General features: G+C 51.3%; 8 protein-coding genes, 1 long non-coding RNA gene, 1 other non-coding gene and 1 pseudogene across 18 annotated transcripts; 8 read left to right on the top strand and 3 right to left on the bottom strand.

Annotated features, from left to right (window-relative positions):
• The first annotated feature begins 8682 nt into the window (after nucleotides 1–8682).
• Nucleotides 8683–27019, top strand: EVPL (envoplakin). Its single transcript, XM_006045283.4, has 22 exons — nucleotides 8683–9051; nucleotides 11393–11492; nucleotides 12077–12231; nucleotides 12347–12473; nucleotides 13468–13593; nucleotides 13795–13833; nucleotides 13935–14096; nucleotides 14184–14291; nucleotides 14468–14563; nucleotides 15923–16048; nucleotides 16932–17078; nucleotides 17386–17540; nucleotides 17706–17803; nucleotides 18088–18260; nucleotides 19518–19696; nucleotides 19785–19923; nucleotides 20051–20244; nucleotides 20594–20744; nucleotides 21911–21994; nucleotides 22123–22233; nucleotides 22332–22424; nucleotides 23330–27019. The coding sequence occupies exons 1-22, from the start codon at nucleotides 8954–8956 to the stop codon at nucleotides 26765–26767; spliced, it is 6099 nt and encodes a 2032-aa protein (XP_006045345.3). The 5' UTR covers nucleotides 8683–8953; the 3' UTR covers nucleotides 26768–27019.
• Nucleotides 27020–27617: 598 nt separating this feature from the next.
• Nucleotides 27618–32022, bottom strand: CDK3 (cyclin dependent kinase 3). The gene is made up of 8 exons (XM_006045277.4): nucleotides 31883–32022; nucleotides 31122–31252; nucleotides 30735–30812; nucleotides 30534–30654; nucleotides 30253–30423; nucleotides 30068–30169; nucleotides 29593–29796; nucleotides 27618–28348 (listed from the first exon to the last, which is right to left on the bottom strand). Exons 2-8 carry the CDS (start codon nucleotides 31235–31237, stop codon nucleotides 28223–28225), a joined length of 918 nt encoding a protein of 305 aa, XP_006045339.2. The 5' UTR covers nucleotides 31238–31252; nucleotides 31883–32022; the 3' UTR covers nucleotides 27618–28222.
• On the bottom strand, nucleotides 31984–43961 carry TEN1 (TEN1 subunit of CST complex). Its single transcript, XM_044938594.1, has 3 exons — nucleotides 43865–43961; nucleotides 40192–40349; nucleotides 31984–32337 (listed from the first exon to the last, which is right to left on the bottom strand). The coding sequence occupies exons 1-3, from the start codon at nucleotides 43951–43953 to the stop codon at nucleotides 32216–32218; spliced, it is 369 nt and encodes a 122-aa protein (XP_044794529.1). The 5' UTR covers nucleotides 43954–43961; the 3' UTR covers nucleotides 31984–32215.
• Nucleotides 43962–47274: 3313 nt separating this feature from the next.
• Nucleotides 47275–47898, top strand: LOC102404553 (DNA-directed RNA polymerase III subunit RPC9). The gene has a single exon (XM_025279546.3). The coding sequence runs from the start codon at nucleotides 47313–47315 to the stop codon at nucleotides 47757–47759; it is 447 nt and encodes a 148-aa protein (XP_025135331.1). The 5' UTR covers nucleotides 47275–47312; the 3' UTR covers nucleotides 47760–47898.
• Nucleotides 47899–55082: 7184 nt separating this feature from the next.
• On the top strand, nucleotides 55083–79021 carry ACOX1 (acyl-CoA oxidase 1). 3 transcript variants are annotated; one of them, XM_006045275.4, is made up of 14 exons: nucleotides 55083–55361; nucleotides 55653–55812; nucleotides 66052–66212; nucleotides 68769–68876; nucleotides 70187–70306; nucleotides 70449–70564; nucleotides 70969–71138; nucleotides 72119–72281; nucleotides 72806–72996; nucleotides 73263–73442; nucleotides 73574–73679; nucleotides 73806–73949; nucleotides 74119–74325; nucleotides 75185–79021. In XM_006045275.4, exons 1-14 carry the CDS (start codon nucleotides 55253–55255, stop codon nucleotides 75230–75232), a joined length of 1983 nt encoding a protein of 660 aa, XP_006045337.1. In that variant the 5' UTR covers nucleotides 55083–55252; the 3' UTR covers nucleotides 75233–79021. The 3 variants fall into 3 exon arrangements, with proteins under 3 accessions (XP_006045337.1, XP_006045338.1, XP_025135328.1); XM_006045276.4 differs by lacking the exon at nucleotides 66052–66212 and adding an exon at nucleotides 59542–59702; XM_025279543.3 differs by lacking the exons at nucleotides 55083–55361; nucleotides 55653–55812 and adding an exon at nucleotides 59583–59702.
• A 1629-nt stretch (nucleotides 79022–80650) lies between these two features.
• On the top strand, nucleotides 80651–101381 carry FBF1 (Fas binding factor 1). 6 transcript variants are annotated; one of them, XM_025279535.3, is made up of 30 exons: nucleotides 80651–80722; nucleotides 81457–81540; nucleotides 82578–82605; nucleotides 83189–83230; nucleotides 84728–84821; nucleotides 85449–85509; nucleotides 86053–86103; nucleotides 86710–86848; nucleotides 87362–87439; nucleotides 87998–88117; nucleotides 88439–88577; nucleotides 88695–88828; nucleotides 89847–89946; nucleotides 91147–91596; nucleotides 92606–92704; nucleotides 93048–93136; nucleotides 93300–93358; nucleotides 94139–94279; nucleotides 94409–94509; nucleotides 94626–94832; nucleotides 95552–95659; nucleotides 95749–95888; nucleotides 95976–96094; nucleotides 97027–97149; nucleotides 97234–97419; nucleotides 97841–98017; nucleotides 98097–98234; nucleotides 98338–98455; nucleotides 99630–99739; nucleotides 100293–101381. In XM_025279535.3, the coding sequence occupies exons 2-30, from the start codon at nucleotides 81538–81540 to the stop codon at nucleotides 100374–100376; spliced, it is 3438 nt and encodes a 1145-aa protein (XP_025135320.3). In that variant the 5' UTR covers nucleotides 80651–80722; nucleotides 81457–81537; the 3' UTR covers nucleotides 100377–101381. The 6 variants fall into 6 exon arrangements, 5 of the variants coding, with proteins under 5 accessions (XP_025135320.3, XP_044794526.2, XP_025135323.3 ...); XM_044938591.2 differs by having other exon boundaries at nucleotides 80662–80722; nucleotides 91150–91596; XM_025279538.3 differs by lacking the exon at nucleotides 100293–101381 and adding an exon at nucleotides 99450–99518 and having other exon boundaries at nucleotides 80662–80722.
• LOC112584093 lies at nucleotides 96405–96507 on the top strand. The gene has a single exon (XR_003108443.1). It is a non-coding gene; the product is annotated as a U6 spliceosomal RNA (small nuclear RNA).
• Nucleotides 101382–106215: 4834 nt separating the features above from the next.
• Nucleotides 106216–111113, top strand: MRPL38 (mitochondrial ribosomal protein L38). Its single transcript, XM_006045274.4, has 10 exons — nucleotides 106216–106382; nucleotides 106565–106658; nucleotides 106793–106972; nucleotides 107923–108057; nucleotides 108137–108345; nucleotides 108840–108912; nucleotides 109080–109125; nucleotides 110024–110182; nucleotides 110428–110564; nucleotides 110775–111113. Exons 2-10 carry the CDS (start codon nucleotides 106592–106594, stop codon nucleotides 110909–110911), a joined length of 1143 nt encoding a protein of 380 aa, XP_006045336.3. The 5' UTR covers nucleotides 106216–106382; nucleotides 106565–106591; the 3' UTR covers nucleotides 110912–111113.
• An 890-nt stretch (nucleotides 111114–112003) lies between these two features.
• Nucleotides 112004–113074, bottom strand: LOC102402202. Its single transcript, XR_006549296.1, has 2 exons — nucleotides 112939–113074; nucleotides 112004–112445 (listed from the first exon to the last, which is right to left on the bottom strand). It is a non-coding gene; the product is annotated as an uncharacterized LOC102402202 (long non-coding RNA).
• Nucleotides 112439–117535, top strand: TRIM65 (tripartite motif containing 65). 2 transcript variants are annotated; one of them, XM_025279529.3, is made up of 6 exons: nucleotides 112439–112999; nucleotides 113999–114094; nucleotides 114325–114558; nucleotides 114644–114818; nucleotides 114958–115023; nucleotides 115601–117535. In XM_025279529.3, the coding sequence occupies exons 1-6, from the start codon at nucleotides 112580–112582 to the stop codon at nucleotides 116278–116280; spliced, it is 1671 nt and encodes a 556-aa protein (XP_025135314.3). In that variant the 5' UTR covers nucleotides 112439–112579; the 3' UTR covers nucleotides 116281–117535. The 2 variants fall into 2 exon arrangements, with proteins under 2 accessions (XP_025135314.3, XP_045020688.1); XM_045164753.1 differs by lacking the exon at nucleotides 114958–115023.
• Nucleotides 117536–119552: 2017 nt separating this feature from the next.
• Nucleotides 119553–120649, top strand: LOC102401877 (annotated as a pseudogene).
• Nucleotides 120650–124774: the final 4125 nt, after the last annotated feature.

The following is a 124774-nucleotide window of genomic DNA, read 5'->3' as shown; positions in this document are numbered from 1 at the left end:
AAGGAATAAAAGTGACTTAACCATGAGATGCATGAAGCTCTGTGGGCTCAATGGTGCCGCTGTCTTCCCGGTGGACCGCGGAGGGGCTTGCCGGAAGTGGTGGGAGGAAGAGCAGCTGTGTCTGTTAGACCTGAGCATCGCGCTGGAGGTGCTTGGGGAGACGCACTCCTCTCCCTCTGGGGTTTGCTTTGGGTCAGTGAGCCTCAGGAAGCGGATTTTTTCCTTCTAATTGGAAGTTTCATTATCTGTGCTATACAGGTTAGGGATATCCTTTTCTCTGTCCCCACCTCTTGAAGGTGCAGCACAGATGACCTTAGGTTGAGGTCCTGGATCTTGGTCCCAAAGACCCAGTCAGTGTTCCTGACGGGCGGTGGGCAGAGCCCTGGGGACCTTGCTTCTCCCTCAGCCCTATCCCATTCCCCAGCGCCCTTGGCAGCCTCAGGCCTGGGGTCTAAGGTTCTGCACCTCCCTCGCCTCTTCTCAGCGCTGACCTGGGCTGCAGCCACAGCTGGGGTGTCCTGCAGTCTCGGGAACCCAGTTCGAGGCCCCGCTGTGTGGGCAGTCCTCCAGCCAACTTGGGCCAGTGTCTGGCACTGGTGGGGGCGGCATCCTATGATAAGGGTAGAAGGTCCTGTTCTCATCTGGGAAGGTGTCCGTTTGTCTTGCTCAGAGTAGGCCCTTCCAGGTTTTCCTACTTTCTTTAGAGTGCGGGCAACAAGGGGGAGCCAGAATCCTGGGTTGGTCATTCAGACTGAGCCTTTTCTAAGCTTTCTCATGAAAAAGAAACAGTAGGAACTCCTCTCCACACAGTGGCCCTGCTCTTCAGCTTGTGAGACTTTGACCAGACGTGTTTAGTATTAAAAGCACGTATTTACCTGAGAAGACAGCCCTGCAGGGCAGAGGTCACGCTTAGCTCTCACATCTCTTCACCTGGAATCCCCGGACATTGAACAGGCTGTGTCACTGGGGGGCAGAACCCCATCCTGTCTCAGGCCCAGGAGCGGCTGACGCGTCTCATGGGAACGGGTTCAGAGGCCCGGGGAGCAGCCGTCTTCACTGGGTGGGTTCACAGGATGAATCTGCAGAGGCCGCCCGCTCCTGCCTTCCCAGGGGGAGGTTGAGGGTGTGAGGGAGGGAAGTGGACACAGTGCCTTGGGCGGGTCTGTCCTGCTGCTTCGGCTCGTCCCTCCCGCAGGACGGGTGGCGGTGCGGTCAGCAGGATGTGGTCCTGGAAGACTTGTCTGTCTCCCCAGATCCAAGAGGACGAGGGGAAGCTCAGCCGAGCCTACACTTGGAGAGCATGCCTGAGGGCCGCTGTGTTCCTGCTTTTTATTTCCTTACCTGTCAGGTGGTGACAGTCTCAATCTACAGAAGCGTTAGAGGTCAGAGCTCCACCAGGTCAAAGCTCTGCATGCAACCGAGAGGAATAAACGCTGAGCCTTGGGTAGGAAAGACACAATTTGGCCAAGTTTGTCATCCTTAGCTGTGTTGGCTTTGTTGGGGGAAAAAGGCGGTTGGGGATGGCCAGGCCCTGCGCTGCTTAGCCTCCTGGCCCTTTGGTTTTTGCATGCACTGTTTTGCTGTACTGGCCAGTTTTCCATTAAACTAGGTGAGAATTCTTGGATTCTGTTTGAAATGAAACACTGCCAGGCTTGGTTCCACCTCTTTTCTCCGGTGGCAACCTGAGCCTTTCATCATGGCCAAGAGGTGACGGCCTGTGGGGCAGCGCACCCATCCGCCCTCACTGGCCCGGACCCTCGCCGGTCTTTCCTCCCACAGCTGAGGCAATGGTTCCCCCGACCCCCCCGGAGAGGACGCCGGCTCCAGGGCAGGACCTGCTCTCTGTCGTCGCTGTGGGGATGCTGATCTTCCCCACACTTGGCATCAATTACACACAAAAGCTAGTTGATCACAGGATTCTAAACAGCACGCGGCCATCTACAGCTTTGAGAAGCTTGGAACCTTCAGAGGTCTTAGGAAAATGTCCAAAGATAGCAAAAATATGTGTGTGTTCTTTTTTTAGTGTTTTGGAAGACACTTGTTGCTACAGAGGAGATGGAAACCAGATTTAGCTATAAAATTGATTGATGTTCCAAAGCAAAGAGATAAATTGGAAACTGTCTCCATCCTGACACCACCAACTGGAAGAAGGAGCCCGGCCTGTGGTTCTGTGAGATGCTGGGAACCCTCTGCGTGGGCGCGAGATCACAAGTGGCCAGCATGGCCTCTCACTGCCCAGGGCTGCCCTCCCTGTAAGCACCATAGAAGCTCTGCGAATGTTCTCCAGCCGCACTGTTAGCTGGTACAAGCTAAAATATAACCTCAGCTGATGAATACTGATGGAACACTTGTGGAAAACTTTTATCTGACCATCTGAAGCCGCTAAGGGACTGTGGTCTGCGTTACGGTTTGGTTTTGTTTTTGTTTTCAGGGCAGGATCCTGGCAGCAGTTCGAGACCCTGGGGCCCTGGGGCTGAGCCCTGCAGGGCTTCGAGGCGGCGTCACTGCTTTCCTGCCTCTGCCACGGCCACTGTCGTCATTGTCATTGTGTTGGGAAGGGGAGCCTTGCTTCTCTGTGGTCCCCGTTTTCAGCAGCTGGTTTCGTTCACCTCCATTAGCTGTACCCTTCAACCACGTGTCCTCACGCTCAGTCTGCAGTTGAATGACCCCTTGGAAAAGAACCACGGCCTTTCAGTTAGGCTGGACTTTTCCCAGGGACCTTCTGGCAGGAGGAAGTGCAGTTACAACGGGCAGGTAACTGGTCCCTGAAAGCTAGTGATGGTTGGGAGCTCTCACTCACCTTGGAATGGAAGAGGGGTGGGGGTCGTCCCCTGGAAGCCGGGGGCATCTGGTTCTCTGACATGCAGAGGCCTTAGTACCTAGTAGGCAGGCCCTTGACAAATAAATTTCCTTCCCTTTGCTCCCCCATGGATGGAGCTGGCATTAGAACACCATGCTTGGCGACGTCCCTGGTGGTCCAGTGGCTAAGACTCCTCTCTCCCAGTGTAGGAGGCCCAGGTTCAATCCCTGGTTAGGGAACTAGATCCCACATGCCACAACTAAAGACCCTGCATGCCGCAGCAAAGACCGAAGACCTCTCATCCCGCAACCAAGACCCAGCACAGCCAATTCAGCATTTATATATTAAAAACCAACACCATGCTTCTCCCTCCACTGCTGTCCGTAGGCGCCCTTCACAACTGAGCCCTGTCCTGGCCCTGACCTGGGCTTCGCAGGAGGAGCCCCTGCCTAGCTGGGACTCAATCTAGAACAGTCTTTTCTCACTGTAGCCATACCATCTAAGCCCAGGGTCCAGGCTCCTGTGCACGGAGTTGGTGGGGCCCGCACACTCACAGCCGCCTTCTGCACTCGGGGCAGGCCCCACCACCTTCTTCCTCTTCCCCCCAGGGGGCTGAGTCTTGTAGCGACATCGTTAGGACAACAGGTGAGTCTAATGAGCTGCGCTGTGTGCTTTCCAATTTCCTGGCAATAAGGACTGATTAGGAAGGCTTACCCCTCAGCTCTGAAGACTTAATAGTTCTTCCTTTTTTCTTGTTTGTTTTATAAATCTTTCTTCCTAAGACTATTGAGATGCGGCTTGGTACATCTGAACCCCGGCTGCTTTAGTTCAGACAGTATAACTCTCCCCAGCTGCTGGGCTGGGCTGTTGGCCTATCAAGAGAGAGAGAGAGAGAGAGTGTGTGTGTGCGTGCGTGTGCCCGTGTGCATGCACTGTTGACCTTGTGAGTGTGTGTGTGTGTCACCCAGTCGTGTCCAACTCTTTATGACCTCATGGACTCTAGCCCACCAGGCTCCTCTGTCCATGGAATAATTCTCCATTCCAGAGAATACTGGAGTGGGTTGCCATTCCCTTCTCCAGGGGATCTTCCCGACCAGGGGATCAAACCCAGGTCTCCCGTATTGCAGGCAGATTGTAAGCCATCAAGGAACTTGTGAGGGACACGGCTAAGCCACCTCCATTAAACCTGAACTCCACAATAGGCCTGCATATCCCCAGACCCAGCTGTTAAGGCTTCTCATTGTCTTCAGGGTGACAGAAAGGCCCGGAGCCCCTGGGCAGCTTGGGGAGACCTGGAGGCCCCGCAGTGAGTGTGGGCAGGCTGCAGACTTCCAGAAGGTGGGCATGGCTTGTGCAGCAGGCTGCTGCTGTGGCCGGGAAGTGTGGGCTGTACCAGCACGGGTCCACGGGGGAACTGGAGCTACTGTGACCCGAGGCTGGGGAAAGGGAATCGCTTCCCAGGAGGGGCAGACAGCCAAAGCATCCTTGGCCTTGCCCTCCCAGCCAACTCAGGACCTGAGCACTCCTGAGGTCCTTTCTGTGTTCTCTGTCTCGCCATCTAGTATGGGAAACCCTGTTCTCTCAACATGGGCGGGACTGGGTTTGTTGGAGTTGCTGCCTCTCGATTCTCCCTATAAAAGGCCCAGATGGAATGACCAGCTCCTTTTTCTGCCCTCCCTGCTCTAGTTGGGCAAGCCATGCTCACCTGCTTCTCTCCAGGCCAGTCTTCGGCATTCCTTTTTATCAGACTTGCTGGGCAGACTTGCAGCCAAGAGAGCCTCCTCCAAACCGCCCGGTGGATTCCTGGGGCCTCAGCCTCTACCTCCCCCAGCTCCTACGGACAGGAGGAGGCCCAGGACTGGTCCCCACCCCCAGCCCTCGTCCCCTCCGCCCAGTCAGTGAAGGTGCCTCTGCTCCTCAGCTGGCCAAGGGACTGTTACCAGCCAGCTCGGCTCCAAGGGTCTGCTAGCAGAGCTCTGTACAAACACAAACAGAGGGCCATTTCCTGAGATGGCCAAGCTTGTCCTGATCTGGGAGATATGGAAGCCTGACAGGTTATGGTTCCCAGGGCAAAGTTGGCAAGTTGCTTCCGCAAGGAGCAGCAGGGAGCAGACTGCCCCTCCCTGCAGGACCCCTGGAGCGGGAGGAGCGAGTGGGCAGCCTAAGCCAGCCACCCTAGCACAGTATCCAGGCTGCCACCCTGTTGCCTAGCTGCGTGCACACGTGGCGGGTTCCCAGCTGGGAGCCGCACCGCTTTCAGCTCTGATCACCCCACGGCTTGGGCCTTGGGCCCCACGAGCTGTGAGTAGCCCACATGGCTTTCCTGGAAGCACCAGGCTGGGGCATGTGAGTAAGCTGCCGCTCAGAGTCACGGTGCTGAAGGGCCTTCCCTGGTGGTCCACTGGCTAAGACTCCGCACTCCCAATGCTGACTTTGATCCCTGGTCGGGGAACTAGATCCTACATGCTGCAACTAAAGATCCCCCATGCCCCAGTGGAGACCGAAGATCCCGCTTGCCTCAACTAAGACCCGGCGCAGCCAAATAAATAAACTTATGGGAAAAACAAAAGTCACAGTGCTGGAGGGAGGTTGAGGATCCATTGATCTCAAACATCTCAGTCCGCAGAGGGAGAAGCACATGCCAGGCGAGGGGAAGGCCTCAGGGGCGGGATGGGAAGCCAGGTCCTGGGCCTCCTGCCTGGTTCCAAAGAAGATGCTATAGAAGTGAGACCCAGGAAGGCTGAAACAGGGCACCCAGTCCGGCTTCTGGGTCAGAGCTGTCTGATAGAATTATAATGTCAGCCACAGATGCAAGTCTTATCTTTAATTTTACACTTTCTAGTAGCCACGTTAAATGAAAATAGTAACACCCCTTCCCCTATGTGAGGAAAACATGAGAATCCGTGACCCTGAAGAGTGCTCTCACTGACCACACTGGTGCTCAGACCTCAGATGTCCCACCTGCAGAGCTGGAAGCAATGAATTTCAGCTGTTTATAAACCAAAAAATAAAAAGCAATAGGCAAAATCAGTTTTTTTAAATAATGTTTCATTTAACACAATATATCCAAAAGATGACTTTGACATGTAATCAATATGAAACTCCGCTTCCCTGGTGTCTCAGACAGTAAAGAATCTGCCTGCAATGCAGGAGACACAGGTTTGATCCCTGGGTTGGGAAGATTCGCTGGAGGAGGGCATGGCAACCCACTCCAGTACTCTTGCCTGGAGAATTCCATGGACAGAGGAGCCTGGTGGGGTCCATGGGGTTGCAAAGAGTAGGACACTAACACTTTGACAATCTAAAACACTATTGAGATATTTCACATCCTCTTTTCATACTACGTCTTTGAAGTCTGGCATGAATTCTGTACTTACAGCATCTCTCAGTTCAGAGTGGGCTCATTTCAAGGGCTCAAGAGTGACAGGGGCTGGGACGGCACAGGTGGCCACCGAGGCTGTCGGTCCCCTCCCAGCCTTCTAAATTTTTTTCTCAGATGTTGAAGAACCTGCATCTTTCTTTGCCTCCATCCTTTCTCCGATGCCCTAGTCTTGGGGGCCAGGGCTCCTCTGAAGAGGACCATCCCGCAGTGACAACCACCTTGGAGACCTGGCTGCTCCTGCCTCCTGCATGCCAGCCCCATCTGGGAGCTGCGCTCTGATTTGACCTGATGTTAGACGGTCACGCCAGGGATTCAGCTCTTGCTTTTCTTGCAGTGAATCAGTTCATCTCAATCTCGGGCGTGTGAGGGCCCTCTGTGATACTCATTTATTTCCGGGGCTGGGGGTGGGGTGCTTCTGCAGAGAGGAGGCAAAGCTCTAACGTTCCAGAATTCAGCCTCCAGCGGGGCCTCCATGGGATGCCTCCGTTCCTGGCGCTGGAGTCTAGCCATTCTCCCCTGGGGAATCCAGTGACCACCCCCTCCCAAGAAAGGGCCTGGAGTTCTCAGGGAAACAGGAGTGGGCTGAGGGCTGCTGTCATCTGTCTTGGCTCTCCTGGGATACTGCTGTCACTTGCCCGACCTCAGAGATGAGGACGTGAGCCGACTCTCGGATCTGCTATAAGAAGCCAGTCATTGGACTGGGTCCTGAGCCCGAAAGTCATTTCAGCAAATGGGCCCCTTTCTGAAAACAGAAAATGACAGGTATGCAACGAATGGTTAGAAGACGATTGTCACCCGGGACTAACATGGAGAGAGGGGCTAGGGCAGAGGGTGAGTGGCCTCCGGGCCCAGCCTTCCTTCTCTGGCTCCATCTCACCATCACACTCAGCTGGGAGAAGAACCCTGGAAACCACTCTGCTTCCCTGTTGCTACGTCCCTGTTCTGTTCCATAAGATAGTATGGGAAAACCCGAACGAATGTTTTGGCCAGCCCAACAGTTCCCTGTTGGGTCAAGGCCTCCTGCTCCGCTCCCCACCCCCACCCCCACTGTCAGCCCCTCCTCCCCACCTCCAGGATGGGTGACTCCTGTCCCTTCTCCAGGGCCAAATTCAATTCAATTCAATTCTTCTCGAGATGCAGCCCAAAGAGACTCAGGCCTTTTCTGCTCCCAGGGGGCACGTGGCCTCTGTCCCTGGTCTCCCCAGTCTGCTGGGCCCCTTGTCTGTTCTCTAAATGTCTTCTGCCCTCAGCTGGGCCTGCCAGGATGCCCTAATGATCCTAACCCAGCCTGTCTGCCTCCCTCCCCTCACCTTGCTCCCCCTCAAACCCTTCTTCCACCGAAACTGCAATGATTCCAGGGAATGTCTCCAGATTTTTAGGAGTGACTTGAGCTGGGCCGGTGAAACGAACGCCTGGAGACAAGGAACCCATGCCTTTCTTGAAGACCCTGGAGGCCACTGTGGGAGAAGGCAGCTACCAAGATGACCTCCCTGGACCTCAGTGTGAAGAAAAGACCAGTAAATAGGCACTGCTGTTGGACACTCCATCCGACTCCAGAAAAACCACCAGGGGCCACTTTGGGGAAGGAGGAGAGGCAGGTAGGAAACCCAAGTAACAGTGGGTTCCCAGGGCTTCCCTGGTGGCCCAGTGGTGAAGAATCCGCCTGCCAACGCAGGAGACATAGACCCCATCCCTAGTCCGGGAAGATCCCACATGCCTCAGAGCAACTAGCCCACCACAACAGAATAGCCCCCGCTCGCCGCAACTAGAGAAAAGTCCGGTGGCAATGAAAACCAGCACAGCCAAAAATAAACAAAATTATTTTTTAAAAAGCAGTGGGTTCCTAGGAGGTTCAGCCAGACCCTGGACTCAGCAGCACCCAAAGGCTGGGTGCTGGGGCCCTTGGGGGAGTCCCGGCCCCTCTAGAGCTGGTCTGCAACTCTCTGAGGATCCCAGCAATGCACATCTGACTGCATCTGGCCCGGGAGCCACAGACAGATGGGAGAGCCAGACGGCCAGGAAAAGCGTTCTGCGGCACGGTGGGGTGGGGCTCCAGGGAGCCGGCTGGGTGGTGTCCACGTTTAAAAGGTACTTGTGCCGTTGTCCAGGGAGAATGCCCCCTGGCTGCCCCACCCTGTCAGTGGAGGACACAGAGCAGAGACCCGGACGCCCTGGGGGTGAGCAGAGAGCCCGGGGTCCCTCCGCCCACCCTGAGCTGGCAGGGAGCAGCCCCCCGGTGGAGAGTCCTGGGTGAAGAGGTGTGCCTGATAGCAGGGTGTGGGCTGGAGGTGTTCATTAACCCCGAGCTCTAAAGCCCGGCCTCGATCTCTGAGCCTGCGTGTGCAACGCGCGTCCGTCTGTCTGGAGCCCTGTCTCCCCTGGGCCCGGCTATTTCCCCGTCTGGGCGTGATCATGGCTGGCTCCCTCTGGCTCTGGGCATTGGGTGTAACAAGTCTGAACCTTCTCTGAGACTCAGGCAGGCCCGGGCGCCCCGCCCTCTGGGCTGTACCCTTTCCTCCCAAACTGGTTGTGCAGGAGCAGAGGAGAGTGTGGTGTGGGGAGTGGGGGTGCATGCACGCAGCCCTGGCCCCCTCACCGCCTCACCTGCAGGGAGGACCCGCCCAGAAACTGCCCGCCTGGTGCCCAGCCGCCCCACCTCACCAGAGCCCAGCTGAGCAGCCAGCGAGGACGCACGCCTGCTGCCCGCTGCCCGCCGCCCACCCGCTCTCGCCGGCCGAGCCCAGCCCAAGCCTGCGCCTGCCTTCAGGACCATGTTCAAGGGGCTGAGCAAAAGCTCTCAGGGGAAGGGGTCCCCCAAGGGCTCCCCGGCCAAAGGCTCCCCCAAGGGGTCCCCCAACAAGCACAGCAGGTGAGCGCGGCCGGGGGTGGGGGCCGGAGCCAGGATGGCTCCAGACCCAGGGGCTCCAGCCACCTGGAGGCAGCCGGCCAGAGCCGGGGACCAGCCCAGCGCTGGCATTTGGTGTCCTGAGGCTAAAGAGCCTGGGGGTGGACTCTCTTCCCAGCCCAGGCCCAGCTCCAGCCCTGGCAGGGGCCCAGGCATGGCCTAGAGCTCCCCACGTGCTGGGGGGTGCAGCCTGAGGGCTCTACAGACATGCTAGACAGGGGCCTGAGCTTTCCTCCTCTGCTGGGAGGTGAGGAGGCTGGAGGGCACGGCTCTCCATCCACGGCTCTGCCCTCTAGGCTCCACTTACCCTGAGATGACCCATGGGACCTGGGCACAGGGTGGGCAGAAGGACTGAGGCCAGAGAAGCCAAGAGGTGGGCTGCGGACTGCCCAGAGGCAGGGAGGCGGGGCTGTGCTGCTCCAGGTCCAGGCTGCTGCTTTCCCCACCGGCTGGCACCTTGGGCCTCGAGGGCTTTGTTATGGAGTTGAGATGATTGCTTCACCGGGTGTGTGTGTGGAGGGGTGCTATGGGGAAGCAGGAGGGGGCCCACAGATGTCTCAGAGCCTTTCTCAGTTCACCCAGCTCTCAGCAGGGGCCCCAGCCCGCCGCCCCCACCCAGAGCCCCATGCTCTGCAGACAGGCTCGGGCAGCCTTCTTCCGCTCACTGGCCGTCAGCCCCCTCTGCTAGGTGGAGGCGGCAGTTCGCCCGGGGTCCCGGGTGCGGAGGTGGGGGCTGAGATGAAAGGCCCAGCACCCGATAGGGATCAGGGCAAGGACACAGAGGCTGGGCTTCTGGGCGGACAGGAAAGATGGTGGTTAAGACTCTCACTGGAGTGACCTGTCCCCCCTGGGGCTCTGGGCCCTGCCCAGGACGGAGTGGGCTCCTCCCAGCGGGAGCAGCCCTCCCAGGATTCCGGACCTGTAGCTCCCGGCCCCAGGGCGGCTCCCGGTCATCTCCTTCCCCTCAGCCCTGTCCTCGGGCGGCGGCCCCAGGAGGGCACATCAGTCCCCTCCCGTGCAATCCATTTGTTTAGCACATATTTATGGAGCACCTACTGTGTGCCTATTTATGGAGCACCTACTGTGTGCTGGGACTGCTCTAGGCCCTGGGGATGCCATCGTAAACAGAATGGACAGGTCCCAGCCTTCAGATCCCTTTAGAGGAGTAAAAACAAGCACTTACCGGGCGCTGACAGGATGCTAGTTTTCTTCACACAGTAAGACGGTGAGGAGGTCGATATACTAGAGCGTTGGCCTCTAGGTGAGGAGCCTTAGGCCCAGAGAGGTTAAGTAACTTGCCCAAGACCACACAGCTGCAGGGATAGAGGAAGATAAAAGCCAGGCTGCGGGTCAGAGTTCTTTCAGACTGTCTCTTTGTGGCACGGCCCTTCTGCTTGGAGGGGGCTTCTCCTTGGACCCCTGGTTCAAGGCCCAGCCCGTGTTGCCACCCCTCTGCAGGGACGGTGACCTCACAGGGTGCTGTGCTCCTGAGACTTAGACCACGTTCTTATTAGGTCTGCTCGCCCCTCTAGGTCCCAGAGAGTGAGCTGGAGCCCACAGCTGGCACCCTGTAGAGGCTGGGAGACGGCCCTGGGAAAGGACCCTGGTTCAGGCTCATCCTCTGCTCCTCCTGGCTGTGCCACCTGGAGCGAGTCAGGTCCAAGCTTGGGCTCTGAACCCCCGAATCTGGAAAGTGTTGGGGTTCCCTGGCAATCTCATGGCCCACCTCCCCCACCGGGTGCTGTGTGTCTCCTCTGCAAGCTTGCTAATCCCAGGCAGGCCCTGCAAAGCCTGGTGCGGTGGAGGGAGACAGGGCTGGCATGGGAGGAAGCTGAGCTGGGGGACTTAGTGCTGTTCCCCTGCCCCCAGCCAGCTCACCCACCCCTCTCAGGATCCAGCTGTCAGCCTCAGGTATTAGGGGCCGAGCCAGTGAATCATGTGCTCCCCTGCGGGCTGCCTCCTCTCCAGCCTGAAGCAGCAGCAGGGAGCAGGGTGGGGTCGGGAGGCACTTCCTTGATGGGGAGATGGCAGCTCCACGGTGCCACCCACACCCAGGACCCTCATTTTCTGAACCCTCAATGAAGGCAGAGCTCCCCTGCCCAGGACTGCGTAGCTCACAGAGATTTCTACTGAGAGGCCAGGGCTCCCCAGGTCTTGACTCCACCCTCCTAGGCCACTGAGCTCGGCTGTAGGGCAGGACAGGGCGGGTGCAGGCAGGGGATCCCACCTAGGTGGGCAGACCTCTGCCCAAGGGAAACAGGGAACTTTGCCAACCAGGCTGCCCTCTGTCTCCACCCCTCATCAGAGCTGCCACTCAGGAGCTGGCCCTGCTGATCTCCCGCATGCAGGCCAATGCCGACCAGGTGGAGAGGGACATTCTGGAGACCCAGAAGAAGCTGCAGCAGGTGAAGCTGGGGAAGATGGCAGGGCGCGGGGGCGTGAGAGACTTGTTGCCATGCCTGGTGGTCCCAGAGGTGCCCACTCACCTTGGTAAAGATATACAGACGGTCCTGTCCTTCCCTGGTCACTCCCCAAACACAGTGGAAGTGAGGGCTTGGCACACCTTCTCTGGTGGGTTCCCACCGCCATGCCCTCCCCTGTCCCTTCATCGTCATGGCACCCCTTCTATAGTGACGTCAAAGCAGAGCTCTTCACCTGATGTTCAGGGGGCCCTTGACCTGGTTCTGCCTACCTGCTTAGAAAACCCCATTTTCCATTTCTTCCCAGGCTTTCTCTAGGCAGGAACGTCTGTTCCTTTTTTCTGAAATGTGCTGTCCTCACCACTTCACCCCATCCCCCAAAGCCCTCCCACCTGCAGGAAGGCCTCCCTGATTGGTTCCTGCAGGGGGGTCAGAGGACCTCCCCTGTGTCCCTGAGTCCGCCTCACTGGTGCTCACACTTCGCCCTCTCCCGGTGTGGGCACCAAGGTTGGCCAGGGTCCCTGGGATGGCAGGGGGCTCGAGCAGCAAGGATGCCTTCCCTGCCTCAGGACCGGCAGCACAGCGAGCAGCGCCAGGCCCTGCAGCACCGGCAGGAGGTGGGCCGCAGCCTGAAGGAGGCCGAGGTGCTGCTGAAAGACCTCTTCCTGGATGTGGACAAGGCCCAGCGGCTCAAGCACCCACAGGCCGAGGAGATCGAGAAGGAGTGAGTGTGGGGCAGGGGGTGGCAGCGGCAGGAGCTGGGGGTCCAGGATGGAGGCGCTGGGGGTCCCAGGGGAGCCCCAGACCCGGCTCTGACCTGCTGGCCACTTCCTTGGCAGCATCAAGCAGCTGCACGAGCGGGTGACCCAGGAGTGCGCCGAGTACCGCGCCCTGTACGAGAAGATGGTGCTGCCGCCCGACATGGGGCCCAGGGTCGACTGGGCAAGGGTGCTGGAGCAGAAGCAGGTCAGGGGTCACCCAGCAGCCGTCAGAGGGCGACACAGGGCTGCGTTTCGGCAGGGGCTGATGCATCCTTGGACCTGGGTGGGGGCTGGGTCTCTGAAAAGGGAGGGGGTAGAAGAGACCGTGCAATCATGGAGGGCTTCCTGCAGGTGGGAGAGCTCGGTTGGGATGAGGTGAAGTGGTGAGGAAAGGATATTTCAGAAAAAAAGAACAGAGGCTCCTGCCTGGAGGAAGCCTGCCGTGTGATGGAAAAAGGTCTTTTCTGGGCAGGGAGGGAGAACCAGGTCAAGGGCCCCCGGAACATCGGGTGAGGAATTGTGCTTTGCTGTCACGACAGAAGGGGTGCCGTGATGCCAATGAAGGGACAGATCAGTTCAGTCGCTCAGTCGTGTCCAACTCTTAAGGGACAGGGGAGGGCATGGACAGGGCAGGGTGTGTGCAGATTCAGGAGCCAGGCTGGAGGTGTCCAGGCAGGAGGCAGGGCAGAGCGGGGAGATTTTCAGAGCTGAGCCTTGAGACTGGGGACCAGTGGGATTCAGGATCCACAGTCACGTGACCCTGAGGCCTCAGCCAGGGCCACTGGAGACTAGCATGTTCCCCAGGGTGTCCCATGTGATGCTAGAGGTAAAGAACCCGCCTGCCAATGCAGGAGACATAAGAGATGCAGGTTCAATCCCTGGGTCGGGAAGATCCCCTGGAGAAGGACATGGCAACCCACTCCAGTATTCTTGCCTGGAGAATTCCATGGACAGAGGAGCCTGGCGGGCTATAGTCCCTGGGGTTGCACAGAGTCCGACACGACTGAAGCAACTTAGCACGTGCACCAGGGTGAGCTGCAGCCATTCACCCAGGCAGCGCCTGGCCTGTCCACCCTCTGCCCAAATGACCAGCTCCATCCCCTGCTGATGGGGATGCTGGGTGGAGGGGGATGCTGGGTGGGTGTGGGGCTCCCCACCCCAGGCCCTGTGGCAGAGCTGAGCGGCCAGCTCTTCTGCAGAAGCAGGTCTGCGAGGGCCAGTACGGGCCAGGTATGGCGGAGCTGGAGCAGCAGGTCGCCGAACACAATATCCTGCAGAAGGAGATCGAGGCCTACGGGCAACAGCTGCGGACCCTCGTAGGGCCGGTGGGTGAGCCGTTGGACACACGCCCCTGTTTGGCCCAAGCCCTGGTTCCATTTCTCCCATCAGAGCCTGAGCGAGGTCTGGCTGGTCCTCGGGGACTGGGGATGGAGGAGGGGCAGGGGAGGCCCAGGGATGTGGGGTGCATTTTCCCCTGTACCTCATCTCTCACTGGGCCTGCGTTTTCTCCCCCTTGGTTGAGACAGGACGCAGCCACCATCCGGAGCCAATACCGGGACCTCCTGGTGAGCCCCAGGGTGGGCTGGGTGGGCTGCCTGCGCCCTTGACGAGGCCAGCCTTCCTGGGCGCAGCCTGATGGTGCCTCTCTCCCCGCATCCGAGCGCAGAAGGCGGCCTCGTGGCGAGGGCAGAGCCTGGGCAGCCTGTACACGCACCTGCAGGGCTGCACGCGCCAGCTGAACGCCCTGGCCCAGCAGCAGCAGCGCATCCTGCAGCAAGACTGGAGCGACCACCTGGCCGACCCCGCAGGCCTGCGGAGGGAGTATGAGGTCAGCGGGGGCGGGTGGGGGCGGGGTGGGGGGGACAAGGCCGGCCTGGTCCTCACCGCCAGCGCCTCGGCCTCGATCCTCTCCCAGCACTTCAAGCAGCACGAGCTGCTGAGCCAGGAGCAGTGCGTGAACCAGCTGGAGGACGACGGGGAGCGCATGGTGGAGCTCGGGCATCCGGCCGTGGGGCCCATCCAGGTGCGAGGGCCGGACACTCCCCGCTGCCTCGGGAGCTCTCGGTCAGGGAGCTCTCCGGGGAGGCTGGGGAGACCGGGCCGGGCCAGCGGGGGCAGTGGGCAGGGCCAGCCGAGCGGGTGGGCGGGTGGACGGACCAGGTCGGGCGCGGCCTGAGGGCTCCACACTGCTGCCCCCAGGCCCACCAGGAGGCCCTGAAGGTGGAGTGGCAGAACTTCCTGAACCTTTGCATCTGCCAGGAGAGCCAGCTGCAGCACGTGGAGGACTACCGCAGGGTGAGCCGGGCGGGGCGGGGCCGAGCGGGCCGAGCGGGGCCGGGCGGGGGCACTATGCGCATCTCGGGGGCCAAGGCACCTCATGAAAACGACAGAGCTGCATCGTTGTGACTGGGTCCCAGAGGAAAATAATGTCACTCACGAATTCTCAACAGGGTGACGTCACTCCTGGGGGTGTGAATGTTTGTTCTTGAAAGTGAAAAAAAAAGAACTTTTTTTTCATAAAAAATAAATCACGATATGCATATGTAAATGATATACAGAATATCTGTGATGTTAAAATTTCATGTCAATGATGGGGAAAGTAAGGACAAAAAAAGGGAAAAGTTACTCAGAGGTACGTCTCTGGTGCCCCAGCAGTTAAGACTCTGCACTCCCAATGCAGGGGGCCCGGGGTTCACTTCCTGATCAGAGAACTAGGTCTCATGCAAGTAAGAGTTCTAACGCTGCAACTAAAGATCCCACATGCACAACTAAGACCCAGCACAGCGAGATAAGTAAATTAATTAAAAAAAAAAATTTATCATGTATGAAACAAAAAAAAAAAATTTTTTTTTAAAAAGCTCCTTAGAAGGTTCAATAATGAAACAAGGGTTGAGAAACATTGATATAACAGACTATAATAGACAACAGTCCTGTCTATAAAAATAACAGAGAATTTTTGTTTTTTTGAAAACAAAAAAAAATTAAAAATATATATCCACAATGGGGACTTTTTTTTTGGCTGTACCACACAGCTTGTGAGATCATAGTTCCCCCAAGAGGGATTGAACCCAGGTCCATGGCGAAAGTGCTGAGACCTAAGCACTGGACCACCAGGGAATGCCCAATAGGGACTTTTTTTGGGGGTTTTTTGGTAGTTTCCAACTAAAATGGTTTATAGACTTTGAGGAAAAAAGAAGCCAAAAGTTTTCCCTTTTTTCTGTTTTATTAAGGACATTTTCCTATATATCCACTATACGTTAGCACATCCACTGACGAGAATCCCGTGGTGTCACCCAACTGTGGGCTGTCTCTTTAAAGCACACTCGTAGCTTCTGCTCAGAGACGCCCTGGGCACCCACCCCTGGATCCCAGCCAGGACTCCCTGTGCTGGAGTGAGTCCTCCAGGAGGGGCACCGCCCTTCATCTGTGCAGGAAGGACGAAAAACAACGTGTTTTACGACACTAAAAGAAATTAAGTTCAGTGACCCCAAAACGCCTGATTTGCCGAGCACTTCAGTTGGAAGGTCCCACTGCCTGGGTAGAAAGGCCGACGGCGAGTGGCACTTTGGGTTCAGCCAGTTTGGGTTTAGCTGGTTTGCAGGGTGGTGGGCAGTAAGTGCCCCAGCTCCGCCCCTGACCACCCACCGACTTCAGTTCCAGGAAGAGGCAGATTCTGTCAGCCAGACCCTGGCAAAGCTCAACTCCAGCCTGGACAGCCAGTACAGCCCTGCCCTGGAGGGCCCGCCTGGTGCCCTAACGGAGATGCTGCGGCAGCTGGAGGTGAGATGGCCCCCTGGCCCCTCCCCGTAGCCGCTCCTGGACACCGGGCCTGCCTGGGTGTCTGGGCCTCACGCCTCCAGGGTGCTTAGTCCTGCCTGGATCCCCTGCCCTGAGGGCGGGAGGAGGGGCTTCACTGCAGCCGGAGGAGCCTGGTCTGTCAGCTGCAAGCCCTTCCCACCTCTGGATCTGTTTCCTCGCCTGTAACGTGACAGGCCTTCCCAGGTGGTGCTAGTGGTAAAGAAAGTGAAAGTCACTCAGTCGTGTCTGACTCTTCGTGACCCCAAGGACTATACAGTCCATGGGATTCTCCAGGCCAGAACAGTGGAGTGGGTAGCCTTTCCCTTCTCCAGGGGATCTTCCCAACCCAGGGATGCAACCCAGGTCTCCCGTATTGCAGGCAGATTCTTTACCAGCTGAGCCACCAGGGAAGCCCTCCTGCTTGCCAATGCAGGAGACATAAGAGATGTGGGTTCGACCCCTGGGTGGGGATGATCCCTTGGAGGAGGGCATGGCAACCTACTCCAGTATTCTTGCCTGGAGAATCCCATGGACAGAGGAGCATGGCAGGCTACAGTCCATGGGGTCACACAGAGTCAGACATGATGAAGTGACTTCGCACGCACGCACACACAATGCGGCAGGGACTGCCCAGAAGAGCTCTGACACCCCTCCAGCTCCCACTCTGCAGGCCTGGGGTTGGTTGCTGGGCAGCCACCTGCCCCACCCCAACCAGCAGACTCTAGGATCCTGGGTGCCCGGGGAGGGGCTCGCTTTACGTTGCTGACTAAGAGACCCTGTCTTCATGACAGCCAGGACCCCTTCCTGGCCCTCCTGGGGGGCACAGGTGGGTTGGCCTGAGCCTCCATTGCCTGGGTCACTGCAGGCAGAGGAGAAGCAGCTGACCATGGCCGAAAAGACTGTCAAGGACCTGCAGCTGCGGAGCCAGGGGGTGGCCCCTCTGCCCCAGAGAAGGAACCTGCCCCCGCAGCCCCTGCGTGTGGACAGCATCTGTGACTGGGACTCAGGAGAAGTACAGTCTCCACTCGAGTCCTCCGGGCCCACCCGCCCTTCCCCTGCCACCCCCAGTCCCTCCCCTGCCCCCTCCTACCCACTCCGGCCAATGCCCCGCCCCACCCCTGCTCCAGCACCACCCGCTCCAAGCCCTGTCCAGCCCCTGGCCCGTCCCTGTCCTGACCCCGGCACTTCCTGTCCCTCCCTGGCCCCGTCCCTAGCCCCTACCCTACTGGCCTCTGCTGGGCCTCGATCCCTTCTCCAGCCTGGCCCCTAGGCCTGCACGGCCCCTCCCCCACCTCCCCGCCCCCTCCGTGCCCCAACAGGTGCAGCTGCTGCGGGGTGAGCAGTATACACTGGTGGACAACACTGACCCGCACACCTGGGTGGTCCAGGGCCAGGCAGGCGAGCCCAAGCGGGCCCCAGCTGCCTGCTTCTGCATCCCAGCTCCGGACCCTGAAGCCGTGGCCAGGGCCTCCGGGTGGGTCCTCCTGGGGACCCAGAGGGGCAGGAGGCAGGCTGTGGACCCACCCAGACCAGGCCCTGCGGTTTGAGGCCGTCGCCTGCCCTTTGCCTAAATGTGTGACTGCAGGAGCTGGGGGACAGCATGGAGGACTGTCCTTCTCTGACTGCCCCCTTGTTCCAGGCTTGCCTTGGAGCTGCAGGCACTGAAGCAGAAACTGACCACAGTCCAGAGCCGCCTGAAGGCCAATGCCAAGGAGCCCTTACGACCCAGCCAGCAGGGTACTGAGGGCTGGCCAGGGAAAGAGGGAGGCGTTGTTGAAATAGGAGTAGATGCCTACTCTGGTCACCCAGGGGCTGCCATGGGCAGGGGGTGACCCTGAATTAAAGGCTCTGATCTGGGGGTTCCATTCCCTGGGTTGGCAAGCCTGATGTCCCTCCCTCAGTGAGGCCCTGCCCACCACCCTCCCCCACACGGGACCCTCTGCGGGGGCTCACGGAGGGGCCCAGCAGGCAGGCAGACACGAGGCAGGCCCTGGACCCTCAGAGGCACTCTCTTCCCCCAGCTCCAAGCAGCTCGGGCCCACCCGACCCACAGGCCCAGAAGCTCCTGACACAGATGACCCGGCTGGAGGAGGACCTGGGGCAGATAGAGAAGCAGCTGCTGGCCTGGGCACGGGCCCCGCTGAGCCGCACCGCACCACTCGAGGACCTCGAGGGCCGCATCCAGAACCACCAGGTGGGTGAGCCAGGGCAGCTGGGATAAAAAACGGTTCAGCCCTGGGGAGGCAGCTGTGGGGGCAGCCGCAGGCCCCCGAGGTGGAAGAAGTGAGCAGACAGTCCAGGGCTCCCTCAGGCTCCTTCCCATCCTGGCTCTTCGCCTGACCTGCTCTGTGACTCTGGGCAATTCGCTTAACCTCTCTGGGCCTTGGTTTCCTCATCCCTGAAAATGGGCTTGCAGCATCTTAGGGGTGGTTTCTCTGGGGTGGCTGACGGGGAGCCTCCCTGGAGAGAGTGCAGGGGTGTAAACGTGGTCACAGAAGGACTCAGAAGCGCTAACGGTGAAAGCCACCCCTTCCCCACACCCGGGGGTGGGGGGTCAGGGGGAGAAGTTCGGGTTGTATCCTTCCAAACCGATTTCTACTCAGATATATTGTTTGGATTTGGCTTTTAAAATGTGAAGCATGTTGTTCATGATTGTGCACCTCGGTCTTCTTCACTCCGCCACGTTCTGGGGCGTTTCAGCTCGGTCAGGGGCCCGACCAGGGGAGGCAGGGCTCCAGAGGTGGGAGAGGTGTTTCAGCTGGGGTCCTGGGGGGCCAGGCAAGGAAGGAGGAGTGGCAGAAGGAGGCACTGTGGGGTGACAGCCTGGACAATACCTCTGCCCATGCTGGGCCCAGGTTACCACTAACCTGGGCAGGATCTTAGTTCCCCGACCAGGGAGCGAACCCATGCCTTCTGCAGTGGAAGCACAGTGTCTTAACCACTGGACTGCCAGGGAAGTCCCCGGTCCTTGGGTTTTGAAGGTCCTCTTCCACATCAGAGGTGTTGGGGGCCCAGTTAGCCTGGAAGGTGGGCAATATGTGGTGTGGAGCCAGCTCTAATGGATCATGGAATCAGCGAGTGAATAACTGATAAAATAATTGACAAAATCATAATCCCAAGTGGGTGGAGCTAGGGCTTTGCTGCTTGACTGGGGGGAAGGGGCAGGGAACTGAAGGTTTTGAGAACAGGACAGTGATGTGAAGACCAAGGTGGGCGGCAGCTCCTGACTCACAGGGTCTCATTTCATCCTCCCATTAAGCATTTGTAGATGAGGAGACTGAGGGTCAGAGAGGTTGACCTGCCTACGGTCATCTACCTAGAAACTGAGCCCGAGCATGTCCACGCCACATTCTGGAGGCCTCGCAAGCAGAGTTAGGTTGACATAGCGGGAGGGCTGGGTGGAAGCCACCTGCCCAGAACCAGAGATCCTGAGACCCCCGACGCACCCCAGGGCACGGCCCAGCGGCTGCAGAGCCTGGGAGCAGAGAAGGAGGCGGCCCAGCAGAAGTGTGAGGCGTTTCTGTCGGGGCAGCCCTCGGGGCCCGCTGCCTTGCATCTGCCCGTGGTCCTCAACAGCGTCAAGAACAAGTACAGGGACGTGCAGGTTCTCTGCGGCCTCTACGGGGAGAAGTGAGTGCCCTGGAGGCGGGGGCTGCTGGGCAAGGCCTCGGGGGTGCGGCCAAGGAGGTGTCCGACCCTGGGCCTCCCCTTGCGACAGGGCCAAGGCCGCCCTGGGTCTGGAGCGGCAGATCCAGGATGCAGACAAGGTCATCCGAGGCTTCGAGTCTGCCCTGGCACAGGAGGCCCCCATCCCCGCGGGCCCGGGCGCACTGCAGGAGAGGGTCAGCGAGCTGAAGGTGAGGGGCCGGGCGGCCTCCTGGCAGGAGTGGGGGTGCAGGCTGACCCAGGAGCTGGGGTCAAGTGGAGGGTGGTCCTGGCATCCGACCAAACCACAAGGGTACGTTGTGTCCCCTCCTGCCCCAGCGCCGGCGGAGGGAGCTGCTGGAGCAGCAGGCCTGTGTGCTCGGGCTACACCGCCAGCTGAAGGCTGTGGAGCACATGTGCAGCGCATTGCAGAACAATTTCCGCGAGTTCTGCAAAGACCTGCCTCACCAGCAGCGCCAGGTGCGGGCCCTCACCGACCGCTACCATGCCGTGGGGGACCAGTTGGACCTGCGGTGAGTGGCCGGGCCGCTGGGGCTCACAGCACAGGCCCACAGTGCGTGGTGGCCGTGGCTGATGAGCTGTGGGGCCTTGGATGGGTGAGCGCACCTCTCTGAGGCTCAGCTTCTCTCCTCTAAAATGGTACGATAATAGCATCAGCCTCCCAGGTGGTGCCTCGTAGAAAGTGTCGGTCCATCTCTGAATGCCCAGCTCCAGCCACCCAGCCAGAGTTGAGAGGATCAGCATGGCGAGTCAGTCAGGCCTCCTGACCTGTCCCAGGGACGGAGGAACTCACCAGCCTCCTCCGCACACCCCTCGCCTGACCCCCGAGGGCCACTCTCACCTCTGCTCCTCCTCCTGCAGGGAGAAGATGATGCAGGATGCCGGCCTCACCTACCAGCAGTTCAAGAACTGCACGGACAACCTGAACGCCTGGCTGGAGCGTCTGCCCCACAACAAGGTGCGGCCCAGCGATGGGCCCAGCCAGATCGCCTACAAGCTGCAGGCGCAGAAGGTGAGGAGCTGGGGCTGCAGGGAGTGTGGGCCGGCCTCTCTCCCTGCCTCTTACCCAGAGCTGAGCCCTCAAGCCAGGCCCAGTTCCCTGGCCGCCTTCCTAACAGGGAGAGCAGCCTGTGCGTGTGTGGCCCGCCCTCTAGTGGCCAGTGTTTTAATGACCTCAAAGCTCAGACCCCAGAGGCTTTGCTTCGCTCACCACCACCCCCGCCACCCAAAATGCTACACTTTGTCCACGGTGGCTCAGACAGTAACGGGTCTGCCTACAATGCGGGAGACCTGGGTTCAATCCCTGGGTCGGGAAGATCTCCTGGAGAAGGAAATGGCAACCCACTCCAGTATTCTTGCCTGGAAAATTCCATGGATGGAGGAGCCTGGTGTGTGACAGTCCATGGGGTCGCAAAGAGTTGGGCACGACTGAGAGACTTGACTTTCACTTTCACTTTGTCTAGGAAAACAGCCAGCCCTTCTCTGTCTGGCCCAAGGTGGGCAGTGGGCTTTGTGTTCCTGGAGGTACCAACTCCTAAGCATCCTCTTCCTCATACCTCCTTACTATTGTTGCTGCTGCTGCTCAGTCACTAAGTCATGTCTGGCTCTTTGTGACCCCGTGGACTGCAGCACGCCGGGCTTCCCTGTCCTTCTCTATCTCCTGGGGTTTGTTCAGACTCATGTCCATTGAGTCAGTGATGCTGTCCAACCAAATCATCCTCTGTTGTCCCCCTTCTCCTCCTGCCTTCAGTCTTTCCCAGCATCATACATGCTTGTAATGAAAAGGGGCTGGGTACAGCCTGCCCTCAGGCAGCCTGCAGTTTTGGGGGGAGGCCAGTGCATCTCAGGCCGTGATGCTGATGAGTGCTTTGGTGGAGAAGCCAGTGCTCTGGGAGCCCTTTGTAAGGACACCCATGGGGTCAGAGCAAGTGGTCTGGAAGGAACTGACACTGAGCCTGAGGCCTAAGGCCTAAGTAGTGTGACCAGGATGTGTGTGTTGGGGGTGAGATGTTTCGAGCAGAGGCCGCGGTGGGTCACGGCCGGGGGTGGGGGTGGGGTGGTGGAAGGCAGCTTCCCACAGAGCGCTCGCTGCCCCTGGGTGCTGCTGGCTGCCCGTGGGCCTGGAGGCAAGCCTAGGTGAGCGGGGGGGTCCCCTGACCCTCCCTCCTGCCCCGGCAGAGACTGCTGCAGGAGATCCAGGGCCGCGAGCAGGACAGAGCCATGGCGTCCCGCCTCTCCCAGCACCTGCAGGCGGCCCTCCAGGTAAGCAGTCCCTTCAGCTCCTCCCTCTTTATCTCCCCCTCCCCCTCCCTCCTTCCGCCAGTCCCCTACTCCCCCTTCCCTAGCTCCCCCCACTGACAGCCAGTCTGTGTCCTTCCCCACCTGCTCAGGACTATGAGCTGCAGGCAGACACCTACCGCGGTTCCCTGGAGCCCACCCAGGGGGGATCGGCCCCCAAGAGACCCCGAGTTGCGCCCCTGCAGGACAGCATCCAAGCCCAGGTGAGCCGGGCTCTTTGTTCCTCATTCCCGGGCTGCCAGCTCTGCAGCTTCTGAGGGAGGAGCTGACGCTGGCCCACCCGCTCCCTTGGCCTCTCCAGGAGAAGAACCTGACAAAGGCCTACACTGAGGTGGCAGCTGCCCACCAGCAGCAACTGCACCAGCTGGAATTTGCCAGAAAGATTCTGGAGAAGGTATGGGGGTGATGCCCACCCTAGGCAGCCTGGGCGGGTGGTTGACTGGGCAGACTTCCCTACCTGCTCACACTCAGCCCCGGGACAGGCTCGGCGGCCTGAGGGAGGTGTGGCTCTCTGCCTCCCCCAGCAGCCCTTACAGGCTGGTTTCCATCTCAGAGTTAGTACCAGGAGATGTCACTCAGTGTAGTCACAGCTTAGCCCCTGGGCAGCACCCCGGTGGGGACAGGAGAAAATCCCGCAGTCTTCAGCCTCAGGACCCAGCCCTCATGGGCAAGAGGCCACCTAGGTCTCCATCCCTGGGAGACCAGGAGCTGGGATCTCTCCACGACTCTCAGTGAGTGGCCAAGGAACTGGCCAGCCTCCTCCCACCCAGAGGTGTATCCCAGGATGCCCCAGAGGAGCACAGGCCCATTTCTGGGAGCCTGGGTGGAAGGGGAGCAGGGAAAGGTTGGGAAGGGAGGACCTTCTTACTTTCACATTCTCATGCAAATGCAGCCTGAACACTGCCTTACATCCTAGCACACTGGGCATTGATGAAGCCTCTTAAAAATCCTACCTTCAAACACCTCAGATCTTCAGTTCCGCCTCCCAGGACCTACTGGGAAGTCTCAGAAAGCAGGGAAGGGTCCTGATCTCAGGAGAGTGGGGTGTTGTTGTTCAGTTGTTCAGTCGCTTAATATCGGACTCTTGGCAACTCTACGGACTGCAGCATGCCAGATTTCTCTGTCCTTCACCATCTCCTGGAGTTGGCTCAAATTCATGTCCATTGAATTGCTGATGCCATCTCATCTTCTATCGCCCCTTCTCCTCCTGCCCTCAATCTTTCCCAGCATCAGGGTCTTTGGGCAGGGGCTTATCCCTTTCCTCCCTTTACCCCAGGACTCTCCCCTCTTCCTCTGCAGAAAGAGCTCAGTGAGGACATCCAGGTGACACCTAACGCCCAGCAGGGGTCCGAGAGCCCAGCCCAGGTGGGCAGGAAGTCAGAGGCCCTGAGGTCCCAGCTAGAGGAGGAGAGGAAGCGGGTGGCCCAGGTACAACGCGAGCTGGAGGAGCAGAGGAGCCAGTTGCTGCAGCTGAAGACCCAGCGGCCCGTGGAGAAACTGGAGGAGAAGGAAGTGGTGGAGTTCTACCGGGATCCCCAGCTGGAGAGCAACCTGTCCAGGGTGAAGTCCCAGGTGGAGGACGAGGGCAAGAAGAGGGCCGGCCTGCAGGCAGACCTGGAGGCACTGGCCCAGAAGGTCATGCAGCTGGAGAGCCAGAGGAAGGCCACGGAACCTCACCTGCTGACCAAGGAGGTCACCCAGATCGAGAGGGACCCCGGCCTGGACAGCCAGGCAGCCCAGCTCAACATTGAGCTCCAGCTCCTGCAAGAGGAGAACACCGCCGTCTTGGCCCAGCTGGAGGCACTGAAGGCAGAGTTGCTGGCCCTTGAGCAGAAGGAGGTGAATGTGAAAGAGACAGTCGTGGTAAAAGAAGTGGTCAAGGTGGAGAAGGACCTGGAGATGCTCCAGGCAGCCCAGGCCCTGAGGCTGAAGATTCAGGAGGCTGTGGCCCAGCGGAAAGGGGCAGAGGATGCCGTGGCCAAGCTGCAGGCTCGAGTCGTGGAGCTGGAGGCAGCAATCCGCGCCGTGGAGCCCAAGGTGATCGTGAAGGAGGTGAAGAAGGTGGAACAGGACCCCAGGCTCCTCCAGGAGGCGTCCAGGCTGAGGAGCCTCCTGGAGGCGCAGAGGAGTGAGAACGAGGTGCTGGCCAGGGAGCTGAAGAAGCTGCAAAGCAAGCACAGCGCGGTGGAGAAGCAGAAGCCCCGGGTGGATCTGCAGGAGCGTGTGCAGGAGACCTTCCGGGTGGACCCGGAGACACAGCAGGAGATCGCACGGCTCCGGGCTGAGCTGCAGGAGACTGGCCGCAAGAGGAGCGGCGTGGAGCAGGAGGTGGAACGGCTGCTGTCTGAGCTGGTGGTGCTGCGGGCCCAGAAGCCCACCGTGGAGTACAAGGAGGTGACGCAGGAGCTGGTGCGGCACGAGAAGAACCCCGAGCTGCTGCGGGAGATCGACCGCCTGAAGGCCCAGCTCAATGAGCTGGTCAACGGCAGTGGACGGGCCCAGGAGCAGCTCATCCGGCTGCAGGGGGAGCGTGACGAGTGGCGGCGTGAACGCTCCAAGGTGGAGACCAAGACGGTGAACAAGGAGGTGGTGCGCCGTGAGAAGGACCCCGTCCTGGAGCAGGAAGCCCAGCGGCTGCGCCAGGAGGTGCGGGAGGCCACCCAGAAGCGGCGGGCAGCCGAGGACGCAGTCCACGAGCTGCAGAACAAGTACCTGCTGCTGGAGAGGCGGCAGCCCGAGGAGAGGGTGGTGGTGCAGGAGGTGGTGGTCACCCAGAAGGACCCGAAGCTCCATGAGGAGCACAGCCGGCTGAGCCAGAGCCTGGATGAGGAGGCCGGCAGGCGGCGGCAGCTGGAACGGGAGGTGCAGCAGCTGCGGGCCGCTGTGCAGGAGGACGAGGGCCGACTCAGCTTCCAGGAGGACCGTAGTAAGAAGCTGGCTGTGGAGAGGGAGCTGCGGCAGCTGACCCTGAAGCTCCAGGAGCTGGAGAAGCGGCCTCCAGCAGTGCAGGAGAAGATCATCATGGAGGAGGTAGTCCAGCTGGAGAAGGACCCGGACCTGGAGAAGTCCACGGTGGCCCTCCGGCAAGACCTGGCCCAGGAGAAGATCCAGGCGACCGAGGTGCATCGGGAGTGCAAGAACCTTCAGGTGCAGATCGACGTGCTCCAGAAGACCAAGCTGCAGGAGAAGACCATCTACAAGGAAGTGATCAGGGTGGAGAAGGACCCGGTGCTGGAGGGAGAGCGTGCCCGGGTGTGGGAGGCGCTCAACCGGGAGCGTGCAGCCCGGGAGAGCCGGGAGGAGGAGGTGAGGCGCCTACGGGAGCGGGTGGAGCGGGCCGAGGCGCTGGGGAGGACCTGGGCTCGGGAGGAGGCCGAGCTCCAGAAAACCCAGAACCGGGCGAGCCAGGAGTGCAGGCAGTTGCAGCAGGAGCTGCGGGAGCTGGAGAGGCAGAAGCAGCAGCGGGTGCTGCGCCTGCAGGAGTCCAAGCTGCTCAGCCAGAAGACGGAGAGCGAGCGGCAGAGGGCAGCCCAGCGGAGCCAGGAACTCTCGCAGCTCGAGTCAGCCATCCTCCGCGAGAAGGACCAGATCTACGAGAAGGAGCGGACCCTGCGGGACCTCCACACCCAGGTGAGCCGGGAGGAGCTCAACCAGGAGACCCAGACACGAGAGACCAACATCTCCACCAAGATCTCCATCCTGGAGCCCGAGACGGGGAAGGACATGTCCCCATACGAGGCCTACAAGAGGGGCGTCATCGACCGAAGCCAGTACCTCCAGCTGCAGGATCTCGAGTGTGACTGGGAGGAGGTCACCACCTCGGGCCCCCACGGGGAGGAGTCTGTGCTCCTGGACCGCAAGAGCGGGAAACAGTACTCCATCGAGGCCGCCCTGCGCAGCCGGCGCATCTCCAAAGAGGAGTACCATCTCTACAAGGATGGCCAGCTCCCCATCAGCGAATTTGCTCTGCTCGTGGCCGGGGAGACCAAGCCCTGCCCCTCCCTCTCCATCGGCGCCATCATCTCCAAGTCCCCGCTCGCCTCCCCGGCCTCCCAGAGCACCGGTCTCTTCTCCCCCAGCTTCTCTCTCGGGCTCAGCGAGGACAGCTTCCCCATCGCCGGCGTCTACGACACGACCACGGACAACAAGTGCACCATCAAGACGGCCGTGGCCAAGAACATGCTGGACCCCATCACCGGGCAGAAGCTGCTGGAGGCTCAGGCGGCCACGGGGGGCATCGTGGACCTCCTGAGCCGGGAGCGCTACTCCGTGCACAAGGCGGTGGAGCGGGGGCTGATCGAGAGCGGCTCAACCCAGAGGCTGCTCAACGCGCAGAAGGCCTTCACGGGCATTGAGGACCCCGTGACCAAGAAGAGGCTGTCGGTGGGCAAGGCTGTCCAGAAGGGCTGGATGCCCCAGGAAAGCGTGCTCCCACACCTGCGGGTGCAGCACCTGACCGGGGGGCTCATCGACCCCAAGAGGACCGGCCGTATCCCCGTGGCGCAGGCTGTGCTCTCCGGCATGATCAGTGAGGAGCTGGCCCAGCTCCTGCAAGATGAAGCCAGTTACGAGAAGGACTTGACAGATCCCATTTCCAAGGAGCGACTGAGCTACAAGGAGGCCATGGGGCGTTGCCGGAAGGACCCCCTGAGCGGCCTGCTGCTCCTCCCAGCCTCGCTAGAGGGGTACCGCTGCTACCGCTCGGCCTCTCCCACTGTCCCGCGCTCCCTGCGTTGATGGGGGCCGAGCAGTCACGGGGAGTGATTGGGGATGGGGAGGGGAGGATGCACGCACCCCTGGCCCCCAGAGCAGCTTAACCCAGGGGAGTGGGTCTTCCCTCTGTCTCGTTGATGTGCTGTTTCTCAAGCGTTCTTGGTGTTGGACTCCCTCCCGTAACTTAGGTATCCCCTGACCCATCCCCTGAGCCAGCAGCTCTGCTTTCCCGGCTCCTCCCTCACCCTGTGCTTCCAATAAACGAATTCTCCTGGTGTCTTTTTTTTATTCTCTTTTAGTAAATATGTAAAAGATAGTAAGATATGTTTATCAGTTATTACATATTTATAGTAAATATGTAAAAAATAGTAAAAGATGTTTATCAGTTTTCACAATCAATAGCCAGATCAAAAAAAAGATAATTCCAATTGCAAGCCATCATTGAAACATGATTAACCTAACGGTATAAAATAATTACATACAATTCGAGGGGGTTGAGTGAGGTGGTAAGAGGAAGTACACATTTTCATCTGCCCGGTCAGTCTACGTCTTTTGGCTGGTTTCTCCTGGTGTCTTGTTCTCGTTTGAGAACAGAGTCGATATCTCTGGGGCGTGAGCAGGAGGGATGGCACTCCTAGGTGGGGAGTGGACACACCCAGCTGGCCCTGCTGGGAACGGGGACTTTCAGAGGACAGTGGCTCATTTCACTCCGGGAAGGACCTGACAGGGACAGGTCTTGGAAGATCAGGCCCTCCCCACAGCCAGCTCAGGGCCACCCAGTTCAGGGCAGACGCTGTCTCCAGCCCTCTGTCAACCTCCCCCTTGTTGGCACGTCCCTGACGTCCTCCCAGAGCAGAGAGAAACACTAGAAAACTCAGGGATACATCACTTTTATTTTCTGTTCTTGAAGCCAGAGGCATACAAACATAAGCATATCCGCGGTGAGGAGACAGCTACTTAGAACATCCGACCTCCCCTCGGGATCAGGAAAATGGCCTCTCCCCCTGGCTCCGCCTCCTGTTTTAACATGGGACTCTTAACTGGAACTCAGCTCTTCCCCCATAACATTTTAAATCTAAAAAGAACAGCTGGGGGGGAACCCCTTCCTTGGGGGTCTTGCTCTGCAGCTGAGGGCAGGGCAGCCAAGGGGCGCTAGGAGGGTCTTGCTGGCGGCCCAGGCAGGCTTTCTGCTCTCCTTGGCACCTACCAGTCTGGTGCCCAGGGACCCCGCCTCTAACGGACCTCCTCAGGCAGTGGGCTTCTGTGCCCCTATCTTGAAAAGGGAAACCCAGCAAACAACACAGGAGCTTGCTAGCCTGCTGGCAGGACTAACCCAAACTCAGCCCTCGGACAGCTGATGCCAAACTGCTCTCTCCCCAGGTGTGTCCCCTTTCTTGGGGAGTGAATAGGGAGGCAGCGGGGGGGGGGGCGGGGGCAGCAGCTGCAGAGGGGCTTTGAGGCGGTGGGCCCCGCACGTTCTCAGCGGCAGAAATGCTCCCGCATACACTGGTGGGGCGCCGAGGAGGTCTCGGTGGACGCGAAGTAGGGGTGGGCCAGGGCGGCCTTGGCTGAGATCCGCCGGCTAGGGTCGTACTGCAGGAGTTGCTGCGGAGAGAGGAGGAGAGAGGCTGGGCCCCGGGTGTGGCCAGGGCCCCACAGCCCCAAAGCAGCTGCCTTCAAACCCAGAACTGCCCAAAGCCACTACCTCCCAGCTGGAGAACCAGTTCCAGACACTCCCGGAATCTGGGGACAAAGACTTTGTTCTAGTCCAACCCTGTTGAGTCACCCCCTGTCTCCTTCATGCTACTGAGGCTGAGTCAGTCTCTCCTCGTCCTTAGAGAGCTTTCCAGGCTCCAGCCCACTTCTAGTCAAGACAGATCTAAGTATCAGGAAGAGGGGCCAAGCATGTCCAGGAAGTATGCTTGTGAGTGGGGCAGAAACAAAAATCCCTAAACCCAGATGGGGGGTAGAAGGACCTCCCCAGCTTAAAGCAGCCAGGATGGAGGGTGAGGAGTCTTGGTGGGAAGTCCACACTGCCCCCCAGCACTGGGTTGGGAGGCGCACACAGCCCTCAGGAAAGCTGGGCACACAGCGTGAAGATGAACTTGCTGCCCTGCCTTCCTGTGACCCAACATCAGACTCAAGAGAAAAACGTGCTCTGAGTCTTTGGGGGCAAGAATGGATGCCTGGACCCCTCTGGGCATCCTGACCTGGGCCAGCCCAAGGGGTCAAGACGGTACACCTGGAGTGGTGACCAAAGCCTGTGGCGGGGGCTGAGGAAGCGGGGAGGCAGCCCGCTCTGAATAATATCCACAGGAAAAAATTACCAAAACACAGGCCAACCAAGAGAAATGGCATGTATCACAGTACAGGGCTTCCCAGTGGCAAAGAATCCGCTGGCCAATGCAGGAGACACAAGAGACCTGGGTTCAATCTCTATGTTGGGATGATCCCCTGGAGTAGGAAATGGCAACCCACTCCAACATTCTTGCCTGACGAATCCCATGGACACAGAAGCTTGGTGGCTACAGTCCAAAGGGTCACAGAGAGTTGGACATGACTGAGTGACTGAACACACACATACATCACAGCGTAAAAACAAAGCTAACTGGAAGAGGGCAGTTTTAAAAAGGTTGATGAACATTGGACTTATTGTGGGAGAGGCCTCCAGGTGCAACTGATACGCACAGGGACAAGCCAACTGTGTACAGAAGTCAGAAAAGAGACGGGTTTTGCCCCAGAAGGAGCCAGGGTTACATAAGAGGCTGGATGACAAAGCAGACACTTCTAGCGAGAGCAGCAGCTGGCATGAGGAAGCCTTGGCCTCCCTGCCGCCTACCTGTACCTACCAAGAGCAGGTCCTGGCCCTCTGGCTCCAGGTTGGGCACGACCTCCTCCAGCCCCTTACTGGTCCACTTGGGAAAACTGCCCTTATAGTCAGGCAGCTGGGTGACTCCTGGCCACATGGCCTCACTGGGTGTCCCCAGGGTCCGAAAGATACGGAAGAGTTGGTCAATCTCAGAGTCGCCTGGAAACAGGGCTCTGCGGGTCACCTGGAGTGGGGAAGGGGAGAAAGCGTGGGGTCTGTTCCCTTGCCATACAGAACCCAGTATCAGATGAGCAGCCAGACCAGGGAGGCGCCTTCCAGACATCTTTCCCAGGGCTGTGCTAAAAATCCTGACCTTTTCTGGAAAAAGACCTTTAACGCAATCCCAAACACCCCTTAATCTACTTTTAATAGGAGATTCACAGCCCCCACGTCCCCCCACCCCAGGAGGACCCTGCCTGTGGCCTCCCTCTGGCCATGTTTATCCCTCTGTCTACCATCTCTGCAAAGATGCAACCGATGCTCCAGATATCCACAGCGGTGGAGTAGAACTTGCAGCCCAAGAGGATCTCAGGGGCACGATACCACAGTGTCACCACCTGGGGGAGCAAGAAAACAGTATCATTCAGGGTGGCTGGGTGCACAGGTGACATCCCTTCTCTCCCACTCTGTCCCCTGGTACCTCATGGGTGTAGGTGCGCAGAGGCACCCCGAAGGCTCGAGCCAGTCCAAAGTCAGCCAGCTTGATGGTCCCCAACTCATTGATGAGCAGATTCTGGGGCTTCAAGTCTCGATGGATGACCCGATGCGAGTGGCAGAAGCTCACCCCCTGCAGCAGCTGGAAGAGGTAACTCTGGAACAGCGGGCAAGAGAAAGGAGCTGGCAGAGCGGAGGTGGGGTGGGGGCTGACTTGCTGGTCAAACAACGGCCCCCTTGCTGGTCAGCCCGTCCTTCTCCCGGTACCTTGACTAGGTGCAGGGGGAGCTCGGAGGCCGGGGTGGAGTCCATGTACTTCTTCAGGTCCTGGCTAAGGAACTCAAACACCAGGTAAAGCTTCTTCTCGCTGTGAACCACGTCCAGCAGCCTGGCCAGGCGGTACCAGTCAACACGTGGCTCCCAGTCGGGCTGGGACAGGCCCACTGCCCCATCCCCTGCCCGCCTCACCTGACGATGTTGGGGTGCTTAAGCTCTTTGAGCAGGGAGATCTCCCTGATGGCAGTGCTTGGGACCCCCTCGGTCTCCCTGGAGGAGAGGAGGGTGCAGCAGTGGAGTGAGAAGCTGGGCAGGGTGCTTCTGCCAGCGGGGTGGGGAGGGTTGGGGGGCTGTTTTATATATAACATAAGGATGGCCCATCTCCTGGGCACGTACTTATCACCCCCAGAGGCCCGGGGCGAAGCCTGGTCAGGGTGAGGATGAATGAGGGCTGCACCCCCACTACGTGAGTGAGCAGCAGTCAGAAAAGGAGTCGAATACAAGACTCTGAGATGAGGGTCAGGAGGATAGCCGGGTCACTCCAAACCAGGGGGTCTCAGAGGCTACCCCGGCACTCACAAATCCAGCCTGATCTTCTTGAGGGCCACGAGCTGCCCGGTCTCCCTGTTCTTGGCCTTGTACACCACCCCATAGGTGCCCTCTCCGATCTTCTCCACCTTCTGGAACATGGCCATGTCCGCAGAGCTGCCCTGGAAACAGAGGGCGCCTGGGGCGTTCCCCCCCGAGCCCAGCACCCCTGCTGCCCCTTCAGCCTCCACGGCACACCCTTGCCGGGCCCCCCCACCCAGGCGCCCGGGGTTCCTGAGGCCTGTGGCCCCCAGGGCTCACCCTGCTCTGCCGGCCAGGCAGACCAGGCCCAGGCCCGGCTCCCACCCTCCACCCCAGCCCCAGCCCATCCCCAGGAACCTGTCATGGAGGGAGGCTGCAGCCCAGGCCAGGCAGGAACCCCCAGGCCCCAGGAAGCAGCTGCCCCAGAGCTGGGCTACAGAGCGCAGGAGGGTCCAAACTTCCCCTGCCCAGCACCCGCCCCTGCCTGGGTCCTGGCCCCAGGGTGGAAGGCTGCCCAGAGGGGCTGCCCTGGGGGGCCCAGGGTCAACTCAGGGCGGAGGTCAGGGGTGAGGAAGGGCTTCAGAAGTCACAGCGCCGCACTAGGCCGTGTGGCCAGGTTGAGGGGCTGAACCCCGCCTGTTTGGAGATGCTCGGCCTCCTGAGGGCAGAACCTTGGCAGGAGCGGCCCCCGCTGCGTCCTGGGCCCCTCCACCCGGTCCTGGGCCACCCGCCACAGCAGCCTCCCCTCAGGCCCTCAGCCCAGAATTCACCAGAAACCCTGCGATCCTGCAGCCTCTCTTCCAGGCAGGCTGCCTGCTCTGAGGCTCCCCCTCCTGGCCCCTGCCGGCACTGCACCACGTGCATGCACTGCTCAGTCACACCACTAGGCTTTATTCACCGGGACATTCTGGAACTGTCCAGGACCCACACGAGGCCCAGCGCCCCGGCGCCCCAGCACCCGGCCTCAGAGCTGTAGGCTGCCCTCCCCTCGTCTCTCCAGACAAAGGCTGTCACTCGGGGGACGCTCCTGCATCTTCTCTGCAGCAGCTCCAGCATCCGGCCAGGCGGGAAGGTGGCATTCCCAGGAGCTCCTGGTTTGCTCTCTACTGGCCGCTGTCCCTCTCTTGCTGGTACAGCCTCTGCTCCCGGATGGCTTGTTCTAACAAGGGGAGGTTCATTCCTTCCACACACGTCAGCACCCGGGCCTTCACCACGCAGCTTCCGTCTGAAACAAACAGACACCAAGACTCAGGCAGGGTCAGCAACGCACCCTTCAGAGGCATTCTGTTTCTCCTCAATTTATCCTCGGTCCTGAGTTTTGACAGAGAGTCTGACAGGGCGCAGGTGAGAAGGATGGATGCCGGCAACTTGTTTACCTGGGCCTCAGAACTGTTGGGCCCGCCACAAACTACAGACATGGAACTTAGGTGGGTGGCCTGAAAAGTCCACTTCTCCTGGGAGAAGCCCCAGAAAGATGTGGCCGCTGCCCCCCTCTTTTGTCATGCTAACTCCTGCCAGCTTCTCTGCAGGGCTCAAAGGCCCCGATTGAGGAAGGGTGTCTATCACATCCTAGTTCTCCATTTGTACCAGAGGGCCCCTTGGCATCATGGGAATCGAGACAAAGAGAACCCCACACTGAAAAACAAATTCATCTATTTATTTGGCCGCCCTGGGTCTTGGTTTCGGCACATGGGATCTTCTATCTTCTCTGCGGCGTGTAAACTCTTAGCTGCAGCATGTGGGATCTAGTTCCCTGACCAGGGATCGAACCCAGGCTCTCTGCATTGGGAGTGTGAAGTCTTAGCCACTGGACCACCAGAGAAGTAGCCCCATTTTTTTCTTTTTTTAATGAATACAGTTCCCAACAAACACAGAAGACTTTTAATGATATTAATAAAGCTCCTTAAGTTGTTGTTCCCCTCCCCACCCCCAGCCATGTTGCACAGCATGTTGGATCTTAGTTCCCTGATCAGGGATCACACCTGTGCCCCCTGCGTTGGGAGCATGGAGTCTTAACCACTGGACTTCCTGAGAACCCCATATTTAGTCAATCCAAGGGGAGAGTCTAGCCTAATAGGGGCAGATCATCCCACCCTGGACAAGCGGCCGTGGGAGCTTCTAGGAGATGCTGTGGTCTCCCAGTGGAGAAGTTTGTCAACGTCCAGGTGACACCAAACAGGAAGGACATCTGGAGTTTGTCCTCCTAACAGTTTGTTTTTGTTTCCACTACGTTCTCTCTGCTCTCTGAGCACGTCAGTGAATACAATAAATGTTCTACAACATTCTCCTGTATTCTTTGATGCTGTTTTGAGATAGAAGCATTCTGTGGTTAGAGTCTATACCTGACCTTCCTTCTAGTCTAGGCCACTTTATTGATTTAACACAGCCCAAGGGCAGAATTCAGAGGCTTCGACTGTCTACAGTTCAAACTTTAACGCAGCTGAACTGTGTTAAAGATGAGCTTGTTTGAAACAAGAGGTTGCCCGTGTGCCATCAGCTTCGCTGCCCCAGCACTTGGACTGCAGAGGCTGCTAAGCCTGCATCAGATGGGCATGGGGCTGTCCATCTTTGAAAGGTCTATATAAATGGAATAAAAGAAGAACATCTGAAGAGCAGGGGTGAGAGAAAGGAGCTGATGAACCCAAAGAAATGGTCATTTAGGGTAATCACTTCCTGTCAAGATAAAAAGAACCTGCAGCAGCAGTCTTCCCTATTATATGCATCAGCGCCATGAGGTTGAGATGGTTAGATGGCATCACGGACGTGAGCAAATTTTGGAAGACAGTGGAGGACGAGGAGCCTGGTGTGCTGCAGTCCATGGGACTGCCAAGAGCCTTAGTGGCTGAAGGACAACAACAGCCACACCCATCAGTAGCTCCTTTCCTCCAGTCTGGGAGAGAGGAGGCTCCGTCCTGCCTGGGGCGCAGCGCCCCTGTGCTGTGATGAACACCTGCCCTCCTGCTGGGGCTTTGCTTTCTCAGCTGAACCCTTAACCTGTTACCACTGGTTCTTCCCTCCAGCATATAAAGCACTTAAGTCTCTTCTGTATTAAAATAATAGCAACAACAATAAGCGGTCAAGTTTGGCTCTATATCTACCTAGCTATGACCCCTCCTCCCTCCACAGTCAAACTTCCTAAAAGAAGGTCTGTTTTTTCCATATCACCCCTTCCTTATCTCAGACTCACACCTCAACCCACTGGCTTCTGGTTGCTCTTTTTATCTGCCCCCTCATGGCGCGGATGCATATACTTATGGGGAAAACTGCTGCTGGGGCCTGTTTAACGTGGGATGTAGGAGGTGAGGAGATGCACTGGGAAGCACCGGGGAGGTGATGATGTAGGGGTTCCTGCGTGACAGGTGAATGCCTAAAGTAGCTGTTGCCCACTGGGGGTTGGGTGGGGTGGGCGGAAGGGGACTGATCAGGACACGTGCAAGGAATTCTAGGCAGGTTCCAGCCAGAGGAGATAACAAACCTTGAAACCAGGGGAACCCCTGGAGCTTTGTGAACTTTCTACATCAACAGTTAGGTGGGACCTGAGACGGTGGCAATCAAATTGCCAACATCCGTTGGATCATCGAAAAAGCAAGAGAGCTCCAGAAAAACATCTACTTCTGTTTTATTGACTATGCCAAAGCCTTTGACCGTGTGGATCACAACAAACTGTGGAAAATTCTTAAAGAGATGGGAATACCAGACCACCTGACCAGCCTCCTGAGAAATCTGTATGCAGGTCATGAAGCAACAGTTACAACTGGACATGGAGCAACAGACTGGTTCCAAATTGGGAAAGGAGTATGTCAAGGCTGTATATTATCACCCTGCTTATTTAACTTTTATGCAGAGTACATCATGAGAAACGCTGGGGTGGATGAAGCACAAGTTGGAATCAAGATTGCTGGGATATCAATATCAATAATCTCAGGTATGCAGATGACACCACCCTTATGGCAGAAAGCAAACAATAACTAAAGAGCCTCTTGATGAAAGTGAAAGAGGACAGTGAAAAAGTTGGCTTAAAACTCAACATTCAGAAAACTAAGATCATGGCATCTGGTCCCATCACTTCATGGCAAATAGATGGGGAAACAGTTGAAACAGTGACAGACTTTATTTTTTTGGGCTCCAAAATCACTGCAGATGGTGACTGCAGCCGTGAAATTAAGACTCTTGCTCCTTGGAAGAATAGTTATGACCAACCTAGACAGCACATTAAAAAGCAGAGACATTACTTTGCCAACAAAGTAATGTAGTCAAAGCTATGGTTTTTCCAGTAGTCATGTATGGATGTGAGAGTTGGACTATAAAGAAAGCTGAGAGCCGAAAAATTGATGCTTTTGAACTGTGGTGTTGGAGAAGACTCTTGAGAGTCCCTTGGACAGCAAGGAGATCCAACCAGTCCATCCTAAAGGAAATCAGTCCTGAACATTCATTGGAAGGACTGATACTTTGGCCACCTGATGTAAAGAACTGACTCATTGGAAAAGACCCTGATGCTGGGAAAGATTGAAGGTGGGAGAAGGGGAAAACACAGGATGAAAAGGTTGGATGGCATCACCGACTCAATGGACCTGAGGCATTGGTGATGGACAAGGAGGCCTGGCATGCTGTGGTCCATGGGGTCGCAAAGAGTCGGACACGACCGAGCAACTGAACTGAACCGAACCAAGAGGGTGGAGACTGGGGCTTAATCAGGAAGGAGCAATGAAGGTGAGGGGCTGGAACTTCTGCTAGGAAAGCGATTGAAATGATAGCAAGGTCCAGCTGGAAGGGAGAGGAGGTCGGAGAAAATGGAGTCCAAAGTCTTCAGGTCCCAGTGGTGACGAGGCAGAGGGCAGAAAGATACCGAGGGTGGAACCCAGTTTCGGATGGCAGAGGCGGGTGGTCTTGGGTGTGGAGGAAGCATGGGGTAGAGGTGCTTGGAGGCAGAACTGGTCCGTGCAGGGGCGGAGAGGGGAGGTGTGGGTGACAAACTTGAAGAGCTGGCTAGACTCCGGCCCTGACTCTGGGTTCTGGGACATGGGTGACCTGGGAAGCTCTGTGTGGGAGGGGAACTGCTGTCTGGGAAAAAGCTAGGTTTCAGGAAAGTCCCAGAGAAGATGAGAGCATAGGAAAGGGGCTGGAAATAAAATAGTGACAATATAAAAAGCAGTAATTAATAAAAACAAAACAAAAATAGTAAAATATAAAAACAAACACATGCTTTATAGACCCTGGGAAAAAGAATTTTAAGCAAAATGCAAACATGGAAAGCAGTCCTCTCTTTAATTTGGTAATTCTTTACTGCAGAAGCTCAGAATGTCACTTCTGTCTTAAATAACAGAACTGGGTAACTGAGCAAGGAAACGTCATTTGGATTATAACATTACGAAAGTTCGAGAGGACACAAGGAAGGCCTACGAGGGGCAGGAAACCAGAAGAGGTGGGACTTATGATAAGAGCCCCAAGGCAGCCTGTGTCCTCACCCCTTAATCACTGGGCCAGAAGCCCTGAGCCCTGCAGGCTGTCCTGGCCTGCTCCAAGGGGCAGGCACTGGCATTTTCTCTCTTTTGCCCGCAAACATTTCAGAAAGATGACCTGAGGCAGCCTCTTATCTCTCCTCAGAACCGCAGACCTTGCCATGGGGCAGGGCCTGTATCTGATTGACTTTTGTGTCCCCAGAGGACTTTGGACCTGGCTGGGGGGGCCAGACATGCCAACTCAGGCTGGAGGTCAGCGGCCACGGCAAAGCTCAGCCCACACTCTGCCCTCCCTCCTCACTGTTGTCTTTCTTCCCTGTGTCAGTCTCGAATGATGAGTCTGTATGCCTCAGAAATTAGAAACCGAGGGAAAATTTTTTTAGGAAAGAAAAAAAAAATACAGATGGTGATGAAAAATGATGAGAAATGGGAAACTAGTTGGAGCCTAGGAAAAATGCTGCTGGATTATTGATTATAATAATAATATTGATTATTAGTCAAGCTGCTGGCTTGACTATTAAGCTTCCTGGGTTTGTTTGTTTTTGTCAAGCATACAGCCCAGCAAGGGACTTCCCTTGCAGTCCGGTGGTTAAGATTCCTCACTTTCAATGCGGGGGGCGGGGGTTTAATTCTTGGTTGGGGAACTAAGGTCTCACATGCCACATGACATGGACAAAAAAATTTTTAGAAAGTAAAAAAAAAAAAAAAGAATACATCAGGGTGGTACTGTCTTTGTTCTCACCAGAGGCCCACAGTTGAGGGGTCAGCTATTTGTAATGTTTGATCAGCAGGGCAGGCTGCTACACTCCCCACAGACTTCCACTTACAGATTTGAGCAGCCAGCGAGAACAACCGTCACCTGGGTTTATTCTTTCCTCAGGGCTAGAATTTAATGGTTTCTCCTTATTCACTGTGATACTTCACTAAAGAACTTTCCCTGAAATAAAATCCATTCAGAAAAAGGCAGGATAAAATCAAAGGAAGGAGGAGCAGGTTTAATGCAAGGAGGAGGAAGCCGATGACTAATCCCAGACCCATGGTCTCCAATAAATGGCATCTAGAAAAATAAAAAAGAAAGTAAGACAGAACTGCTGTAAAGACCTGGGATATGTAACCCAAAAGCAATGCATGGATTTTGTTTAGCTCCTGCTTTTCAACTTAACTTTTTCTAAAAAGCCATTTTGGGACCAAGGAGGGGAATGAACAGGGACAAGCTATGTCCTAGAGTATATTAAGGACTAGCTATTAATTTTGTTGGGCGCGATCGTGATTTTCTTAGAGATACACACTGAAGTATTTATGGATAAATAAAAACAATGTCAAATTTGCTCTAAAATACACCAGCAAAATAAGTAGGTAAGAGACTTCCCTGTTGGTCCAGTAGTCATGCTCCCAATGCAGGGGGTGAGGGCTTAATCTTTGGCTGGGGAGCTAAGATCCTATGTACATCACAACGCAGGGGAAAAAAAAAAGGAAATGCATGTGGGCGATGAAGACACAGACCAGTGGAATGCGGACCTCTGTTGAATCTGGGCGACAGGTATGTGGAGGCTCATTCTACTTTTGTGTATGTTTGATTTGAAAACGTTAAATTTTAAAAAGTTACTTGGGTTGAATTTGGACTTTCCAGTTTTTTCTATTTTTCTTTCCACAAATAATTCTAAATGTCCACTCCAGGCCCTGGTCCCACCTTTGTTTCAACCTCTATCTCTGTTATCTGCAATCAGACCTTTGAGTTCCAACTCCTAAGAGCTCCCAGGACTCCCTGCTAGGGCAGCCTCGGGTGATGTGGGCTGAGGTCAAAGTGGAAATCATTTATTCCAGGTCCTTTGTCCTCAATTCCACCCCTTCTCCTGATACTTCTTTGAAATCAATTAAGAGGGCAAGGACTCTGAGCTCAAAGGCTTAAGCCTGAATAAAGATTAACTTTTATTAAACCAAACATAATTAAAGTAAGCTCCATTTAATTGCTTTCTTCTAGTGCATTTCATCCAGAGTTAAAAACCACTGAAACTTTCAGAAAGTAAGTTGGCAGTGTAAATCAAGAGACATATCCTTTAATGGAGCAATCCCACTTTTAGGAAACTACCCTGAAGAAATAATCAGAAAATGAACAAAAATTAGAACACAAGGATATTAACTGTAGTGTTTTTAATATATATCGAGATAGATTTTTTTTAAACTGGATTCCGCTCCTCCACCCCCGCCAGGCTATAAAGCAATATATTTTCATTGTAAAATGCTAATAAAAGTATAGGGAATCCTACAGTTCTACCACCCAGACATAATTATTCTTAACATTTTGGCAAATGATATTTCAAACTTTTGCATGTATAAAAATGTCCATCTAACAAAAGTGAGATCAAATGATACAGATAGTTTTATAAACTGCTTTTTCTTTAGTAAAATACTATGAACATCTTTTCATGTCAATAGATATGTTTATAACATCATTTTTGGTGGTTGTATAATATTCTCGAACTGAATATACCATAGTTTTTAATGAATTAATGTACAGTGTGCTTATAAGAGCAAGAAATGGAAAACAACGCTGATGTCTAATGTTTGTGGGAATTAGTGCATGCGTGCGTGCGTGTGTGTGCGTGCGTGCTCAGTTGTGTCTGACTCTGCAAGCCCATGGACTATGGCCCACCAGGCTCCTCTGTCCATGGGATTTCCCTAGCAAGAATACCGGAATGGGTTGCCCTTTCCTCCTCCAGGGGATCTTCCTGATCCAGGGGTTGAACCCAATTCTCCTGTGTCTCCTGCATTGGCTGGCAGATTCGTTACCACTGAGCCACCTGGGAAGCCCTGTGTGAATTAGTATATACATCTAATCTGATGCTGGGAGGGATTGGGGGTAGGAGGAGAAGGGGACAACAGGGGATGAGATGGCTGGATGGCATCACCGACTCGATGGACATGAGTTTGAGTGAACTCCGGGAGTTGGTGATGGACAGGGAGGCCTGGCGTGGTGTGATTCATGGGGTCACAAAGGGTCGGACACGACTGAGCGACTGAACTGAACTGAATCTATAAAATATTATATAGCCATTAAATACTTTAGAAAAAATTTCGAGACACAGAGGAATCTTATGAAATAATGTTGAACTAGAATAACCAAACACAAGATGTAATAGTTATATAAACCATAGGACCAAAATGGCACACGGACGGCCAGAGAGGGAGGCAAAGAATCCGAGTTCTACTCCCGATGCCATGGAGATTCTCCCAGGTTGCTTCTTTTCTATTTCTCTCACCCTGACTTCCTGGCCTCTTACTCTAGCCCCTCTTACTTCTTGGCCTCTTACTCCAACCTCTCTGGGTCTTGGTTTTCTCATCTATGAAATAGCCATAAGATAACTCAGATTAAGGGCTCGTGAGTAGATTCAAAAACTTTTAAGCAAACCACAAGCCTGGCACATTCTAGACCTTCAGAAACGAAGGCTTTCTCTCCCCACTTTCTCGCTCCCCTATGGCAGGTCCACTGGAAAGGCGATCACATCTCTATCCCTTGAGTCCCTACTGATCTGGAAGGAATGTTAACCTCAATGAGGGACCCACGCTGGGTTAGAAGCCAGGCCCACGCACCCAAGAGACTGTGTGAGGTCAAGGCTTACCCTTCTGGTGCTCCAGTTCCCCAAGGACAGTGTAGAGGGAGCCCACCTGGGCTTGGAACGGCTCCACCAACTTGGTACAGATGAGGATTGGGTGCTGGTCAGATCTGAGTTGAGCCATCAGGGTTACTTGGGACTGGGTCATGTCGTAGTTGCACAACCTGCAGGTCAGGGTACATGGGATCATTTCCATCCATTGACAGAATCACCCCAAGGCTCAAAAGGTTCTGGGAGGCCAGGATGTCCATGGGAAAATGTTCAGCCCTGCTCGGATCAGAGAAATTAAAGTGGTAGCAACAGAAAACATTGTTTTGGTCTATATAATTGAAGTATAAATTACATTCATTAAAAGACATCTGTTTGAGACTTTCCTGGTGGTCTGGTGGCTAAGACTTCAAGTTCCCAATGCAGCGGCCCAGGTATCAATCCCTGGTCAGGGAACTAGATCCTACATGCCTCGACCAAGAGTTTGCATGCCATGACTAAAGATCCCGAGGGCCGCAACTAAGACTCAGTGCAGCCAAATACATAAAAAGTATTAAAAAAAAAAATTTAAGGGACTTGTTCATTGACTGTTGACAGAAGTATCCACTGTGCAAGGGAGAACCTCAATCAAGCTTTGGCACATTTCCATCACCCACCAAAATCCCCTTGTGCCCCTCTGAACTCAGTCTTCCCATCTCCCACATCAGGCAATCACTGATCTGCTCTTGGTCTCCATAGATGAGCTTTCCTGCTTAAGCATCTCATGTGAATGGAACCCAAAAGTATGTATCCGTCTGTGTCTAGCTTCTTTGACTCAGCATAATGGTTCTGAGACCCATTTATGTGTTTCATAAATCAGTAGCTTGCTCGTTTTTGTATTGCTTGTTAGCACTCTGTTGAATGGACTAGTACATTATTATTATCCATTTCCCAGCTGATTTAGTCTGCTTATGAACTTGTGCTGAACATGTTTTCATTTCTTGTGGGGAAATACCCAAGTGGGATTTCTGGGTCGCATGGTCAATCTGTCTGTGTAAAGGAAACTGCCAAATTATTTTTCTAAGTGGTGCTGTCACTTTACTTCCCCCCCCAGCAATGTATGAGGGTTCTAGCTACTCCAAATCCTTGTCAGCACTTGATATGGTCCATCTTTTAGCCACTCTAGTGAGCATGAAATACCATATCATTGTGGTTTTAATTTGCATTTCCTTAATGACACATGATTTTGAACAAATTTTCATGTGCTTATCTGCGATCTGGATATCTTCTCTGACAGTGTTTGTTGAAGTCTTTTACCTATTTAAAAATTAAGTTCTTTATTAGGAATTCCTTGGTGGTCCAACTGTTAGGACTCTGCACTTACACTGCTGAGGGCCTGGGTTCAATCCCTTGTCAGGGAAAAAAGATCCCACAAGCCACATGGTGTGGCCAACAAAATAAAAAATATATAAATAAAAATTAAGTTCTTTATGTTCTTATTATTGGATTATATGAGTTCTTCATATATTCTAAATACAAATTATTTGTTGAATATATACAATATACATATATCACTCCCAAACATCTCCCTGTTTGTGGCTTGCCTTTTAATCTTCTTGATGGTATCTTTTAATGAGAAGCTTTTAATTTTGTTGAAGTCCAAATTTATTCATTATTGCTCTTTTATGGCTTTTGTTTTCTGAGTCCAGGAAATCTTTGCCTGTCTCAAGGTGTATGTGAAGATCTTCTATTTTCTTCTAAACAATTTTATAGTTTTATCTTGTACACTGATGATCCAGTTAGAATAATTCATGTGTGTGTGTGTGCTGTGGGGTAGGGATCAAGTTTTCTTTAACCTCCATAAGAATAAACACTGGACCCACCAGAGAAGTCCCATTAATAAGTTTGATATCCATGCTCCTAACCATCATTCTTCTTTGGGGCCACCCAGCCCCCAAAGTACTTCATGTACTCAAGCTCTTGGAGGTGGAGGCAGGGGGGAGGGCAGACTCCCATTTCCACACACCTGCTCTGATTCTGTGCTGTTGGAGAAGACTCTTAAGAGTCCCTTGACTGCAAAGAGATCTAACCAGTCCATCCTAAAGGAAATCAGTCCTGAATATTCTTTGGAAGGACTGATGCTGAAGCTGAAATGCCAATACTTTGGCCACCTGATGGGAAGAACTGACTCATCGGAATAGATCCTGATGCTGGGAAAGATTGAAGGTGGGAGGAGAAGGGGACGAAAGAGGATGAGATGGTTGGATGGCATCACCAACTCAATGGACATTGAGTTTGAGTAAACTCTGGGAGTTGGTGATGGACAGGGAGGCCTGGAGTGCTGCAGTCCATGGGATTGGAGTCGGACACGACTGAGCGACTGAACTGAACTGAACTGATATGTCTCCAAGACAGGCCCCAATGATTCTATTTTTTTTTTTTTTTTGGTTGCACTAGGTCTTTGTTTCGGCACGTGGGCTCTTCCTTGTGGTTCTCAGGCTTAGTTGCCCTGCAACATGTGAGATCTTAGTTCCCTGCCCAGGGATCAAACCTGTGTCCCTGCATTGAAAAGTGAATTCTTAGCCACTGTACCACCAGGGAAATCCCTCCAGTGATTTTTATCTCCTGGCATGCACATCCCTGTGCAACCTCCTATCACCCTAACTAGTGCTGACTTGCGTATAACCAACAAAACATTGCAGAGATGACTTAGAGTGATTTCTGAGATGAGATCATTGATACTGTGGCTTTATCTTTGCTGGCTCTGTTGAGTTACTCCTTCTGGAGAAAGTCAGCTGCCAGATTATGAAGACCTTCAAGCAGCCATATACTGAAATCCATATTTTTGAGAAAGTGAGCCTGCATGACGAGAGGCAGCACAAAACTTCCCAACATGTAAGTCCCTGTAGAATCAGATCCTCTAGCTGCACGCCAGCCTTCAGATGCTGGCAGCCCCGGCCAACATCTCAATTACAATCTTCAAAGCTAGTCTGAGCCAGAACCACCCAACAAAGCCATTTCCTAATTCCTGACCCACGGTACATATGAAAAAAATAAACTTTTGTGGTCATTTGAAGCCACTAAATTTTGGGGCGATTTGTTACCCAGCAATATGTGACTAGGGGCTTCCCTGGTGGCTCAGAAGGTAAAGAATCCACCTGCAATGCAAGAGACCAGGGTTTGATCGCTGGGTTGGGAAGATGCCTTGGAGAAGGGAATAGCTACCTAGACTAGTATTCTTACCTAGAGAATTCCATGGACATAGGAGCCTGGTGGGCTACAGTCGAAAAGAGTCGGACATGAGTGAGTCACTAATGCTGCACTGAAATATGTGACTAACACAGTATATATGTTTATACACATATTGTGTGTATACACACCCACGTATACATATACATACACACATGAAAAAGCATATAATCAACAAAAGGTTAATGGTCGGTGATTTTTGCTGGTTTTCTTTACACGTTTACAGATTATCAACATTTCTTACAATGAATATACATTGATTTTTTTAGTATTTTTTAAATAATTAGATAAAATTATAAGAATTTTGCTTTTTAAAACAATAATAAACTTAAAATATAAAATAAATCATTTAAAAATAATTAAAAATATATAATTAAAAAATAATTTAAAACTATATTAAAAGACTCCATTTTTTTTTTTTTAAACACTCCCCCCAGCATCACGTGAAGAAAAACATTCTCACCTGCCAAATGTCCTCACTGTGTCCCCATCAGGAACCTGGCCAGCGCTGACCTCCCAGGGGAAGAAATAGATCCCGGGTTTGGGCAGCATCACTGCTCCTGTAACCAAATAGTTGACATGGGCTTCTGAAGACAATGACAAACTAAGCCAACCACGAGATGGAGATTAACAGACGTGAGACCAGCAACATCTGAAAAGCTAGTTCCAGGGGGAGGTGTTTCAAAATTTAAAAAGATTTTTTGATAGATCTATGTGGAAAGTGTATTTGTTGTTGTTTAGCCGCTAAGCTGAGTCTGACTCTCTTGTCACCCCACGGACTGTAGCCAGCCAGGCTCCTCTGTCCATGAGATTTCCCAGGTAAGCATACTGGAGCAAGTTGCCACTTCCTTCTCCAAGGGATCTTCTCAACCCAGGGATAGATAGAAACTGTGTCTCCTGCATTGGCAGGAGGATTCTTTACCACTGAGCCACCTGGGAATTCAGAGAGTGTATTATTCCCACTCTAATTCCTACGCAACCGTTTCCCTCCTCAAGCCCCTAAAAGGGTCAGTAAAAGGCAGATAATAATGTGACTTCTGTCACTAGTGACCTCTGCCATCCTAGTATGAAAACTCTTGTAGCCAATACATAATGAATAAGTGTACTTTATTTCCTTCCAACTTTATTTACAAAAACATGCGATGGGTTGGCTTGGCCCATGCTGATGTTTGCCAATCTCTGCCGAGGTGAACCTGTTTTCATAAAATTTTTATCTTTTCATTATTCAAATAAAGACAAAGGTGAGTATATCTTTATTTCCCATCTATACTATAGTATACATGCTGTTCTTGATTTTTTTTTCACTTAATACATTTTGACACTTTCATAGTTGTACATAAAGGGTGTCTTCACATTTTTAAAATAAACTTTTCATTTTTGAATGATTTTCATTTTTTTCAAAATGTTAGATAAGCACGGATTCAGGACTAACTAAAGGCATCCTGACTAAAGGACTTCCCCGGTGGCTCAGATGGTAAAGCGTCTTCCTACAGTGAGGGAAACCCGGGTTCAATCCCTGGGTGGGGCAGATCTCCTGGAGAAGGAGGTGGCAACCCACTCCAGTATTCTTGCCTGGAAAATCCCATGGACAGAGGAGCCTGGGAGGCTACAATCCATGGGGTTGCAAAGACTGGGACACGACTGAGCGACTTCACTTTTACTTTCAAAGGCATCCTGAAAGTGTTGGTCTTCAACTGTTCCTGGATTGGGCAAGCAAGTGGAGATCTGAGCCAAGAAAATAGTAAGTAAATAATTTCAAGATCCTTCTGAAAATCAGATGACACAACTCTATTCCCCAAGTTTAATGTAACCTAGACTCTTGCACAAGTGTTTGCAATATCCTCTAGCAAGGCGGTCATAGGGGATGGTTGTTGACCCATGCTCCACGGTCATGTCAGTATCGTGCGCCAAGAATGAGTTTGGCCAGTGTAGTGGAGAAGCGACTTACTCAGGGGTTCCTCCAAACAGACATCCTTCATAGCTGCGACCTTTGAGAGAGCTATCTGGCTACCAGAGACAGTCCCCTAATCATCTCTGGCCTGAGAGAGAAACAAAAAACAGAACCAAACCCCCAAAACAGTCAAGAGAGGAAAAAATATAGTGGTTGCTGTTGTTGATAATGGGGACAATCCCATCCAATCTAGCAAAATGCTGAAACTTGAGAATCTTTTTTAAAGTAATTCTTCTACTCTCAAGTACCATGTATAAGTTAAACTATAATTAACTAGGTCATTAATTTTAATTTTTAAAATTACCATGCAGAAGCACTGATTACCATGGAATATGAATAATGGAATAATTACCATTATTAATGGTAATGGTAAATATGAATAATTACCATGGAAATCTGAATAGTGGTACAACCTGTACTTCAAGCCTTTTCATTCCTCAAGGTAAAATACCCACTTCTAGGAGAACAATCCATGGTATGAAAAATATTCTTCTTTTTAAATGGTAATTATAGTTAAACTATAATTAACTAGGTCATTAATTTTTATTTTTAAAATTACCATGCAGGAGCACAGGCTCCAGGCATGCGGGCTTCAGCAGTTGCAGCACACGGGCTCAGCAGTTGTGGTTCCTGGGCTAAGTTGCTCCTCCTCAGGCAGAATCTTCCCAGACCAGGGGTCAAACCTGTGTCCCCTGCATTGGCAGGCAGATTCTTATCCACTGTACCATCAGGTAAGCCCTCTCTTGTAAATTTTAACCTCAATTTTTTCCTTCAAACAAAAGTTGCTATGTGTTTATTCAGATATTTCTGTTGACTTAATAAGCACAGCTGGCTCCATAAATCATTATCCATATATTATCACACATTCAGGAACGTTTCTGTGAAGATATATCAGAACAGGCTTCTCTCGTGGCTCAACTGGATTTCAAACAATCTCTCTAGAAATCTGAATAATGGTACAACCTGTACTTCAAGCCTTTTCATTCCTCAAGGTAAAATATCCACTTCTAGGAGAAAAATCCATGGTATGAAAAATATTCTTCTTTTTAACGACTGGGAGGTTTGAAAATACTGTTCAGGAAGGGTGGTGACCCAGTGACTGCTTCTGACTGCTTCTTTCATCTTTTCTGAAGGAACTGCCCAGGTTTCTTCAATGGGATTGAAGATCAGAGAAGAAACACTTATAACTAAGTTCATCATAGCTTTTGTCGGCTTAGGACTTGTTTCTTGTGGACAAGAAACTGTATCATACATGTTTACCGCTCCACAATTAGAACAGGTTACTGGTTTATCACAAAAAGGTAAGGATATAACTCAGGAACAACCGAAAAGAAGAGACGCATAGAACACAGGAGGTGGGGTGGGCTGTGGTGCTTCTATGCCCTTTCCTGTCACTTGCGCAGCCAAGCCCTGTGTTCACCGACCCAGAAGTCATTCATTCATGTGTTTACAGTTACAATTCTTTGTTAGTCTTATAATACACAATGAATCGCCATTGTTAAAACTCAAGTTACGTCACATGATTTGACCTATGGCCTCAAAAGATTCTATCACGTGGGGATTACTTCCAATTTAAGTGTGATCTCAACTAAATGAATTTTACAGTGACAAAAGAAAATGACTACTTCACTACGCCTTTAAACGTTCTGCAATCACCAGAGTAGAAGTAAATTCAGGGAAGAAGCATCAACAGATGTGAAAAGTTATTGGGTAAAAGTCTGAAGAACAGGTTATTCAGGGACTTCCCTGGTGTCCAGTGGCTAAGACTCCACACTCCCCATGCTGGGGGTGCCAGTTTGATTCCTGGTCAGGGAACTAGGTCCCACGTGCTGCAACTAAGAGTTTGCGTGCCTCAACTAAACAGCCTGCAGAGGGAGTTCGGCGCGGAGCCAGGAGCCGCGGCGCGGAGGCCTGGAGCTCGGCGTGTGCTGGTGACCCGAGGAGAAGAGGCGGAGGCAATATGGAAGTGAAGGATGCCAATGCTGCGCTGCTCATTAACTATGAGGTGTTCCAGTTACTAACTGATTTGAAAGAGCAGCGTAAAGAAAGTGGAAAGAATAAACACAGTTCTGGGCAACAGAACTTGAATACTATCACATATGAAACATTAAAATACATATCAAAAACACCATGCAAGCACCAGAGTCCTGAGATTGTGAGAGAATTTCTGACAGCAATGAAAAGCCACAAGTTGACCAAAGCTGAAAAGCTTCAGCTGCTGAATCACAGGCCTGTGACTGCTGTTGAGATCCAGCTGATGGTGGAGGAGAGTGAGGAACGGCTGACAGAGGAGCAGATCGAAGCTCTGCTCCACACCGTCACAAGCATCCTCCCTGCGGGGCCAGAGGCCGAGCAGCAGCAGAATGCCAGCGACGACGTGGCGATGGACGAGGAGGACCCTGCGTAGAAGAGCACAGCTGGCCCGAGTGTCTCCTGAAGTTGAAGGCCCAGCAGCCATTTCCCAGACATTCAGAGGATTGTTTATTTGATTTTACCATCTATCCCAACAGGCCTGATTTCCCGGTTAGTTGGGTAAACCACAAAAATAATCTTAAAAGAAATCCTTGTGCTTCTGTGAGAACAAACATGGTGGACTGGCTGAGATTGTCAGGGCAGAGAGCTGAAAAGAGGAGGAGTGAGTCAAAAAGGACAGTGACTGTAGAACTCTCAGTGGTAAAAATATTTCTTCTGTGGCCTTTGCCATGGTTGTGGGAAGGCCTCTGTACACAGCTGGTAAAATACTTGCCTTGGCTTTGATGGGCTGTATCCTAATTAATTTCATCTGCTTCCCTTGGAGCTTCCCAAGCAGGGATGCAGAGCACTGCTGGAGTGAGACCTGACTTAGGAGAATCCTGTTAGATGGCTGGAAACTCATGAAGCAGCAAATAGTTGCTCTAAGTTAAAGTGAGCCACTGAGCTTGGCTCACCTTAGAGGAATCTTTTCCTTAAGAACAATAGATATAAGAAAAGACTGGCCTAGGAACTTGGCGATCCAGTGGCTTAAGACTCCACATTCCCAATGTAAGGGACCCAGATTCCATCCCTGGTCAGGGAACTAGATCCCACATGCTGCAACTCAGAAAAAAAAAAAAAAAAAGATTCCTGCATGCTACAACGAAGATCGAAGATACCGTGTCCAAATAAATATTTTAAAAATAACTAAATAAAAGAACGGGCTGGACAGCTCTTCAAAAAAATAAAAAATAAACAGCCTGCAAACCACAACAAAGACTGAGGATCCCGCGCACCGCAACTATGATCTGGTGCGGCCAAATAAATAACATTTTTTAAAAAGATAAAGAACAGGATATGTATATGGTCTCAACAAGTATCTCCCACAGACTACTTATTAATTACAAAGGGGAAAACAGTCTAGTTCACAGTGAAGAAAGTGAGCAAATACAACCTTCATGTGCCTCCTGGATGTGACGCTCACAGGACACGCTTCTGTGATATTCCTGTAGAAAATGCATAATCTGAATCTAATCATGAAGAAATATCAGACAAATCTGAATTGAGAGACTGTCCACAAAGCAAGTGTCAAAATCACGGAAGACAAATCGCTCTGGTTAAAAGAGGCTCAAGTGATGTTAGATGGCATCACCGACCAGGGGGACATGAATTTGAGCAAATTCCAAAAGATAGTGAAGGACAGGGGAATTTGGCATGCTGCCGTTCACGGGGTCACAAAGAGTCAGACACAACTTAAACAACAACAACAAACTTCTGGACAACTGTTACAGGTGGAATTCCTGCCCCCCCACACAAAAAAGTAACGTTGAAGTCATAACCCCCAGGACCTCAGAATGTGACTTTCTATAGAGATTCTTCAGAGGTAACCACGTTAAAATGAGGTCATTCCTGAGGGCCTCATCCAGTATAACTGGTATCTTTCTAAAAAGGGAAAAGTCTGAACAGGGACGGACATGCACAAAGGGAGGAAGCCAGGTGAAGATGAAGTCAGAGATACTACACTAGCCAAGGAACACCAACGATTGCCAGCAAGCTATCAGAAGCTGAGAGGCATGGAGCAGGTACTCATTCACAGCCTCAGAAGGAACCACCCTGCTGACACCCTGACTGTAACTTCTGGCTTCCAGAATCCTGACACAACAAATCCCTGTTGATTAAGCCACTTGGTCTGTGGTGCTTTGTTATGGTAGTTCTAGCAAACTAATACAGCTAAATATAATTCATGATCCATGGACCTTGGTTGGGAGGAAAAAATTGTGATAAAGGACTTCATTGGACAATTATAAGTCCACAGAAAGGTTTGGAATAGTATTGTATTGACATTACATGTCCTTAATTTGATAACTGCCGTTCTCCTGTTCACTTTGACCATTTATGTCCTCTCCCAGGGAGAGGAAATTGACAAAAGAGGACAATGTTTCAACCAGAACCAAGTCCTATGGCTTTAATACCACCTACCAGCCACCCTCTCTATCTCTTACAGCCCCACTGTCTTCCATATGCTCAAGCCAGGAGTCATTCTTTTTGATATCTACTTATGTATTTATTTATTTATTTGGCTGCTCTGGGTCTTAGATGCCACATGGAATCTTTGCCGTGGCCTGTGGATCTAGTTCCCTGACCAGGGACCCGACCCAGGCTCCCTGCATGGGGAGCTTGGACTCTTAGTCACTGGACCAGCTGGGAAGTCCCTTGTTGTTCAGCAGCTAAGCTGTGTCCGAATCTTTGCGATCTCATGGACTGTAGCATGCCAGGCGCCTCTGTCTTCCATGATCTCCCGGAGTTTGCTCAAATTCAAGTCCATTGAGTCCGTGATGCTATCTAACCATTTCATCCTCTGCTGCCTCCTCCTTTGCCCTCAATCTTTTCCAGTATAGGAGCTTTCCCAATAAGTTGGGTCTTTGCATCAGGTGGCCAAAGTATTGGAGCTTCAGCTTCAGCAAAAGTCCTTCCAATGAATATTCAGGGTTGATTTCCTTTAGGACTGACTGATTTGATCTCCTTGCAGTCCAAGGGACTCTCAAAGGTCTTTGCCAGCACAGTTTGAAAGCATCTGATCTTTGGTGCTCATCTTTCTTCATGGTCCAACTCTCACATCTGTACATGACTGGAAAAACCACAGCTTTAACTATATGGACCTTTGTTGGCAAAGTGAGGTCTTTGCTTTTTATTACGCTGACTAGGTTTCTCATAGGATTCCTTCCAAGGAGCAAGCATCTTTTCATTTCAAGGCTGCAGTCACCGCCCTCAGTGATTTTGGAAGTCCCTTAACTGTTGGGGGCCGGCGTGAGGCACTCCGCCCATGGCAAAGGTCATGAGGAAGGAGGCTCGACATACGCAAAGGCGGGATCGAGCCTCAGGAGTCCCCCTGGAAATCCTCGAGCATCTACCCCCATAACCAGAGCCTGCCTACTTTACTACTTTGTGCTCTCACCTACACCTCTGGCTTTACGGGGGGCTGTCCCCCACCACCTCTTTCGGAGAAGGAGTTAACTTAGAGCTCCAGTTAATAATAATTCCTGGGCGTGATAGGAGTGTTTTAACCTACAAACTCCTCTGAAGGTTCTCTAGCCTGCCTGACAGGCTTGTCCGGCCACATGTGATTGCTCACAGCCTCCCAACTGTGAGAGGCACGAGATGCTTTAAACCTTCTAAAAACAGGTTCCTTAGAAGAGTTAGAAAATTATTAGTATAAGTATAATGGGCTGATTAGAAATTGTATTGGTGAAGGGTTTTTCATTTGTTGAGCCAATGTTTACTGCTAAGTCTCCATATCCCCTGCCCTTACACACATTAATGAATATATAAAAGAAATAAGTATTAACCTTTGATATTAATCACGTTAGACCTTAGGCTAAGTAAATTCTTTCCTTAACTAAAACCCACTACACCCTCACCCTATAGGAATGTAACTTTATTTGGGTGGCGTCTGTTTTAAGAATAATCACCCCTGGAGAAATAAGTGTCCTGGTTGACTGACCGCTGTCACAAGGAGAGGGTCGTAAATTGTCAGCAGGCCCCCCGGCCAGAAGATGATGTAACACCCCTAAGACCTCTGTATACATTTGTATGAAGCACCTGACTTTGATAAAAGTCAGGACTGCTGACCCCGCGTGACTTTTGCATAACATCTCAGTGTATAAAAGTAGACCATGGAAAATAAAGAATTGGGATCAGTTCCTCGAAAGACTGGTCTCCCCATGTCTCTCTCTCTCTCACTCTGGTTGAGTCTCCATCTGGAGCGCGGAACCCACCATGCTTACTAATTATGCCTGGGCTTCTAAGATCCGACCGGGGAGGCCTCAGTGTCTCCTCTCCTTCGGGAGAACGGAAGGACGCCTGTGGCCTACGTAAGTGGTGCAAGCTTCTTGTCTTGAAGTTTTATTGGTCCCCCGCGTAAACCAAGCTACTCAGCCTCTTTTCTCCACTGAATTTTCCTACTGAGCTATCCTCATTCTATTACTCTTTGTATCCTTAATTAACTTGTAATTAAGCAGTTGTTTCCTGACCCTCGCCTATGCCGTCTCTCCTTCGAATACCCTGGATCAGCTGGGGCTGGACCCCGGCACTTAACCACTTATTATAACTGTTAAAATTACAAGTCTCCATTAGCCAAAATGCCACGTGGGATCTGTGCCTGTTTTGCCATCACCCCTCCTCTAGCTCATCTTCACCTCAGAACTACACATTTGCTTTGTTGCAGACTTGAACAGGCTTCCCCAGACTTTCACGTGGCTGGGTCTCTCCCATCCTCAGCTCTCAGGCTGTCTATCGCCTCAGCAAGACCAGCCCTGTCCACCTCATCTAAAATGGCATTCTCACCAGCCCCAGTCACTCCATCCTCAGTGCAATCCACTAAATAAAAGAATTTCAAATGATAAGATCTGTTTACTTGGTTAATGTTGATGTCTCCCACTAGCTTATCAGTTCCTTGAGGGCCATGACTCCACATACTCCCCGGTATAGCCCCTGTGCCTGACAGTGTCTGGAAAATTATTAAATATTTATCAGATGGATGGATATATTCATGAAGAAGAGAGTGAAAACCAATACCATTTACCCCCCCTACAATCAGACCATTCACAGAGAATCCAAACTACATCTTACTGCCCACATTAACTTAACTTCGCGATGCTGGGTCTTCATCAGCATCTTTTACTATTCCCGACGGTCCAGTCCAGAAAGCGGGTTTGAATATCAACAACTAGCTTGTTCACTGAGATTTTTTGAGTTCCCCTGCCTTGCCCTTTCTGCTAATTTTGACTCTTGTGCAGTGGTTTGTATCAAGTCTTAATCAAAACCCTGAACTAAGAGACTCATCTTAAACCAAACTTCCAATTCTCAATAAATTGTGGCCTTACTGTCTCTCTGAGGCACTGCCCAGGCTTTGCCAAGCAGCAGTCACCCTTACTGAGTAAGCAATCAACTCAGATTTGTTTAGTCAACAGATTATGTTGGTGATATTAGAGAGCAAGCTTTGTTTTTTTTTTAATAATTTTCTTTTTCTTTTAATTGGAGTATATTGGCTTTATAATGAAATGTTAGTTTCTGTTGCACAAGACAGCCAGCTCTCATTTTTTTTTATTGGAGGCTGATTACTTTAAAATATTGTGGTGGTTTTTGCCATACATTGACATGAATCAGCCATGGGTGTATATGTGTTCCCCATCCTGAACCCTTCCCTTCCCATCTCCCTCCCATCCCATCCCTCAGGGTCATCCCAGTGCACCAGCCCTGAGCACCCTGTCTCATGCATCGAACCTGGACTAGCGATCTAGTTCACATATGATAATATACATGTTTCAATGCTATTCTCTCAAACCATCCCACCCTCGCCTTCTCCCACAGAGTCCAAAAGTCTGTTCTTTACATCTGTGTCTCTTTTGCTGTCTCGCATATAGGGTCATCGTTACTATCTTTCTAAATTCCATATATATGCACTAATATACTGTATTGGTGTTTTTCTTTCTGACCTAACCTCTCTCTCTAAAATAGGCTCCAGTTTCACCGCCTCATTAGAACTGATTCAAATGCATTCTTTTCAATAGCTGAGTAATACTCCATTGTGTATATGTACCACAGCTTTCTAATCCATTTGTCTGCCAATGGACATCTAGGTTGCTTCCATGTCCTGGCTATTGTTAACAGTGCTGAGATGAACATTGGGGTACAAGTATCTCTTTCGATTCTTGTTTCCTGGGTATGTATGCCCAGCAGTGGGATTGTTGGGTCCTATGGCAATTCTATTTCCAGTTTTTGAGGAATCTCCACACTGTTCTCCATAGTGGCTGTGAGAGCCAGCTTTTAAACAAAAGAAATACACAGTAGCCAGACTAAACAGTGTGATGCCTGGGGGCATAAAAAACAGCAGGGGTTATCTGAGACTTCTGCCCAGGTACATTGGAGTCTGAGATAAAAGGAACAATCAGTACTCAAGATCTTGTCTCTACTTAAAATTTTGTTATTTTACTCATCGCAGATTTTCCTACATTTTTATTTTTTTAATGTCTTATTAAAATACTACTAACTGTGACTACGGAGCCATGAAATGAAAAGACGCTTACTCCTGGGAAGGAAAGTTACGACCAACCTAGATAACATATTAAAAAGCAGAGACATCACTTTGTCAACAAAGGTCCGTCTAGTCAAGGCTATGGTTTTCCCAGTGGTCATGTATGGATGTGAGAGTTGCACTATAAAGAAAGCTGAGAGCAGAAAAATTGATGCTTTTGAACTGAGGTGTTGCAGAAGACTCTTGAGAGTCCCTTGGACTCCAAGGAGATCAAACCAGTCAATCGTAAAGGAAATCAACTCTGAATATTCATTGGAAGGACTGATGCTGAAGCTGAAGCTTCAATACTCTGGCCACCTGATGCGAAGAGTCAACTCATTGGAAAGGACCCTGATGCTGGGAAAGATTGAAGGCGGGAGAAGGGGAGGGCAGAGAATGAGATGGTTGGATGGAATCACCGACTGCATGGACATGAGTCCGAGCAAGCTCTGGGAGTTGGTGATGGACAGGGAAGGCTGGCGTGCTGCAGTCCATGGGGTCGCAAGGAGTCGGACAGGACTGAGCGACTGAACTGAAGCCCACACCCACAACCCATAATAAATGCGGGGTCGGGGGAGCGCTAGCTATCTCACACTCTGCTTCCCCGCCGCCTTCGTCTCTGGCAGCAGAGATGCTATTATCTTAACAAGTGGGTGGTTGGAGCCTCTCCTCAGTGCGACCTTTTGTCCCCGTCCTTTTGCCTCCACTCTTACAGGGTTTTGGGAAAAACCCTACGACCTCCCCGAGCCATCTCAAGAAGGCCCGGCTCACCCGCAGCAGCCCTGGAGACCCCCCTCCCCCTCTCACGTCCCGGGAGGACACTGCGCGCGGACCCGGAAGCGGCGGCGCGGGCGGGTCCCGGGGCGCAGGCGCAGTCCTCCTCAGCCGCGTGGTCCCGCCCCTTCCCAACCCCCCGGTGAAGCCGTGTGGGTGCGCGGGCGGCCGCGGGCGGCCTTTTTCCGCCCCGTGGGACCGCCTGACGAGGGAGGGGCGGGTTGCTGAGAGCGTCTCGGTTCCCCCCCCGCACCACCACCAGCACCACCTGGGCAATTCCTTGACCTTCTTCCGGGGTCCGCTTGTCAGGGGGCTGCTCTGAGGCGCCACTGGCCGAGGACAGGGGACTCGCCCGGCCCGGCGGCGCCCACAGCGGCACAGCCGCCGCCTCACGCCCTGTCCGCGGTCGGTCACGCGCCTTGGGGCCGCGGTGAAGGAGAAGGGGCGGGCCGAGGCGGCCGGGGGGCGGGGACTCGCCTTGTACTGAGGCGGGCTCTTAGTGTCGGCCTCGCGCAGGAGCTGCGGACTCCTGCCGTCGCCGCCGCCACCTGCACTGCCTCAGCCGCCGCCTCGGCCCCGCGCTGCCTCAGCCGGCCGTTACCATGAATCCAGACCTGCAGAAAGAGCGGGCCGGCGCCAGCTTCAACCCGGAGCTGCTCACGAATGTCCTGGACGGCAGCCCCGAGAACACTCGGCGCCGCCGAGAGATCGGTGAGGGCAGCTGGCCAGGCCTCCTCCCCGCCTTTCCCCAGCAGAGCTGGCGGTTCCCCCCGGGAGGCGTCGGGGGTGTGGGGGCGCCGTAGGGCCTAGGCCACAACCTCTGGCCCGGCTTGAGGGGAGCCGCGGGACCCCCGCACTTCCAGGGGAGGCTGTGGCGGGGGCAGTCGGCCATCGCGAGGGAGGACCTGTGCCCGTGAGGCTGAAACCTGGTGGGATCCAGAGAGCTTTAACGGAGCCGTGAATTTCTTGTCTTCCTCTTGGTACCCTTTAACTCCCTACCAGAGAACCTCATTCTGAAAGACCCCGACTTCCAGCACGAGAACCTGAATTTCCTCAGCCGTAGCCAGCGTTACGAGGTGGCTGTTAAGAAGAGTGCCACCATGGTGCAGAAGATGAGGAAGTTTGGCATCGCAGATCCTGATGAAATCATGTGGTTTAAAAAGTAGGTATGCCTTAGCTTAAGAGCAAGGGCCTAAGCCTGAACCTTGAATTCGCCATCTGTGGTATCCTTTTTCATAGTGTTTGGCATTTGAAGACTCAAATTCACATCTTTTCATGCCATTTTAAAGTTCTATGTGTGGACAATGATGTTTCCTTTGATATTTAAGCCTTTTAAAGGGCTGATGTTTGTAGAAAGCTTGTTGTGGAGATGCTGTAATTTTCTTTCTCAAGAATCATACACATGCGGTCCAGACCTCTCAGTTTTGAGCGATTTAAATGCAGAATGACTTTGCTTCTTCTAAGAAGGAGGCCTGCTAAATTTAGAAGCTGAATTTAGAAGGATGTTTTCCTTTGCAAAGACCAAACATTAAATATTTTGGAGCAGTAACAGATTGTATTTTCATATACTAATGTAGCTCTTGAGTTTAAAATAATGGAAAATATGAGGAAGAACTTTAGTCAAGCCTCAGAATGGATATGAAGTATTCTGAGAACCCCCAGCTTTGTTGAATCTGGTGAGAGTATTTAAATGGCCCTCCTGTGCATATGAGACGTCATAAAAAATGCCTTGGTCCTACTTCTGACAGAGTATGTTCTTTTTTCAAACCATCTTTTTGTTGTGTTTTTAGTTAGAAACAAGACACACACTTTTTTTTTGCCTTTATGTAAATATACACTATAATTATGTAGTGTTAGTATAAGATGCCTTTGACTTGCAGCGTTTCTTCTCATTTATTACTGGGCATTTCCTGTTTTAGGTCTCTACATTTTTTAAGAACGCCAATATTTTCATCAATAGAGGGTAAATGATTTGGATGGTACATATTTAAGAGCCAAGAAAAATGAAACAATGAAACATGTTACAGGCTCTGTCTTTATGTTGCAATAGGCATTCCTCCCTTATACAACTACCAACTGATATATTTGGTATCTATTTTCGAGTTCGACCTGGTTATTCTTATCAGGAAGAAATTTACTCCAGCCCACACTCAGAACTTCTTTCCATTTTAGTTATAAAAATACAGTTAATTTGGTAGTCCAGAGTACTTACTAACTTCCAAATGCTCTTTTTTTTATTTTTTAAAATTTGTAACTTGGTGGCTGTGAGGATATTGAGGTGGAGTAACTCCTAGAAAATTCTGTTTCTGATTTACCTGAATTGAGTTTGTGAACTTGTAAAATTAGTAAAATTAGATTTTTCCTTAAAACAAGAGGTTTGTTTTGTTTTACTTTTAAATGGCTGCGGCCATGTGTTTCAGAGTTAGATTTCATAATCTGTGGTGGTGTGCAACGTGTAAGTAGACTCCAGTGAAGTCACAGTGGCATAGAACACAGTCCTTCATGTGAGTTAAAAATCAGGGGACACCAGCCAGTTTTTTTGGGTTTTGGTTTTTTTTTTTTTTCTTTAATGTATTTTATGACTCAGACCTCACTATTTGGGGAAAAGACAAAATACAACCTGTGGCAGGCCCTTTGACATCCTTTCAGTATTTCTGGGCTATGACAGGAAGATCAATGTTTGTTACAGAATGTTTCGTTAGTCTTGGCAGTTACTGAACACCATCGATTGTTACTCACATCTATGTTTTATGTATCACTAAAAAACTCAACTGTGACCTACCATTAATTGTCAGATATATTGGATGTCTTAAATGCTAAAATTGGCTTTGGGGAGAGGGATGCTATGATTAATGAAATATAGTAATATTTCTCTTCCTAGGGATTTGGGGCATTTACTGGTCCATTTTATATCCAGTTTCCCTATCACAAAATGAAACATGAGAATATTTTGAAACTGACTAAAATATTAGTAAAATACTTTGAGTTTTCTCAACTCAAGCAGTAGAAGAATTCTTCTCTCCATTCCTTTGAACCAGTCTTTTTTTTTTTTTTTTTAATCCCTCTTAGGTTTTTAAAGCTAGTTCCTTGAAAAGAGTCTTCAGGGAGGATTAAACATAACTTAAAACAGTGCTTAAAAAAACATAAAACAGTGCTCAGATATTGTTCTTTAGTTAACTTCAAGAGGCCTCAAAAAAAAAATCTCAGTATGTCAAAAACATAAGTATTTGACAGTCTTTATTTTGTGTCACATATTTTTTCCCTCTGTTGCTAGAATTAATTATTTTGTGTCAGCATCAGCACTTTACCAACCCAGAGCCTTCTCATTTCCCATAAGGGAATGGCTGTGTCTTGTATTGCTACTGTTTTTAGCAACTGAATTACTGCTTTTATTACTCAGAAAGTCTTGCAGGTTCATTTCCTCCTTCAGTGAAAGTGACGTGGCTCAGTCATGTCCGACTCTTTGCGACCCCATGGACTGTAGCCTACCACGCTCCTCTGTCCATGGGATTTTCCAGGCAAGAGTACTGGAGTGGGTTGCAATTTCCTTCTCCAGAGGATCTTCCCGACCCAGGGATTGAACCCGGGTCTTCCGCATTGCAGGCAGATGCTTTACCATCTGAGCCACCAGGGAAGTCAATAAAGCATGGCTGTTAGGGAGTGTTATGGTGCCCTTGCCTTTGAGAGGCCGGTTTTTATATTTACCTCCACATTATCCCACCGTAATGAGATGGGTATGTTTTTTGCAGAACGTCTTACTTCTCTCTCTAGAACAGCTTCTGTGAGACTTACCTAGAAACTCACTCGCCTCTTCTGTTCCTCCGCCTCCTTTGCCCTCTTTCTCTCCTTGGGGTCTAAATTAACATTTAGTATTTGTGTGAAAATCAGAGAACCTCAGGGTTAAAAAGCATTTTTGATGTTGGCTAGTCCAGGCACTCCTTGAATGTTTGAATCTGTCCTCAGCACCCCTAAAAGGTGGTGGTATGGTTTTAGGGCATCCCCAAAAGTGAGTTGGCAGCCTACCCCCTCTTTCTCTTGAATTTATGCTCTGCTTGTTCTCAAGCCAGGACCTGGTGGTGACACTGCTTCTGTCCCTCCCTTGGAACATCATGAGGGTCACCTGATACTTTGCACCTTAAGCTGTTTATATAGACAGAGCTGACAGAACAGACCCCTGTAAAATCTCTAACTTGGCATGGCTGATGCTGACTAGTGTATATAACTTGTATTGACTACTTCACAGATTCTTTTAGTGGAAAATCATTAAAGACTGAATTTCATTAAAATTAAAATTCCCTTAATCTGGACTAATTTTCAGAGACCCTTTGTCATTTTTAACATATTCACATTACCTGCTTTACCCATCTGTAAACTCTGAAGATCTTTATAGATTTGTGCTTTGGCCCCAGAATGTATACATACTATCCTGGACATTTGCTTTGGTTACTAGGGGAAAATAGTTTAAATTATTCTTCTTTAGGACATTTTGATAACAGCTCAGCAAATGTAAATGTTCTATGGAGTTTCTTTTGATTTTCAAGACAAGTAAAGCCTAAAAATAAAGCAAAAACACACACTCATGTTCCAAGAGATCAAACCAACAAAATAATAAACAAAAGAGGTCTGAGGCTAAAACATGGGTAGAATTTGCTTCCTGGATTAAGTGTGAAATTCAGAATCCTGGCCCTGACATGACTAGGAGGAGAAGAGATACCACTAGATTCTGCCGTTGGCTTTTTAGGTAGCGTATGATAAGTTTGAGTCTTAATTTCATAAGAAAGGGGTTTAAATTTGTCTAACTCATCCTCAGGGCCAAATGGGTCTGGCGAGAATGGTGGTAGAATCCAGTTTCTAGAATAAGGCTGAGAACCTTTTCTTTTCTCTCCTGTAGACTACATTTGGTCAATTTTGTGGAACCTGTGGGCCTCAATTACTCCATGTTTATTCCTACCTTGCTGAATCAGGGCACCACTGCTCAGCAAGAGAAATGGCTGCATTCATCCAAAGGACTCGAGATAATTGGCACCTACGCCCAAACGGAAATGGGCCACGGTTAGTCCACATTTGAGGGTCAGTGGGTAGCCCAGTCAGGTCTTCAGTTAACAAATGACTCTGGGCGTTTGACCTTTTTTTTTACCCTCCTGCTACACATTTGGAATTTTATTATTAAATTGATAAATCTTAAAATTCAACCTGTTTCTTCATAGTTTATTTCCCCATAAACTGGTCCAAGATTCTGGCCTGAAAGATGTATCATTGTTATTTTTTACCGTTGCTGTGTACACCCAGTTAAAATGGGTATCGAGCAGTTTGGAAAGGTGGGGTTGAAAATATGGCAAAGTGCTCCATTGTGTGGGTGTCTGATTTAAAAGACCTAGTTGGAAGTTCTTAAGAGGCTTCATGCCTCAGCAACACGTGGAAGATGCTTTGCTTTAATGAAGTTAAAAATGTGGATTTTAATGAGACAGAGGGTTAAAGTGGTGAAGGCTGCTAGGGGGTTTGGGAAAAAGTCCATGATGCTCTTCATTTAGTTTCTTTTTATTCATTTTTCTGTACCTGCCCATGGACTTTGAATTACCAGGAATTCTTGGTTAAATTGTTCTGAAAACCTTTAAAAAAGTTTTTGTGTTTGGTCTTGTGGAACAAGTTTGTTTTCATAGACAAGGCCACTGACGGGCTTAAGGGTCTTGAATTTGAGCTGCCCCATGTCATTCCTAATTATCAAAATGTTTCCCTCGTGTAAATAAAAGAAAGCAAAGGAAGGAAGAAAGGATGCAGATATCAGGGACATTCCTCTTTTGTGTTTGATTTGGTGCTTTTTGGCTTGTGAATTGGTTTAAGTAAATGTCCTTTCTCATAATGCCTATGGGCACTGCAGATCCTGGTCATGGGACAGTTTTATGAATACCCTACCAGGCACCCCAGGATGGTCAGACCTGAGGGAAGGTGTCCTAAGGGAAGAAAGATCGCATTCCTACAGTGTTCCTCTCCTGAAGTGTGTGTGGGTGTTTTGTGATCTTGAAATAGCTTTGTGGTACAGAATCCTTTTTTGTTTGTTTGTTTTCAAATTCATCATTGAGTTTATTTGACTTTAAGAGGTATACTGTTTTCCGGAGACATTAGATGTAAACTATTGTGAAACTAAATGAGTCTGGTCTGTTTATCTTTTGTTGGTCTGTCTTATCCTTCTGCCTCTATTTTTGAAGTATATTTCCCATGTATATTTGCAAGAAGAGAGGAAGAATTGAAGACTTAAACTTCATTGATTTGAGGAGCGCCGAGGGTTGGATTAAGGTCCTGTGCTGCTCTGGGCAAGATTGTATTTGTTAGTTTTCTTTCTCTTCTTCCTTCTAGTTTCCAAATGTTTTCTTGTGTTTGAAACCAACTTTGTCTTGATCTCTATGGTTTATTAGAGAACAGAGTTTTAAAATTAGGTCTTGTTTCTTGCTGGAACTTTGTCAGTTCATATTAGTTGTGCTTCGCTGAGTGCTGTTCTTTTCCTAAAAAGCTAGTCTGTTGGCTAATTAACATCCCGTGAGAGTATAATCTTACAGAGAATGTATAAAAAGTACTTCAGCATCAGCGGGACTGGAAATAGAGCAACTTGTACAGGATGACGATTTGACTACTTAAATTCTGAGACTTTGGAACATTGGTCAACAGTGATTGTCTCACGTTCTTACAGAATTAGCTGTAACTTCCAGTTTGGGATTCTTTCACTTCTAGGAAGCCTCTGAGAAGTGAAGAAATTAAAAGTGCTCAGTCTTATTCCAGGATCCTCAAGAATCTTAAAATTCAACCACCTGCAGAAAGTCTAGCTCACCAGTGTTCTCTCTTCCCTCCTTTAAACACACTTCTGTCTGTACAGGCACACAAGCCCAACACATACTGGGTCTGTGGATCTGCGAGCCCTAATCAAAGGCAGAATCCTGGACCAAGGAGGGCACCCTCTCCCCGGGGCTCCATTGTTAAAGAGACTCTGGGACGTGGTCTAGGGTTAATCATCTCCAGACCATATGTCTCTCCAGGTCACAAAGCAGATAATGTCTTGGTCATCATGGTTATTTGATCATTTCAAGTTCTAGCCACTTCATAGGGATTCTTTTTGCCTTTTCTGTTATTATAATTATTCAGGAAAATAGAGCTTCTATAGTACATACTTATCATCCTTGAAGATGCTGCAGTATCATTGCAGATTCCCATCTCTAATACTAAACGGTGAAAATATTCTTCCTTTGAAGCTTGAAAAATAGGTCATGCACTTGATCTTGTAAGTCTCTAATCTTCCTTTTCCTGGATCTCACTGCTCTGTCTCTCCGATAGCCTCCCATCCTCTTTTTTTCCCCAGAGTGATTCTCTTCCCTGTTGGCCTTCCCATGAGACTTGCTCCCTGGATATTCTAATTTCCCCACTGTTAGTAATAACAATATAAACGTCTACAAAAGCTGTGTTCTTTGGGTTATGCCTTTGGAATACCTTCCTCAGAGACGAATGATTACATTTGAAGAGAATGAGTACTTTATAGATGTTGTTGCATAAGACATGGAGTAGGTTTTGATGTATTTAGTGTACTCGGGTCTCCTTTGTCCCATCAACATGGTCACTTTGGTTTTTTGCTACTTTTATATCTAAGAATTAAAGTTTTCATTTACCAATGCTAATGAGCCTAGATATTACTCTCTGCATTTCATATGTATGAACTGGCATGTTCTCCTTTGAGTGTTGGATAAATAGAATCTGCATGTTGATCTTAGAAAATTATATTTTTGTTGGCTCTATTTCATTAAATATTTTGGCCTCAGTGCATCTGTCTCTGACTAGGTATAAGTTTTCTTCTCATATCTTGGGTAATTAGCTTCCATTTTATTCCCGTTTTTGTTTGTTGAATTTGTGTTTAATGTTTTTACTTATGTATGATACAGAGTGATCAGTCTCACATACAGTATTCATGTTTATTAACTAATAGCTCTTTCACTTTATTACATTCTTTCTAGTTTATCTTAGAGTTTTGTAATAGTTTCAATTTATTTATGGAACCTTAAATATATTACATTAATTTGTTTCTGTTTTCTCTAACATCATAAGCTTTGGCTCATTGTTATTTTAAAGATAGTTAAAAATCTGATAGGATAAGCTTACTATTGTTACAGCCTATGTTTCAAGATATTTGTATTTAGTGTTCTTGCATACTTATTCTTTTTGATAAATTCTGATCTCAATTTATCAAGTTCTAAAACATATTCTATAGGAATTTAAAACCTGTGTTACATTAAATCCCAGTATTTTCTTGAGAAGTACTAATTTTCCTTCATACTCTGAGCTCAGAATTAGCAATTTCTTTTCTGTTACTCTGATCTTTCATTCATCCTAGTAGGTATTTATGTGTTTTCATAATTAAATATTTAATATTCTGAGCTAACTTATTTAAAATATAAAAATATTTTGTTGCTGTTATAAATCACCTTTCTCTTTAGTGGGATTTCTATTTGAATGGTTCTAATGGATAAGAATGAATGATTTTTTAAAGCCTATAGCTTTGCTAAATTAATTTATGATTGATGGTGTTGGTGTTTTGTTGTTGATTTCCAAGGATTATAATCATGCTGTCCACTGAGTTGCTATTTTGATTTCTTCCTTTCTCAATATGTTGTTAATCTAATCGTTTGTCCTCACTACTGGCCAGCCTTCCCTGCCCTGTATCATGTAGGAGATACAGGGAAAAAGCCTTTTGGTGTTGACACTTTTGAAAGAATTGACTGCAGCTCCTTACCAAGTAAAATGTTGGTGCTTTGCAATTATAAAGTAAATTAATTTAAAATAATTTATGATCTTTATCATGCATAAAGGTTACAGCAAATATCAATACTTGATTTAAATCAAAAACTATCCAGGTAACTTTGTCCTTGTAATGTTTCTACATTTCCTTCGCTTCTGAATAATCCTTACCCTAGTTACAAGAGACATTTTACTCCTGGAAACAACTTTCAGCTTCAGAACAGTTTGTGATGATAGTAGTTTTCCCCTTGCCCTTCTCAGGGTACTCTTCTCAGGGTACTCTTCTCAGGGTACTCTTCTCAGGGTACTCTGCGGTAACCCTTGGTATTGGCATTATTCCCTGATACACACCCGCCCACGATGAGTCTGAAGGGCGCCTCAGAGTGACCTCTCCTTCACCAGGAATTGCTCTGGTTTATAGCCATGGAAAAGTAGGCTCTCAGCACTGAGAGTGGTTGGCCTCAGGCCACAACTTTTGGTCGTAGTTCAGAGTTCTCTTCTTACAGCTCCTGCTGCTGCTGCGTCGCTTCAGTCGTGTCCGACTCTATGCGACCCCATAGACGGTAGCCCACCAGGTTCCCCCGTCCCTGGGATTCTCCAAGCAAGAACACTGGAGTGGGTTGCCATTTCCTTCTCCAATGCATGAAAGTGAAAAGTGAAAGGGAAGTCGCTCAGTCGTGTCCAACTCCTAGCGACCCCATGGACTGCAGCCTACCAGGCTCCTCCGTCCATGGGATTCGCCAGGCAAGAGTACTGGAGTGAGGTGCCATTGCCTTCTCCTAGGCTCACTTTCAGAGAAGGCAGTGGCACCCCACTCCAGTACTCTTGCCTGGAGAATCCCAGGGACGGGGGAGCCTGGTGGGCTTCCGTCTCTGGGGTGGCACAGAGTCAGACACGACTGAAGTGACGCAGCAGCAGCAGCAGCAGGCACACTTTAATTTTTCTTCCTGCACACCGTTCCTTTAAAAACAGGACAGCTGACATTTCTGTTTGTGAGTGAAAGGTACTCTCTCATCCCAGGAATGTTGTTTTTCCAAGGATTTTCACTATTTATTAAAAAAAAAACAAAAAAACTTTTTATTTTGAAATGACTATAGATTCATAGGAAGTTGCAAAAATAGCCCAGAAACATCCCATGGGCCATTCACTCAGTTGCCACCAGTGGTAATATCTTACAGGATTTCCAGTTTGACGCTTCCAAATCTTAACTGATTTGGCAGGTCTTTCTAATGTCCCCACCGTCATCCTCAGCACAGATAGCACTAGAAGACATGATTAGGCTATGAGATTCTTGTCCTTGTTTTGCCATGATCTTTTTTTTTTGGCTGTGCTTTGAGGCTTGTGGGATCTTTAGTTTCCCAACTAGGAATGAACCTGTCCCCCTACCCTCATTGGAAGCTTGGAGTACTAACCACTGGACCACCAGGGAAGTCCTGCCATTGTCTTTCTGACCTGAAAACACTTAATTCACCTCAGCTTTAATTTCTTGGTAAAATGAGGAAGTTATTCATGCATTTTTTGATTTTCATGTGATTGGTTAGCTGAAAGCTCAGCTCACCCCAACCCTTGTGGAAAGACATTACAGATCAGCCCTCACCTACAGCACCCTCCCCTTGATTATTTTCTTCCTCAAGTGGAACAAATGGAGAAGTTTTGAAACTGAAATGTTTAGGCTCATTTCTAAGATAAAGAACATAGTAAGAGCAATATAGAATTGATTAATTTAGAGCTGGAATTTAGATAAAAATGCCAGTAGCATGCAACATTACAAAGCTGTATAGCACTATTTCCTATTAGAAATAAATTCACATAAAAGTCTAGGGCACTTGCAAATTTTAAATGAAAAAGAATGACTTTAGAAATTGGATTTTAAATGACAGTTAACATGTTTATTATAATTTTGATAATTCCCATATGATTGTAATGGAGCGATTGTTATGCATGAATTTGTTATTTGTGAATATCATGATCTTCACTAAAAATTGCATGTCTTTTTATTTCTGAAATTACTGGAGTGAAGAGCACCGTCAGTTTTTGTATTAAATTGTTTCAATAGCATGTGGCTGGATATTTTAATGAATCCAAATGAAATGACCAAAATTATGTGAGGAATGTGGATTAATGCTGGATGTTTTATAGACAAATAGAAAAGTTTTCCAACCCAGAAACATTATTATTAGATCCTGGAAAAATTTTTTCCAGGAGAACTTTTGTGTTTTCCCATCTCAACTTTTCATTAGAATATATGTCATTATACAACTTCAATTTTCCATTCCATCAAGCCTCTTCAGAATTTTTATTTACCTTAATTTCAAGGCTGTAATCCTTTGCCTTGGTCACATAGTTTTGGCTGCACAGGCTTTGGAATCAGTTCCCAATCCCTGCCAAGTTATTTTAGAAATGAGTCGCATTAGAAAATACTTCTCACCAATTTAAGAAAAATGGAAGTAACCAAGAGTTATAATGTAATACAGAAAGGGGCAGTGCTCCCATCCATGATGAAGTCTACTCAACTAATTCATACTTAACAGAAGGTATTTTTTTTCTCCTTTCCTTGCTGTTTGTTCAAATTGCTGATCTCACACCTGATGACTCTCAAATGCCCATCCTTGGTATTTCTTTGAAGCTTTGTGCATCAAGGGCGGCCTGGGCCTCTGGATCTTCACTTGGGCATGTTCCTGCCCACCTTGCTGCACCAGGCAACCGAGGAACAGCAGGAGCGCTTCTTCATGCCTGCCTGGAACTTGGAGATCGTTGGCACTTATGCCCAAACAGAGATGGGTCATGGTATGGTGCATTCAGTCTACCTTCTGGGTTGGGTGGGGCTCTGCAAGCCTAGGGCACATGGAGCGTCCATCGGTGCCAGCGGTGGTGTCTCCACGTGCTGTGTGAGATCTGTTTAAATGCAGTCTTTCTGCAGCGCTCCAGGTTTTCACATGTGGAAGTCTTGGCATAGACAATGCCTTGGTCAGCGGAAATTAAAGCTCATGTTATCACAGATATACTGATTACTTATTCACGTTTCCCCTTCAGCAGATCAAGAATTAAGAGTTAGGTCTTACTTACTAAGTGGTTTTTCAGGTTCACTGCTTTTGTACAGAATTTGTATGGAGAGTCTGAACCCATCTCTTTTTCTTCATTACTATGATTCCCTTTGATACTGATACTTTAATGAACTTACACAGATTCCAGAAGAAATACATGTTAATAGCATGTGTGCAAAAGGGAAGTGAGTGGCCTATATAACCAAAACATGCAGGATTTTTTACCTTGACATTATTTGTGTTGATTCACTAAATTCAGTAGACTTCTAAAGGTGGCTTTGGCCAAAGTTTAGTAAAAATAAGATAAGTTGTACTTCCAGGTAATTGATTTCACATTCTGTATGTACCACTTTTCTTTTTTTCTTTGCATCCCCGACCTACCTTTCTCTGTGAACTGGATGGGGCTCAAGCTGGTGGCTATTCCTGGTAGCACGCATTCTGTATTGGTATTTGTGTTTGAATGGTACCCATTCATCTACTTCTGGCTTCTGTTTGCCTAATCAGAGGTTTCAGAACAGCTGGTCTAGTGTATATTTGCTCTTTGTTCCTTATTCCTGTAACAGCTTTATCTTAATTTGATTGCTCATTTAACTTTCAGCTTCGATGCTAAATAGTATTTTACAGGATGTTCCTAAGACACAAAGTGGAATACTATTTGGTTCAGTTGTGCATTTGAAAACCCTCTGTCATTACCTGTTCTATAAAAGTTTCTTCTTTGGTGAAAGGAGTCTCACTGTCTGATTCCTTGATTCCCATCTGGGGGAAGGTTGATCACCCATAAACTGGCCATTTCTGTTATTCAACTTGGAAGTTTCTGAATGTTTTACAATTAATTTTAAGTGGTGAATGAAATCTGGCATTTTCAAAGCAATCTGGTAAAAAGTTCTCATCATTGACTTCAGGATAGGGAGAGGGTCACATAGAACACTTTTCTGTAACTTTTTTCAAAGAATTTTGGCACGTTTGTATTAGGATTTAAGGGCTTGCCTGATAGCTCAGTTGGTAAAGAATATGCCTGCAATACAGGAGACCCCACTTCGATTCCTGGGTCGGGAAGATCCACTGAAGGGATCAGCTACCCACTCCAGTATTCTTGGGCTTCCGTTGTGGCTCAGCTAGTAAAGAATTTGCCTGCAATGCGGGAGACCTGGGTTTGATCCCTCCTAGAGAAGACAATGGCAACCCACTCCAGTACTCTTGCCTGGAAAATCCCATGGACGGAGGGGCCTGGTAGGCTGCAGTCCATGGGGTCGCTAGGAGTCAGACACGACTGAGCGACTTCACTTTCACTTTTCACTTTCATGCATTGGAGAAGGAAATGGCAACCCGCTCCAGTGTTCTTGCCTGGAGAATCCCAGGGACGGAGAGCCGGGTGGGCTGCCGTCTATGGGGTCGAACAGAGTCGGATACGACTGAAGCGACTTAGCAGCAGCAGAGAAGGAAAAGGCTACCCACTCCAGTATTCTGGCCTGGAGAATTCCATGGACTGTATAGTCCATAGGGTCGCAGAGTCAGACCCAACTGAGCGACTTTCACTTTTTCATTAGAGTTTAAAACACAAATCCCTGTCCATCTCCAATGAACATGAAAGTTGTGAACCAGTCAGGAATAAGTGAAAGTCTAGTGTTGGAAGCCTACAGGGTGAACTTGGACCTTATTGTTGGGACTTTTAGAAATTTTTAAAAAGTCACCATTGCAGGTCTTCTTTTCCCTAAAATGGTTATAACTTTTAAAGTTTTAAAACTTGTTTTCCTTTCTAGCATTCATTCTGAAATAAATTCTCAGTTTACAAGAACTTTAGCTTCAGTCTCTTCTGTCATGTGTTATCTCGTTCTTTGTTATAATACAGAATTCCAGAATGTTGAATTGGTGTGGTGGACACAAGACAAATGAGTTGAAATTAGCACACTAACAACTTAGAGATGCTTTTAAAAGGACAGTTAACTTCCATGTTAAAGTCATAGCCTGTGATCTTAGGCAACTATGATTCTTATCTGTCTTTACATTTTCTTTCGGTTGATGTAAATAAATGTTCCCTGTCCACTGCAGTGCAGTAAATCAAATACAGAAATGGAACATGCTTGACATTTATATTTTCAGCTTAATACGAACTATCTGATTTAAGCATCAGAAATTCAGGATCTTGGTTATCAACCATTTGTAGCTCATCTACAGATGTTTTATTGTTAGATGTTGTTACTCTCTGAGATGCTAGCGCTTTAAAGGAACTGGGCAGATTTTACCCTGTACCTGTTTTTTCCCATATTCTATTTGAAGTAGGTATAATTCATTTCCTTAGGAACCCATCTTCGAGGCTTGGAAACCACAGCCACTTATGACCCTGAAACCCAGGAGTTCATTCTCAACAGTCCTACTGTGACCTCCATCAAGTGGTGGCCTGGTGGACGTAAGTGAATTTTTTTAATAGTAACTGGATGTTTATTATAACATTGTGTTTAGAATATATAGCGTCTATGAAAATATAATTTTGAAATATACAAAGAACTCTTAGGGCTTAAACTATGCTGAGCTTTTCACATTCTCTTGTGTTACCTGTTACAGATATTTATACACTTGTAAAGTGCAGAGGACAGCTGTCAATTTTGCTGCTTTTCATAATTTTTATCTTAGCATTCCCATGTGTTAGCATAATTTCCATAATCATCATTTAAAGTAATTTAGTATTCCCAGTTTGGTTAGTCATTTATGTATTGGAAAGTATTTGAGAGACTTCCCTGGTGGTTCAGTGGCTAAGACTGTACCCTCTCTATGCAGGGGGCCTGGGTGCAATCCCTGGTCAGGGAAATAGATCCCACATGCTTCAACTAAAGATCCCGTATGCTGTAACTAAGACTTGGAACAGCCAAATAAATAATCAAAACAGAAATAGAAATGAGTATTTTTTTAAAAAAAAAGTATTTTAGTTTTTAAATTTTTGTTATAATAGCTTTGATGTAAAATTTATTTAATATTGTCTTCTATTCTGAATTATTGTTTTAGGATACATATATTTCAAATGAAGGATTTTGTTATCCACATTATATATTTTAATATGTGGTATTACATTTTGATAAGGAAAAAAACTAGCATGCAATAAAAGGGAAATATTTCTGAATGCACTAACCAAAAATCTCTTAAAGCAGCTGTGTCCTATAGTACAATGGAGTATTCTGCAGTGGTGGAATAGTCTCTATCTTTGCCGTTCAGCGTGGTAGCCACTGGCCACCTGAACACTGGAAATGTAACTAGCTGACTGAGGAACTGAATCTTCTATTTTATTTCATTATAATTAATTTAAATGTAAATAGCCGCATGTGGCTAGTAGCTACTGTTTTGGAAAGCCCTGCCTTAAGGGAGAAAAAGGAAGTAATTTAATGTTCTATGATTATCCTAAAAATGTCTTTATGTAAATGAATGAAAAATAAGTAGAACAAGTAAAACTATCTTCTTTAAAATGCTATCAAATTAACATGTTGTCTACCTTTAACTTAGATAATGTTATATGTCAATTATACTCTAGTAAAAATACACACACACATATATACATACATGTGTATTTTTAAAATGAAGGCTTACTTTGCCAAAATTTAATGAATTTTGCTATTGATGGAATCTTAGTCTTATATTTAACATATGCTTTTCTCTCTTTTGTTTCTGTCTTTTGAAAATGTAAGAACATTTGCTCACTTTCCTCTCTCGTTCTCTTTTATATTGCAGTTGGAAAAACTTCAAATCATGCTATCGTACTTGCCCAGCTCTTCACTCAGGGAGAATGCTATGGATTACATGCCTTCATTGTACCTATTCGTGAACTTGGGACCCATAAGCCTTTGCCAGGTTAGGATTATCTAATGTTGAGATGGAAAATTAAACCAGTCACTATCTTCTGCAAAAAGTATAATATGTAACTAAAGAAGAGGAGGGGAGCCAGGAATCCCAGAACCTAAACACCTTGTGACTGTCCTTTCATCTGCGGTAGGTATTACCGTAGGAGACATTGGCCCCAAGTTTGGCTATGATGAGATGGATAATGGCTACTTGAAGATGGACAACTATCGTATTCCCAGAGAAAACATGCTGATGAAACATGCCCAGGTACAGTGAGATGGAAAATAGGAGCAGACGTGTCAGACATGGGGGTTTCAGTGGCCATTGATAATCATAGGGTTGGAATGGTCTGTTCGTTTAGAAGGTATAACAGATTTTTTACTTCTGATGATGCTTTTATTGTGACCATGAAATCAGATCAGTTGACAGGTGTGAAGAGCATGTCTTGGTTTGCTAAACCAGTGGGGCTCCCACTTTAGCATACATTAGAGTCGCCTGGAAGGCTGCTAAAACCTAGACTACTTAGCGCCGAGAGTTTCTGATTTAGGAGGTCAGGGCGGGGACTGAGCATCAGGTGGTGCTGATGCTGCCTTTCTGGGGACCGCACTTTGAGAATAAACTGCCACTTGGGTTTAACAGAAGGAAGCATCCATCTCATGTTCTTTTTCCAGGTGAAGCCTGATGGCACATATGTAAAACCCCTGAATAACAAGCTGACCTACGGGACCATGGTGTTCATCAGGTCCTTCCTCGTGGGAGAATCCGCTCGGTGTCTGTCTAAGGCATGCACCATTGCCATCCGATACAGTGCTGTGAGGCATCAGTCTGAAATCAATCCAGGGTAAGGGTAAAGTCTGAGATGAGCTCAGTACTAAAAGTCTGGCGTGAACCCCATCCAGGTATCAAAATTCCCAAATGTGATGTGGAGAAAGTGCATTTGTTATAAAATTAGCTAGAATGGCAATGTACTAGGTCTGCTACTTAGAATCTAAACTTCCTTAAGTGGAAGGATGAGAATAAGCACCTAATTATTACCTTTAACCTTCTAAGAAAAACGATAATATTACTAGAGCTTTATAAGTGAAGTGTTCAAAACACTGAAGGTGTGGTGTGAAGGTTCTAATTGCTGCTAACAACTACAAATTGGGTATAGTGAAAGTGACATTAAACTCGATTCCCTGTTGTGTTCCTGGACATAGTTTGTTCTTATTTCCACCTACTAATTGGGCATGACTCTTTGATAAACTTTTTACTCTTAAAGAAGAAATAAAGAAATTGGTAAGAGCAGACTCTTTTTGCATGCTCAGTGGACCTTCTTAGACTTTAAATATTAAACTTAGTACACTGGGTCTTCTCCTATTAATGGTCACAATATAGTTTATTCCACCAGCTACACCCTTTAACATTGCCTTTCTCCTGTGAAGTTAACGAAGTTTGGTTCTTTATGTTGCCATGAGATACTATTTTCATAGCCAAACTGGAAAGACTGGAAAGATTAAGAAAAATACAAATGTCAACTAGAAAATCCTGTTCACGTGTTCAACAGGGTGGTTCAGAGTGTGGTCTTCTGTAGCCAAATAGCCTAGATTTAAATCAAGAATCTGCCGCTTACTAGCTCTGTGACCCCGGGTAGGTTCTTAACCTCATTTTCCCCATCTGTAAAATAGAGCTAATAAAAATTACTTCACAGGATCTTTGTGAGGATTAGATAAATTAATTTATCAAAGTGCTTAGTCCAGAATCTGGCATGTAGTGAGCTCTGTATAGGGATTTATTTATTTATTTATTTTTGTTCGTTTTTCCTTTTTTCATATACTTTAGTGAACCAGAACCACAGATTTTGGATTATCAAACCCAGCAATATAAACTTTTTCCCCTCCTGGCCACTGCCTATGCCTTCCAGTTTGTAGGCGCATACATGAAAGAGACCTATCTTCGGATTAATGAAGACATTGGCCAAGGGGACCTGAGTGAGCTGCCTGAGGTCTGTGTCGGGTCTCTCTCCCTTGTGGGAACCCTTCTTGTTCATACTTCCCTGTGCGATCGTGTGCAGAGAAAATTAAACATTGGGATACCTTGAAAAGAATCCATATTTTTATGGATTTATCCATGTTTTTAAATTTCAGAATTACTGTACTATGTTGGTCCTTTATTGAGCGAAAGAACCTAAGTGGTACATTTTTTTGCCACATAAAACAGTTCAGAAAGGAATGTGGTAATGTTACTAGTTTAGACTAATTAGATGAGGATGTTTTTCAGTTTATATACATGGCAAGTGATTTTATTTGTTTTTTTGGCCACACCAGGCTGCTTGCGGGATCTTAGTTTCCTAATCAGGGATCAAACCAGGCCCCTGGCAATGACAGCACAGAGCCCTAAGCAACTAAGCACTTGCCACTTAACCCTGGCAAGTGATTCTGCAAGTGACAGTTTCTGTTAAGTGTGTCTACTTGGAACGCAGGCTGTCAGCACTGCAGACGTCCTGATGACCTGTGCTTCCCCCTTCAGCTTCACGCGCTCACCGCTGGGCTGAAGGCTTTCACGTCCTGGACAACGAACACAGCTATTGAAGCCTGTCGGATGGCTTGTGGCGGACATGGCTATTCTCACTGCAGTGGACTTCCAAATATTTATGTCAATTTTACCCCAACCTGCACCTTCGAGGGGGAAAACACTGTCATGATGTTGCAGACAGCCAGGTTAGAGTCTAATTCATGATTTCTATCCTATGTTCTCAGGAATGTCCAAGTCCTTTCCACTGATACCTGTTCCCGTGTTTTCTCTTCGCATTATGTTTGTTCCTGAAAGATGTCATTTTGCCTTCCATCCTGACGCAGGATGTTTATCTTGTGCTCAGACTAGTATGAAACCCCGTCACATAGTTTAAAGTCATTACAGGAGTTCACTTTATTTCTGTTTCACGGGAAGCATAGTTACTGAAAGCATGTGTCCTGGTGACTTCTAGGTTCCTGATGAAAAGTTACGACCAGGTGCACTCAGGCAAGTTGGTGTGTGGCATGGTGTCCTACTTGAATGACCTGCCCAGCCAGCGCATCCAGCCACAGCAAGTGGCCGTCTGGCCAACCATGGTGGATATCAACAGCCCCGACAGCCTGACAGAGGCGTACAAGCTTCGAGCGGCCAGGTGAGTGCACCTGAGAGAGCTGGGGCCGCAGCTGCAGGGGCCCCAGGCCCAGGGGGAGGCACGAGTATTCACTGTCACCTTCTTGGGCTCCAGTTTTCTAGGTTTTTTTTTTTTTTTTTTAAAAAAAACAGATTAGTAGAAATTGCTGCTAAAAACCTTCAGACTGAAGTGATTCACAGAAAAAGCAAGGAAGTAGCGTGGAACCTAACGTCCATTGACCTTGTTCGGGCAAGTGAGGTCAGTGATGGTTCTCCTCCCCTCCCCCGTCCTTCACCACCCCCCTCATTGTCTTAGTACAGAAACCTTATCACTGCTGAATCTTTTTCAGAGATTCTTACATTCTGGTGTTTTCCTTATATCTAGGCACATTGCCACTATGTGGCGGTTAAGCTCTTTTCGGAAAAAGTCCTCCAGATTCAAGAGAAGTCCATCCAAGCTGTCCTAAGGCGTTTGTGTCTCTTGTATTCTTTGTATGGAATCAGTCAGAATGCAGGGGATTTTCTTCAGGTCAGGATTTTCTAAGTTTAAGTCCCTTTATTTACTTTTTAATTTTTTATAGAAAATAATTTTGGTTTATTTGTAGTTGTGCATATATGTGTGTCTATATATTCATAAACATCTGTCTGTATATGTACCTTATAACGTCTGTGCTTGCTTGCTCGTTTCTTCGCTTTAGGGGAGCATCATGACAGAGTCTCAGATCACCCAGGTGAATGGGCGCATCAAGGAGCTGCTGACTGCGATTCGCCCTGACGCGGTTGCTCTGGTGGATGCATTTGATTTTCAGGATGTGACACTGGGCTCTGTGCTTGGCCGCTATGATGGAAATGTGTACGAAAACTTGTTTGAATGGGCCAAGAAATCCCCACTGAACAAAACAGAGGTAAAAAAAGAAAAAAGTGTCTTTCACCTTTTGAAGTTATTCATTTAAATATTAAAGCAGGAGGGCCCTCAGAGAATGACCACCTGGGGAAGCTTTGAGAGCTCTCATGACCACTTCAGACAGTCCCTTTATTTGAGCAACAGGTTCTGAAGGGAACAAGACCTTTCCTATAGTATGTGGGCTTTTAGTTTCCTTAACTAACAACAATTGAAAAATTTCAAACATACGCATAAATAGAACACTGCAGTGCATCTCCCTGTTCCCTTGAGCGTGTTTCAGCAACTGTCTGCCCATGACCAGTCCATTTCATCTGAACCTTCCAACTGAGAATTATTTTGAGGCAAATCCAAGGTATCAGATAATTTTATTCATAAATATTTCAGTATGTATCTCTGAAAGATAAGGATTCCTTTTTTAAAAAAGCATAACTGCAGTACCATTCTCACACCTAAACAAATTAACAATAATTCTTTCATATCATGAACTAGCCAGTCAGTGTCCAGATTTTTCCCCAGTTAGCTCAATTCTCCCCCCACCCACCTTTGATTTTTTTGAATCAGGATCCATATAAGGTTCAGATAATTTTTTGATTAAAAGTACGTTATTTTGGGACTTCCCTGGTGGGCTAGTGGTTAAGAATCCACCTTCCAATGCAGGAAACGGGGGTTTGATCCCTGGTTGGGATCCCACATCCCATGGGGCAACTAGAGAGCCCTCGCGCCACAACTCGAGAAGCCCCTGCACCACAACAAAGAGCCTCCGAGTCACAATAAAGAGCCAGTGCAGCAAAAAAAAAAAAAAAGCTATTTTAAATTGCAGGCTCCTTATCAGTAATGTTTTCTCTCTCCTTTCCCTGCAGGTCCATGAGTCTTACAAGCACCTAAAGTCGATGCAGTCCAGGCTCTGACGTGGCTTGATGATAAGTGCAGTCGCCCTGAAAGCAGCTGTTCTTACACCTGTCACACAAACTGCGTGGAGTCTTGATCAAATTCAGAAAAGCTGTAGAGCAAGTGATAAATTGACCCTTTCCTCTTTTTATAAATGAAAAAAGAAAACAGATTTTGCAAATTAAAGGAGAAAACCAGATGTGTTTTACAAGTGCAATTAACACTGAAAGAGACTATTAAGCATTCAGAAAAAGTTTTAAGAAATGCAGTGCGACTTCCATCTGTATTGCTGCTGATCCCAGGAGGCCAGGACTTTTGATAATTAGTAAAATTTAACTACTAAGTAGTTAATTATTTTCACATCTTAATTGCTAATCACTGGATATACAAGTGTTTTTAAGCAGAGGTGTTTTTTTAAGCAGGGTAGAACCCTTCCCAATTTTCTTGCTCATGTCCTAACACAGCTGCCAGGGGTCCCGGCTAGAAAGCAGGAGCGAAGAAGAGAGACTGGGGAAAAGAAACTAATCAGGAAACCTGTGAGCTCATGCCTGACACACTGACGCCTCTCCTGCCTGCTTGCCCTTCTTTATTGATGTATTGCTCCTACCTTAAGTGTTCACAGTAGCATCTTTCCAACCCTAAGATTTCTTGAGCACAGGCTCCTGCAGGGTCCCTGCCCTGTGTAATTCGGAACTAAGCTTCCGTCGGAGGGTTCCCTAAATTGTCCCTCTAGTAGCATTATAGCTCCCTTTGCCTCAACTTCTCAGGAAGAGGGAGGCAGCCAAGTCATCTCTACATATAACTTTTGGCAACTGATGAGATCTCCAGATCAGTGGTTTTGATCTCCCTCTCCTGAGAAAGATGCTAAAGAAAGGAGAAAAATAGTCACAGTTCCTTCTTAGAAGAATAAGGGCGTGGAGAGCTATCAGTTATGGTTACTGTAACTTTGGTGACCACGGTAACTACATTTTCTAGAACAATCCAAATTTCCTATATTCTGGCACTCTGGCCGAAGCCATTAAAATGCTTGGAGGTCTGGCCTTAGAAAAATAAAAGCGTCACTCATTGCCTCTTATACCCAGGAAAGTCCTTTGACAAACCATGTGTTCTGATTTTTTTAATCAGAAAATATAATCATTGAAACAGTGGCTAAAGGATAAATGGAAGATCCATAGAATGTTTCTTACGGTATATCTGGTTTTATTTTCAGTATGTTTCTAGGAGCTTTATCTGACTTGCTAAATTGTCCTTTCAGCTGAAGTCTAATTTGTACAATCATTCTATATTTAAAAGCTAAACATGTATCTCATGATGAATTTTTTCTTCAAATCAATGTAAAACAAATCACTTAATTTTCTTGTTGTTGTAACTGTATTTGTAACCTCTGTCTCACGAAGCCAGTTGTTCTAGAGTCAGTCTTGAGAATGTAGTATGTAATTCAGGGAACTGTAATTCCCTTCTTGGGACCTTACATAAAATCTATCCCAGTGAAACTAGTAATAGGAGACTTTAAGGTCCAGCAGAAGAAATACTGCCTGTTGACAGAAGCCTTAATCTTTCCACCAGGAGAACTAATTGATAATTGTGTTAACATTGAAGTAAAAAAGCACTCTATAAATCTCGTATGGGTATCTCTTGGGACTAGATCAGATTCTGGGAAATAACAGTAAATTCAGATTGCTTAATATTAAACTGTTAAATATAGAATTGTTTCCAGTTAGTGGTTAAAAATCTTATTCACAGAGGGCTAACCCATGGCCAGGACATGAGGGTTTTTGAAATGACACCCACACAATCCAGCTTCATAGATCTGGGATCTAAGCAGTTTGAAACATGGTGGTGGACTCTGTCAGAGCCACCTTCAGTCCAGCACCTTGAGCTTTATATTTAAAAGCTAGATCTCATATTGATAGTATTTTTATTAACATTGGAATGTTTTGAACTTATTCACTGTAATTAAAGAATAAAGGTACCATAAGACCTCAAGAATTTGTCACTATCAAGATGGAAAGAATGTACCACATAAAATTAAACATAAATTTAAATTATGAAGAATTTTAAGATGTAGATTTAGGTAACACTGAACAAAAGAAGGAAGGAAGGAGTGAGACCTGCCTCAGCAGATAGATGGTGCTGTCTTTGTAGAGTATTTGAGTGCTCTGTCCATGCAGGAATACAGATTTGTTGGTTTCTCATAAGGAAGCAGCAGGCCCAGCTTGCTATCCCTTAGAAGCCAGACTTTGCCACAGATAAGGGTGGTTCTGTTGGGTTCTTTTGTGAGCCATTTTCATAAAGAGTACAGATAAATTTCAACCTAATCTCCAAAATGATGATAAACCTGAGCAGAATTATTGTTTCTATTAGATAATACTGACATAACCCTTTGAAAGATCCAGGAGGTTTTTGCTGTTTGTAATGGATGAAGTTTGCTACATCCTGAAGTATTTGGATTTCTACTTCGTATCTACTCAGTAGACACTGAGGTGTACTTCAGTGTTGCACATAAGTGACCTCAAAGCACAGTTGGTCCCAAAGCCTTTGCAGGCCTTCCTGTTCTTGTCTTCAGAACATCATACCACTAAGTAGCAGCTTATCTTCAGAACATTCACTTAATTGCAACATTAACCATGTTCACATACTTTCTGAGAACTCACTGGTGGTAATATCAGATAACATACACCTGGAGGCATTTAACCATTTGTAACATTAACATGTTATTAGAACTCAATTATTGGATTTTCTTCAGTGCAAGGCTTTGGTTGCGGAAATATATTGATTCATGATCCTTGAGTTCTTTAGGGAACAAAAATTCCTCTAATGACTGTTGCTCAGAGTCCTACCCCTTTCTGAGTTCTTTCTATCCATCTCAGTAAAAAGAAAACTAGATGCAGATGGCCTATAACACCCACTAACCATTTTGTGTACTGTGCAAGGTATGCCTGGAGTTATAGACTGTCCTCAAGCAGTAGCTGCTGCACCAACTGGAGAGGAACCTTGCCAGGAAACTGATGATTCTACTTGAGGCCAAGAATCTTCTGTTGAGTCTCCTGACTCATAAAGGTTTTCATGGAAAAATGCAGAGATCAGCTAATTGAATATTTATTATTCCATTCCTGGAGGATTAGACCAAGTCACCGTAAATGAATAAAATGTCTTTTCATTTTAAAACACTGGTGGAGTTTTGCTTATAGCTCTCAAACTCAAATTTTCATTATTATTCCTGTGGTCCATGATAGTAAATATAGAAACATAAGGAAATTTTAGAGTTACCAGATGTTAGCCTTTGTAGACTGCAAATTCCTAGGTTTCAGAGAATTTTTTATTTTTATTTTTTCTTAAATATAAGTGAGCCACTGATTATCTCTAGGAAAATCATGGAACATTGGGAGGGATATTAAGAATTCTGAAGCAAAACAGTTTAACCACATTACTGTCAACTGTTTCACAGATTAGGTAACAATGTGAATCACCTGCATAATAATCCAACTGATGACTGCTTGTAAACATTTCCAATTGTTATGAATTCGAGGAAATTACTTTGGCGCATATAATTTGCTACCTTCTTACCCCTTTAACTGTCGTGGTTTGAGTTTGGTTCCTACCTGATGGAGTGTATTTAGCATGTATTGTTCCGCATGCCTGGCAGGACATGTCAGTGAAGGTGGGAGTAGTTGAGGAGGTGCACAGGTCCAAAGACTGAGTCATGGTTGGACAGTGGTGACCCACCAACCTTCGAATAAGCTAAGCCACTAACCCCATCTTCTTTTGTAAAATTGAAGAACCGTTAATAAACTCTATAATCAACACAAGAAGTGTTACTGTCTTTATTAGGTGATGGTGTTGGGTTTCATCCTGGCTTCACAGCTTCTGCGTTCATAATTGAAGGTCACAGCCACTTTCCTAGTCTTTATGGTTTCACTGCCCATCATTTTCCACTCAGCACATTTCTCATGCTCTCCACCTTTCCACCAGTCAGCCCTCAAAAGAATGTTGAAATAACCTTTTTTTTTTTTTTTGGCTGCCCGGTAGAGCATGTTGAATCTTACTTCCTAGACCAGGGATCGAACCCGTGCTCCCTGCAGTGGAAGTGCGGAGTTTTAATACTGGGCCACCAGGGAAGTTCCTGGAAGAACTTTAACTGGTTTGGAGCCTAGGTGGGCTTTCCCTGTGGCTCAGCTGGTAAAGAATCCGCCCGAAATGCGGGAGCTGCTGCTGCCGCTAAGTCGCTTCAGTCGTGTCCGACTCTGTGCGACCCCAGAGACGGCAGCCCACCAGGTTCCCCTGTCCCTGGGATTCTCCAGGCAAGAACACTGGAGTGGGTTGCCATTTCCTTCTCCAATGCATGAAAGTGAAAGTGAAGTCGCTGGGTCGTGTGATTCTTTAGCGACCCCATGGACTGAAGCCCACCAGGCTCCTCCATCCATGGGATTTTCCAGGCAAGAGTACTGGAGTGGGGCGCCATTGCCTTCTCCGGCAATGCGGGAGACCTAGGTTCAATCCCTGGTTTGGGAAGATCCCCGGAGAAGGGAAAGGCTACCCACTCAAGTATTCCGGCTTGGAGAATTCCATGGACTGTATAGTCCATGGGGTCGCAAAGAGTCGGACACGACTGACCGACTTTCACTTCACTTCACTTTGGAGCCCAGGTAGTGGTAGTTCTGCAGAAAACCGGGAGAAAGAAGCTCACCGGCCTCGGAACCCACGTACCGCCGGCTTAGCAAAGGGGCGTTCAGGCAGTTCCTAGCAACGCGCCCAGCGGCTAACGAGGCGGTGAGCCGACTAACGGCCGCGGAGGGGCACCCTAGGAAGTGTGGTTCATTCCAGCGCCCCAGACTCCCTTGGCTCTAGCAGGTGAGCGGGCTTAGGACTACAACCCCCAGGATGCTTCGCGCCTCTCCTTTCTTCCGGAGGCCGGGCGACCGAGAGATTGGCGTCCGTAGCGCTCCGAAGCTGGAGGCCTCTACTGAACCGGGCTGGAGTGGAGCCTGGACCGTCAGCTATGTCTGGGACACGTCCCAGGGGCTGCGTCTCCGAGGGGAATGGCACGTAACCGGGGGGCGGGGGGCAGGGAGCGTGGGGAGGATTTCAGGGGCTGGAAGGATCATAGGCTGCTCTCGGGATCGAGATGGGCTGGGCGCGAGCACCGAGGGGGTGACACCGGGAGGTCCCTAGCTAAGGGATCTTAAAACGCCTGGCACGGAGTTGGCTGTGCACAACGATGCGATGGTCCTTGTGGTCCTGAGGCCTTTGCAGCCTCCCTTAGAAATTCCCACGGTCTGCGAGGCTGGGACAGGATCACTGGGAAATGGGAGACGCTCCTAGATGTGATAGGAGACAAAAACACGTTGGGTCGTGAACACTGCCATTACAGAGAAGGAGAAACTCAAGCATTCAGAGTGGCCCCTGTGTAGTAACCCCACATTAACTTTGCATTCTAATAACAGGACAGGCCGGCACCAGACAACTAGAGCTGCCCACCTCTTACTACTTTCTTCCAAGCTGTGCCAAAGGTCAGTTTGCGTAACTTTTTGAGGAGCGGGCGGGAAAGAATAATTCTGGGGAAAACAGTTCACCACTAATGGAGTGAGTTGGATTTACAGTTAAAGGGGGAAATTTTCCACCAATAGTGAAAATACTATCAAAGAGTAACCAGCTTTCACATCCGTTCTGTGTGCTGATTGCTGCTGGTAAAGTAGTCCTGAGTGTTGCCTGGAAAGGTGTATTGACCACAGAGCCAGACCCCCACCTCTTTTCTAAGATGAAAGTGAAGTCGCTCAGTCGTATCCGACTCTTTGGGACCCCATGGACTGTAGCCTATCAGGCTCCTCCATTCGTGGGATTTTCCAAGCAAGAGTGCTGGAGTGGATTGCCATTTCCTTCTCCAGGGGATCTTCCCGACCCAGGAATCGAACCCAGGTCTCTCACATTGCAGGCAGACGCTTTACCATCTAAGCCACCAGGGAAGCCCATCTTTCTAAGATGGGGACCTGCTATTTTCTGTATCCTCTTTCAGAATAAGGAATGAGGACCACTGCACTTTTTTCAAATAATCTCCAAGCCTCAAAAAGTTACCCAGAACACTTTGCCTCTCATCTGAATCACCCACCATAAGAAATTTTTAACTGATGGAAATAGGTTTTGACCTTTTGAATGAGTAAAGTGAGAGAAGGCTTTATCAATCTTTGACTCAAGCACTGTTAAAGCCAAATTGTTTGTGAGCAGACACTTTAATTTTCTTCATTAGGGAGGATGAGCCTGACAGGCAGAATTCCAGTGAGCTGGACAGCACTGTGAAGGAGCTAGAAGCAGCCCCCAGAGCCTTGAAATGGTAAGCAGAATGCAGAGCAGTTTAGTTCAGTCACTAAGTCGTGTCCGACTCCTTGGGACCCCATGGACTGCAGCACACCAGGCTTCCCTGTCCATCACCAATTCCCAGAGCTTACTCAAACTCAATGTCCATTGAGTCAATGATGCCATCCAACCATCTCATCTTCCCCTTCTCCTCCTGCCTTCAGTTTTTCCCAGCATCAGGGTCTTTTCAAATGAGTCAGCTCTTCACATCAGGTGGCCAAAGTATTGGAGTTTCAGCTTCAGCATCAGTCCTTCCAATGAGTATTCAGGACTGATTTCCTTTAGGATTGACTGGTTGGATCTCCTTGCAGTCCAAGGGACTCTCAAGAGTCTTCTCCAACAGCACAGAATCAGAGCAGGTGTGTGGAAATGGGAGTCTACCCTCCCCCCGGCCTCCACCTCCAAGAGCTTGACTGCATGAAGTACTTTGGGGACTGGGTGGCCCCAAAGAAGAGTGATGATTTTGGATATCAAACTTACTAATGGGACTTCTCTGGCAGGTCCAGTGGTTAAGACTCTGTGCTTCCCAATGCAGGGGGCATGAGTTCGATCCCTGGTCCAGCAAGCTGTGTAGCACGGCATAAAAGAAAAAAAGCAACTTCTTATTAAACAGTAAGCAAGCATCTCTTTTGAGCCTCTGAATATCCATCTGGAAAGCACTTTTACGTGTCTGTCACTGATACTGAACAGTCAGGGACATGGATTAGAGGAAAACATTACATCCTGGGAGGGGTTATATGTGGCGTCTGAAATCTGGGGGAAAGGAGAGACTTCCACCCACCAGATAGCACCCACTGTGGCATCCACTGCTGGTTGGGGGTGGCCCTTTTCATGCTCTGAATGAGTCTATTCTGAGAAACTCTAAGAAAACCATAAAGGCCATCTGTCCCCAAATGTCACTGGTGCTCCTTGTCCCCATCTTTGCAAAAGGCAAAACAATTCATTCTGCATTCTGGGTTTTAGTACACATTCACTGTCTGATCTTGTTCATGGGATTTGTTTTTCCCTTTTTAGGCACCAAAAACCAAGAAAAGATTGAAAGGTAAGTGGGGATGAAACATCACCCATAAGCCAAAAATAATTCCCCCGCCTTGGGTCCACATGACTTAGAAATGTCTGCCTGAATGTTCTCAGTGAATGTCTTTTTTTTTTTTTTTTAATATTTATTTGTGCCAAGTCTTAGTTTTGGCGCTTGGGATCTTTAGTTGTAGGATCTAGCTAGTACCCTGGAAAATTCTATGGACAGAGGAGCCTGGAGGGCAACAAAGTCCATGGGGTTGCAAAATGTCAGATACAACGGAGCATGCAGTCACTAGTTCCCTGACCAGGGACTGAATCCAGGCCCCCTCCCTTGGGAGCAGGAAGTCCCTTGGTGTGAGTCTTGCTGTTTTCCCTGTAATCCCAAAGGTAGCTTGTGCTTTCCTACGGAACTCCCTATGCCGCCTTGCTGGCCCTCAGAGTAATTCAGAAATAAACAACAGATGGGACTCAGGGAAAAATCCTTTTTGTTGGGCTCTGTATCCAGAAGTATCCAGGTGGGGTATCCTGGATGAGGTCTCAAGCTAGGAGGCCCTAAAGGACCCTTCTTTCCTCCTGAAGTCACGGTGGCCCTTTTCCTGTTCCAGACTCCATTGATGATGTCCTTGGTGACCTCCTGGGAGATGAGGGTAAGTGCCCCTTCCCCAGAACCCCCTGATTCAGGCTTGCTCTCTCTCTCTTTTATTAACTGAGATATAATTCACATAAAGTTCAGTCTTGTATAAAGTGTACGGTTCAGCGACATGTAGTATAAAGGGTGCAGTCACCACCACAGCTGAATTTAGAACATTCTCGTCACCCTGTAAAGAAACTCCACACCATTAGCAGTCACTGCTCACTCTCCCCTCCTCCACCCCTAGGCAACCACTTAATTAACTTTCTTTCTCTATGAATTTGCCTTATCTTACATTAAATGGAGTCATACAGTATGAGGCTTTTGCATCCGGCTGCCTTTCCCCGTGTTCGAGGTTCATCTGCACTGTAACATTCCTCTCTCCATTCCCTTGCATGGCTGGACAATATTCCATTGTTCTATGTGCCCCATTTCGTTTGGCCATTCATCAGTTGATGGACGTTTGGGTGGTTTCCACATTTCAGCTAGGCTGTTATGAATAATGCTGTTATGAACAACCATATACAAGTTTTTGTGTGGGCTTATGTGTTCGGTTCTTTCGGGTATAAACGTAGGTGTTGAATTATGGGATTATATGATAACTCTGTGTTTAAGTTTTTGAAGAACCCCCAAACTATTTCCCACAGGAACTGTACCAGTGTACCTTCCCATCAGCAGCGTAAGAGAGTTCCAATTTCCCCACATTCTTGCCAGTAATTGTTATTTTCTTTTTCATTATATCCATCCCGGAGAAGGAAATGGCAAGCCACTCCAGTATTCTTGCCTGGGAAATCCCATGGACAGAGGAGCCTGGCAGGCTCCAGTCCATGAGGTCACAGAAGAGTCGGACACAACTTAGCAACTAAACAAACGACAACAAATAGCAGTCTTAGTGGGTGTAAAGTTAAATCTCATTGTGATTTCGATGGGCATTTCCCTAATGACTAATGATGACTAATGACCTTGAACATCTCTTCATGTGTTTCCTGGCCATTTATATCTTTGAAGAAAGGTCTATTCAGATCTTTACCCAGTTTTCAAACTGAGTTATTTGCCTTTTTATTCCTGAGTTTGTAAGAGTTCTTTCTGTATTCTGGACACAAGTCCCTTGCCCTGTGTGTCCATGTCTGCTGCACTGAGAAACAGGGCTTTGGGGTCAGCAAAGCTCACCAGCCGCAGCGTGGCTGAGATTCCCCCCACCTTGGCCCAGAAGCATGCACAAAGCAAGCCCATGGGTGATGGAAGTGCGTTGTTTCCGCTTTCCTGGTCGGGGGTGGGAACAACCTCTTGATTTGGCACCAGTTGGGTTGACTTCCTGCTTGGAAATATATGATGCCCTCCTCCATTCAGGTTTTTTAAGAGACCTGCCTCAAGGATCAGTTTCCTTTCTCCAAAAAGGCCCCTCTCTCAGTAGGAAGATATGGGAGACAGCTTGGTGGGCAAGGTGCAGTCCTTTCCATCTTGACTCCAGTTCTCTGTGGCCGAATCACATCTTTTATTTTCTTTTTTTCAGTGACACCACCTGAGAAGCCCGTTAAACTTACGTCACGTGCCAGAGACGCCCCAGGTGTAGCCCAGGTGCCCCCTCCCTCCGGGCCTAGACCAAAGTGAGCACATGGGGCCGCCCGGGCATCCAAGCCCCATTTCAGGCTGAATGCTCCTGCCCTTCCCTCCCTCTCCGCTCACGGTGGGTCCTGCTTGTAGGGCCACAACCTTCCTGTCCTCCCTTCAACTCCAGGGCAATGGAGGATCCTGGAGGGGTGGGAAGGGAACTGAACTGGAGGTCAGAGGTTCCGGCTTCCAGTCCTGCTTACTGTGTGACCTTGGGCAATTCCTGAAGCTCTCTGAGCCTCTGTTTTCTTACCCTCGGAATAAGAGGATTGGCCTAGATGCTTGACTCTCAAATTGGTGACTCAGATTGTTCTTCTGAACTTTCCCCACGGTTGTGAGAAAGAGGGAGGCACTTTGTGAGCACTCCACTCTCCACCTTCATTTTAGCCCAGATAGTTCTGTTTTTCTCTCCTACCTGTTGCTTTTAAAGGGACTGTACATTTTTAACAAACTTAAAAATCATCGCATTCGGTGACTTGTGAGATTCCATTCAGCAGTTCTGTCCTTCTGGAGTCTGTCTAGGCTCACTTGGCCCCTCTAAGCTCCTTCTCCTTCCCTGAATCATCTAGTGCCCTGGGGACCATGGAGGTGGGGGTGCTGGTATAGACTCTGCTCCTTTGCAGGTCCCTCCTGGAAGACGATGCCTTCATCACCCAGGCAGGCCTGGCGGGAGCTGATGCCGAGGTGAGCCTGGCCTGTTCTCTCCTCGTCACTGGCTCTGCTCACCCCCAGAGACAGTGAGACGGCTGTTGTGTCTGAGGGACTGCCCACAGAAGGCTTACAAGTCCCCACAAAGCCAGTTTGTTCTTAAAACAGTACCCAAGGGCTGCCAAGTGGACTCAGAGCAAATCCTTTTCATTCCTCCCGGTGAGATGAGCTAGAAAGGAGAGCTCCGAGCAGCTGCTGGAGGCTCGACGGTTGCCCCTTCTTATGGCACTTCCCATAATAAACTCCACGCTGTCCGATCATGTGGAGGGAAAGGAGCTTAATTTGTTTTGTGATGGCTGTAGACTTCCTTTTGGGAGGACCCGAAAGCAGCAGCGCTTTGTGAGTGTCCACAGCTGGTCAGGTTTGACTCCATATGAGCACCGTGAGGGCAGAACCCTCCAAATTATGCTCCTCCCCTCGCCCAGCTCTGCTCCTGCCCTCACAGGAGCCAGGTGATAAGGGTCCTGAGTTTTGTTGGGCCTTGACCAGCATGTCTCTCCTGACCCTTCCATCATGTAGGTTTCAGACATCTCTGATGCAGACCCGCAGTCTCTGCTGCAGGCCATGAAGGTAAGGAAACAGCTTCGAGGAGATGGGCTGGGACACTATTTTACACCAAGCCTTCATTCTCCCTCTTGTTCCTTCATTTATTTATTTATGTATTCATTGGCTGCACTTCACAGCATGTGGGATCTTAGTTCCCTGACCAGGGATCAAACCCACACCCTTCCCTGCAGTGGAAGGCAGATTCTAAACCCCTGGACCACCAGGGAAGTCCACACCTTGGGTAACCTTAAACCCCAGGACCCTGCTGTTTCGTTTCTACTGCAAACAGCTTCGGCATTTGCTAAGTTTTTGTGAGAAGCTGCTGAAAGCAAGTTTGAGGCTCCCTCCCATTCTCCTCTCAAGGTGGCAGCTGCTTATGAGGGCTGGTGGGAGCACCAGCCGGAAACCTTTCGGCTTATCTGAGACCGACTGTGTGGAGCCTTTGGGTTTCGGCCCTGCCTCTGTCTTTGTCCTGTAACCTTGTTGGGATGGGTCCCCCACCCAAGTCCCCATCTGTTCCACATGGAAGTTGGAGGCAGCATCCTTACCAGGCTTCTCAGAGCCTGGGGGTGTTTAGCACCTGCCAGCTGAGCACCTGTGGGGATTCCTTCCTCCTTCCTGCTTTTCCAGGACCTCGATGAAATGGATGCTGACCTCTTAGGGCTGAAGCCAAGTCTAGCCTCAAACAAAAGGCCTGCAAAGGACTCTGGGAAAGAAGAGCCGCCTAGTCCCCTTAAAATCGCCGGTGTGTTAACCGCCAATGAGAAAGGTGAGTAGGACATAGCTCCTCAAATGAGAAGACACTCTGGGGATGTGGGAGATGCTTAGACAGAAGGCCTCATGCCCTGTGGGTTCTCTCTGCCTGGGAGGGGGAAGACCAGGATCTCACTGTGCACCTGTGTGTTGGAGCGTTTATGGTTGGGGAGGGAGATGAGTTGAGCTTCCCACCGCCCCCGCCCCCACTTCCTCGGACTCCTGGAGAATCCATTTGAGTTAAATTGCAGAATTTTATGGTAACTTTTGCTTCGGCCCAACCCATGTTCCTGTTTGGAGCAACTTGTGAATAGAGGGCCGAAGGTCATTTCCAGACCGCATTTCCAGGCCAAAAGCCTGATTGAGATCCAGGGCGATACAGACCTGTCCCACAGCTGTGTCCACGGCCACAAGCCCTCAGCCACCAGATGGAAATACACGGCAGCCCGGGGTCCCCGTCACGGTGTGGCAGCATGTAGGCCAGAAGAGACCCAGGCCTGTGACCTTGGCTCCTCTTTGCTGCCTGTAGGAGATGCCATTCCCACCAAGAAGCTACCTCCGTCTCCCTCCGGCTTTGGGCATCAGTACAGGAAGTTCTCCTTGGAAGGTACCGCAGGCCCTGCAGTCATGCCTCTAGGACGCTCCAGTTTGGATGCTTGTTTGCCCGAGGGCTGACAGACTGTCTGTCAGATGTGGAGCAGACAGTTGGTGCCGTTGATTTTGTTCCTCACGAATTGAGGAAGGGACTAATTGTGCCCCTCTGGCTGGGATATCTGGGCACTTATTTGCCCGGACTTGGAAGCCAGGGGTCAAACTGAAGATTATAAAGCGTGAGGGAAAGTCCCTTGTCCTTCATGCACTCCCTGACATTTTACTTGCCTTCTCAAGCCTCGGGGATGTTCCTAGAAGCCTGGTGCAGACAGCAGAGCCTGGGGCAGTCACGCTGGAATGCGGGCCCTGGGGCCGCTCTCCCTGCTTCCTCTCCCCTGGCCCAGTCTGCCCTGTATCGGCGCCCCGCTACCCCAGGCCCCCAGATGCCGAGCGCCTTGCATAGGTGCCAGAGCAGCTACAGCTCTCCGGTCAGTAACTCCCCCAGGGCAGTACAGCGCTGGTTTTCCTGAACGCGACATACAGTCCGCCCTTTGCTTCCCCTTCTGCCCGTGAGGCTCAGAAGACCCCCTGGCAGGACTTCTCTCTGATGATGAGGATGGAATCCCCAAGAAGCTGCCCTCCACAGAGACGAAAACCTCTTCCAAAAAGAACCCAGCCCCGGTCGGAGATCACGGTAGGGTGGGCTTGCTACGTTCCTGGAGCTGCTGCAGTTGACTCACCGAACTTGCCAGTGCAGATCCAGAGACCCCACCAGGCAGGGACCAGGGGTCTTAGATCCTGGACCAAGAGGTCATCAGTCTCTGGGAAGAGGGAAGGGAGAGGGGATGGGAGCGCCCAGGAGTCAGGCTGGGGGAGTCGGGTGCCAGGGTGGGACCAGACGCTGCTGTGCCTGCTGTTCCACTCAAAGGTAGAGAAACGCCCCCTCAGCCCATTCAAACCGCACAGTTGAGGACCAGAAGGCTGAGGCCACTGTGCCCTGTGTTCTGTTTCTCAGGGCCCTCTATCCCTCTAACTCCTGGGGACACTCCAGTCCGAAAGAAGGAAGAGCTGCTCTTTGACGATGGGGATGACATCATGGCCACCCTGGGGTTTGGAGACAGCCCCAAGGCAGAGAAGAGGCAGGCGGGCGACCAGTAAGGGTCCCTGGGCGTGGAGAGTGCCACCAGGGAAAAGCGAGAGGGAGGGTACAGTGTGGCCCCCCCAGGAACCCCTGGTGCTCACAGGTACCTGCCCCTTGTCCCTTCCTGCAGGGAAGGGCCCCTCCCTGCCCGCTCCAAGCTGGATGAGCTGCTGGGTCGGGGCCCTGCTGCCAAGCTCCTAGCCCAGCCAGGCACCGGCGAGCACAGGGAGTTCAAGCTGGACAAGAAGTACCAGCGGCCACAGGGTGAGGAGGCTTGTGGGGTGGGGGCAGAGGGACAGAACAGGTTTTTACCAGGAGCCATAATAAGAAATAAGCTTTACATCATGACACACACACACACACACACACACACACACACATTGTATTATTCATATTTATGAACTGGGTCAAAAGTGTCAGAAAATAATCGTCACCGTGTTCAAGTCTCTGTTGTTTTTTTTGGTTTATATGCTCTTTGACTCAGAGAAGGCAATGGCAACCCACTCCAGTACTCTTGCCTGGAAAATCCCAAGGACGGAGGAGCCTGGTAGGCTGCAGTCCATGGGGTTGCTAAGAATCAGACACGACTGAGCAACTTTACTTTCACTTTTCACTTTCATGCATTGGAGAAGGAAATGGCAACCCACTCCAGTGTTCTTGCCTGGAGAATCCCAGGGACGGGGGAGCCTGGTGGGCTGCCATCTATGGGGTTGCACAGAGTTGGACACGACTGAAGCGACTTAGCAGCAGCAGCAGGAAATGGCATCCCACTCCAGTATTCTTGCCTGGAAAATCCCACTGACAGAAGAGCCTGGCAGGCTATAGTCCATGGGGTCTCAAAGAGCTGGACACGACTGAGCAACTAAGCACTTTGACAATTAAATATATCGGTTGTAACTTATTAGTTTCTCAACCTGCTAATAGGCAGCAGCTCACGGTTTGAAAGACGCTGCTCTGGCCAGTGTTGCTCTGTTCAGAGCATCGGCCCACGGCCCGTCGGCTCGAAGCCCTTGTTGGGACACACGAGCTCACCCGGCCTCACCCGCAGGGGTCGGGGCCCGGCTTCTCAGGTGCACTTTTCACAGCTCACGGTGATGTTCTGTGTGCTGAGGCTAGAGGTGTAGACTGACGCCCAGCCCCTCACACGGCTTCCTCCGCCTCCGCGTCCCCATCACTCGTCTTACCCGTTAAGCTGCTAGCTCAGCCCTTTTCAAACCCAGCATTCTGCAGCACTCACAGGTCGACTCCACCTGCTCTAGATCACGGGTTCCTTCATTCACAGACAAAGAAGACACCTGGGGTGACAAGGACTTCACCTTTGGGGCCTACCAGCCCACTGTGGGCTCCTCGGAGGGCCGACAGTCCCGCCGGCAGGCTGTCAGGTAAGCCTGAGGCAGAGTTCCCTGCTGAGAAAGTGGGGGGCCCCCTCACCCCATCCCACCACCAGGCTTGTTTGGGAGGCACTAGACTCCGTGGACGCCAAAGGAGGGGAGTGGCCAGTGCCCAGCAGTCCAGGCCAAGGGGTTGGGACGGCCTCCCCAGAAGGAGCGGACCCTGGATTCTGCTCCCAGCCTCCTTGGAAGAGTAAGGAAGAGGTGGACTTGACTCAGCTGGAAGCCCCAGGGAACCAGAAACTGCTGTGATGTCAGCTGGTCCCCTTCTCCGTGAGGAACACCCAGACCCGGGGGAGCAAGAGGGAATCTCGGGCAGCAGCTTCTCAGACTCAGCTCCCGGGAAGCCCGGCCCTGGGCTCTGCCTTGACCATCCTAACAGTGGTCTCGTCCCAGTTGGCAACAAAATGTTAAGCTAGTGCATGGATTTTTCTGAATTTGGAGATTTTTTTTTTCTCCCAATATATATTTTAAACTTTATATTTTTAAATAATTTCAAACTGATGGAAGAGTTGTGAGAACAACTCCCTCCTATCCTTTCTCCAGGCTCCATGGTGTTAACATTATGTCACGTCGGCTTCCTCAGCCTCTCTTTCCATCTCAGTAACCTTGCACACATGTGTATCAACTCTTCCCTTAAACCTTGGAACCTGCTACCGCCTGCCAGTAACTCATAGAGCGAAGTTGCTCAGTTGTATCTGACTCTTTGTGACCCCATGGACTATACAGTCCATGGAATTCTCCAGGCCAAAATACTGGAGTGGGTAGCCTTTTCCTTCTCTGGGGGATCTTCCCAAACCAGGGATCAAGCCCAGGTCTCCCACATTGCAGGCGGATTCTTTACCAGCTGAGTCACAAGAGACAATGGCCAAATGCATAAGTGAGTGACGGAATGACTGTTGACGGAAAGCCTAGAAGTGCTTGACCCAGCTGACTTTTCTCTGGGTGTGTGTGCCCGTGGTTGGTCCTGTTTGCTGCAGATGGATTTGTCCCTGGTTTTCGTGACTGAATCAAGGTGTTTTGCAGACCTCACTTGGCTCGCCGTGGCTCTGGCTGAGCAGGGCCCCAGGCATCCTGACTTCTTACTGTGGGCCCCTTAGTCCCCCCAGGCAGTGAAGGGAAAGGCCCGTCAAGAGTTCTTGGGAAAGGCTGCTTGGCCTGCCTTAGACTCCCCTCTTCTCTGTCTTGAAGTAGGTTCTTAGATGGCGGCACAGACCCCAAGGGAGAAGCTGGCTCCAGGCAGAGCACCCCCGCAGCCTCCAGCCCTACCCCGCCCAGGAGGGGAGGCGCCGACTGGCTGGGTCTCAAGGACGACGGCTCGGACCTGCTCCCCCACTCCCCAGGCAGGGAGGCTCGGAGGGGCCCCCCTCCTGCGAGCCAGCATTCCGCCCCCATCCGCCACCCTGCCCCGGCTGGGCTGCCCTCCTCCTCGGGGGCAAAAGCACCCGCCGAGGGTACCGGCCCTCCTGCCAGAGGCAGCCAGGCTGCAGAGCCAGGAGCATCTGAGGAGGAGGCAGACGAGGACTGGCTGAGCCACGCCCTGTCCCGGAAGAAGGCCCAAGGTCTGGCCAGAGCGGAGCGCGCCGCGGCCTCTGAGGGCCAGCACTTGGCGGGGGCAGCCGGCCGGCCGTGTTCCCGCAGGTAGGGCTCAGGCCGCCGTCTCTCCGGAGGGAGGACTCAGCGCCTCCGTCAGCAGCGCCCCCATTGTGCTGACTGTGGGCAGAGTGCAGTCTCTCAGCCATGCTTCTCCCCATCTCTGGGCATGGGGAGAGCGTCTGGCTCCCCACCTTTGGGAGCTGGGGGGCTGCTGATGCTCACGCCCTGCTGCCGTGGGGCCAGGCGCTGGCCTGGTTGGGCAGGAGACCCAGGGTGCCCTCATGTGGCTCACACAGCCTTCCTGGTGCCTCCGAGCAGGGCTCTGTCCACAGCGCCCTCGGGCTGGCAGGACACCCGGTGTCCAGTGGCTCTGCTGACCAAGCTAAAGCAGGCAACATGTGTGGGGGATCACTTGTGCTCTTGGGGAGTGTTCGAGAAGACAGTGGCTGCCAGGGGGCTCCTGGGGGAGGCTGGAATGTGGGGGAGGACAGGGAGCAGCCCCAGAGTGGGCTGGGACCATCCAGAGGAAGCTCTGCAGCCAGAGCAAAGGGGAGGCGAGGTGGGCAGTTGTGTGACAGGCTGGGCATGTCACCCCACCCTGGGGTTGAGTAAGCAAGGAGGGCAGTCTGGACCTGGACTTGAAACCCAAGGGAAGGGAAAGCTTCCTCACTGGCCCCGAGAGCCAAGAACGGACAGGGAAGAGCGGATGGAGACGAGAGGAACCACAGGGCGCTGGAGCCGGTGGGCGAGTGGGCAGGGCCTCAGTGGACGCTGCGGGCATGGCATGGACCAGAGCAGGGCCATGGTGCCCGTGCAGGGCCACAGCTGCTCCTTAGACGTTACCAGGTGGTTGCCCCCGGGAGGGCTGCAGAAGGCCAGGGGCTCAGACCGTGAGGAGGATTCCCAAGACGGGATGGTGGCAACAGGAGGAAGGTGGAGGGGGTTGGGAAGAGGGGCGGCCTTGCAGCTTCCCTCCTGGGCTTTGTCCCAGCCCGCCCTCGTCCAGCCTAACCCAGACCTTCTCCTGCCTTCATACTGACACTTGCTTTCTCAGTCAGCCTGCTGCCAACACCCAAGGGCTCGAGCCAGCAGCCGCTGGGGAGATCCCAGGAACAGCAGCGCTAGGGCCACGGTCCCCGCCTGCCGCCTCTGGGTACGTCCAGTCCGAGGCGGGGCTGCAGGCGGGTGAGGCGCAGGGGGCCAGCCCAAGCCCCCGTCCCTAGAACAGTGGGCGGTTGTGCTGGGCTCCACGTGGTCAGTGTGGTGTATGGGATCCAAGACCATGCACGAGACCCACTGAGTCAGGGGACCTGAAGCCAGATCCCCGTCCCCTTTTCCAGCTGAGACCCCACTCTTAGTAAGCTACCAGCCTTCAGGCCTTTCCAGCCTATGACTTGACCCTGGCCTTCGCCTTTCCTGCCAGACCAGCCCTCCCCTCCTCCCTGTATCCTTCGCAGCAGGCTGCTCACCTTGCCACCCCCACCCCATGTCCACAGGTCCCCCGTGACTTGGAACAAGGCCACCTTGGCCCTCCATGCAGGTGACCCAAAAAGGGGAAGAGCCCCTGGAGACCACTCTGGCACAGGTGTGTGTTCTGCTTTCTTTGGGAGGTTAACTCTGGGTGGAGAGGCACTGAGAGCTTCCTTCGGGGGTCTCTGCAGGCAGACATGAAGCCAGGCTCTCCCGAGCACACGCCTAGACTGCCGGCCTCCCTGTGCCTCCTCATTTCTGTGCCGTTGATTTTTCAGAGCCTGCAGTTGTTTTCCCGAATTCCCAGGAACCCTCAGGGCCTTCTGTGCCTGTTCAGGTAGGGAGGGTGAACATGAACAAACAGGCGGGCCCATGGGGCAGTTCTCCTGTGCTCAGAGGCAGCACCTGCCAAACTGCCAGGAGGAATGCGTTGTCCTCTCAGCCGGCGCCCCTGTCTCCCTACCAGCAATCGCCTGCCTCTCCTGGACAGGGTTGGGTGCTCACTTGCCGGCACCAGTGGAGAACTGAGGTGGCCCCCAGGCAGAGGCAGCTGCGAATGCTTCACTCAGAGTGCAGGGCTCAGCTGTCCTGCTGCTCCATCTAGAAAACCTCCTCCACTGCCGTCCTCCCACCGCCCACATTGCCCAGGCGCAATAGCACCTGTGCCCGCCAGGCCGGAGGAGGCCTGGCCCCACAGGAGCCCCTGTGGAGCGCTTCCCAGGAACCCGGAAGCGCCTCTGCGATGGTGGGTGGGTGGTGGGCAGCCTGCAGGACCCAGAGCATTGCTCTGCATTGGGACTTCAGGCCTGACAGCAGGGCCGGGGTTACCACCTTCTGTTGTAGCTGGAACTCTGCGGGGACCCGCTGTTTATGTGGAACCCCTGCTGGGAGGATGTTGTTCTGAGGGCATGGGGGAGACTCATTTTCCCCAACCTGACCTGAGAGGGGAGGACAGGGACCACATGACCCTCCAGGTCTCATCCTTGGCCTCTGGGTGTCATGACCCTGTCCCTGTCTCCAGCCACAGGTCAGGCGCAGAGCCTGGCAGGTCAGAGGTGAGCTCAGCTGGGGTCCTGTCCCCTACCTGATGGGGCACATCTCTCCCCCTCTCCTCCAGTCCCTGGCCTGGAGCCTGCTGCCCGGCTCTGAGTACCAGCAGCAGCTCCTGGCGGCACAGGCTCAGCTTCAGAGCGGCACCGCTGAGCTCCAGGCCACCCTCCTGCAGAGTCAGGCCCGGCTGGCGGAGCTCGAGGCCCAGGTGAGGGGCAGAGGGGCAGCGGCTTCCAGGGCAGGGCTAGTGGGAGGGTGTGCCGTGAGGGCTGGACGGCTTCCCCCGGCAGCCTGAGGGACTCTCCACTCCGTCCCCTCCCTCCATGCCATGGCCCAGGTGCGGAAGCTGGAACTAGAGCGGACCCAGCACAAGCTGCTGCTGGAGAGTTTGCAGCAGCGGCACCAGGCAGACCTGGAGCTCATCGAGTGTGCTCACAGGTACCCAGCTCCTCCAGCCCAGGCTGCCCGTGGCTCAGGGCCAGCCCCAGCTCGGGTGCCCTGAGGGCCCTCTGGCCTCCCCTTCTAAGCCTCACGGTTGGGTGTTCTGTTGGCAGGAGCCGAGTCAAGGTGCTAGAAGCATCGTACCAGCAACGGGAAGAGCGGCTGCAGAGAGAGAACGAGGAGCTGTCTGCCCAGTATCTGTCGCACTGCCAGGAGGCCGAGCAGGCCCGCGCTGAACTCACGGCCCAGCACCAGCGGCGCTTGGCGGCCGCCACACAGGAGAAAGACCAGGAGATGGAGCGGCTCCGGGAGCTGCAGCGGTGAGGAGGGGCCGGGGGCCGGCTTCAGGGCTGGCCAGAGGAAGCCAATTGCCCTGAGACCCCAAGCCGTGGGCTCAGCAGCCTCTGTACCAAGGCTTGACCCCTTGCTTCCAGATGAGGACTGAGAACTGAGGCCCACCTCACTGACCCATCTCACGTACCCTCCCACCCCTGGTGGGGATCCCCCCACTCCTTCAGAGTAGCGAGGGCATCCTGGCAGGGCCCAAGGTCACTGGCTATTCAAGCAGGGCCTGGCAGCAGCAAGTAACCCAAGCGCTAATTAAGCACAGGTGAACCAACCCATCAGCCGGACCACTCGAAGCTAGTAACTGCATCAGCCCTGGAAAAGGTTGTGCCTGGCCTGTGGATCTGATTGCCTTTCCAGAGGAAAGCAGAACTAAAGAAAAGGCACATGAGGGGGTCGGCCAAGGTGGGCTGAGTCGGCCTTTCCCCACGGCTCAGATTGGCTAGACACGAAAGGCTTGTCAGGCCCCCGTCAGGTGTCCTTGGCTGAATAACAAGGAATCTTCCCCCAGAGAGAGGATGTGGCAATAAGGCAGCAAGAAAGATAAGAAGACGTAGGAGCCAGGGAAATGGAGGCAGTGCCTGGTGCCGGGGAGGAGAGGCCACAGAGCACGGACCGTCCAGAGCAGCCCCCTCCCAGACGGAGCTGCCCAGGGTGTTCACTGCGCCACCCTCCCCCCGACCCCATCCCCTAGGGCCTCCATCCTGGAGATGCGCAAGGACCACGAGGAGCAGCTGCAGCGGCTGAAGCTGCTGAAGGACCGGGAGATCGACGCCGTGACCAGTGCCACCTCCCACACACGGTAGGCTCGCCATCAGGCTCTGCTCCCCCAGCAGGGCGGGGCCGGGGGACCATACCTTCATGACCCGAGCCCCGCCCCCTGCACCCCAGGTCCCTGAACGGCATCATCGAGCAGATGGAGAAGTTCTCCAGCAGCCTGCACGAGCTGTCCTCCCGTGTGGAGGCCTCACACCTCAGCACCTCCCAGGAGCGGGAGCTGGGGATCCGGCAGCAGGACAAGCAGCTCCAAGGTACTGGGGCCCCGGGCTCCTCCGTCCTGTCCCTGCCGATGGGAAGGCAGGTGGGTGGGCAGTGAGCACCCTGTGGGCCTCCTCCAGCGCTGCAGGAGAGGCTGAGCCGGCAGCAGCGGGACATGGAGGAAGAGCGGAGTCGGCTCCAGGAGGTCATCGGGAAAATGGAGGCACGCCTGGGCGAGCAGAGCCGGCTGCTGGAGCAGGTGGGGCCCGTCCTCCTGCCCCTGTTGCAGGGCCTGTCTACCCGGCACTGGGCAGCTGTCCTCTGCCCTGGCCTCCTCGGTGCTTTTCTTTGTCTCTCTTGCCCCTTCCTGCCTTTGCAGGGACTCCCACCTCCCCAGCCTCCAGAAGTGCCCCCAGCCCACCCCGTCTAGCCCCTACCCGCTCATCACTGATGCCATCACTGATGTGACTTTGGGAGAAATGCTCTTGTCTCCTGAGCTGTCTTTAAACTCCCTTCATCTCTTGCATCTATAAGAGCAGGCTTTGTGTTTTAAAAAATCATGCCCTTTCGTGCTTGTTTCAGCAGCACATGTGCTAAAATTGGAATGACATAGACAAGATTAGCATGACCCAGTGCAAGGACAGGCAAATTGGTTATAATCTAATAAGTGGTGAAAATAATTGGCTGCACTTGTGGGAAAAAACAACTCACATTGACCCCTACCAAACAAAAAAGCAATTCCTGAGAGAATTGATACAGTAAATATTTGATGAATTCAGAAATAGTAATAACCTTTTCTTTCTTTGTACAAAGTTCTAAGATGATACATGTCATTGAAAAAATTAGAATAACTGGCAACAGTAAAGAAAAATTATCCAGTAGCCCGAGGTAGCCACTGATGACATCACAGATACCCTATAGACCTGTCAGTATGTGGACACAGATGTTTTTATATCCTGAACCATGTTTATTCAGCCCTATCAAGCGCTTGACTCAGTGCCTGCCTCAAACCAGTCCCCAGGCTCCTTCCCATTTTTACTGCTCAGGAAAGTTGGTGTTTGTGGCATAGCGTGGGAAAAGCCAGATGAGGGTGGTTTGCTCAGCTCCCTGGGGAGCATTCAGGCCTGTCTTGGGAGCAGGTGGAGCCTCCAGGGGCTGGAGCGCTCAGCCCTGACCCTGCCGGGCCCGCAGGAACGCTGGCGGGTGCATGCCGAGCAGTCCAAGGCCGAGGCGGCACAGCGCGCTCTGGAGGAGCAGAGGAAGGTCATGGTCCAGCAGATAGCCATGGAGCGGGAGGAGCTGGAGAGGGCCAAGGTGAGTCCAGACGCACCACGATTGGCTGCATCCCTGCCATCAGGCCCAGGGATGCTCACCGGGGCCCTTGCCCCCTCGCCCCAGAGCGCCTTGCTGGAGGAGCAGAAGTCCGTCATGCACAAATGCGGGGAGGAGCGGCGGCGCCTGGCGGCCGAGTGGGCCGAGTTCTTCACCCAACAGAAGCTGAGTAAGGAGCGGGCCGAGCGCGAGGCGGAGCGGGCGCTGCAGGTGGACACCCAGCGGGAGGGCACCCTCGTCAGCCTGGCCAAGGTAGGACCCAGAGCCTCCCGGATGGTGGGAACCCCGCACAGCCCTGCCTCTCTCCCTACCCTGGCCCTCACGGTCTGATCCTCCCCAGGATGGTCAGCTTCAGAAAGCACGCAGCGGTAATAAGAGTCACCACTGCGGAATTGAAACAACCACAATCATCATAGTAACAACTTGCTTTTACTGCTTCTTTATACTCATTTGCTCTTTTAATCCTCATCACCTTCCCATGACTTAGATATTCTAGAAATGAAGAAATGGATTCAGAGAAATTGAGCCTGGGGTTTGGCGCCAGGTCTCCCGCCACCTCCTCCCAGAGTCAGGGTGGAGTTCAGCCCCAGCAATGAGGCAGGGTGACCTGCGGGTCCCCAGAGCCCAGTTCAACTCCAGGAAGGAGAATGCAGCCAGGCTTTAACATCTCCAGGAGCAGGCAGAGCTGAAGATCAGGGCCAGTGAGCTCCGGGCCAAAGAGGACCAGCTGGCAGCCGAGAGGGAGGCCCTCGAGCGGGAGCGGCAGGAGCTGCGTCTGGAGAAGGAGAGGGTCAGCGCCGCTGCCCAGCGCATCAGGCTGCGTGCGGAGGAGGTGGAGAGCATGAGCCAGGTGCCACGGCGCAGCCGGGGGGTGGGGGGCGGCACGCTGACCTCTGCCAGCCCAGCTGACCCAGCCGGGCTCCCCGCAGGTGGCCTCGAAGAAGTACGAGGAAGGGGAGCGGGCCCTGCGTGACGCCCGGCAGCTGCAGTCGGAGCAGCAGGCCCGGCTGCAGCTGGTGCAGGAGCAGCAAGAGCGGCTGCGGCAGCAGGAGCACCACATGCACCAGGCAAGGTGTCTCCCAGAGGCTCTGCCCCCGGCACCCCTCCCCAGGACCCCTCCCCCACCTTCTGCCCTCACTGCAGTGTCCTCCTCTCTGGGGCCCGGGACAGGAGCATCTGAGTCTGGCCCAGCAGCGGCTGCAGCTGGATCGTGTCCGACAGGACCTGCCCTCCGGCCCAGTGGGGCTGCTCTCCAGGGCCCAGGACCCCGCAGCCTCCAGCCTGAGTGGTAAGTAACTCCGGGAGGAGGGGACATCGGCTCAGCCCGCCCACTGGGCAAAACATGCCAGCCACATCCTGCCCAGCCTCCTGTGTGCTCAATATAGGAGGCAGCTGAGTTTGTTTTTTTAAAACCTAAGTTAGTTATTTTTATTTCATTTATTTTTTTTTAAATTTTGGCTCTGGTGGATCTTTGTGACAATACACAGGCTTAGTTGACCCGTGGTATGTGGGATCGTCCTGGACCAGGGATGGAGCCCATGTCCCCTGAATTGGAAGGCAGATTCTTGACCACTGGACCACCAGGGAAGTCTGCAGCTTAAAGTCATCTTGTTATTTCTTTTTTTATGCTAGTAATGCATGTTATAGAAAAATAGGTCAAAAATAGAAGAAGGGAAACTAGTTTTTAAAATATTTCCCTCCGGACTTCCCTGGCAGCCCAGTGTCCAAGACTCCAAGCTCCCAGTGCAGGGGCCAGGGTTGAAACCATGGTCGGGAGCTAGATCCCGTGTTCTGCAAATAAGACTCAGCACAGCCAGATAAGCTTTAAAGTGGACCATGCTTATATTAAAAAAAATAACCTTCAACCCACTCTCTAGAACCACTTTATAAACATTTTGGTGCATAATATTCTAGACTGTTGTGTGTATGTTTTTAAAAACAAAATTGAGTTCTTGAGGTGCTAGCCCATACCCCCTTTGCCTGGTAAAGAAATAAAGCTACTCTTTCTCCTCCATTAAAAAAAAAAATGAGATTGCATCATAGATTGTTTTGTACCTTTATTTTTTCCATTCAGAAATATTCAGATGGAACATATTTTCATGTCAGTAATTACACATTTAACTCTTAATCCACATAATTTTCATTATGAGTTGTCCTATATTTTTACTAATTTCCTACTGATTTTTTTTTGTTGTTGTTGATAAGGTAACTAGCACTTCAGTGGAAATCTTTGTTAAATACATACATCTCTCCCTGATTATTTCCCTTGAATAAATTTTCAGAATTGGACTTAGCAGCTGAGATCTCATGAGCATTTTCTGAGGCTTTTGAAAGCTGGATGTGCCCGGAAGGTCGGTTGGGTCGCACCCACCCGCAGCGGTGAGAAGGCCCCAGAATCCAGCTGTGGCTGTCCTGGTCTCCTGCCACACTGCCCCCTGACCCCGCCCTCCTCTGCCTTTCAGCCACGGTGGCACCTGCCCCCGCCGTTCCTCGGTGCAGCCAACCGCCGGTCGGCCTGGGTCCCTCACATCTCTACGCCAAGCTGGTGCTGCTGAAACACACAGCTGAGCAGGTAAGCGTCCTGGAGCAGTGGCCACCCAGGCCCACCCGCTGCCCCTGGACTCAGGGCTCCTCGTGTTCACAGTGGGGACAAGAAGCTCAGGCAGAGGAGGGAGAAAGCACAGCCTGGCCCCGGGGAGGGCCGAGCCCACCCCACTCCTGGCAGAGAGCAGCACGGCAGGTAAAGGCCAGGCCTCACAGACGCTCGTGGTGTCACTGAGGGAGCATTTCCTACCCGCCAGGCTCTGCGCTGAGCCTTGTGAGCCTCCCCTCGCACAGCCCTCCCTGGCAGGTACTGTAATTTTCTCCAGTTTGCAGACAGGCCGAGCGGGCCCATGTCATGTGCTGACACATGGCCTCCCCTGGAGGGAGAGCTGGTACGTTCCCTGCCCCACCCCCTCGGATCCAGAGCCAGGCAGAGCCAGGACGTCAGTCGGGAGAGGACTGATCGATCCGCTGACCCCCAGGGTCCCCTCACGCCCAGTCCAGCGATCTGCATCCCTGTCCACAGAAGCGGGTGCAGGAAGGAGCCAGAGGGCGATTGCTCACCTAGCTCTGCCTTTCAGGACCACGACTTTCTGGAGAATGAACAGTTCTTCCTGGAGACCCTTAAGAAAGCCTCCTACAACATGGCATCCCACTCAGCCTGAAGGCCCAGCTGCTTCCTCACCAGAGGCCTCAGACCCTGCAACAGACCCTCTGGCTGCCAGCTCATAGCAGGGGCACCCGGGAGAGCCCCTCGATGCCCAGGGCCTAATTTCAGCTCTTCCTGTGGACAGGGTGCCAGTGGGTTCTTTGTGAGCCCCCAGCCCATGGCTGAGGCAGGTGGGTGCGCCCAGGCCTCTCAGACACCCCAGGAGGCAGCGGCCTCTGGGGAGATGCCGTCCTGAGGGCAGGCAGCCCCACGACACTGTCAGTGGCAGCTGTGGGTCTGCTCCCACAGACTCCTACCTCAGGACCCAGGGTCTGACTGGGCTCTGTGGGCCCCTCAGCCTGTGGATGGTTTTAGAATCTTTTCATCTGGGCCTCTCCTGAGGCCGGGGGCTTCTCTACCCCCTTGCCACAAGGAATGGCCGACAGAGAGCATGGGATCTCCCCGCTTTGGGGATGTAGAGTCGGGCCACACATGTTACAGGGCCTTCTGGCCTCCTGGCTGATGAGGTGGGGGTGCTGCAGGGACAAGGAGGGCGCTGTGCCTGGCGCTTTTACCTCGAGTTCTGACGTGCTCTTGGGGCTCAGCCAGTCCGTCCTGCTCTCAGGCTGGCACACAAAACCTGCGCCTTGTTCCCAGCTGCCAGGGCAACCGACTCACTGGCACAGACCCTGGGCTCATCGGCTTCTTCTGATACACTCCCCAGAGGGTGACGGGGTGCGGGGAAGGATGGAAGGCTTTTCTCTGTGCTGTTCACTGGCTGCAGAAGCCCAGCAGTGGAAACGAAGATGACAGAGCACACCCCTGTCTGGGAGTATACAGAGCACTGGGGAATGGAAGGGGCCACACCCTGGCTGCTGCCCGAGGTGGGGGGCTTTGCCCTTCTCCATGTACAGGCAGTGGGCCAAGGCCTTCCAGAGGGGCACCAGGAGAGGGCTGAGGGGGTTGGTAGTTGTCTGCTGCAGACCCAAGGACTCAACTAATAAAATCGCAGTTATCAGAACTTCCCTGACAGTCTAGTGGTTAAGACTTGGCACTTCCACCGCAAGATGCGCAGGTTTGATACCTGGTTGGGGAAAAAGAAAAATCAGCAGTTACCTCGAGAGCGGCTTCTCTCACCTCCCATCAGAGAGAACTGTCCGAGGAGCAGGAAGGTGGAGGAGGGCAGTGCCGAGGGGGTCGTGAGGGCCCAGGGGCGTCTCTGCTCTTTGAGAACAGCCTCCAGCAGGATCTCGTGTTATTTACAACCTTCTTCCTGGACCCACTGAACTGCTATATCCTTCATGACTGGGTTCATAGAATTTGCCACGGCTCATCAGAGTTGGAACCTATTTATCAGAAATGTTTGTTCTGTAGGGCTGTTATTTGCTCTAAAACTGACTGGCTGGGACCCTCCAGCCGCCCCCGCTCTCCTGGCTGGACCACAGGCCAGAGGAGGGTGTGATTACCACCCTTACTTCACAGATGAAGGGACTGAGACTCAGAGGTTAAATAACCCGCCCAGGGCGGCAGCAAACAGCCAGACCTGGGTTTGAGCTGTCCTTGGGCAGTTTCCAAAGCCCAGGACGTTCAGCCATATCACAGCTGCCTCCTAGAAAAGTGTGCTGTACCCAGAGCTTCTGTGAAGTAGAAGATCCCCTACTGCTGCTGGGGGTGGTGCCCACACCCAGGAGGGAAGCATCCATGTGCTATTAAAAGCCTTGTTGAAGCTTGGGAATTCAGTCCTCTCAACACTCTTAATGAGTTCCCACCTGTGTGGTGAGCTGGGGGCGTGGCCTAAGGTTGGGCGTGGTCTAGGAGAAGCTGGCATTTAAGCAAGCACTTGACAGATACATGGGTGATCACAGGAGGGGATCACAAGTGATGACACGTTGGAGGCTGTGCAGAAGGCCACAGTGAATGAGCTTAGAATTAGGGGGCAGGTTGATGAGGCTCTGAATACCTTGTTAAAGTTTGAGCTTTTACCTCCAGGGCAATGGGTATGCAATGAAGGATTTAAAACAGCATGGAACCATACTTGTGGGTTTTTTTTAATTAATTTTTTGACTGTGCCGCTGAGTCTTCATTGCTGTGTGCAGGTTTTTCTCTGCTGTGGTTTGTGGGCTTCTCCCTGCGGTGGCTCCTCTTGTTGCGGAGCCTGGGCTCTAGGGCGCAGGCTTAGTGGTTGTGGTACACAGGCTTAGTTGCCCCACGGCATGTGGCATCCTCCCAGCTCAGAGATCGAACCCGTGTCCCCTGCACTGGCAGGCGGATTCCCAACCACTGGACCACCAGGGAAATCCAACCATATTCGCATTCACGTTTTAGAAAACCTGCTGTGGGTGGAGCCCAGACTGACCAGAGCGGGCAAGAGTGGGGACCAGAGTGGGGACAAGAAGGCACTGCGCTGGACATGGCACGGGGACCCGGGGTCTGACATGGAGGATCAGGAAGGAGAATATGCCAAGGAAGACCCCAGCTTCCTGGCCTGGGCAACTGGGTGCCCATGAAACAGCCACGTAGAGATGTTCCAGGGGCACTGAGTCATGCTGACTCACCCAGTGCCTGGAACTGCTCTGAATCACCGTCCCCAGCATTAAGGTGTGGCAGGTGGCTTGCTCATCCCCTTTTCATTAACGTTCTCCTAGGCCACAGGTGCAGAGAAGGCAATGGCACCTCACTCCAGTACTCTTGCCTGGAAAATCCCATGGATGGAGGAGCCTGGTGGGCTGCAGTCCATGGGGTCACTAAGAGTCGGACACGATTGAGCAACTTCACTTTCACTTTTCACTTTCATGCATTGGAGAAGGAAATGGCAACCCACTCCAGTGTTCTTGCCTGGAGAATCCCAGGGATGGGGCAGCCTGGTGGGCTGCCGTCTATGGGGTCGCACAGGGTCGGACATGACCGAAGCGACTTAGCAGCAGTAGGCCACAGGCGGGAGAAGGCTGCTCACAGGAGTGTTATGTATGTATGTGCTGATCTTTTTCCCTTCATAATGATAAACAGCTCCTCAAGGTCATAACCTAGATGTTCCCTGTAGAGAGAGAAATATTGGTAGGGAGTAACAGTGATAAAAGACACCGGTGGGGCTAATACTTCCAGTTTCAAGAGTTATTCATGTTTATTATTTGTTTCAAGTTGACGCAATTGGGAATCCCTGCTTGGGCTTTTGAATTAGAACCCAGTTAACCCCCCTCTTAGACGGTTCTAGGACAGTGAGAGAACAGAATGTTTTTCAAAAGTAAGGAATAATTGGAACTACCCTGTTGGTCCAGTAGTTAAGACTCCCAGCTTCCACTGCAGGGGCATGAGTTTGATCCCTGGTCAGGGAACTAAGATCCCCCATGCTGTGAGGTGTGGCCAAAAAAAAAAAAAAAAAAAAGGCAGAAATAAATCATCTTTTAAAAGAAAGTAAGGCATAATGGAGAAATAGGAGCTATCTGATTGACCAGCAAGCTCTGTGCCTCTGCCCCTGGAGGTCCCATGAGTCTTCAATTCTAGAGGGCGGGCTGGGGGTGGGGGGTGGGGGGGTTAGAGGCCAGTAGAAGAGGATTCAGAGCAAAAGTAAAAGATAAAATAGCAAAGGAGCCAGGTGTAAACACACAGGACGCTAAGAAGGTAGGAACCCCTGTGCTCCTGGCCTGAGGCATGGTCCTGCTCTGTTTACAGAACCTTTGGCTATACTGTTGATCAGCTGCTGCTGCTGCTAAGTCGCTTCAGTCGTGTCCGACTCTGTGCGACCCCGTAGACAGCAACCCACCAGGCTCCCCCATCCCTGGGATTCTCCAGGCAAGAATACTGGAGTGGGTTGCCATTTCCTCCTGTTGATGAGCAGGATTTCACAAATTAATAAGCAATGACTCCTTCAGGGCAGAACTGGTCTTACTGGCCTTAACATACAGCAGCTGTGCACTGACGGTGAGCTCAGCTGTTCAGCTGCTGTTGATGAAAACCAAATGCAAGGTGTGGCCACTTCCTGCTGGATGAAGAGATCCCTCACACCATTTCTGTGTGAATGTGGGGGTCAAGCTTCTGCTAGTACCAGAGCAACTGAATGGGTCACCAACCCTGGTTGGGACATCAGGGAAGCCTTCCTGGAGGGACAACTTCACTGGATCTAGGAGGTAACTTAGCAACAGGGGGGAAAGGTAAGGAGGGAAAGGCAGAAGGATCAGCACATGCAAAGGTCCTGTGCAGGGGAGAAAAGTGCTAAGTAATTGAAAAATGTGAAACCAAGTCCCCGTAAAAACGTGTTCCCTTATAAAGTTTATAATTAATCTCTCAGTCCAAAACTATTCCCTTTCCTTTACCTTCTGACCTCAATCCTGTGGTAACTGGACACTAATCAGGTCAGATGACTAAAACTGCTGCTGTTGATAACATCGTTAATATACTAAGATTGCTACTAGAGATATCACTGTTAATGTGCAAAGTTTGACTGTTTCTCAAGGACAAGATTAGGCAAAAGACCCCCTCAAGCCATGGACCACCTGGCTAGAGAGTCGTAAACCAGAAACATCCAGATACCCAAAACTTCAACTAAGAAATGTCATGGGGGGTGGGGTGGGGAAAAAGTCACAAAATGATGACCCCAGCTTCGTTCTAGCCTTAAAAACAAACAAAAAAACAAAAAAACCCTCCAAACTCAAAGACCAAGTTGGGGTAGATCTGAGGCTTGTCTCCCACTCCCCTCCTTGGTGTCTGGCAATAAGTCTTTACTTTGCCACAAACCAAACCCACTGTCAGAGTCTGGCTCTGCATCATGGGCACACGAGCCCTTTGCTGGGTTACCAAAGGGTTGGTGTCATGGAAGCCTGAATTCCAGGACAGAGGAGCCAGAGCAGAAGCCACTCCAGGTCACCTTGGTTATCAAGTTTTATCTTGTTAGAACCGGATCCCAAGAACAACACAACTCTGAAAAGGTTTCAGTTCAGTTGCTCAGTCGTGTCTGACCCTTTACAACCCCATGGCCTGCAGCACGCCAGGCTTCCCAGTCCATCACCAACTCTCGGAGCTTGCTCAAACTCATGTCCACCAAGTCGGTGATACCATCCAACCATCTCATAGGGCAGAGGCAAAAAACTGGAGGTAATCAAAAGCTAACACATATACCACAGTTTTGGAGGAGGAAATGACAACCTATTCCATTATTCTTGCCTGGAAAATCACATGGACAGAGGAGCCTAGTGGGCTACAGTCTACCAGGTCGGAAAGAGTCAGACACGACTAAGCAGCTGAGCATACATACCACAGTTTAGTCTTCCCTGGGGGCTCAGACAGTAAAGAATTCACCTGCAATGCAGGAGACCCAGGTCCCACCCCTGGGTGGGGAAGATTGCCTGAAGGAGGAAATGGGAACCCACTCCGGTATTCTTTCCTGGGAAATCCCATGAAGAGAGGACACTGGCGGGCTACAGTCGGTAGGGTCACAAAGTGTAGGGCAGGACTGAGCGACTAACACTTTCATACCACGGGAAATGCTTTATGTTAATTCATTTAATCCTTAACACCCTCTATGAGATAAGCACTACTACTACCAACTTTCTTTCCAAATGAGGAAAACTGCAAAGGCGAAGGGAAAGTCACATCCTAGAATATGAACCCAAGCAGGGGGACTCCTGAGTCCCTGCTCACAACCCCTACTGCTGCTCGTGCTGCTACACCACCGCAGGGGCTGAGGACGCCACCTTCAGGAGTTAGATGACCCTTGAGAACAACACGTGTCCGACTTTGCGACGCCATGGACTATCCAGTCCATGGAATTCTCCAGGCCAAAATACTGGAGTGGGTGGCCTTTCCCTTCCCCAGGGGATCTTCCCAACCCATGGATTGAGCCCAGTTCTCCCACACTGCAGGCGGATTCTTTACCAGCTGAGCCACCAGGGAAGCCCGAGAACACCACCCAGAGCCCTGCAACGGGCGGACCTTCTCCAGCAAAGGCGGCTACAAGCCCGCCCGACCGCCCCCAGTCTGTGTCGCCCCCTGGTGGCCGACGGCAGGCATAGCGCGGGACCGCTCGCAGGTCCGCCCCGCCTCCCACTGGGTACTTCCGAAGCCGGGGAGCCGGATGCCCGCAGCCACCTCCAGCCCGGAAGAGGAGGACTTCGGGCCCAGGACGCGGGGGGCGGGGCTCCCAGGACGCGGGGGGCGGGACCTGCGCTGTGCGCTCAGGCGCCGCTCCGGCCTCCTATGCGGGGTCCACAGAGCGGCGGCGCGCAGGCCTGAGGGAAGATGGCGGCGCCCTGGTGGCGGTTCGTGCTGAACGGGAGTTGGAGTTGGCGGGGCTTCAGCACCTCAGGTGAGGGCTCTGGGGGGTGAGGGGCTCTTGGAGGTCCCAGTCCAGCCGAACCCTGAGGCTCGAGCCGGCTCCCGCTCCGGGTCTCCTCGGGAGCCGGGCCGGGGCCAGCCTGATGTCCTGCTCTCCGCCCGCAGCCGCCCTGAGCCGCCGGGCCGCTCCTTTGGGGCCGATGCCCAACGAGGACATCGACGTGAGCAACCTGGAGCGGCTGAAGAAGTACCGCAGCTTCGACCGCTACCGGCGCCGTGCGGAGCGGGAGGCGCGGGACCCGCACTGGTGGCGAACGTACCGGGAGCATTTCGGAGAGGAGTCAGGTGGGGGTGTCCGGAGCTGGGCGGTGACCCCACCGCCTTGGGACTCGGAGGTTGCGGCGGGGGTGGGTTCCGCCGGCTTGGATTCCCCGAGTTTGACGGAGACGGCCTGCTCACGTTCCTGTGTGCACTGGGGCGGCTTAGTCCCGCCAGCATTTTTCATATCTTTTGGTCCCCCTCCTTGGAAAATTCTCTTCCTTTATCATTACATTTCCACCTTTGATGTTTCTACACCGAAAGTCTTTTCCTGACCAACTGCCCCCGTCCCAATTCTGGGTTGGAACGCCCTTCTGTGTTTCTAGAACACTGTTGATGTCACCTTGGCCACCACACTGCATCCTGACTCTTCGCTGCTTCCCTCCCAGACTGTGAGCTCTCTAATAACGGGGATCCTGCCTGCCTTGACCACCACTAGATCTCTACACCTGCCACAGATGACCAGTACTTTGCTGAGTTAAATTGAAAACCCTGGGGATGGTGACCGAGGGACCCTGCACGGCCAGCTGTGAACAGGCTTGAAGGTGATCCCAGCCATAATTAGGTCACCATCCGCCTGGGTTTCCCATGACCTAGACAAATAATGCTCTGGAGGAGGACATGGCAACCCACTCCAGTATCCTTGCCTGGAGAATCCCAGGAACAGAGGAGCCTGCCCGGTTACATACAATCCATGGGGTCGCACAGTCAGATCCTACTGAGGTGACCTAGCATGCATGCAGGCAGACAGATGTAACCTTGTTTCGGGATTAGAAAACAGAATCTCACGTTGTATCCAGTTTACTTAGTGACTGGAACAAGTCCACATCTGTGAAGCTGACAACACAGTATGTTTTAGTTTTGTGAATTAAAGGCTAAGCTTTAGTAGCAGAGTTTGCCCTGTGAAGGGAAAAGTATGGACAGGGAGCTTAGTGAAGCCCTGATTCCACTTTCTCCAACACATCTTCCCTCCGCAGATCCCAAAGACACGGTTGACATTGGCTTGCCTTCACCTAAGGTCTGCCGGACCCAACAGTTGCTGGAACGGAAACGGGTCCTGCGGGAGCTGCGGGCCAGTGTGGAGGAAGAGCGGGCCACTCGCCTCCGCACAGGTAAGCCTTCCCGAGGGACGGGGTCCTGGGTGTGTCCCTGCCCCCACCCCGCCTCCCCACTGGCATCATTCCTTTCCAGCGAGCATCCCCTTGGAGGCCGTGCGAGCCGAGTGGGAGAGAACCTGTGGCCCCTACCACAAGCAGCGTCTGGCCGAATACTATGGCCTCTATCGGGACCTCTTCCATGGGGCCACCTTCGTGCCCCGAGTCCCCCTGCATGTGGCCTATGCCATAGGCGAGGACGACTTGGTACCTGTGTACTATGGCAATGAAGTCACTCCAACTGAGGTAACTGTTGGCCTGTGCCCCTCCCTGCCCTGTGTGCATAGACACATCCCACCATGGGGCCAGAGACAGCTCCTTTTTGAAAGCAGTTACAGAGGCAGTTTTTATGGTGGTCAAGGGCACAAGCACAGTGTCTGTGTAGGCTCACCTGGGGTTTTCTTGTTCTCTGTCTCTTTTTGATTTCCCAGTAAACAACACCATGATAAAGTAATCACAAAGAAGGGAATGTAAAATAAAAAGCTCCATCAGAGTGCCCTCCCGGCCCCTAGCCATTGGCCTTCTTGGGATTCACATCTCTGGACAGGCAGCTCTGTAGGGCTCTTTTGATAAGTCTTTGCTCACTTGCCTCTCAAGGGGCTGTCCAGGGCACTTGGTCCAGAATGGGCTCTCCTTTCTCCAAGGCTCCCTCAGGCTCCTGCCCTCCAGAATGAAGGTCTATTTAGAACAGCTTGTTCGTCCCTGATGGGGTGACAGCGCCCTCGTTCTTTCCCCACCAGGCTGCCCAGCCCCCGGAGGTGACCTATGAGGCAGATGAGGGCTCCATGTGGACGCTGCTGCTCACCAACTTGGGTAAGGGTCTGGGGGTTCACGGGGATGTCTGCCTCCCTCACCTCCCTGGGGAGGCCCTGGGGAGCTGGGGGAAGGGCTAGGTGGAAGCTCCAGACCCAGCTCCTTCCAGGGGAGGAGGAGGGAGGGGGCGGCAGTGCCCGCAGTCAGTGGGGTGTGTTTGTGTGTAGATGGACACCTGCTGGAACCGGACGCCGAGTACGTGCACTGGCTGGTGTAAGTACTTGGGATCGTTGTGTGGCTCAGCGTTGGAGGGGGTTCCGGCATCCTCGAAAGAGCTGCACTTGAACTTGAGTCTTGGCTCCACCATGGATTAACCACCACCTCCCAACCCTAGAGGTGGTCCCTCACCTCTGCTTCCTGAGGGTGTCAGGGACCCTGAAGGATGATCAGGGGCTGACCCACGGTACAGAAGCAAAGCAGGCGGTGGGTTCCGGCCCCTCCTGCAGGCCCCTCTATCTCCCTGAACTCATTTCCTCACCTGTGAGACTAGGGTCGTGCCGCCACGTGCCTCAGCCACTCAGGGGCTCAGTGACAAGCAAATGGGAAAGGAGACCATGAGAGGCCTCTGGCACCTGTGGGCTGCCTTTTGTTTGCTCAGCGGCCCTTGGTTCTGAGCGCCAGGCCTAGAGGCAGAGGTCATGCACTTTATTCGACTGCAGTTACCACCCTGTGCAGCAGGCCCTCTGGCGAGTTGTACCTGGGGCAGGTACAGTGGCCATCCCAGTGCCAGGCTGGGCAGACACTCCCTGACAAACCCAGAGCCTTCGGGACATCAGGAGAGAAGCGGTCCCAGGTGGCGTGGCTCTCCCGCCTGAGCGGCCCTGCCGCCCCACCAGCCCCCTGGCGCCAGGAACCAGCTGCTCGAGCTTGCTCTCATCCTGACAGTTCCTGGGGCTCTTGTTGGCCTCTGAGCCCCTACTTTCCCTGCCCCCCACACGTCTGCTCTCCATTTGAGGGTGTACAAAGCTCTTCTTCCTATCTGACTGTGTAGTGGAGATCATCTTAGGGTCCTCCTGGAGAGTTGTAGCAGTCTCTAGGGAGCATTGTGTGGGGATGTTCCTGCTGCCGCCTGCGGTGAGTGGCAATTAACAGATGCTTTTTCTCCCTCCAGCACCAACATCCCGGGCAGCAGAGTGGCTGAAGGAGAGGAGACGTGTCCCTACCTGCCCCCCTTCCCTGCCCGAGGCTCTGGCTTCCACCGCTTTGCCTTCCTTCTCTTCAAGCAGGACAAGCCAATCGACTTCTCTGGGGACACCCGGCCCTCACCCTGGTAATTTGTGCCTCCCCACCTCTGGGCTCAGGCCAGCTCCCCCCTGGGCTCAGGCCAGCTTCCCAGTAATGGGCAGTCTTCCTCAGGTCTCCTCTCTCATCATTTGGGCCTTGAGGCGAGCAGAAGGGTAGTTGTGCTGTGCTAGGCAGACCCTAAGGGGCTTCTCAGCATTGCCTGTGGGACCAGAGGTGGGGTGTGGGGCTCTGGTCCCCCCACAACTCTCAAATGCTCCCCTCCTCCTACAGCTACCAGCTTGCCCAGCGGACCTTCCACACTTTTGATTTCTACAAGAAACACCAAGATGCCATGACCCCAGCTGGCCTGGCCTTCTTCCAGTGCCGCTGGGATGACTCAGTCACCCACATCTTCCACCAGCTCCTGGGTAAGGGCAGAGTGGGCAAGGGGGAGGGGGCAGCTAGTCTGAGTGCACAGACCTCCCCTGACATGCCAGGAGAAGCACCTGCAGGAGAGGGCCAGCAGCAGGCATGCTATTCCTGGGGTGGGCTGGCTGGGCAGTCCCCTGGAGCAGACAGACGGATGGGCTCAGGCCAACAGCAGTCCACACCTGTGTCTCTCCTTCACTCTTCTGCAGACATGCGAGAGCCTGTGTTTGAGTTTGTGCGGCCACCCCCTTACCACCCTAAGCAGAAGTGCTTCCCCCACCGGCAGCCCCTGCGCTACCTGGACCGATACAGGGACAGTCACGAACCCACCTATGGCTTCTACTGAGTGACTGGAGTGCCCCCCACCTCAGAGAGTGAACGGGGCTTCTCAGGCCACCCTGCCAGGCTCTGCAGGTGGGGGCAATAGAGGGGCCAAGCATGAGGGTTCTCCTGCCTAAGGCTGCCCTTCTGCCACCCTCCCAGCAGGCTCAGGGCTTGGGAGGGAAGAAGGCTAGGGGGTAGGGTTTCCAATAAAGATTTTTGCTGTAGCTGGTCTGGGTTTGTGTTCTGAGCGCCCCCTGGTGGAAATCTGTTGCTTTATTGGCTGGCAGAGGGCTGCCTCCCACCCTGGGAGGTGCCCCCTCCGCTGTCAGAGGCCCTGTGGTCCAGTGGCTGAAGACGGGTACAGAAGAAATGCAGGTAGTGGCCCTCGCTGCTCCCACAGGCCTCTTGAAAGAAATTTGGCAGCCCTGGGCATTGTCTCCTCGCTGGCTTTCCTCATGCTCCCAGCCTCCAGGTGCTTTGAAGGTTTGTCAGGTGGGGCACAGGCAGGTCTCAGGTCTCTGGGCACACCGCCCTGCTCAGGGCCCTGGAAGCTCCTGGATGCTTGCTGGGTGGTTAGGGTATCTCTCTTCTCTAAAGGAGAAGACTGCCTAGGAGCCAGTCAAGAGATCAGGAAGAAAAACTATACACATATTACAAAACAAGACAATACGAGGTTTGCTGCATCGAAGTGAGAGGATGTCCTGCCTCAAAATTAAACCAGCTGGGTTAGAAAGAAAGGAGAACGTTAACCCTGCCTCTCGCACTGGCCCAGCACACTGCCCCAGGGATGGTGGGCTAGTGGTCAAGACCCCCTCTTGCTTGGCTGCAGGGAAACCAACTCTCTTAAGAAGTGGGGTTCCAGAACAGTTTGGACCTGCAAACCAAGGACTCTCACCAGCACAGTATTCTGATGCAGTTGAAGACTGCTTTGAGTTTCCATTAAAGGGGGTAAGAAGGAACCACTATTTTCTGGTCTCTGTCTCTTGGTAACCAGACATTTCCACCTCACTGTTTACTTTAAAAGAACCAAAATTAGGCATAGCCCAGAGAAGGGAGACACCCTAGTCAGGCAAGTGCTGAAACTCAGCTCAAGGAAAAAAGCGCAGCAGAGCCCCATGGTTCAGAGGGCATTTAATGAGCACCAGCTGTGTGCCCCTTGTTCCTTGCCAGACACTCCCACGTGCTGTCCTGATTCATTTAATGGCCAAACCCCCTGGGAGGTAGATAACTTGTCAGTGTTACTTGTATTAGATTTTCAGATGAGGGCTTCAGAAGAGGTTCTGGTGGAGGCCCTTGGCCAGGAGGAGGCTTGGAAGCCCAACGGCTTTCCCAAGGCTCTAGTCTCCAGAACCTGGGGCCAGATCCCCTGCACGTGAACTGTTGGACTGAGGCTCTCGGGAAGCAGGATGAGGTCCCAGGGTGGGACCAGAGAGAGCTGGACCCCATCTCCCAGGCTGGGCAGTAGAAGGCAGGCAGGGGTGCCTCGGAGCAGGAGCCATCGGCCCTGGGCGGAACGGGCGTCCTGCAGCGGGCAGGCGCTGGGAGTGGCGGCTGGTCTGGTCGGAGGGGAAGAAAGGTTGTCACCCCAGCGGGTCCTCGCTCCGCCCGCTCCACCCACACCCCGGCGCCCGCGGTCCCTTTAAGAGGCCCCGGCCTTCCTTCCGCGCGCCCGGGGCCGCCCGCCGCAGCCATGGCCGCGCAGCAGCTGGAGGACAAGCTGACCTGCTCCATCTGCCTGGAGCTCTACAAGGAGCCGGTGACGCTGCTCTGCGGCCACAACTTCTGTGGGGCCTGCATCCGGGACTGGTGGGGTCTCTGCGAGAAGGTGTGCCCCGAGTGCCGGGAGCCCTTCCCGGACGGAGCCGAGCTGCGCCGCAACGTAGCTCTGAGCGGCGTGGTGGAGGAGCTGCGCGCCACGCCCGGCCCCGGCCCCGGCCCCGGCCCCGGCCCCGGCCCCGATCTCAGCCCTGGCGCGCGCTGCCCCCGGCACGGCCGGCCGCTCGAGCTCTTCTGCCGCACCGAGGGCCTCGGCGTGTGTTGCGTGTGTACCGTGCGGGAGTGTCGCCTCCACGAGCGGGTGCTGCTGGACGCCGAACGCCGGGCGCGCGAGGTGACTCGCCGGGGACCCGCACAGCTCTCTGCGCCCGGGCGGGGGCGGGCGGCTTCAGCCGCGGGTTTGGCCCTGTTTTGATTCCGGGTTGAGAGGAGGTGGCAGTCAGGACAGGAATGCTTGGAATAGAGATGGCAGGGCCGGTGCCAGGTCCAGGGTGAGGATACGGGAGTGAGTAGCCGGGATGGAGTGAGGAGGTCAAGGAGCCCAGAGCCGAGGCTGGAGCACAGACAATCCCCGCAGCTGCTGAGGACGCAGAGTCAGAACAAGAGGTTACTGCCTTGGGGGCTGAATACAGTGCAGGGGGTGTGGAAGTTTGCCGGGAGGACTAGGTGGTGCAGCTGGACGGCAGAAGCACTGAAGGAGCTAGAACTTGGCTAGCGAGAGGGGCAGTGATGCTGTAGTGTGAGGGTAGGACTGTGCGCCCTTGGGGGAGAGTCGGTGAACCAGGAAACTCTGCCCTGCCCCTTCCTACCTCCAGCACGCTGTACTGTGCTGGAGGCTCTGTGCCTCGGACCCAGACGCAAGCAAGCATTGCACTTGGGAAAATCCAGTGACCTGGCCAAGTTATGAACTTCCCTGACCTGCTTCCTCTTCTGTGAAGTGGGGATAACATGGGTCCCTCACTTCAGGGTGTTGCCGGGGGGAGCAGAAGCAAGACAGGCTCTTGACCGGGTGCAGGGCCCCAAGTCCTAGCGGGGGTGCCGTCCTGCAGTCCTGAGGGTATAGCAGCCGTGTTGCTCGTGTTCAGCCCGAGGTTTCTGTACCACCTGGGCACCACTCTGCTCCCCACAGGGCAGGGGCTTTGTCCAGGCCTCCCTGGGACCCTGACCCAGTTCCCCCAGGGCTCAGAACCAAGACTGATGCCCTGTGTGCGGGCCTCACCCGGGTGGCACAAGGGGAGGCTGAGCATCTGCAGGTGCTTGCTGACTGGCTAAGGGGGGACTTCACAGCCAGTCCTGGCTCCCTCTTGTCACTCGTCCCCCGGTGGGCCCACAGGCCCAGCTGAGAGCCACGCTGGAGGTCACCCAGCAGCAGGCCGCCCAGGCCCAGAGGCAGCTACAGGAGCTGCAGCAGCGAAGCAGCCAGATCCAGGTACCAGGCCCCTGCCACCCCCAACATGTTCTTGTGCTGTGTCCTTCAGGCGGCCACCAGCGGCCCCTGGGACACTGGGCAGTAGGTGTGAGCTACCTTGAAAATGCCTCCCGGCAGCAGGAAATGAAGGGCCGGGGGGCGGGGGGCAGAGAGACCTTGGCTCCCCACCCCTCAGCCCAGTGGGCAGCCCAGGGCCCTAGCTGTCCTCAGCTCCTCCCGTGCCCACCCAGAACTCAGCCTGCACCCTGACCTCCGTGATCTCTGGCAAGTTCAGCCGCCTGCTGCAGGCCCTGGAGATGCAGCGGGTCAGGGCTCTGAGGGACATCAATGTGGCCAAGACCCAGGCCCTGGAGCAGGCCCAGCAGGAGAAACAGCGCCTGCAGGGCCACCTGGAGGCCGTGTCCCTCTGTGATCGCAGGATTCGCCACCTCCTGGAGCATCTGGATGACTGGACCTTCCTCCAGGTACCGGACCTCAGGGAGGCGGGCCGGGGGGCCAGTGCACCTGCCCCTTGTGCCCAGGCTTACTGCAGCTGTCCCCTGCACTCAGGAATCACAGCAACTGGTGCCCCCAGGCCCTCTCGGGCCACTGACTCTCCCACAGTGGGAAGAAGATCAGCAGCTGGGCGGCCTGAAGGAGTCACTGAGCCAGCTGTGTGCCCTCCTCCTGGAAGAGGGGGCTCACTCCGGAGTACCAGCCGAAGCTGCTGACTTGGGCTCTGTGGGTAAGGCTGATCCCAGACCTCTGCCTGCCCCTCTGGGTCCAGCTGTCCCTCCCACTGGGAGTGGGAAAGGAGTCAGTGGCCTGGCCCCCCATGAGCGCTCCTCCTGATGACTCCCCTAAAACCCTGCTTTGCTCCGTAGAGTCCCCAGGTCCCCTGGCACCAGTCCTGAGCCCAGTGTGTCCACTGAGGAGGAGACTCTGGCAGAGTAAGAAGGCCTAGAGCACACGTGTGTCTGCACCTGTGTGAGCATATGTGTGTGAGTGCATTGTATGCACACGTGGGTATGTGTGTGTTCATGGGTGCACTGTGAGCACATGTGTGTGTCCCTCTGCATGTGTCGGGGGGCACCTACTGTTTCCTGACTATTCTGTCCAGGAAACCTGTTTCACGCCCCTCCCTAGGGCCGGCCTGACCCCCCCTCCCCCTGTACCTGTTGCAGGGTGCACACCTCTTACACATGCTGCGAGTGTAGTGTTTAAGGAGATTCTGGGTGCACGAACCTGGGATCGACCACGATTCTTCCACTCACTATGACATTAGCTTTCTGAACCTCAGTTTTCTCATCTGTGAAATGAGGCCGATGGAAGGTTCCACCTCAGGGGTCGCGTGGAGGATCAGATGCTGAGAGGATGTCCGCGTTGGCTCAGCTTCCAGCAACCCCCGCAGATGTCTGGGGGTCCGTCGATGGAAGTTCAGTTGCTGTCTGTCCCCTCTGACAACAGAGTGACGGCTAGGCACAGGCACCCTTGCTCACTCACCTTCCATCTGCCTCTGCCCAACAGATTATCGCAACCTGACCTTCGACCCTGTCAGTGCCAACCGCCACCTCTACCTGTCCCAGCAGGACCAGCGGGTAAAGCACCTTCTAAAGCCCCGGGGCCCAGACGGGCCCGGCAGCTTCGAGCTCTGGCAGGTGCAGTGTGCCCAGAGCTTCCAGGCCGGGCAGCACTACTGGGAGGTGCGTGCGTCCAGCCACTCGGTGACGCTGGGCGTGGCCTACTCGGAACTGACGAGGCGCAGGCAGGGGCCCCACACGGACAACATCGGCCGCGGGCCCAACTCCTGGGGGCTCTGCATTCAGGAGGACTGCACCCAGGCCTGGCACAACGGGAAGGCCCAGCGCCTCCCAGTCGTGTCAGGGCGGCTCCTGGGCGTGGATTTGAACCTGGCCTCTGGCTGCCTCACCTTCTACAGCCTGGAACCCAAGACCCAACCCCTGCACACCTTCCATGCCGTCTTCACCCGGCCCCTCTACCCCATTTTCTGGCTCCTCGAGGGTCGGACCCTGACCTTGTGCCATCAGCCCGAGGCCACCCTTCCTCCAGGGCTCCAGAAAGAGGCCTCGGGGCTCAGCGGAGAAAGGCAGGGGACGAGTGCCACCCCGGTGGCCAGGTGCCACCATTCCCATGGGCCCCAGAACCGCCCCAGCTGCTCCCCTGGGGACCTGAGGCCACAGCTCTAGTGGGACCAGTTGTTGGCTGGAAGACCAACTCAGGAGCTGGCTGGGCCACTTGGAAAGAGGCGGGAGGAAGCCTCCAAACTGGAGTTCACCTTCCCCTCCTCTCTGAAGGGGGCGAGGCTCAAGGGAGGAAGATGGGAGCTCAGTTCTAGGGCTGCCTGGACCTCAGAGACCAGCACGGTGCCCAGGTCCTGCAGGAGCGCACATGCAGGGCAGGACACACCACGGCAGGACAGAGTCACTCACAGGGCAACACCAGTTTACCTCCTACCAAGACAGTGTAGACCTCGGAACAGAGGATTCCTAGAGGCAGTCTTGAGAAGGTTGATTTTTACCTTCTCCGTCCTCATTTCTTTTCTATTTTCCTTCACATTTTGGTATATTTTCATCTTCTCTTTTACTTTGTACATCTTGTGCTCATATTCTATAAACAATTGTGTTTTTCTGCATCTTTTATTTAACATAAGCATTTTCCACATTGTTCAAATTTTCTCCCTGAATGACCACAACATAAATGGTCATCCTAATGACAAAGCCAAATTCTAATCAGAATTTGTTTACCCGTTATTGGACTTCAAAATGTTTTATGTGGGGGCTATAAAAATATGGCCGTGATGACTTTTTGGGAGGAGGCCACACCCTGCAGCATGTGGAATCTTAGTTTCCCCAACCAGGGATCAAACCCTTGCCCCCTACAGTGGAGAGTCGGAGTCTTAACCACTTGGCCAGGGAAGTCTTGAGATGACGACTTTTGAGCCGGAAGTTTTGGCCATATTTATCGCCCTGTACGTGGGCTACATTCCCTAAAGAGGAATCACTCAACAAAGACACAATGGAGACTTGAAGATTTTATTCTTATACAAGGGACCGAAATGAAGAAACCTTGCATCAGGCCAGCTGACTCCTGCCCCCCGGGCTGCCAGCCAGTCGTCACGGCACAGCCTCAGCTGCCATCATTCTCCGCTCATCCCTACCCGGGTTGTGGGCATCAAGCGTAGGTGCCAGCACAGCTCCCGCTCCTTTGATTTTGGATTTTGCCATTCAGAACATGTTTCCCTGCAGGTCCTTGTACATGTTTTATCTTGTGTTTCTGGAGATGAGGGTGCTGGGTCATTGGGGAGCAATAATTTTGTACAAGACAGTACTTCTGGATCAGGGGAGTGGTCCCAAGGGTGTCTGCTTTCTAATTTTTTACACTGTACATGCATGTTTTATAGACTCGTGTGTATTTGACAATAAAAGCTTTTTTAGAAAAGGATAACATGCAAAAACACTCCAAAAATTAGAAAATATTTTTATATTTCTATAAGATAGATTTCCCTCCCCACATTGTCACTGGTCCCTGGTGGTGCCGCGGCTGCAGACTCCACCTTGTGGCCTCACTTGTCAGGTCTCGGTTTAAGGGTGGGGCCAGGCCTGTGATCGGTGCAACCTGGGCAAGGAGCTTCCAGAAAGATTCCTAAGGTGGGGAGATCCCCAAACAGGGTAAGATGGTTGTAACCCTGGACAGTCTGTGGCAGTCTGACAGCTGGGTTAACAGCAGGAGCTGAAAGCCCCAGGAGGGTAGATACAGGATTGCGCTGGCCAGGTAGCCATTCTCACTGGCTACCCCAGCGGACAGATTCTAACCATCCCTCCTGATCCCAGAGCCCCTACACAAATGTCCAGCTAGCCAAGCCCACAGAAAAAGGGACAGAGAGAGGAAGACCAGCCCCTTCCTGCTTCCATAGTGCAAAGTGTCTTGGGTCATTTAATCTATGGATGTACTTTTTTATTAGGTGGTTGGTCCTTTCCACACTGTCCTGTGGGAATGTTCTATACTGTGACCACTAACTTTTGTTTACATGACACTACTGCCTTTTTTTGCAGGGGAGGGCGAGTGCCATGCCATGTGGCATGAGGGACCCTAGTTCCCTGACCAGGGGTTGAACCCACTTCCCTGCATTGTGAGCTCAGAGTCTAAACCAGTGGACCACCAGAAAAGTTCATATTTATATGAACTCCATAGAGTGCTGTGGAGCAGTGCTTCCCATGTCAGTGTGAGGGCGAGAATTAACTCTCCTGGACAGTTACTTCAGATTAAATTCTCTCAGCCCTGCTGATTCTAACAACTCTCCCCCTCCTCACCAGGAAAAATGCCCTGGTGCAGAGGGAGAAAGAAACATGGACTCTGGGGCATAACATTTGTAAAGGGGACACATCTGATGAGCCTAGGAGTGTTTCCAGCATCTCTGCTCCAGTCCTCACAGTTTCTGGGCATCTGTGAGGCAGAATCAGGAGGGTGGGTGCTGGGGTCCAGCCCTGGTGGATCCAGGGAATTCGAAGGGGGGATGGTGTTGGCAATCAGGAAACAATAGCTTACTTAAATGTTAATTAAAGATATAAAGAGTGGTTAAATAGGGATAGCTCAGTGAAGAAATTCAGTGGAGAAAAGAGGCTGAATAACTTGGTTTATGTGGAAAACCAATAAAATTCCAAGACAAGGAATTTGCGCCACCTATGTAGGCCGCAGGCGTCCTCCCGTTCTCCTGAAGGAGAGGAGACACTAAGGCCTCCCCGGTCAGATCTTAGAAGCCCAGGCAAAATTAGTAGGCTTGACGAGCCTCCACGCTCCAGATGGGAATTCAGCCAGAAGGTGAGAGAAAGAACGACATGGGGAGACCAAGCTTCGGTGAGCAAGGCCCATAGCTTTATTTTCAACAGGGGCTTTTATACCCTAAGTTGCACATAGAGGATAATAGAGGGTGTGAAATCATGCAAAGTCAGCAGTCTTTGATCCTTATCGAAACCAGGGTTTCTTTTCTGCAAACTTATCGTATACAAATGGTTTAGGTGATTTACATCATCTTTTGGCCAGAAGGCCTGTTAACATTTTATGACTCTGATAAAGGTTTGTCAACCATAAGACTTATTTTCTCTAAGAGTAATTACTTTAAAGTTTGGCGCCATCCTCCGAAGGTGTTAGATAAAGTTGCATTCCTATAAGGCAGAGGTGCAGTGGGTTTACAACAAAGGAAAGAATTTATTACCTTAAGGGTCTAAAGTTGTTAACATCAAGGCCACTACTTATTTTTTCCACATACCAACTATATTAATTAATACACTTCCAAGGATACAATACAGGGGATGTGGAAACTTGGCAGCAAGCATTGGCTCAACAATGAAATCTTCTACTAGTTCTATTCTGACAATTTCTAACTCTCCGAGAGGCTCTATACTATTTGAATATCTTAAGCTTCCCGTGCCTTTCACAGTTGGGAGACTGTAAACAATCGTATGCATAGCTGTAGGAGCCCGGGTAAGCCTGTCAGGCAAGTTAGAGAGCCATCTGAGGGGTTTGGATTGAAACACTCCTATTATGCCCAGGAGGCTAATTAGCTAGAGCTCTAAGTTGATTTCCATCAGAGAAAAGGTGGTCGGAGATAGCCACCCCCCCCTCCCCGCCCCCTGTGACTGTCAGAGGAGTTGGTGAAAGTCATGAAGCAGTAAAACAGACAGACTCTGGTTTTGGGGTAGACGCTCAGGCAGGCCCAGAGGGGCACCCCTCGAGTTCTGGCTCGCCTTGCCCACCAGAACTCTCCCACATAACCTTTTTATGGGTGGGGACTCCCGTGCTGGCTCCTGGCAGGTGGGCATAGGAACAGAACAAGAGAAGGGAAGGGCGGGAGAGATTTTAAAAGACAGGGACCTCTGGGGCTGGTGGATTGGAGGCCAGAGAGGGGAGGGGTAAAGAGAATCAGAGGCTATCCTGCCTGTGGAGGGAGGAACGGAAAGGAGCAGCATGGTGACTAGGAAACGTGTCTTGAAGTAACGCAGGGCTGGAAACTAGAAGACAATGGAGCCAGGTCTTTGGGACTCTGAGGGAGGAAAGGATTTCTATTCAGAATTCCATACCCAGCCAAACTGTCAATCATGGGGAAGCCTGAACAAAGACATTTGCAGACACTTCCGCATCCATTACCAGGAAACTCCCAGAGGATGTAATTTTCAAAAATAAAGAAATAAATCAATGAAGGGAAGGGAAGCCCCGGGATCCAAGCAATGGGGAATTTAACATAAAGGAGAAATGATAAGGAATCAATATCTTGCTTCCTGACGGTGACAACCTTGCCATGAGAACATGCCTCTTGCAAAGGATCTCCTTTGTCCCTCTCAAGAAGAGGAGAGGAAACCCCATCAGAAGTGCCTCGTGCAGAGCCCCAATTCCTATTTCATGGATGTGAGATGCCCAGGATGCTATAAAATCACCAACAGCTTTAGCCACGCACAAAGAGTAGTTTTGTGTGCTGGTTGCTCAACTGTCCTCTGACCACCTACAGGAGGAAAAGCAGGGCTTCCAGGAGGATGCTCCTTCAGACAGAAGCAACACTGAAAGTACCCTGTATCAGAACGCATGGGAAAGCATCCCAATAAACACATTTTGGATATCAAAAAAAAAAAAAATAAAAATCTCCAGAAATACAAGCACAAACATCCAGATGTTCAAGCTCACACCCGTGTGCTTTAGGCATATGGAGGTAAGTGCTAGAAGAGACAGAAGGGTTGAACCTAGTTGTCCATGGAAGCCAGAATCTGAAAAAGGTGGGATACAGGACTGCAGCTTTTATTATACACCTCACTAAATTGTTTATTTTTCAGATACTCTAGATATATTATTTTGAAATAAATGTGTATGTTTTAAAGTACACCAGTAGCATAAAGAAGAAGTGCTGTTGTGGGATATGGCTTGGTTCCCATTTCCTTTTTCCAGAGAGTCAAGCAAAGCTAAGCTTGGCTTGCTGAGTACTATTGTTTGTTCCACTGCCTTTGCAGTTTGTTTTTGTTCCTGCTTGACTTTTTTTTTCTTTTTTTTTTAAGCAATACTGCAGCCAGACACGGAGAAGGCAATGGCAACCCCACTCCAGTACTCTTGCCTGGAAAATCCCATGGATGGAGGAGCCTGGTAGGCTGTAGGCCATGGGGTCGCTAAGAGTCGGACACGACTAAGCGACTTCCCTTTCACTTTTCACTTTCATGCACTGGGGAAGGAAATGGCAACCCACTCCAGTGTTCTTGCCTGGAGAATCCCAGGGACAGGGGAGCCTGGTGGGCTGCCGTCTATGGGGTCGCACAGAGTCAGACACGACTGAAGCAACTTAGCAGCAGCAGCAGCAGCAGCCAGTCAGGGTCATTTATGAGGTTTAGGATTATTTTCAGGGTGCACGTTCTGGGTTTAAGTTCTGCCTCCTCTGGAAGACTAGGTGTGAGGCCTCTGGCAAGATATGTAACCTGTTGGAATTCCATTACCCCTCCTTCATGAGAGTCCTGGAGAGGACAGAGTGAGATGCAGCCGTGAGCAGAATGTCAGTTACTTAAGAGCCAATTCATTTCACGAATAATGAATATAGGGCTCCTTGGTGGCTCAGTGGTAAAGAATCCAGCTGCCAATGCAGAAGACACGAGTTTGATTCCTGATCCGGGAAGATCCCACATACCGCAGGGCAATTAAGCCCGAGTGCCGCAACTACTGAAGCCCAGGAACTCTAGAGCTCATGCTCCACAGCAAGAGAGTAGCCCCCGCTTGTGCAACTAGAGAAAAGCCTGCACAGCAGCCAGCACAGCCACAAAAAGAATAATTAATATATTGGGCAACTTTGAAAGCTTCCATAATGGAGATGAGATATCAAAATGCCACCACCCTGACAAATCACATCTCCTGGCATTCCTGGAGGAGTACACCTTCCTGAACAGGCTGTGAGGTGGGGAGCGGAGGGCGGAACTTGTCCCCTGCATGTACCCGCAAACCTGAGTGGTGCCTCCTCTCCCTTCCAAAGCCAAGCGGGTCTGTGGTCTCAGCAAGCCCAGGCAGCCTGACTGCCAAGCCTCTGATGTCTGAGCCTCTGAACCATCTCTCGTCTTGGCAAACAAGAGACAATCAAGATCAAGTGCTCCTTGTGGAACTCATTAGACGCCTCTCTGCCAAACCAGGCACGCCCAGGCTGGTCCACCCACTGCTCTGCCCAGAAGGTCTTTTCCCACCCTAGTTTCTGCACGCCTCCGAGCCCTAGCAGACTGTGAAAGCCCAACTCAAATGACACTTCCTCCATGAAGGCCTCCATGACTTCACCCCCACCCACGTCCCACAAATTCCTCAGGAGTGGATTCCACCCCTCTTTTAATATTTAATAGATCTTAGTTTTCTTCTCTCCTTCCAGGAGGCTCTGCACAGCATGTTTTTACATCAGATTTTATATTTTTATTGGAGTGTAGCTGTTTTCCAACGTGTTAAGTTTCTGCTGTGTAGCAAAATGCATCAGTTATACGTACACATATATCCCCTCTCTTTTGGACTTCCTTCCCATTTACTGAGTAGAGTTCCCTGTGCCGTATAGTAGGTTCTCATTTTATGCATAGCAGTGTATACCCTTTACATTGTATACGGTGAATCCCAATCTCCCAATTTGTCCCACCTCCTTCCCCCCGGTAAGTTTGTTCTCTATATCTGTGACTCTTTCCCTGCTTTAGATTTTTTGGTTTTTTTTTTTGACTGAGCCTCATGGCTTGCGGGGTCTTAGTTTGCCAACCAGGGACTGAATCCGAGCTACGGCAGTAACAGCACCAAGTCTTAACCCCTGGACCACCAGGGAATTCCCCCTGAATTAGACATGTTTAACCCAGGGTTTTGAGGAGGTGGGAATTTTCTTTATTTTCAATGTCCTCTAATGGTAATCTAGTGTTTCTTTCTATTACAAATGGAGAAAACACACCACAGTGATATTAGCCATAGCTGTGACTTGTCACCAATAAAAATGACAGATTTTTCATTGCGTATTACAGAAATGACAGAGAACTTGAAATATGTTTACATTCATCACTGTCTCAGAAACGCAGGAATTCTTAGGCCTCCATCAGATCTTGTTACTTGTTCTTGTGTTAAAGAAACACAGATATAACTTTATCACAAATTTGTTTTCTTTATATTTTGCACCTGTATTTCAATGTAATTGATTGCCACGGAACCCTGTGCATTTTATTTTGTGCATTTAAAAGCATTACTCTGGGGACTTCCCTAGTGGTCCAGTGGTTAAGACTCCACACTTTCCCTGCAGGGGGCATGGGTTCGATCCCTGGTCAGGAACTACGATCCCACAGGCAGCACAGTGTGGCCAACACTAGAAAAATAAATATATAAAAATAAAAACATCACTCTGGAAAGACGTCTGAGACTACACTAGCCTTTGAGAAGGGCCCTAGAGGAATAAGAAAGGCTAATCCCCACCTCTATGTGGATCAACCCTCTCCATCTGTGTATTCCTTCCACTTTGGCCTCTCATCAGCAGGAGGTCTGCAGGCCTGGGTGTAGGAAGCATTGCCTCAGCTACTTTATTTTTTTTTAATGAATTTTTTAAAAATAATTTTATTTATGTATTTTTGGCTGTGCTGAGTCCTCACTGCTGCTTGGGCTACTCTCTAGTTGCGGTGTGCAGGCGCCTCTCATTGCAGAGCACAGGCTCTAGGGGGCTCGGGCTTCAGGAGTTGTGGCACGTGGGCTCAGACGTCGCAGCTCCTGAGCTCTGGAGCACAGGCTCAATAGTTGTGGCGCAGGAGCTTAGTTGCTCCGTGGTATGTGGGATCTTCCAGGATCAGGGATCGAACCTGTGTCTCCTATACTAGCAGCGGATTCTTTACCACTGAGCCACAAGGGGAACCTGTTTTATGAACTTTTAAAATAGTTACACGTTTACAGAAAAGTTGCAAAGATCACTCAGAATTCCCCTACACCTCCCTCCCAATTTGTCCTTTTGCTCATATCATGACTATGGTACATTTGTCACAATGAAAGAGCCAATATCAATACATTCTTATGAACTATATTCCATAACTTATTTGAATTTCCTGTTTCCCCCTAACATCCTTTTTCTCTCTCAGGAACATGTCCAGAATACACAGGACATTTATTTATCACGTCACACGTCTTGGCTGTGACGATTTTTCAGACTTTCCCTGCTTCTGTCTCAGAGAAGGCAATGGCACCCCACTCTAGTACTCTTGCCTGGAAAATCCCATGGATGGAGGAGCCTGGAAGGCTGCAGTCCATGGGGTTGGGAAGAATAGCACACGACTGAGCGACTTCACTTTCACTTTTCACTTTCATGCATTGAAGAAAGAAATGGCAACCCACTCCAGTGTTCTTGCCTGGAGAATCCCAGGGACGGGGAAGCCTGGTGGGCTGCAATCTATGGGGTCGTACAGAGTCGGACACGACTGAAGTGACTTAGCAGCTGCTTCTGTTTGACGACTTGGAGAGTTTCAAGGGGTTCTGATCAGGCGCTGTGTAGACTGTGTCTCCATTGGGATCTGTCTAAAGTTTTAATAATAATTACAGTGGGGCTGTCGGAGAAGGTAATGGCACCCCACTCCAGTACTCTTGCCTGGAAAATCCCATGGATGGAGGAGCCTGGTAGGCTGTAGTCCATGGGGTCGCTAAGAGTTGGACACGACTGAGCAACTTCACTTT

The sequence above is a fragment of the Bubalus bubalis genome, chromosome 3 (genome assembly GCF_019923935.1).
Source record: "Bubalus bubalis isolate 160015118507 breed Murrah chromosome 3, NDDB_SH_1, whole genome shotgun sequence".
Classification (NCBI taxonomy): Eukaryota; Metazoa; Chordata; class Mammalia; order Artiodactyla; family Bovidae; genus Bubalus; species Bubalus bubalis.
Note: the sequence above shows the minus strand (reverse complement) of the source record. Positions and strands in the feature narration are given on the sequence as shown.

Coding starts and splice junctions, on each gene's coding strand:
- EVPL (XM_006045283.4), top strand. CDS start 8,954: ATGTTCAAGGGGCTGAGCAAAAGCTCTCAGGGGAAGGGGTCCCCCAAG. Junction 19,924..20,050: donor AGAGGGTCAGCGAGCTGAAG/GTGAGGGGCCGG, acceptor CTCCTGCCCCAG/CGCCGGCGGAGGGAGCTGCT. Junction 20,745..21,910: donor ACAAGCTGCAGGCGCAGAAG/GTGAGGAGCTGG, acceptor CTGCCCCGGCAG/AGACTGCTGCAGGAGATCCA.
- CDK3 (XM_006045277.4), bottom strand. CDS start 31,237: ATGGCCATGTTCCAGAAGGTGGAGAAGATCGGAGAGGGCACCTATGGG. Junction 30,424..30,533: donor TCCCCCTGCACCTAGTCAAG/GTACCGGGAGAA, acceptor CCGCTGTTCCAG/AGTTACCTCTTCCAGCTGCT. Junction 28,349..29,592: donor AGGGCCAGGACCTGCTCTTG/GTAGGTACAGGT, acceptor CTCTCTCCGCAG/CAACTCCTGCAGTACGACCC.
- TEN1 (XM_044938594.1), bottom strand. CDS start 43,953: ATGCTGCCCAAACCCGGGATCTATTTCTTCCCCTGGGAGGTCAGCGCT. Junction 40,350..43,864: donor ACAGTGAGGACATTTGGCAG/GTGAGAATGTTT, acceptor CCTGACCTGCAG/GTTGTGCAACTACGACATGA. Junction 32,338..40,191: donor GGAACTGGAGCACCAGAAGG/GTAAGCCTTGAC, acceptor TGTTTGTTTCAG/ACGGAAGCTGCGTGGTGAAG.
- LOC102404553 (XM_025279546.3), top strand. CDS start 47,313: ATGGAAGTGAAGGATGCCAATGCTGCGCTGCTCATTAACTATGAGGTG.
- ACOX1 (XM_006045275.4), top strand. CDS start 55,253: ATGAATCCAGACCTGCAGAAAGAGCGGGCCGGCGCCAGCTTCAACCCG. Junction 70,565..70,968: donor TGCTGATGAAACATGCCCAG/GTACAGTGAGAT, acceptor TTCTTTTTCCAG/GTGAAGCCTGATGGCACATA. Junction 73,680..73,805: donor ACCTTGTTCGGGCAAGTGAG/GTCAGTGATGGT, acceptor CCTTATATCTAG/GCACATTGCCACTATGTGGC.
- FBF1 (XM_025279535.3), top strand. Junction 86,849..87,361: donor GTTAACCGCCAATGAGAAAG/GTGAGTAGGACA, acceptor TGCTGCCTGTAG/GAGATGCCATTCCCACCAAG. Junction 94,510..94,625: donor CTCATCGAGTGTGCTCACAG/GTACCCAGCTCC, acceptor TTCTGTTGGCAG/GAGCCGAGTCAAGGTGCTAG.
- MRPL38 (XM_006045274.4), top strand. CDS start 106,592: ATGGCGGCGCCCTGGTGGCGGTTCGTGCTGAACGGGAGTTGGAGTTGG. Junction 109,126..110,023: donor GAGTACGTGCACTGGCTGGT/GTAAGTACTTGG, acceptor TTCTCCCTCCAG/CACCAACATCCCGGGCAGCA. Junction 110,183..110,427: donor GACACCCGGCCCTCACCCTG/GTAATTTGTGCC, acceptor CTCCTCCTACAG/CTACCAGCTTGCCCAGCGGA.
- TRIM65 (XM_025279529.3), top strand. CDS start 112,580: ATGGCCGCGCAGCAGCTGGAGGACAAGCTGACCTGCTCCATCTGCCTG. Junction 113,000..113,998: donor CCGAACGCCGGGCGCGCGAG/GTGACTCGCCGG, acceptor GTGGGCCCACAG/GCCCAGCTGAGAGCCACGCT. Junction 114,559..114,643: donor ATGACTGGACCTTCCTCCAG/GTACCGGACCTC, acceptor CCCTGCACTCAG/GAATCACAGCAACTGGTGCC.